The sequence below is a fragment of the Brassica rapa genome, chromosome A06, assembly GCF_000309985.2.
Source record: "Brassica rapa cultivar Chiifu-401-42 chromosome A06, CAAS_Brap_v3.01, whole genome shotgun sequence".
Lineage (NCBI taxonomy): Eukaryota > Viridiplantae > Streptophyta > Magnoliopsida > Brassicales > Brassicaceae > Brassica > Brassica rapa.
Genome location: NC_024800.2, coordinates 19,704,731 through 19,837,102, shown reverse-complemented (window position 1 = coordinate 19,837,102; position 132,372 = coordinate 19,704,731). Strand labels below are relative to the sequence as shown.

General features: G+C 34.5%; 19 protein-coding genes, 1 long non-coding RNA gene, 2 other non-coding genes and 1 pseudogene across 25 annotated transcripts; 11 read left to right on the top strand and 12 right to left on the bottom strand.

The window, feature by feature from the left end:
- Window positions 1–8,037: 8,037 nt before the first annotated feature.
- Window positions 8,038–8,493, bottom strand: LOC103874151. Its single transcript, XM_009152567.2, has one exon. It carries the CDS (start codon window positions 8,491–8,493, stop codon window positions 8,038–8,040), a length of 456 nt encoding a protein of 151 aa, XP_009150815.2.
- An 89-nt stretch (window positions 8,494–8,582) lies between these two features.
- Window positions 8,583–14,659, bottom strand: LOC103874150 (glutathione S-transferase T3-like). Its single transcript, XM_033272313.1, has 2 exons — window positions 11,645–14,659; window positions 8,583–11,426 (listed from the first exon to the last, which is right to left on the bottom strand). The coding sequence occupies exon 2, from the start codon at window positions 10,865–10,867 to the stop codon at window positions 9,992–9,994; it is 876 nt and encodes a 291-aa protein (XP_033128204.1). The 5' UTR covers window positions 10,868–11,426; window positions 11,645–14,659; the 3' UTR covers window positions 8,583–9,991.
- A 333-nt stretch (window positions 14,660–14,992) lies between these two features.
- On the top strand, window positions 14,993–26,168 carry LOC103873942 (inactive TPR repeat-containing thioredoxin TTL3). Its single transcript, XM_009152350.3, has 4 exons — window positions 14,993–16,157; window positions 16,239–16,607; window positions 16,889–17,222; window positions 17,304–26,168. The coding sequence occupies exons 1-4, from the start codon at window positions 15,232–15,234 to the stop codon at window positions 17,433–17,435; spliced, it is 1,761 nt and encodes a 586-aa protein (XP_009150598.1). The 5' UTR covers window positions 14,993–15,231; the 3' UTR covers window positions 17,436–26,168.
- An 11,262-nt stretch (window positions 26,169–37,430) lies between these two features.
- Window positions 37,431–40,682, top strand: LOC103873941 (probable trehalose-phosphate phosphatase J). Its single transcript, XM_009152349.2, has 11 exons — window positions 37,431–38,414; window positions 38,528–38,668; window positions 38,759–38,830; window positions 38,917–39,012; window positions 39,112–39,168; window positions 39,268–39,369; window positions 39,470–39,547; window positions 39,668–39,737; window positions 39,870–39,940; window positions 40,033–40,125; window positions 40,257–40,682. The coding sequence occupies exons 1-11, from the start codon at window positions 38,136–38,138 to the stop codon at window positions 40,299–40,301; spliced, it is 1,104 nt and encodes a 367-aa protein (XP_009150597.1). The 5' UTR covers window positions 37,431–38,135; the 3' UTR covers window positions 40,302–40,682.
- Window positions 40,683–42,419: 1,737 nt separating this feature from the next.
- Window positions 42,420–51,461, bottom strand: LOC103873940 (ethylene-responsive transcription factor ERF057). The gene has a single exon (XM_033272314.1). The coding sequence runs from the start codon at window positions 43,495–43,497 to the stop codon at window positions 42,649–42,651; it is 849 nt and encodes a 282-aa protein (XP_033128205.1). The 5' UTR covers window positions 43,498–51,461; the 3' UTR covers window positions 42,420–42,648.
- An 8,606-nt stretch (window positions 51,462–60,067) lies between these two features.
- On the top strand, window positions 60,068–60,174 carry LOC117126378. Its single transcript, XR_004448946.1, has one exon. It is a non-coding gene; the product is annotated as a small nucleolar RNA R71 (small nucleolar RNA).
- A 2,523-nt stretch (window positions 60,175–62,697) lies between these two features.
- LOC117125822 lies at window positions 62,698–64,895 on the bottom strand (annotated as a pseudogene).
- A 547-nt stretch (window positions 64,896–65,442) lies between these two features.
- On the bottom strand, window positions 65,443–67,395 carry LOC103873938. Its single transcript, XM_033272311.1, has 5 exons — window positions 67,178–67,395; window positions 66,268–66,901; window positions 66,118–66,171; window positions 65,854–66,038; window positions 65,443–65,731 (listed from the first exon to the last, which is right to left on the bottom strand). Exons 2-5 carry the CDS (start codon window positions 66,899–66,901, stop codon window positions 65,639–65,641), a joined length of 966 nt encoding a protein of 321 aa, XP_033128202.1. The 5' UTR covers window positions 67,178–67,395; the 3' UTR covers window positions 65,443–65,638.
- Window positions 67,396–67,544: 149 nt separating this feature from the next.
- LOC103873937 (acyl-coenzyme A oxidase 2, peroxisomal) lies at window positions 67,545–70,649 on the top strand. Its single transcript, XM_009152345.3, has 7 exons — window positions 67,545–68,128; window positions 68,254–68,369; window positions 68,614–69,494; window positions 69,563–69,742; window positions 69,828–69,994; window positions 70,092–70,215; window positions 70,296–70,649. Exons 1-7 carry the CDS (start codon window positions 67,680–67,682, stop codon window positions 70,449–70,451), a joined length of 2,073 nt encoding a protein of 690 aa, XP_009150593.1. The 5' UTR covers window positions 67,545–67,679; the 3' UTR covers window positions 70,452–70,649.
- Window positions 70,650–70,874: 225 nt separating this feature from the next.
- Window positions 70,875–73,329, top strand: LOC103873935 (ETHYLENE INSENSITIVE 3-like 5 protein). Its single transcript, XM_009152343.2, has one exon. The coding sequence runs from the start codon at window positions 71,583–71,585 to the stop codon at window positions 73,038–73,040; it is 1,458 nt and encodes a 485-aa protein (XP_009150591.1). The 5' UTR covers window positions 70,875–71,582; the 3' UTR covers window positions 73,041–73,329.
- On the bottom strand, window positions 73,208–76,366 carry LOC103873936 (type I inositol polyphosphate 5-phosphatase 5). The gene is made up of 10 exons (XM_009152344.3): window positions 75,913–76,366; window positions 75,661–75,790; window positions 75,466–75,543; window positions 75,210–75,297; window positions 75,024–75,128; window positions 74,323–74,932; window positions 74,055–74,248; window positions 73,876–73,984; window positions 73,641–73,789; window positions 73,208–73,568 (listed from the first exon to the last, which is right to left on the bottom strand). Exons 1-10 carry the CDS (start codon window positions 75,970–75,972, stop codon window positions 73,352–73,354), a joined length of 1,740 nt encoding a protein of 579 aa, XP_009150592.1. The 5' UTR covers window positions 75,973–76,366; the 3' UTR covers window positions 73,208–73,351.
- Window positions 76,367–76,617: 251 nt separating this feature from the next.
- LOC103873934 lies at window positions 76,618–79,102 on the top strand. Of its 2 annotated transcripts, none has more exons than XM_009152342.2 (10): window positions 76,618–76,758; window positions 76,905–76,974; window positions 77,174–77,330; window positions 77,419–77,708; window positions 77,785–77,859; window positions 77,929–78,045; window positions 78,139–78,204; window positions 78,322–78,390; window positions 78,608–78,667; window positions 78,760–79,102. In XM_009152342.2, exons 2-10 carry the CDS (start codon window positions 76,927–76,929, stop codon window positions 78,916–78,918), a joined length of 1,041 nt encoding a protein of 346 aa, XP_009150590.1. In that variant the 5' UTR covers window positions 76,618–76,758; window positions 76,905–76,926; the 3' UTR covers window positions 78,919–79,102. The 2 variants fall into 2 exon arrangements, with proteins under 2 accessions (XP_009150590.1, XP_009150589.1); XM_009152341.2 differs by having other exon boundaries at window positions 76,621–76,758; window positions 77,416–77,708.
- A 697-nt stretch (window positions 79,103–79,799) lies between these two features.
- Window positions 79,800–83,339, bottom strand: LOC103873933. The gene is made up of 9 exons (XM_033272299.1): window positions 82,790–83,339; window positions 82,427–82,694; window positions 82,214–82,328; window positions 82,020–82,144; window positions 81,767–81,848; window positions 81,558–81,669; window positions 81,313–81,476; window positions 81,124–81,244; window positions 79,800–81,054 (listed from the first exon to the last, which is right to left on the bottom strand). Exons 1-9 carry the CDS (start codon window positions 83,174–83,176, stop codon window positions 80,716–80,718), a joined length of 1,713 nt encoding a protein of 570 aa, XP_033128190.1. The 5' UTR covers window positions 83,177–83,339; the 3' UTR covers window positions 79,800–80,715.
- A 590-nt stretch (window positions 83,340–83,929) lies between these two features.
- LOC103873931 lies at window positions 83,930–84,632 on the top strand. The gene is made up of 2 exons (XR_004448239.1): window positions 83,930–84,129; window positions 84,275–84,632. It is a non-coding gene; the product is annotated as an uncharacterized LOC103873931 (long non-coding RNA).
- On the bottom strand, window positions 84,131–88,986 carry LOC103873930 (protein MADS AFFECTING FLOWERING 5). 2 transcript variants are annotated; one of them, XM_009152334.3, is made up of 7 exons: window positions 87,696–88,986; window positions 85,792–85,849; window positions 85,252–85,313; window positions 85,064–85,163; window positions 84,934–84,975; window positions 84,695–84,745; window positions 84,131–84,432 (listed from the first exon to the last, which is right to left on the bottom strand). In XM_009152334.3, the coding sequence occupies exons 1-7, from the start codon at window positions 87,878–87,880 to the stop codon at window positions 84,307–84,309; spliced, it is 624 nt and encodes a 207-aa protein (XP_009150582.1). In that variant the 5' UTR covers window positions 87,881–88,986; the 3' UTR covers window positions 84,131–84,306. The 2 variants fall into 2 exon arrangements, with proteins under 2 accessions (XP_009150582.1, XP_009150583.1); XM_009152335.2 differs by having other exon boundaries at window positions 84,131–84,411; window positions 87,696–87,984.
- A 2,309-nt stretch (window positions 88,987–91,295) lies between these two features.
- Window positions 91,296–96,229, bottom strand: LOC103873932 (agamous-like MADS-box protein AGL27). 2 transcript variants are annotated; one of them, XM_009152336.2, is made up of 7 exons: window positions 95,822–96,075; window positions 93,171–93,228; window positions 92,914–92,975; window positions 92,734–92,833; window positions 92,567–92,608; window positions 92,162–92,212; window positions 91,296–91,510 (listed from the first exon to the last, which is right to left on the bottom strand). In XM_009152336.2, exons 1-7 carry the CDS (start codon window positions 96,004–96,006, stop codon window positions 91,409–91,411), a joined length of 600 nt encoding a protein of 199 aa, XP_009150584.1. In that variant the 5' UTR covers window positions 96,007–96,075; the 3' UTR covers window positions 91,296–91,408. The 2 variants fall into 2 exon arrangements, with proteins under 2 accessions (XP_009150584.1, XP_009150585.1); XM_009152337.3 differs by having other exon boundaries at window positions 91,354–91,510; window positions 92,171–92,212; window positions 95,822–96,229.
- A 289-nt stretch (window positions 96,230–96,518) lies between these two features.
- On the top strand, window positions 96,519–101,190 carry LOC117125820. Its single transcript, XM_033272300.1, has 2 exons — window positions 96,519–97,117; window positions 97,599–101,190. The coding sequence occupies exon 2, from the start codon at window positions 98,753–98,755 to the stop codon at window positions 100,340–100,342; it is 1,590 nt and encodes a 529-aa protein (XP_033128191.1). The 5' UTR covers window positions 96,519–97,117; window positions 97,599–98,752; the 3' UTR covers window positions 100,343–101,190.
- An 8,980-nt stretch (window positions 101,191–110,170) lies between these two features.
- LOC103873928 (protein INCREASED RESISTANCE TO MYZUS PERSICAE 1) lies at window positions 110,171–112,890 on the top strand. Its single transcript, XM_009152332.3, has 2 exons — window positions 110,171–110,957; window positions 111,088–112,890. Exons 1-2 carry the CDS (start codon window positions 110,734–110,736, stop codon window positions 111,191–111,193), a joined length of 330 nt encoding a protein of 109 aa, XP_009150580.1. The 5' UTR covers window positions 110,171–110,733; the 3' UTR covers window positions 111,194–112,890.
- Window positions 112,891–115,088: 2,198 nt separating this feature from the next.
- Window positions 115,089–115,947, top strand: LOC103873926. The gene has a single exon (XM_009152329.2). It carries the CDS (start codon window positions 115,298–115,300, stop codon window positions 115,895–115,897), a length of 600 nt encoding a protein of 199 aa, XP_009150577.1. The 5' UTR covers window positions 115,089–115,297; the 3' UTR covers window positions 115,898–115,947.
- Window positions 115,893–118,069, bottom strand: LOC103873927 (annexin D2). The gene is made up of 4 exons (XM_009152330.3): window positions 117,818–118,069; window positions 117,275–117,420; window positions 116,765–117,196; window positions 115,893–116,331 (listed from the first exon to the last, which is right to left on the bottom strand). Exons 1-4 carry the CDS (start codon window positions 117,891–117,893, stop codon window positions 116,035–116,037), a joined length of 951 nt encoding a protein of 316 aa, XP_009150578.1. The 5' UTR covers window positions 117,894–118,069; the 3' UTR covers window positions 115,893–116,034.
- Window positions 118,070–121,115: 3,046 nt separating this feature from the next.
- Window positions 121,116–121,188, bottom strand: TRNAR-ACG. Its single transcript has one exon. It is a non-coding gene; the product is annotated as a tRNA-Arg (tRNA).
- A 57-nt stretch (window positions 121,189–121,245) lies between these two features.
- On the bottom strand, window positions 121,246–124,414 carry LOC103873925 (asparagine synthetase [glutamine-hydrolyzing] 2). Its single transcript, XM_009152328.3, has 13 exons — window positions 124,158–124,414; window positions 123,823–123,961; window positions 123,637–123,732; window positions 123,406–123,547; window positions 123,233–123,328; window positions 123,045–123,139; window positions 122,816–122,974; window positions 122,648–122,728; window positions 122,344–122,565; window positions 122,048–122,263; window positions 121,868–121,954; window positions 121,689–121,796; window positions 121,246–121,611 (listed from the first exon to the last, which is right to left on the bottom strand). Exons 1-13 carry the CDS (start codon window positions 124,235–124,237, stop codon window positions 121,435–121,437), a joined length of 1,698 nt encoding a protein of 565 aa, XP_009150576.1. The 5' UTR covers window positions 124,238–124,414; the 3' UTR covers window positions 121,246–121,434.
- Window positions 124,415–124,852: 438 nt separating this feature from the next.
- Window positions 124,853–127,175, top strand: LOC103873923 (UDP-N-acetylglucosamine transporter ROCK1). The gene is made up of 6 exons (XM_009152327.3): window positions 124,853–125,104; window positions 125,723–125,771; window positions 125,865–126,091; window positions 126,226–126,571; window positions 126,662–126,736; window positions 126,826–127,175. Exons 1-6 carry the CDS (start codon window positions 124,986–124,988, stop codon window positions 126,988–126,990), a joined length of 981 nt encoding a protein of 326 aa, XP_009150575.1. The 5' UTR covers window positions 124,853–124,985; the 3' UTR covers window positions 126,991–127,175.
- The last annotated feature ends 5,197 nt before the right edge of the window (window positions 127,176–132,372 follow it).

Below are 132,372 nucleotides of genomic sequence, written 5' to 3'. Positions count from 1 at the left end.
GGATTTAAGCTCCCTGCAACGATCACCTTTCGATCCTCATCAAAGACTAATAGTTTCTCATGGAGTTGCATAGCAGCCTGTCAAAAACACTCACACAAACAATGGTGCCACTTGGTGGCAGAAAAGTTTGGAGTATAAACCTTTAAATGAGTGAAATAGTAAGTGTTCTTTAGGACCTTAACAACAGTAGGAAATAGTTTGTTCTAACCTCTGAATACGTAAGCTCCCCAAAATTCACATCAAAAAATGCCAGAGCAATCGCTCTGCTTGCTCTGGTTTCCCGGCAAAAGCTCTGGTTACTGGAACTTTCTTTTATTGATTTTGGCCAAAATCCACGATGTTAAAGTACATGCTGATCATCCGGCCTTCAGTTTGCCATGATAATGAAAATAAGTTTCTGGTGTTGTTATGAGTTGAGGATGATATTCAGTGGGAAGAAAACTGACCTTTTTATAGGTGTTTATCCACCGCCTCCAGAGAGGGTTGTTAATGGCGACTTTAATGGATCCCGTAAGTTTCAGAGCAGAAGAACGTTACATGAAACGACGCCAATGAAACTTGACCATGGATTCTTCGTGACGGTTCGGCTATGAAATGACGCCAATGAAACTCTACCAGGGATTCCTCATGACGATTCGACTCACACACCATCTTGGAAATCCGTTGTCAGAGATCGGAAAAAGACGACGAACCCTAGCAAATCGTGAATATATTGTTCTCCTTTCAAGGCTGGCCAGCTTCGGTGTGAATAAATTAGAAGAATAAGCCCATCTGAAATTATTAGCCCAAATATTACAAAACACGCGTAACAAAATAAGCCCATCCGGTGAATTAATGAAGTGATGCGTTTCAAGCAGCTGAGACACGTGTCACGTCCAGAGCCTTCGAGTTTGTGACCTGGATGCTGAGGTGGCTTCACCAGGAGAGAGTAAACTGTATTATATATATAAAGATTACTTGACAGTAATGCACATTTAAAAAGCATTGAAATTTAGTCCGTTTCGTTATAATTGCGTTTCCCAATGAGTACTTCGGAATGTTTTTACATATGTGAATGGAATACTAGAAATGGTAGACGGGATTAGCCAACATTGAACATATAAAGGTTTTAAATTTTTATTTATTAAACTTTTAAATGATAATAGTGTAAAGCTCTTAAGATTTTGGTTAAAGGGTTGTATTCTATATGAAAAGGACACAAGCAATAAACATGGTTCCTTTATTACTGATTACTTTTAAAAGAATATCATATTATAAGAGAATTATCCCTAGATTTAACTTTTTCATGTAACAGAATTGTATCAGTGTTTCCAAAAGAAGAATTGAGTGAGAGGCTAATATTCAGTCGGCATCTATATGTACGAAGCTGCGTAATTACATGTGAAATAGCGACATTTGGTATGATTAGAGACATTTATCAGAACTTGACAAACAGAGGACACAGCCTTTGACCGGGTCAATGATCGGTGAGAAAATTAAATTTAGCAAATGGATCAACTTGTGTATTTTGCTCCTCGCTTACTCATATTTGTTGTTCTATTCTTCCATCTACAATTTTTTTACATCTACAATACATATATATGGTTACACTTTAACAACGCAAGTATTTCAACGTGTATTCTCAGTCGACTTATTCTTGGATTCACTCCCTAGGGTGAGCCTCTAGGTTCACCAACTAATAGGATTATGTTATTTTAAATTTCATATCTTTTATAAAAGAGAACAAAATATTATCAAGTTATATTATGTTTTTAAAATAAAAAGACAAAAAATAAAAAATAAAAATAGTAGTAATTACAAAAAAAATATTTTTAAGAAAAAACTAAACTCTAAATCCTAATCTTTAAACCCTAAACCCGAAACTCTAAACCCTTGGGTAAACCCTAAACCCTTGGATAAATCATAAACTCTAAATCAAAAACACTAAATACTAAAACACTCAAGGGTTTAGGATTTTTGTGTTTAGTGTTTTTTATTTAGAGTTTATGATTTATCCAAGGGTTTAGGGTTTATCCAAGGGTTTAGGGTTTCGGATTTAGGGTTTAGGGATTAGAATTTAGGGATTAGGATTTAGGGTTTAGTGTTTTGCTGACGATGTTAACAATATTTCAAAAAAAAAATCTTTTCTTTTATAACAACTATTTTTTTTTACCTTTTTATTTTAAAAACATAATAACATGACAATATTTTATTTCTTTTTTTAAAAGATGTCGAATTTAAAATAGTAAAATTCTATTGGTTGGTGAACCTAGAAGTTCACCCTAGGGGGTGAACCCAAGAATAACTCTTCTCAGTCTGTAATCTTAGAAAGAGATAATCAAAATGTAGTAAGTTATACGTTATAACTAATATAAAAATATAACTAACAAAAATTTTTTTTTTTGGCAAAGCATTTAGATATATAGTTGGAACTATTATCAACTTTTTTTGACATTAACTATTTACTACGTATTTTCTCATTGATAAATACTATTAAAAGGGAAGGAGTTTTAATAAATTTACTTAAAAAAATTGTTTGAACCCTTTCATTAACTAATAATATTTTAGTCTTACAATAGTTGGACAAACAATATGTTGCCTTAAATTTTTCTAACAATCATTTAGTCAAAGCTTTTATTTATTGGACTCATATCTTTTTGTAAACAAAAAGATTATACCATATATATACGATCACATAAATTTGGTTCACGAAAATATTATCACATATACTTTATTATACTATTCTCTAAATATGTCTCATTAGCTTCATAATTAAGATAAGTTTAAAAATGATATATTATGTTAATTTTATTTTATTGATAAATAAAAATTTAGTATTTAAGATACGTTTAAAATTATCAAAAACCCAACAAATATTTTTTTTTACAGCTCAACAAAAAACCTACAAATCTATATGTTAAATTAGCCAAAAACCTCTCAAATAAATTTTAAGTTTCACCAACTGATCAAATGTAACTTTTATAAAATGCACAAAAATATAATGAAAGGTTAGATTTGGGCATTCGGGTCAAATATAAATCGGTTTCTTTCAGGTCCAAGTTCTTTGGATCTTGGACACTTATATCCAACTAGGTATTTGAATTTTTTTTTGTTCAGATTTGTTCCTTTTAGTTCCAGACAAGTTTGAGTCAATAATTCAAGTATCTGTAAAATTTACTATGTACTTTGGCTACGTAATGAGTCTAGCTCGGTTCGAGTATTTAGGACAAAATAATCTAAAAAATCTGAAAAGCTAAAAAAATCAAAACACGAAAATACTCAAAATCAAACAAATACCAGCAATAACTAAATATCTAAAAGACCAAAATCTTACCCGAGAACCAAAAATATGCAATATTTTAAATATATTTTTAAAATTTGAAATTTTACCCACAACCTGAAACTAACAGAAAACACGAATCCAAAATTTACAATAATATTTTTATACTGAGAACATATATGAATTACTCAAATATACATAATATGAACAAAACATTCTAGGTACTTTGGATACCCGGAGTCCAACAGAGACCCGCAGGTCCAAAAAAATCTAATAGGTATTTTTTCTCAATCCTGAACCTCAATCTGTATTTCGTATTGGTTTGGTTCGTTTATCAAATTTAGGTAAAATTTTTATACTTAAGAAAGCGTTACATAGGAGTGTATATAAAAAAATTCGAATAAACTTATTCATAAGTTATATAATTTTAAACAAATTTTTGTATTCGATATAATACGACTTTATAACATAATAATACACAATATACTCAAAATATTATCTCATATCCAACTTCGTATATAACCCATAAACCCCGCGCTTTCGAAGCACGGGTCAAAATCTAGTTGAATACTTAATACTATTATAATATCAGTTTATATATCTTGATTATTTTGAAAGTGTTCTAAAAATCGATTTAGACGGCACCTGGTCAACAAATCGGACATGATCAAAATTATTTTTCTAAATTTAGATGTTAAAAATATTGGTCTAGGCATCCGTCTAAATAATAGTCCTTTATAAGACGCTTAATCACCGTCTAGCATTTTTAGAACATTGATTTGCATAATGATTCTATTATGAAATTTATAATAATGATACTATTATGGAAATTTATAATATTACTAATATCATGAAATAATAATTTGATATAGATTTTTACTATAATTTCAACATGCTAAATGGCTTATATAACTTTTGATAATATGTAATTCACTTAGTACCACATTTTGAAATATTTTAAAATATGATATAAAAACTCGTATCGATGGTTCATTAGCGAATTAATTCACATCTGAATCAGACCATAAACTTGCATTTGTGGGACGTTAAAGCTGTCAAATCCCTCACAGAATTGTATCCTGCCATTAGGTTACTTTTTTTTAGACCAAATACTTATATTAAAATTAATGATCCGAAGGGCTAAGTCAGTTGCGACCAGAAGAAAACTCAACAATAAACAGATAGAAAGAAATAACTAAAACAAGACAAAAAAAATATATATGATGTGAGTAAAAAAAACCCCAAAAAAAAAAGCTTCACTTGTCTTTCTAAAGTTCATGTTCGAAAGAACGCACATGCGTCAAAATCGATTTCGAAGAACCCATTAGATTGCTTATGCTAATTGTACTAGTTATTTTAGGTTTGGATGCACATATTACAAAAACAAAGTGTGCATACTATTAATTAAAAGACAAAAATGTTTGGAAGTTGAAACGAGGATAAATACTTCATATTTTCTTACACCAATTGATAATTTACATATCATGAATATGAAAATTACGAATATATAAAATTCAAAGTGACAGACATACAAAATACAGACCTTAGACATTCAAAGTTTTCATATAGATCCTCCTTTATAATATCACAATCTAAATGCACTTAAGATAACCCTTGCACTGTTATTATTTTTCCTTTTCTATGGTCCCCTCGTATTTATTAATTAATACAAACACTGTTGATGTTGAACTGGTGTTACACATATCTTAAAACAATTTCTTTCTAATTTTAACCAGAAATTATCATAAATAAATAAATCAACTGAAGAAAAAATATTAACATATGATTCTCATTTTTTGTCTATCGCATTGTTCACATCTTATATTAAATCATCTTTAAAGGACAATATAAAACGGACCATTTATTTCAGAATCAAACTTATGCAGAAAGACAAATTCTAAATTTTCTAGATAAACAAAGAAATAAAATAATATATTTAAAAACTAAAGATTTACCAAACCAAAACCAAGTAAACATTAACAATACACGATGTCCAACCTAAACAAATAAAATTAATCCGATACAGTTGATTAAATCAAACGGGAAATTAACATGAAGAAATAAACTATTAAAATACACATGTGAAAAAAATATTCTTAATATGATTGTTATGATATGTTAGCAACAATTCTTAATATTTTCCGTAAATAAGTATTTTATTATTTCCCTTTTTCAAGCGAATGTCTAAGCTGTTGTTACCCATGGTTAAGCAATAATTATATTCCAAAAAGAATATATTATTACCTCCACTTATAAGAATATTTTTGTTTTGTCGGTTAGGTTTTTGTTGGTATTGTCACTGGTTTGATTCTTCCACATCCAATCACTCGCCTAGAATCCACACTTGTTAGTTGTTACTATAATATCTAGGGGAGTGATAATATCTTATGCTAGTTTGTAACTTATCTTATGCTAGTTGCGAGTAACTTCGTTTTAAGAGGTTTGAAAAAATACGATTGTTTTGTAGCTTAAGATCCGAGCGATTATGCGGGATAAATGTTATATATAAAAATATTTTATATATAATTATTTATTTGTATTCATTTACATATTATGTATATAATTAAATTAGATTAAATACATAAATCAAAACAATACATCTTGTTTATTTACGACACTTTTTGGGTAAATTAATCAAAACAATCATTTTATTTATTTTATATGGTATATAACTAAATTTCAATGACATGAATATAAATATATAGTATATTTTAATATAAATATTTATTATTGAGAATTTATACTCGTATGATAAATACAAAATTTCTAATGTGCGAATTTTTGAATGCAAATTTCAAAATTAAAATATTAAGGTTTCAATACTTTTTCAATACAAATTTAGAAATTATCATATATAAATATTTTTCTATGTTATATAGTTTAATTTTAAACCATATGTAATATATGATCTGAATGTCTAGTAAATGAGACTTCATATTCATACGATTTATTATCATTTGTATCTTGTTATTAGCAGAAAAATTAAACTATTGATCACAAAATTTTAGTGTGAGACATTTAACGTTTTTAGTAATTTGTAGTCGTTTTAAAAATTTAAAATATAACATATAAATTTTTTTATTATATAGTTAATGTGATTGTTTAATATTTTTTAATAATATAAAATTAAACAGAAAAAGAGCTAAGATACACAAATTATTATCAAATATTTATTATTCATCATCATTAATTATCATATATACGTTAATCATATTAGGCAGTTCTGTAGTTTTTATTTAAGGAAAGTGCAAAAATATTCTTTTGTACACTATTTAATAATTTAATAGTTAGTTTAGTAAGAAGTATATTATAAGTTAAGATGGACCAACCTATTTCTTTAAGAATTATGAATTTCATTTTTACGGTGACACGTGGCTACAAAATAATGTTGTAATGTTTCTCAATTGATATACAAGAAATTGTTGGTGTTTACATCAGTCTTACTCTTATCTTAGCTGATAAACCAATCAACTGAGACCAATTCAGCTTATTATTTTAGAAGACAGTTATACATGTATTAACCATTTGCTTCAGATTTGTTTACTCCATTTAGAAAAGCGGTTGTGTTAACTGGTTACTCCTCTTTGGACAAATAAAAATAACAAAGATAAATCAAGTTTAATTTTCATCAGGATTTAGCCCTAAGAAAAAATAACAAGATTTATCTTTACTCATTTTTAATCACTTTTACTTACGTTTTCAGCTAAGCCTGTAAAATTGTCGAAATGATCAAAGTAAACTTTGAACAGGTCCCACCCACTCTTAAATGATACGAAGACTATACAATTCATGAGACTGACTTGCTTTAATTTACCAATCTACAACGTACGTATTTATACAAGTCTTTAAGTCGGTATAAACTTTTCTTTACATTATAAGGGCATGATTATTGGTGGGACTAATTTCTAAGTCCTTAGATTAGTTTAATATTATTTTGATGTTAAGAGAAAAAGTTAAGGACAATGCTAAAAGTTAGGATTATTGGTAGGACTTTTAGATATCTCTTAGTTAATAAAGTATACATTTTTAATAAGTAATGACATTTTAAAGATAAATTTAAAATAAAACATTTAACATTAAAATATAAAACATGAGGAAATTACAAACTTGAAAAAAAAAGAAGGAAAAAAAATTAAAAACATTAAAAAAAAAACAAAATAACATTTTATTGAATTCATAGAAACTTAAAAATTCTAGATATTCGGAAAATGTCCAAAATTAGCCCATATATTTTCAATCAAATCTTCTTTTAATTGTTGATGGCCTTGTGTATTCCGAACTTCTGCTCGACGTCTCATTGTAGTACCGAGATTTGTAGTCCGTTTGACTACAAAAGTAGGATCCACATCTTCTCCTTGTTGAAATTCTGAAGCGTTAGTGTATGAATCTCGTTCATCTTCGACAATCATATTATGGAGTATGATACATGCTCTCATAATATTTCCTATTTTGTTTTTATCCCATAAATTAGATGGATTTCTAACAACCGCGAATCTAGCTTGGAGGACTCCGAAGGCACGCTCAACATCTTTTCGGACGGCTTCTTGGTGTTTAGCAAATAAACAATGTTTTGGACCTTGTGGGAGTCAGATAGATTGAATAAAAGTAGCCCATTTCGGATAAATACCATCGGTGAGATAGTAAGCCAAATGGTACTCCCTTCCGTTGACATGGTAATTGACTTCCGGAGCGTTTCCGTTAATTATTTCATCAAAAACAGGTGATCGATCAAGAATATTAAGATCGTTCATAGTACCTGGAGCTCCAAAAAACGCGTGTCATATCCAGAGGTCGTACAAAACTACCGCCTCCAACACAATTGTGGGTTTTCCGGTTCCTCGTGAATACATTCCTTTCCAAGCGGCTGGGCAATTCTTCCACTCCCAATGCATACAGTCGATGCTTCCAACCATTCCTGGAAATCCACGTTGTTCTCCAATATATAGTAGTCTTTCCAGATCCTCCGGTGTTGGACGTCTTAGGTATTGATCGCCAAACAAGTGGATTATTCCGGCGGTAAAATGGTGCAAACATTTTCTAGCTGTTGTTTCACCCAGTCGGACATATTCGTCAACGGTATCAGCCCCACCACCATACGCCAATTGACGAATTGCTGCGGTACATTTTTGGAGCGGAGATAGACTAGACCGTCCGGCTGCATCTTCTCTTGGTTTAAAATACTCAAATTCTTCGGAGAGACGATGCACAATACCCAAGAACAATGACTTGTTCATTCGAAACCGTCTCCGGAATATATTGTGCGGGAATGTTGGAGTTTCGCTAAAATAATCATTCCAAAGCTTCTTGTGCCCGTCTTCTCGGTTTCTCTCAATAAAAATACGTTTTTTCGCTCTTTTGGTTCGGGTATAATATCTGGAATTTCTAAGAATTCCTCAAACATAGATTCGAATTCAGCGTCATCATCTTTGTGGTAGTGATAATGGGAAGATGATGCCATTGTGAAAGAAAAAAAAACAAAGGTTTTGAATGAGATAAGTAGAGAGGAGAAGTATGTTTTTAACGAGAGGTGGATATATATAATTGTGAAGTTGGTTTCTCTTATTTATAGGAAAAAGAAGATCATACTCTTTGATTGTTTCTTGTTAGTCTTGTGACCCTTTACTACAACTTGTGACCCTTTAACTTTATTTCTTGTCACAATACAAGTACTCCTGTGACACACACAGATTCACGAGCACACTTGACAATACAAGTCACTCACGAGCACACTTAAGTTTTGGTGTTATATTCAATCACAAGACCGTCACTTACGAGCAAAAGATATTCACGTAAGTACAAATAGTTCCAATAGTCATAAAACATTATAGGTTAGATCAATGATCAATTCATTAAAAACATAAGTCATTACACAGATTACATAAACATGATCAATGATCCATTCCTCATAAACATATTACATAAAGATGAGGAAAATACCTATTACAATAATGACAATGGCCATAACCGCAACAAAGTAATCAAAGCTAGACCTTGATTTATTCTTTGCCAACTCAAACACAAGGTTCTCTAGCCTAACCAGCTTCTGCTCAGTCTCGTAGTCACTCAAGAAGTTCAGAGAATCTACCTTTTCGGCTAACTGAAGTGTGTGTCTATCCCTGGCTCTCATCTCCTCCATTACAGCCTCATCCCACCATTTCCAAACATGGCACTCTCCATCATCAACGTTAGAACATGTGTAGTATCTTCTACCTGGATCGGTTCTACTCTGCGATGTAGCTAGCTGGGGTTGACTACCATAGTAGCATGTCTGTGGAAAACCGAATTCAACCTCAGGCTGCGGAGGATACAGAATCTCCTCACCGTTCACGTAACTTAGCTCTGCCTGGTCTTGACGAATCAGCGCTTCAATTTTGCTGTCACTGTCTGCCTCATCACGAGCAAACTCCTCATATTGGGAAGGTTGGGTGTAGCTGTAGTCAAGACCCATGTTTGATGAAACCTGTAAAAAATAACAAGGGTAATATTAGAGAGTTAATTAATAAAGAAGCACATTCATTTTAATAAACCAACGACCAAGTTCAACAACCACGAAGCACATACATTCATAGCATAACCAACATAAAGATAGAAGTACATTATAAACATAGATGATCTTGTTCTTGCGACATTAAAAACATAGAGGAACTCGTAACCAAAATAGTACATTAAAACATAGAAAGCTAGGCATAAATTAAAGACACTTAAGGAGGTTGTTTATGCGAGACTAGAAAGCTAAAAGTACTCGGCTAGTAGCTTGTTTTTGGCAACTTCTTCTGCCTTACTGAGGGGTTCTTTTCTGGCAAGTAAAATGTCTAGTATGGCAAGCTTGGAGAGTTTTTCTTTCCTCGCGAGCTCCGCCTGCCTCATTTCCCAAACGCTTGTATAATCAGCAACCGACTTCTCCTGACCATTACTCCTTTTAGCTTTTGCAGGCTTGACACCTTCAGGCCGGAGCTCATGGTCAGTAACACTTGTGGAAGACAGTTGGGGACCTGGTTCACCGCTTTTCCTCTTTGAATTTCCAGAACCTTTAGTGGTGTTGAGGCTAAGCCATTTCTGTTCATGCCTCAACACACACCAAGCATGCTCAAGTGTAAATTTTGATTCCTGATCAGAGTAGAAGATGTCATGGGCCACCTTCATAACATCGTTATCATTTTGACCACTACTAATTTGCCTCTCTGCAGCCGCATATGCACCACAAAACTTGTTAGTTTGATCATTGATCTTGTGCCACCTCTGCTTATAATGGAGATGTTCGCTACTTTCACAACCATCTCTTCGAAGTAGTGCCGCTAAGAAATAATCTCCTACTCGTTGCCAAAACGTCCCAGACTTTTGGTTATTGCCGACTATAGCATCCTTAGATGTGTTTAACCAGGCACTGATTAGAAGCTCGTCATCCGCTGGGGTCCATTTGTGTCTCTTCCCACGCTCTACGGGTATGTCTGTAGGTGGAGTTGGAGCCTCACGTTGTTTAGAACTGAATTGAGGGATTTCTGAAGATCCACCATGAAAACTCTCATAAGGAGAGTTTTCATGGAGAACACTTTCCTGTTGATTCTGAAGAAGGCCCATATAACCAGAGGACTGGCTATACGGATTCATAGCAGTAAGAAGAGAGAAGGGACCCGAGAAGAGAAGAGAAAGAAGATGATGGTAAAAAAATTATCTCCTAGAAGCTCGGTTTAATAGGTGAAACTGTAATTAACACAACATAATGACCTAACTACCAAAGTACATCTCAGTTATTACACATTACACAACCAACTTTGCAAGTGCATTAAGTAACCGTTAATGATGACATTTACATAATAGACTTGGTCTCAATCAAACTAGCCTTTCATTTCAGACATGGCAAACTAGCAATAAAGGTATACAAACTAGCATAGTTCATTAGCCTTTCATTTCAAACAGCACAAACTAGCAATAAAGGTATACAAACTAGCATAGTTCATTACAGAAACAAGAGTCCAAGTCTAGACGATTTGGTTGCAAACAAACTAGAGAGTTATTTCAAACTATTCAAACTAGATTACCATCATGTCATTATACGAACAAGATTACTTTGAGAGCTGAAGAGAAAGTCAATTACCTTCAACTTTGGGCGAGATGATTGTTCTTCTTAGAGTTGTTTCCTTTTCCGGTAATTGCAGACGAACCACACCTAACAAAACACTCAGAATCAAACGGAAAAAAAAATTCAGTTTCATCAAATTAGTATTGATTTCCGAAACACATGTTCAATACTTTCATCAAATAAGCACACTCTCTCACACTCTCACAGACTAGAAAGCCAATTATAGATTTTTGAAATCCCTAAATCTACAACGCGATGCAATTCCTAATACATGCAAAGACTCGATACAGAGGAGGAACACCTACCCTCTTCAACTTCGAATCGATGAATACGCTGTTGAGTCGAGAGAGAACCGCTGTTGAGTCGAGATAGAACCGTCGAGAGTCGAGAGAGAACCGTCGAATGTCGAGAGAGAACCGTCGAGAGATCGAGAGGCGAACCGCCGAGAGTCGAGAGACCACCGTCGAGAGATCGAGAGGAGAACCGCCGAGAGATCGGGAGAGAAGAGGAGAGATCGTCGAGAGATCTGGAGAGAATAGGAGAGATCGAGAGAGAAGAGGAAAGTGTTCCCAAATCGATTTTGCCCTACTCTTTTTTTTTCGGCCATTCGCGACATGGCACATGTCTCCTTAGGACGCCACCGAAAAACTCTTAACTAAGGCCGTCCCAGTTTTAATTGCATGTTTTTCATTTATTTATAATCCTATTAATGCTAAGATATTCTAAGTGGGACGCCGATAATCATGGCCTAAACTTTTCTTCTAAGACTTATCTATAAGATACGAACTTATCCCCGATAGATTGAATTCAATCTTAATTAGATGCCTCTTTTTGTACATATATACAAAACAAACCAAAGAGACTCAAGTTTATTGGACTGAAATATTCATAACTTTTTTGCCTATGTAATAGTTTTGATCTATGAACAGATAATGTTTAAACATCGCAGTAAAGTTGGTTTGAAAATAGAAAACAGTATTCTGAAACATAACGTTCTAAATTTAATCATACTCCTTATAACAATCAGTCTCGTGGACTCCAAACTGGTTCTGGAGAGCATCGACCCTAACCCTTCACCTGTGAACTCTTAACTCTCTCCAGATAGATTATTAATGCGTTTGGTGTTCATCGAACCTAGGACCTCACCTTTTAACAACTCTCCCACAAGATAAATTGTCACCAATTAATCTGCAACTCAATTGGTGACAACTTATCTTGTGAGAGAGTTGTTAAAACGTGAGTTTTTGGGTCGGAAGAACGCCGAGCGCACAAATAACTTACATGAGGGAAGTTTAGGATTCCCAGGTGAGAAGTTAAAGTCGGTGCTTTGCAGAACCAGACTGGAGTCCACGAAAGATGGTTACAATAAAAGTCGAGTTCGAAGAAGGCCAAGCGCACCAACAACCTACTTAAAGAGTCAGCGAGGGCTCACAAACGAGGGATTGGGATCGATGTTCTGCAGAACCAGCCTGGAACCTACATGATCACGAGATGTTACACTTCTACTATTTCGCTTTGTATAGTAGTTACAACTTACAAGTGTGGACTAGAAGCTATATAAAAATATACATTCCAAGTTTTCAAACTTACGATATGAATCATTAGACATTCAAACAAGCATGCGTTCAACAAGAGTGTATCAAATGAAGAAAGGGTGCATGTGAATATGTGATTGGACAAAGACACATCCCACGTGGCAGCTATAGTAAAATTAGACTTTTGACTTTATTCGTATATCTAGAATTGGGTGTTCGGGTACCTATTCGGGTCCGGATCAGGTATTTAAAATTTTTGGGTATTTTGTTATAGAAGTATAGAATTCATTCGGATATTTCTACTTCGGATCGGGTCCATGTATTTTATGTCCGGGTTCTGATATTTCGAATCGAGTTTGGATATTTAGATTTTGAAGAAAAAAATGTATTCATTATTTAAGTTTTTTTTTGTATTTAAAATATATTTTTAACTTAACTGGTTTTCTAATTTTTAATAGATTAAACTATTAATAAGTTTGGAGATAAAGCTATCAAAATATAAAGACACTAATTTAGTTATTGTTTTGAGATTTTGGATATAATTTTGTTAATGCAAGAAACAAGAGCTTGATATATATTTTAAGTGAGTAGCAAATAATTTTGCAAATAATTATATGTATATAATTTGATTTTAAGCAATGTGCAGCATTAATATAAATTATTTTAAATAAAACGAGAAAAGTAAAGTAGAAATATAGGGTTAAGTATATATATGTTTGGTTATCTTTGGATATTCATTCGAGTTTGGATATTAACCGTTCGGATTCGAATATCTAATCTCTTATAATTCAAACCCGTTCTAGTATTTTATTACTTGATTCAGATTTTGGTTTTTGTTTTTCCTGTTGGATTCAGATACGGATTTGGATATCGGATAAAATGCTCAGTCCTACGTTTATTTGTCTTAAATATGAGAAGCCCAAGATCCAGTGCCGGCAATTGCCAATGCATTTGACAAAATGCTCCCGTCTTTCAAACAAACAAATAATGTTTTGTCAAAATCTTCAAGAAACGGCTTTATAGGGACCACATCTTGACCCGACACGAGATCCAATCCTTGAAGCCTGAAACAAAAGTAAATGGGCTTTATATGGCCCTTATAGTTACATATGACGTAATCAATCTGTATTCGACCACAGGTGAGTTTTCTTGGCAATCCTCTATACACGTGCAGCTAAGTTTTTTTTTTTTTGGGATTAATTCGGAATATACTGCGTTTGCGGAATAGCTGAGACTAATCTCTAAAAACAGATGTAAGCTACAAATGAATATTTTCTTCAGATATTCAAATAAGGTCTAAAACACAATTTCATATTTGGGTGATTACACATATTTAATATCCCGAAGTTGATTCGAATCCGGATCGTTTACATTTCCAAAAGCTACTTACCACTGCCACTAAACCATCCATGTTTGATTACGTGCATTTCTTATACTGTCCAGCGAGTCTAGTAGACTTAAATAAGGAATGCTAAGCTTTTACTCTCTGATCCGGTTGAGAGAACGGAAAGAGCCTAGCCTAGCCTCCATACCATGACTTGGTCATACGTTATATATAATGTAAAAGGCTAAAAGCTTCTCTCTCTAGTCAGCAATATGAAATCAATATGTTTGAATACGTGTTTCTCTACTACTTTTATTTCATATATAAACTTCTTAGAATGGTTCACCAAAACACGCTTTGTTTACATAAAAGGGTTAAAAGACAATACGTGCTCTCCATAAAAACATCTAAAAATGGAATCGAGTGGAGAAAAACACGGGACTAAATTACGGACAGATCTCCCACTTTCTAAATATTCCCTCTCTCCCCCCTTACACGATCGAGTTAGTAGGCAACAACTATATAACTTCTAAATAAAATAAACTAGCAAAATGAAAAAAAAAAGAAAGAAAGAAATAGCTGACAGATTAATAAACAGAATGTAGGAGATGAATTAAGCACTAATGAATTGGCATCAATTTTCAAGCTCACCACCAACTCATTTGACATCGAATAATAACAAAATTAAACATGTTCTAGACGTTTAATTTTCTTTCTTTTTTTCAGCAAATAGTCATATATCCTTTTCATTCCCATAGTTAAAACCTAAAATCGTAAATGACACATATATATATATTAAATTTATGACACCATTACAAAACACGAAACGGAAGATTCTTCCGTTCCTAATTACCGTCCGACCAAGAAAAGCCTAATCACATCTGTCTCTCTCCCTCTTCTGTTCTTCATTTTTAAGAGATGAGATATTTCTCTTCTCATCGCCATTGATCTCTGTTTTCTAAAATCTTTCTGAATCTAGAACTTGTTTCTTTCGGAGGAAGAGGGTATTCAGATTCTCAGGCCGGTTCTTAAGATGGGGGAGAACGCGGCGCAGAGAAGATCCGGTTGTGGTTTATTGAGCGTAATGTTCGGTAGACGTAACTTGTGGTCCAAGAAACCTACTCCAACCGACAACGGTAGCCAGAAAAGCACATCTACGGCTGCGACCGCCACCAGCAACATTCAGTTCACTAAATCTCCCGGAAACGACTTAAAGAAGCCTCACCATGACGTCAAGGTTTCCGTAGAGACGATCCAGAACAACAAGATCCAGAATCAGAATCAGAGATCGGTCGTGCCATCAAAACCCTCTTCTAACCAATACCCTAATAACCATCAACTAGGGACTTACGAGAACCAACAACGGAGTAGTTACAACAACAATAGTAGTAGCGTTGATCCATACCGAGGAGGACAGAGGAAAGTGCCGAGAGAGGCCATTGGTTTATCTGGTGAGCTTGAAAGCATGATCACCGATCATCAGAAGTCAAGAGGAGCCAACGGTTTGGTTCGTGCATCTTCTAGCAATGTGATGTTATATGGCAACCTTGGCAATCTGAACCAGTCCGGACCAGCAACGACCCTAGGTTACGGTAATGTTAATTCCGGTGGAGGATATGTTGCGACGAGGACGAATGTGGCTGCTCCCGCAACGGTGACAACAAAGAGCCAAGATCAATCAGGGTCTTTGTGTAGAGCAATCTCAACGAGAATGGATCCAGAGACGTTGAAGATAATGGGGAATGAAGATTACAAGAATGGGAACTTCGCTGAGGCTTTAGCTTTGTATGATGCAGCCATTGCCATTGATCCTAACAAAGCTGCGTACCGTAGCAACAAGAGCGCGGCTTTGACTGCACTTGGGAGGATTCTCGACGCGGTTTTCGAATGCAGAGAAGCTATCAGAATCGAACCTCATTACCATAGAGCACATCATCGGTTGGGTAACTTGTACCTCAGGTAATCTAAAACCCTCAACAAATCAAAACATTTTAAAAAAATAAATTAAAACGTTTTGAAATATCTCATAATTTTTAAAAGGTTAGGAGAAGTGGAGAAATCTATATATCATTTCAAGCATTCGGGTCCAGAGGCTGATCCGGAAGACATAGTAAAGGCGAAAGCTGTTCAGACACATCTCAATAAGTGCACAGAAGCTAAGAGGCTACGTGATTGGAATGGTCTGATCACAGAGACAACAAACACAATCTCTTCAGGAGCTGATGCAGCTCCACAGGTATACGCATTGCAAGCCGAAGCATTGTTGAAGACACATAGACATCAAGAAGCCGATGATGCTTTGTCCAAATGTCCGGTTTTCGATGTGGAAACCAGCACAAGGTACTACGGACCGGTCGGTTATGCAGGTTTCTTGGTTGTCCGTGCTCAGGTTCACTTGGCTTCTGGCAGGTTTGTTTTATTCTTGGTTTATTATATATTAGGGTTACATAATAGTCTGAAATTTGAATATTCTTGTCTTATTACTTTATAGCTCTTTGGTTATTTTGTTTTAGCCTGGTATTGAGTGTGTGTAACCAGATCAATTTTGAATATACTGATTTAATATCACAAATATAGTTCTAAATCCATATTTTATTTCACAATTTATGTGCTAACCCATGTTGACTGTTTGTTACTAATATACGTGTCTTCAGTTTGAAAACTCTAGTTTAATATTTGACTTGCATCAGATTTGACGAAGCTGTGGAAGCGATCCAACGCGCCGGCCAGCTGGATGGGAATAACCGTGAGGTGGCCATGGTTTCACGGAGAGCTCAAGCGGTGACTGAAGCTCGGTTCAGAGGAAACGAGTTGTTTAAAGATGGACGGTTCGAAGAGGCGTGTGCTGCTTATGGTGAGGGACTAGACCATGATCCACGGAACTCTGTTTTGCTCTGTAATCGTGCAGCTTGTCGGTCGAAGTTAGGTCAGTTCGAAAAATCTGTTGATGATTGCACGGCAGCAATCTCTGTCCGGCCAGGCTACCGTAAAGCTCGCCTTAGAAGAGTTGATTGTAACACTAAGGTAAAAAAAAACAATGGAGTTCATTTCAAAAGAATAATAAAATATTTTATTGTAATTTTAAATTTGTTTGTGGTGGTGCAGATGCGAAAGTGGGAGTTAGTGGTGGCAGACTATGAGATATTGAAAAAAGAGACTCCTGAGGATGAGGAAGTGACCAGAGGATTATCAGAGGCACAACAACAACTCATGAAACGTCGTGGCCAAGACTCTTGAGAGTAATTTCTGTGGGTAAAATATGGAACGAGAGAAAAATACACTTCCGGAAAATTAAATGTTTGATTATTTTTTTGAGCCGGCAAGTGACACCTAAATGACAATCTTGTGATTCTTTAAACTTTTAAATTTTTCTTTTTTTGGGTGATCAAATGTTGTATAGAAAATGAGATTGTGGTGATGCTGTATCTAGCTTTTAAACACACAACTTGTCCATGGTATATCAAAAACTTACATTCTCGGGTCATTATCTATCCAAAACAAATTATGTAGCTGTAGACTTAGGGGTGTTAATGAAGATTAGCAATGATGAAGCATCATGATATTGTCATAGAAGAGAGATATTATAATGCTAACAACACTATGTTAGATGTTTCTGTTTTGTTAAATGCGTCCCAGTTCGAACCCGCAGATATAAGAACCACAACGATCTACAAGCCACGGCCAGTTCATTTGTGAAAACTCAAAAGTCAAAACTGCTTTTCATGACGTGAGCTGAACGCGTTGGCGTAATGCTTTAACATTTTGTAATCACTCAGATGTCAAGCATTGTAAAGTTGTAATACAATAACGCCTTTGCTTTCATTTTCTTTCAGAACAGAAATACACACACACGAAATCTCAATCACACTAAAATATATATGATCACATCATCTTTCATTGACCTCCCTCCCCCCAAATGAATATATATGATAGAAAAATACATTCACAGCTTCACATCGTGGGAACAACGACTCTCAGATTCTTGACAAAGTCCGAACAATGATTCCTAATTGCCAACAGCTCATACAGCGAAACATCACGAGTCAACCACTACTCCATTGTGAGCTTCTCATACTCTCCTGAGAACAACGTTTAAAAGAATATGTGTTCCTGTATCCATTTGGGTTCGGTTCGGATGTATTTGAATTTCAGTTTTTCAAGATTAAAGATTTAAGTTCCATTCAGTTTTATTTATAAATTTCCATTTGGATTTGGATATCAATTTAATTTATGTAAAAAATAAAAATTTAAATATACCTTAAAATTTTCAAAATCCAAAATGAAAATAATATACATGAAATTTTAATAATGTTTAGAAAGTTATATGGAGTTTAGAAAGTTAGCTAGTTTGATTTCTGATAACTAATTTTTATCTGCTTGCTGGTGGTGCGTTTGAGGACCAGACCCAAGAGAAGTCGAGCTGTATGTGGAAGAGATAAATGACTCTGATGCAGTTAGGTCATGAGGATTATACCGAGTTCATAGTGTCAAAGATCAAATCTTTGACGTCGGTTGATGCTGAGTTGTTGCCAAGGGATATACAAAGACGTTCAGAAATGGAAGTTTTAGCATATTGATTCAGGACGTGACCGGGGTTTTATGTGATACTAGAAGTATTCTTTATGGTTAAGAATGTGAGGAAAACTATATAGTGAGCACTTACTAGACAGTCTTACCACTTCAATGGTAGACGACGTGTTCTACGTGTTGCAGAGCTGTCTGAGACTTTAAACATTAGTTCTGTCATCTGTGATTGATGTATTAAGCAATGCAGTTAGCTTGTTGGCCAATGATTACCATGAAGCGTTGCAACAGACGCTTATAGAGCCAAATCTTGGTGCTAGGTTGTTGTTTAGGTGGTATCGGTGTGGAAAACACTGGAACTGAGATTGCAATTTCTTTGAACAATATGGATGCGAGCCGGGAGTACATTCTTAAACTAAAACACGAGATGCAGGAGCAGTGTACTGAGGTTAGTACTCATACTTCTAATACTTGGTGATTTATTTACCTAGGCAACTTTTTTGCTAGAACTGATTTGTACCCGAATGCCAGTGCCTAGTTCGAAAGATAAAAATTATTGATATACTCCCTCTGTATCATTTTAAGAGGTGTTTAAGTTTTTTGCACAAATATTAAGAAAATACAAACTTTAATGTAATTAATTTTGGTAACATAAAATAACATTAAATAAAACTAATTCAACCAATAAGAAAAAGATGCGGTATTTTATAATTGGTCAAAAATTTCAAATGATATTAAATTTTACTTAGAATTGTGAGAATATCACATATTTTGAAACAAAATCAAAATCTTTAAACACCAGTTAAACTGATACGGAGGGAGTATTGATACTTTATGTGGATATCCCGGTGATATAGCCAGCCATAGCTCGTTGGGTTTAATGAATTATTCTCCCTACCCGAGAGATCTCTTTTTTATAGTTAACTAGATCTTATTGTTTTTAAATCATACTCTCTTTATTCTTAAAAGATCCATATTCTATATTTTTCACATATTTTAATAAAATATATTAAATTTGCATAACTTTTTGTGTTTATTTTTTTCAATAACTTTAAACTAATAAAAAATCAATTAGTACAATTAATTTTGTTGAAGTTTGTAATTAATTAATAAAATATTTATTGAAAAAATAAAAAATAGATTTCTTTGAAATAAATTTTTTACTTTTAGGAACGGAAAGAATACTTATTTTATCATAGTACAATGTAAAATGTCAACTGGGGTTATAACCCATACCATAATTTGGGTTTTGTTATGGGCCTTGCGTGCTTATTGTTCATCGTAGCAAAATTAATGAAATCAACTCCCATAATGTTAAGGTCTTTTTTCTTTTTTCCTCCTAGATTTGATAAAAAAAAGTATCAATAAATGTAGCATATGTGATATGCCTTTGTCAACGTATATGCTCCTTGTGATTTGAAGTTACAGTATGCTCTTGAGCCTTAAGATATTATTTGATTAACAGAAAACAGTAGTTTATCTTCTAAACGAGTTTCTTATTTCGAAACTCGGAGCATAAAATTTTAAGTTACTATTATCATATATTCTCACATTCCAACTGAAACCAAGTTGGGTGTGTGACCCACCAAATTAGACGGTTCAGATTAAATTATTCTAAGAGTTCCAATGCACATCACATTTGATTAATTATATTCGAATACTTCCTTTTAGTCTTTTTATTTGTAGAAAAAAACTACAAAGAGGTTATTTGTGAACCGTTGATGATTCCATCAAATCAGAATCTGATATCGTTTAAAGTATGCTGACACCCACTTGTAACTCATGCTTAATATGCCCTGACCTCAAATATAGTGGTTGAAAACTTGTTATGATCTTGATTACGGGTTCTACTTTGACTCTTGGTACGTCGGGTTTTCTTTTATTTAAAGATGGTTCGCTACTTAAAGGTAGAAAACAAACGATTGTCAATTAAGCATGCACGTCATTGCCAATTTATAGGTCAACTCAAGTGTTTTACTCTCATAAATATTAGACGTCGGAATCTTGTGCAAAATCACAAACTACACATATGTTAAGTGTATGGAAACATGACATCAAATGGCTCATCATTCATATTTTCACTAAGCGTAGTTCTGTTAATCGGAGTTGAATATTAGTCATCATTTTGATTGTATAGGTAATCTTCTCCTAATTTTCTTGGAATTTTTTTGATTAAAAAAAATTATATGCATACTTTTCAAACACTTTTGCAAACCATGCGGATTTGGGTGTTGTAATGGTAGATATTTCCTCTTCAATTTTAATATTATCACCTTATTTCTGGTAGGAGATATCTTCCCGTTTTTTCAACAATAAACTCCAAATATTCTTGATTTTAATTTTAATAACTCTTTCTGTCTATTTAACATAATTTCATTTTCGTCTTCATCGATCTGATTTGTTTAATGTTACAGCTGACATATTCAATTTAATAAGGTTCTTCAAAGATATGGAAGCTCAGACTTAAGAGATTTAAACCATGATTAACTTCAATTTCTTAACTGGAGTTATAAGCTTTAGTTAAGAGACGGTTTTTAGTTTTTTTTTAGATTTTAACTAAGAAAAGCTAAGAATCATCTCTTAAATAAGAGATATAAGAGCCGTCTTTTATACGAAAAGTGTAAAAAAAAATTAAATCATAAGTTAAGAACCCCGGTTAAGAAACATGGGTTAATCAGCTCTGAGGCACCTCGTCACGATAAGTCGATAACAAAAAGCATATTACTATAATTGTCTTTTTGTTGTATAGAGATAAAACGGAGAAGACAAAAGCAAATGACAATATATTAATTTATAAGATAAGGCGATATATTATAATTTTATCGTTAATGCAATGTACCAATTTGATCACTGCGCTCTGATTCTTATCATCACTAATTAATTATAATAAGTAACCGATAAATTTATATGCTCAATAAGGATTAGTTATCGACTTGAATAAAAAGAACAAAAGACAAATGTCTATATATACCACTACTGATATATATATATATATATATATATATATATATATATATATATATATATATATATATAATAATTGATTATTTCGTATTTATGCACATTAAATAAATAAATAATAATAATTTATTTAAAATAATAGTACTTATTATCTAAAATTTTTGTGTATCAATTATTTAGTCAGTTTAGTTATCATTTGAATATATTAAATTATATCTATTTTTCGAATTAAACTATTCTTTTGTTGAAATAGCTTAGATTTTTGATTAGTTTTATTAGTTTCATTTAATACTGATTTATAGTCTTAGATTACCAAATATCATTTAGTAAAATTATGCATAATTTGATATAGTTTATTTTGAAAAATAAACTAAAGTGCAATCGATTAAGAGTTATACTAAATGAAATAATATTTTTTTTGAAAATTCATGTACATGTATAAATTTTACAAAATAACTCATTTATATGCTTTAAGTTGTTTTATATTTATATGTATAAAAATCAATAAAATATTTTATAGATAATTATATATTGCCATTCTTGTTAAACTTTGATTTTGAGTATAAGAATATGAATTAGTTCGATTAATATTGTGATTATATTAACATACGTCTATTCATCCAAATTGAACTATAATCATTTTCAGTTATATTTAGAATAAAAGCATATTAAACTATTTAGAATAAATATTTTTTTTTTGAAAAAGAGAATAAATATATATTACTTATTATATTTCTAATTATAATAAAATATTTTGGTAAAAATATGTTGTTTGAAATTATGTTTTGAAAAAGATATTTTAAAATAAATTATCTGAATATTTTAAGACAAGTTACTAATATTTTTGTTTTTATATCTCCTTGTTCTGGATATAACCTTATATATATTAATCATATGGATCATTAAATTAGTATACAGTTTTTGCTTTAGTTATAAACCATCCCTTTGTATTTATTTTTTTTCTCATGCACCTGTAGATCAATGGGTTTTTTTTGTTAACCTAAAATAATTAAATAAAGTTAAAAGTCATCCCACTAGTACTATTAAAAAAGATCTACTAAAAACAAGAGTCTAGAGCAAATGGCATGAAAAAAAAAACAAATCATATAATGACAAGAGCATCCTACTTTTTTTTCTCTTTTAGCAGTGTATGTGTGGGCCGACAATAAGTGTGGCAACTCATTTTCCATCTTCTTTTTCCATTTTCGTACAATCTTTTAATTATATATAACTCCTGAATTAATAAAAGGGAAAAAATAGCATTTCACAAAAGGAATTTAATTATTAAAAATTGGTAGATTATGCATCAAATTAAGTATTACTGTTTGTATTAATTAATTTATGTGATGGATTTATACACTAATTCATCACTGTTATTTTGATTTGAGATAAAATTCTAAAAAATTATTATGTTATGGGCCTGTGGGCCTGGAAGTAACTGAGTCACAAAGACGTAGCAAAGCCGTAGGGGTGATAAAGTGGGCCCATATCCACGACCGAAAGTATGTTGAAAGGAGCGATACCGTTAGGCTTTGGCAGTTTTTTCCGTTTACCTGTCTATTTACTCTTGTCTTTGTTCATCATCTTTTATTTACTTCACAAATCGCGAGTATTCCGAATAAATCTGGAGGTATATATACGCACGTCGAAAGTAAAATATAGTTCAAAAGAGAGTTAAATCATACAATAATATGAATATAATTCCTTATATTCCATGTTTTTTCCTCCTCATTCTTATTCCACGTGGTGATAGGGAACTGTTATGGTCCAAGAATAATTATACATTTCTTTTTTTTAACGACTTCAATTCATAAATGAAAAACCCCAGGGGGAGAGTGAGAATACATTTCAAAAAAAAATATATATATATATATATATATATATATTTTTTCATTTCAAAATATATTAAATTTTTATCGACATTAATATCAAGTTTTTTTCATTCATTGTGAAGTCTGTTAGGATTATATATACTGTAAGTGATTTTATTGGTGTGCATGTTTCCTATTTATCGATAACGTACACCGACCGATTCGATATAAAACTTGAAAATTTGTAGATACGTCGATGAAAAGTTACTTTCTAGTGTATAATAACTGTTATTATTCTTTAGTAGGTTTTTAAAAGTAATTAATTCAAAACATACTTTTATTAAATACAATTTCATAATTTTCTATAAATATCAGTTACAAAAAAAAAATTCCTATAAAAATTCTTTTATTGATTACATGAAAATGGAGGACTGAAACGTGTTAGCTCCGCAATGCTTCGACAGAAAAAGAAAAGATAGGAAATCGATGAGAAACACATCAAACAAACGACGTCGAATAAGCTTCTTTACATGTAATCACACTCTCATTTCTTACTTCACTACAACTCTTTACAGCTCATTTCTTCCACTTTCCTCTAATTTTCCTGAAATCATATCAATACTTGACAAAATATGCCAAAAACCTCATGTCATTTTACACACGTTGAATGTCCGCAACTGATACTGACCCTCTATTATTTCCACTAATTGTAAGCTTTCCATTCAACATATATGCTTTATACAATGAAATCTCTATAAATTAATAATGTTAGAAATATATCAAAATTATTTTTTTTTAATTTATAGAAATATTAATTTATTGAATCAAAAACTCAATTTGAGACTATAAATTATATTATTTATAGAGATTTTTAGTGTATATTAATTTATAGAGTATTAATTTAAAAATGTTATACTGTATATGTTCTAGAAAATTGTTTTGCACACTTCCGTAGAACAAATGTTTTACGCCATGTCTTCGGTATTAGTGCCGGCTGATCCCCTAGGAGGATTATTCGGCCGAAGACCTAATACACTTGTTTAATTGTTTTGCATTTTAATTTACCAAAAACAAGTTGATACTAGTTGATTCTTAACAATATGTACTACAATATCTCATTCTATTATGATTTAAAAATTTTGATTTAGAAAGTAATAATATTCTAATTTAAAACTACTTTCTTGATATCGACTCACTGGAATATTTTGTTTGGATTTTACGGCAATAGAACTTGGATATGAAATTTAAACAAACCAAAGTATCGTAATAACTGTGGATTTTATCTCAGTTATGAAAACAAGTTTATCAACAAAAAGCAATAAAGAATAAATTAGTTCATGATGTAGTTTAATAATCGATTTCTTTTACATTGTAAGTTTTTTTTTTTTAATCATGATTTGGTATTCCAAACGTTTTAAGTGAGAAAGTTCTTTGATAATTAAGCTCCGAAAATTAGTATGGGTCTCTCATTCCACCAAAATAAAAAGTTATCAGAACGAGAAAAGAAACCTAGATAGAAAGTGTTTAGCTTACTGATGAGGTCAATCGGGGGAGACCGAGCATGTGGACTTGGTGCGTGCACGTACGATGAATGCATGATTTACTATTCTTTTATTTTGCTTAATTGTTTATGGTTTACCTTTTTCCCTTCACCCCTTGTATGCACCGGAAAGAAAACTATTCAGCCGACCACTAGAGAGGGTCTGTGTTCAATAGGGACACGTACCGAAGTAGACCACACGTGTGTGTCGGTTTAGGATGAATGACAGATGCAGACGAGTCATATGTTCTGGACAGCGACCGACAAGCTCCTGACACGTTATGAACCTTTAATTTTAAATCTTTTCTGGTTCGGTCCGGTCCATGGCCGGCGATTTAGCCTGGCACTTCAATTGACTACAAGAAAAACGAACGTAACTATAATAATTGAGGCTTTTTTTTTTTTGAACACCCAGTAATAATTGAGGCTAATAGAATAAAAATATGGTCTTTCCGTAAAAAGCTGACAAAATATTAAATATAAATCCAGATGTCATCTACTGGCGCATTGTAGTAAATATATATTAAACTAAAACTCAAAATGAAATACTCTATTCGAATTGAACAGAGATAAAAATATACACAAGGGATCAACCTATATACTAAATGAAATTGTAAAATATCGGTGTTATAAAAGGACCTACTTTTAATAAAATTATTTTACAATTAGTAATAACAAATTATCGACTAGGAACAAACAATACATATAAATGTTCGGAATCGAGAATTTGTTTTGAACAATGGATTCATAAAAATGTATCATATGACTTTTTTTGTCAACTATCATATCACTAATTTCCGTAAAGACACTTTTTTATTTTGTAAATATATTATAAATATATTATTTAATAGTAAGTGATTACGTTTTTTCTTTTAATGTGAAGTAAGCAATTTTCTTTTTGATGAAACATCAGTTTAAGTGAAAGACTAAGTTTCAGGTCAAGAGAAGACTCGTAAACTTCGTGGAAGTGTGGATGTCATGCACGTGAAACTAAATAATTCACAATCTAACCTTTTTAGACATTAATTATATGTTGAATCTAATGTCCAATTTTTTTTTTTTTTTTTAAAAATATATATATATATATATGCTGAATCGTTGCAAAAAAAAAAAGATAATAAATCAGAGTTGAACTAAAAACACAATAAATCTTATTTAAGTGACAACAATCTAAGAAGATGATCAAAGGCGCTGATTCAGCCGACAAACACGGGCTTGCTTTCCAGTTTCTAACTTAAATAAAACTAGGTAATAGTCAGAAACCTCATATACTATATAAATAAATAATTTTACGTATTTGCAGCTTTATTCATTTATTATTACATATATGTAGTGTAGGCATAAGATGGAAAAGGAAGTATGAGCCATAATTAAAAAAAAAACTAACGGTGGACAGAGAGTCGAAAGAATCTGAATGTCTAGGATCGCCCGTGAAACTCATTTCTTCGACTATAGTAAGACGTCATTAATTGGATCGAATTGTTTGATATGGCAAAGTTTTTTAAGCATATAATTATGTATCTCTTTTCCCCCATTAACAGCTGCACCAGTTGAAACCTTGTAAGAAAACTAAGAAATTTTCTATGAATGTTAACGTGAAACAGAAACCAGAAGCTTTTATTATTAATATATATCATTCTAACTGAAATAAGTGATAAATATATGATTATTTTTATCACGTTCACATTAGGCTTAACTATAGTTTTCAACATACATCGAACCGGAAAACTGGAGGCACATGGCAGAACGAATAAGATCCTAACAGATCAAGAATATCATTTTAAATTTTTCTTTGGGTAGAAAAAAACTAATTCGTCAAGACTGGCCAGTGTCCATCTAGTATTTTCCCGAGGGTTTGAATGTTCTTGTTCTCATAAAGAATAATTTTCGGTCAACATTGTACAAGAACAAAAAAAACAAAAACAACAACCAACATTGTATAAGCAAATAATACGGAATCTATGAACCTATAAGAAGTTCATTTATTATGATTTTGGTGAATCGAATATGATACCAATTATATGATCTTGTGATTTGTGAACGAAGAGTTCAAATGCGAGTAGCTGATTTGATTGAACAAGAACCTTGTTATAAAAAAAAAAGTTTGATGAAGAATAGCTATGCTGAAAATTTTAACCGAGTTTTGGTAAGCTTTTATTTTATTTGTTTTCTTTTCACTTTTTGGTTTTCAAATTCAACGCTTCGTTTCTTGATCTAGTAGTTTGACTAATGGTTCATTAATATTTTTATAGTAATGTGTTTTGAGTTTTGAGTTTTAAAAAATACAAATTATATTATACGAATTAATAGAATTTTTAACAAAAGATCTTCAATATGATGCAAAAAGTACTGTCAATTGATCCTATATGACAGTTCGAAATGGTGTAGCATACATGAATTCTCTTAAAGCATATAGAATTATTAGCTGTAGATCGTCTGTAATATTTCTCATAATTTGTTATAACATAATTAGTTCAAGTAGTTGAAAAAATAATTCGGCAACTTTGTTGGAGAGATGGCACTATATGATTAAAAGTTAATCCCGCACCTAAAATGGTTATATATAACACATAAAAAAATCATCTTTCCTAAGAATCCTAACAAAAAAATGTTGGTTTGGTTTTCTTTTAGAATGTAGTATCTTATGTTCCAAATTGGTCAAAAAGCTAAATGTTTTTTTTTTTTGTAACTTACAAAAAGTTAAATGTTATGTTCCCATCCTCAAGAATCTTATTCGTGATAATTCGCCAAACAAACATAAAGTCTATTGGTTTCGTGCCATGACCAGGTTAATCATAAATGTGATCAAACTACGATTGGATTGTTCTTGAATAAAACAGATTCCTTGTATGAATTTCCTACCACCTTTCCTCCCATATAACAAATATTGTGATTTTGATTTTGGAATTTCTTTCATGTCGATGCCGAATTTATAACACGGAGACGACGGTGAACTTTGAATACAAAGGAACACAGTAGACTGTGTATAGAATCAATATATAATTCTTTCTTTTGACCGAGTACCAACTATTTGTTTTATATCAGTAACAGGTATGCAATAAGAGTATATGCTCACGCGACCCACGGTTTGATTTGTTAACATGCATATACAATTACAGTCCACAGGTTTAACAAATAGTTATGTACACACACACGTAACTGATGTATTTCGTAAAATATTTATTAGAAACTACTATTTGATACGTATATAATTAATTAAAAATTATAATCCCAAAATCTTATGGTAAAAAGAACAAAGAGTGTTGTTTGTTGCTCACAACTTATACACATACATATAAGAATAAGAATGTTTTTTAATTCGTAGGTTTCTGAACTGAAATCCAGCTAATTTTTAAAGGAAACAATAACCAATGATTAGTCTGATCCGAATTTTCTTGTGAGACATCCCATATATGTATTAAAAGAGAAGCATTATAATATTTTTTGTAGCCACGTATGTAGCCACGTATCATCACTATAATCATTCTTAGAATCCATAGAAAAATATGTTGGTCCATCAAAATATATAATAAGCTTTTTATTAAACTAATCATAAATTGATTAGTAATGTTCTTAATTGTTTTCTTAAATAAAAATAACGAAATTACCAAATGTGGCTAAAGTATATATGATAATTAATGATTTTGAATAATAAAGATATGATAAAAATTAGTTTATTCTCTATCATTTTTTAAATTTTAACATATTAAAATAAATTAAACAACCACATTAACTATATAGTAAAAATTTAGATTTTTCTGTATATGTTATATTTTGAAATTTTAAAAACGAATATAAATGACTAAAGTTTCAAAAATCTTACATTGAATTTTTCATGGTTTAATTTTTTTTGTTATAACAAGATATAAATGATTACAAAATCATATAATAAGAAGTCTCATTTAATAAATATTAATATATTAATATTGCTTAAAATAAATTATGTACCATATAAAAATACATATGTATTTTAATTTAGAAATTTGCTTTGATTTTTCGTTTGATAAATATTTTGAACAAATATTGACAACTTAATAATTAGTTTTAAAACTTTTCATAATGTTTTTAAAATTACAAGTGATTATAACTATTAAACATCCCACAAACAAAATTGTTATCGATGATTCAAATTTTTTGTTACAGAAAATACAAATGATCAAAAAACAATATGAGTATAAAATATTATTTAACAGATATAAATAATAGAAATGTACTATATATATATGTTAATATCATTAAAACTTAATTTTATATCATATAAAATAGAAAAAATGTTTGTTTGAATTAATAAAATTTATTTATGTGTTTGCACCAATTTAATCATATACGTAATATTTACTGAGTTTTTAATTATCAATATATATGTATTATTTAATAATATGTAAAAGAACATATAATACGTAAAACTAATTTATATAATATTTATTCTGTGCAAAACGCGGATCTTAACCTAGTAAGACATTGTTTCATCTTCGTCTGATAAAAGAAAATTAGTTCCTAGCAGAATTTGAATCCAAACACGGTAGATATATATATTTCATTATTTTGCCTCAAGTTTTCCCGTTTGTGCATACACACTAATTTGTTTTTTTTGATAAATATGTCAATAATACACACTAATTCACACACGCATATATGTTATAAAATCAATTCCATATAGACTATATCCTCTATATATTAATAGAGTAACATTTAAAAAGGTATAACCTGTAGTTTGTATTAATTTAAAAAAAATTATGCTGAGTTGTCACGTAATTAAAATGCTAATTTTGCTTACATGGCGGCTTGAGAATCAATTGATAATTTTGTTAGTTCAAATTTAAATTGCTAGAAAATATTTTATTATATAGTATGTCCATTATGGACCATTCATTTATCAAATTAAAATTATTATATATTTTTTCCTTTAATAAAATCTACGGAATTACTATGATTAAGATATATATGACAATTAATAATTTTCAATAATAAAGATTTGCTAACAATCTGTATACTTTCTTTCATTTTTAATTATTTACTATTAAAATAAATTACATAATTACACTGATCATACAATAAAAATTCATATTTTTTTTTTGTATATGTTGTATTTTGAATTTTTCAAAACGAGTATAAATTAGTAAACTATTAAAAGTCTCACATAAACTTTTGTGATTAAGATTTAATTTTTTTTCTATAATAAAATATAATGAATAAATAATTTTATTTTAGTAGGTGCTTATGTTAATATATATATATATATTTCATATCGTTTAAATTAAACTATACATTATATGAAAATACATATTTATATTTTGATATATGCGTTGAACATATATTGAAAAGTTAATATTTAAATTTTGAAATCTTCCTTGTTCTATAAATGATTATAAATGATTGAAACCACTAAACATTGCACATTAAAAAAAATCGTTGGTGTAAAATTTTTTTACAAAAATATACAAATAATCATAAAATAATATGAGAAGAAACCTCATTTAATAAATATACATATTAAAAGTATACTATATATCTATTTTAATATCATTTAAATTTAATTATATATCATATATGATAGATAAGATTGATTGTTTTGATTTATTTACTCTAAAATGATTGTGAATAAACAAGAGCGATCATTTAGATTCATATGTGCACGCTAATTTATTACATGATAGTAACATATTTCTTAGTTATTAATATATAATTATTATTTTATTATTTCATAATATGCAGAAAAACATAAAATAAGTAATAAATATAATATATTTATTCTGCTCATGACGCGGATGTTAACCTAAGTATGTATATCCTTAATAATTTTAAATATTAAAAAATTTCTAAATCTCACACTAAAAAAAATTAAAATTACGAAATGAGAATAAACTCAAAAATCAATAATTATATCGAGCAATAACCAAAAAAAATAATAACACAAAAATGAGAAAAATATTGAAAATAGAATTGGCACGTGTACTTAAACTTCTCATAACCATAATTAACCTTTAAATTGCTAAATTATGATATAAAACCGAGATGTCATAGTTTCATTGTAACCAAATAGTAAGCTTGAGATTCTTCGGCCTAAACGTTAGGTTCTTATGTGATAAGTGATTTTTTTGACTTAAAATATTTTTAAAAATTGGATCAGCTCATCAGTAAACAAATTATGTAATTAACAAAAAAAAAACCTTTTACAACATTTTAAGGGCCAAAAATATTTATTCGTTCAAGAATATAAATTTTATTTTTTCATACGATATTTCTTAAATAATTTTCATATAAATGTCTTTATCCTAGCTATTTAAGTGTTATGCAATGAAGGCCCATCTTATTGTAATACATGTTAGCATTATTAAAATATGATACTGGAAAATTAAACAAAATATAATGTTTTTCAAAAATCCAAGAAAAAAAAGTTGACCAAAAAAAATTAATAAGCAAATATATTGCAGCCGCAGCTGGTTTTGAGGTTAGCACGAAAGGGTGCTTTTGGTTTTTCAAAGACAGGCGGCGGCGTCTTCGAGTTGTACTTATATAGATTATTTATATGTTCAAAATAATTACTCAATTTGATAAAGCTCTTATGTTTTTTTCTCAGATATTTTCAGTGTTATTATATTTAGTCCTCAAAACACTGTATAAAATCTTTTAGACCCTTGCATGCATGCTACGACACATGTATGTTTCACTAGAATGACGCCATTTTATGGCAATGCGATATCCTATAATATTACCCAAAAAAGCTTATCACTATAGACAATACTATTTGATAAGTACCAAAGCCCACATGGGTGGGGGACGAGATCAATTCAATGAACAAAAACATTCCAACTTAACAATCAAGTTTCAAATTGTTTTTGATAGGTTCAAAGATGAAGTAAAACTTCCTCGAAAGGTCACTCGTATTTTAGGTACGTGTTCATCATCTCTCGCATATTTGTATGGATATGTAAGAATTTGAGCCTTCTTAATTCTATTTTTAAGGAAAATTGGTTAGATTATAAAGATTTGCTTTTGATGCTCACCGTTAGTAGTTTGATCACCTTGGTTATTGTGGAGAGCTGGGCAGCGTGGTTTTATAACTTGATGCTACGATTTATATTTTGAACTTTTTAGTTTTAGCAGAGCGCATATTCACTATTTGGAACGAGAAGAAATTCACGGTGCTTCTTTATTTTCCAGTAAGAAAGTCTGAAATTTCGGATAACCAAAAATATTTTAGGCCAAATGAATCATAAAATTAGGTGCTCCGTGGCGAATACAAATTTTTAGGATTCTGCTATGTGCCAAACACTTTATTCCAAGTGGCTCAAATCTATAATTAACGCTGGCATTTACATTTATTAACATTTTGAAGTTATTCATTGCCGTTAGAAGGGTTACGTACCAACCTTTATCTGTCTAGCATAATTCTTATATACAATCAAAATTATTTGTTTGTTGTTTTGAACATTATAATTAAACGATTCACCACACAATAATTGTTTTTGTTTATTTTTTTGCTAAATATATTAAATATTGTTGGTAATGAAACAATTTGTAGCTTTGCAAGACTTTATATTATACTAAATAAATATAGTACTTTTTTATTTAACCCGGATCTGCACGTCATTTTTATTTTTATTAATATAATTTAATTTAGACGGTAAAGTTATTAAATAAATTATTAAACTTTGATTTTATAGATTCTTAATTCTATAACATTCTTATGCATGTACTTCATTTGACATTATTATTTTTTGATATATACTTTGTCATCTATTGTTACCAATTGTTGATCTATTTTTACAATATTTGGTAGAAAATTCTTATATTAAAAAACCTAAAAATAAAAAAGCCTAAAAAATACGTACATTTCTTTATTTGCATACGTTAAATTTTAAAATTTTCATTAGTTATACTCTATATTCAACATTGTATACACACATATATATATATATATATATATATATATATATATATATATTTGCATTATAATTTTTCTTTGATCAGCATTTGCATTATAATTATTTTACATATTTTTGTGCCTTTCATAAATTTAAACTAATATTAAGTATAACTTTGTTATTATTTAATGGTTTGCATATATATATGGTACCAGAAACTAACTTTAAACAAAAATAGTTGTATATGATATATTACCGGAGGTTTCTTGGTATAGACTGATACATCTACATATTTCCTTATTTTTGGATGTCAGTTTGGATTACTAAAGCCAAATTTTCTACATCTCATCTTGGTTACAAAGATGAGGCGTAAAAGTCAAAACGAAACCTTGTATCATTAGATTTTTAGTTCACTTCTCTTTGAGAATGTAAAAGCTCAATAAAGGCTTATGTCATATTAATAAAAAAAGGATCAGTGATAATAAAAAGGAATCAACTAATAAGTCTTATGTTTTAGTTCCTAAGAAAGATTAAGAAGAAAAAAGAAATAATAAGAAGAAAAGGAAGCAATAACATTTGTATAAAACTACATAATTTGGTTTCTGTCCAAAATTAAGTTCAGAAAAAATCTAGATCTTCCAAGCTCCAGCTAGCTCATAACCAAAAATCTGACTTCTAAATTTTATTTTCTAGTATAACATTAAAAATGCATGAATAGAAAACCTTGGGTTAAGAAACTATACCTTTAGTAAAATCCAGTTAACACATCTTTCCATGATCCACAACCAAAAACAAATGTAGTCTTTGGTCTTTTGGTGGGATGCAAAATTGTGGTATACATTAACTACATTTGAGCGGACCTGGGAATAAAAAGTGGTGTGGTGGACATGAACACATACCAATCTTTATATGACTGAGGATGGAACAAACTAATTGTGATAGGTGATGACTATAGGAAGAGTTGACAGAATCACATGTATAAAACTATTTAACATTTTAACATTTAAGAGGCGATATTTTTTTGGAGAATCATTAGATATCCTCTATTTTCCATTAACTACCAATTTAAGCTGATAGAATTTTTTTTTTTTTTTTTTTTGACAGCAAAAAGATTACAGACTCATATAGACCCTGTAAACCAAAGTGGTAACTCTGAATCCATGTGTACGACGAAAGACGGTTGTTGCCGAGCACTACGTGCCAAACTATCCGCCCTTGTATTCTCCGTCCTAGGTACATGAACAATATCTGAGTTGACGAAACTTCTTCTCAACAGCTTAATATCTTCCAGGTAGCTTTCAAATGCTGGCCATTCTTCTGGTTCCGAAACCATCTTCACCAATTGAGAACAATTCGTTGCAAACGTAACCTGAAACTGTCTTAAGTTTCTCATGCATTCCATTGCCCAAATTAATGCCTCCATCTCCGAATGAAGCGGTGAAAGACAAGTCCTTACATTCCTTGCTCCTAGTAAACCATCAAACCCTGATAATGTACTGAGCCAACCTTGTCCTGAAAATAGGTCGTTATCTTTCCAAAAACCATATGTGAAACACCATCTTCCAGTGGTTCCTACGTTAGGCCTAACTTGTACTTCTTGTGCACACCTGTTGTTACTAACCTGTGCCTCAGCCCAAAGTGTTGATTCTACTTCTGCTAATCGAAGTGTTTCCATGGGATCAATATCAAGATTACTAAATACTTTATTGTTTCGACCCTTCCAAATGTACCATAGTATCCATGCAAACTGATGATCCTCCATCTTTGGATTAACTCTCCAAAATAGATAGTCCATATTAGCAAAAAGAGAGCCAATAGGAAAAATATTCGGATTTGATGGAATTTTAGATAGTGCCCAGACTTGACGAGCTGGAGGACATTCAAAAAACACATGGTTTATTGATTCTTCAGGATCACCACACCGTGCACAGCACGTATCTCCTTGTATTCCTCTTGCCCTTAGATTTTTCGTTACCGCCATACACCCTGATATCAACTGCCATAAAAAATGCTTTAATTTTGGAGGACACCTCACTTTCCAGCAGAAAGCTTTAAGTATATCAACGTTGGGTCCATAAAATTCTGGTGGCTTTTCCTTATCAGGATAAATCCTTTCCACGTGGTACCCTGATTGTAATGTATATTTCCCATTCTTGGTGAAATGCCATCCATTCCTATCTTCCATCCGATTTCTACACAATGGTATACTTTCGATTATTTTTGCATCGTGTGGATCCACCAAATCCCTAATTGCCTGTAAATTCCATGTGCGGGATTCCGAATTAATGAGAGAATCCACTGTGAGCTTCGGGTAACTATTATGAAGGTTTTTGTTAGCTGGTCTCGGGCGAGTGGATGGGAGCCATGGATCATTCCATACTGAAATAGATGATCCTGTTCCCACCCTTTTAATTAGTCCTTTACAAACCAAAGATCTAGCAGAAGTAATACTCCTCCAGCCATATGACGGGGAATATGAACGAATCGGATCCAGAGGTGAAGCATTCCTGTAATACCGTCCTTTAAAAACTCGAGAAAAAAGAGAATTTGGCTTCTCGAGCAAGCTGATAGAAATTAAGCTTAACAAATTGTGCATCAAAATTATTCATTCTCTGGATATATAGTTGAGAGCTATATCAGCTAGGGTTTGAATTCCTTTCTCTACCTCCCAAAAACACTATGAAAAAGTTTTTTAGGATCTCACCAGTATTTATTGAATTTGCTTTCCCTTTACAGCTTAATCGTGATACCTAAATCTTCCACAAAATCTGGTAAGTTCGAATATATTAAATTAGGTAATAAATAATCCCCTATATATTAATCATGGAGCATTACAACATGTTTTTGTAGTCACGTGTCATCATCAGAATGATTCTTAGAATTGTTAGAAAAATAAGTTTGTCCATATAAACATATACTATGTTTTTTATTAAACTAACTATCAAATTAATTAGTAGTATATAAAAGAATATTTTTTTCCTTAAATAAAAGCTATGGAATTACCTAATATGTTTAACATATATATGAAAATTAATGATTATGAATAATACATATTTGATAATAATTTTTCTAACCTCTCTCTTTTTTGTTTAATTGTATACTATTAAAAATAATTAAACAATCACATTAAGCATATAATAAAAAAAATAGATATTTCCTTATATGTTATATTTTGAAGTTTTAAAAACAACTATAAATTACAAAAAAATGGTAAAAGTCTCACATTAATTTTTTTTGTGATCAATGGTTTAACCTTTTTTTGTTCAAACAAGATACAAATGAACATATATCGTAGGGGTGGGCGTTCGGGTTCATATCGGGTATTTCAGTATAAAGGTATAGAACCCGTTCAGATATTTCTACACTTCGAGTCGGGTTCCTGTATTTTATGTTCGGGTTCGAATATTTTGGGTCGTGTTTAGATATTTAAATTTTGAAGAAAACATAAATAAATTATTCATTGTTTAAGTTTTTGTATTTAAAATATATTTTAACTTAACTGGTTTTCTAATTTTTAAAAGATTAAACTATTAATAGGTTTGGAGATAAAACCTTAAAAATAGAAAGAGACTAATTTAGTTGTTGTTTTGAAATTTTAGATGCAATTTTTGTTAATGCAAGAAACACGAGCTTGATATGTATTTTAAATGAGTAACAAATGATTTTGTTCATAATTATATCTATATTATCTAATTTTGAGCAATAATCATCATTAATATAAATATTTTAAATAAAATAAAAAAAGTAAACTAGAAATATTGGGTTAAGTATACTTAAGTTTGGTTATCTTCGGATATCCATTCGGGTTCAGATATTACCCGTTCAGATTGAAATATTATCCGAAATGGTGAAATAAGTAATTTGTTTTGTTGTTCTAGAATTAGATGATTTTTAGACCGAGCTGGTGAATAACTAGATAGACATTTATATTTCGAGTGTGCACTTATATTCTATAATAACTTGATATATTAGATTTGAACACTATTATGTTAATATAGTTTGGCGGTGATTTTTTTACAAAATTTTGATTCTTAGATATGTATCTAGAGTGAAACTAATTTATAGAGATGTCTATTTTTTTTTAAATTGACACTTACGTAATTCACCGAATTCATAGAAGAAGTTAAAAAAGAAACTTAACTCATATCAATGAAACAAAGACAATAACGAAAACATAATTTTATAGAGCTAGAAAATAAAATCACTTATGGAGAGTCAATAGTAAATATATCAAGAGCATAAAACTTAATTTCCTTTCGTCATTACACAATCGATGTTGTCTATTTGATTTTGGTGATTTGTGTCAGCCGCAAAACTTAATTTCTTTTTGTGTATATGAAGTCTTATAAATAATTAAACGATGATATATTTAACAGACCAACATTTGTATTCGTCATTTTATAATCGATAAAGATTGTAGTGTTGCAAAATGTAAAAACCATTTAATAAACAAACACTATTATAAAAATTCACACCGTGTATATGTGCGAATTATCATCTAGTGTATATATATAATTTAATTTGTTAGGTAACTAATTAAATGTTCCAACTATGACTTTTCAATAGTAGATAAAAAATAGATTAGATAAAATAGTCAGTAAAAATTCTGATAAATATGGTCATGATAATAAATTTTTTTACTGGATGTTTAATAGATCGTGGAAGCTGCTGACCTCCCCCTTTTTTAGTTATTACAGTTCTGAATTCTCATTAATCAGTGAACTATTCAACTATATCATAGTCACTACTATATTATATGCATCATATAAGTTTCCCTATCACAACTGAATTTCCCAAACGAAACAAAAATGTCGATGTCTATGAAGAAACGGACATTAATTAGTTTGTGAGAAATGTAACTCGATTACATAAATTATCATATGATTCGGCAACGTTAGGTTAATAGAAAACATATATACGAAGTTATACTGCATCTGAGACACGTGCATTATTGTGGGGCCAATTCAGACAAAGAGAAGAGTCACCACCACCTCATTCAGCTGGGCCGGCTTGTAGGTCCCACCTCATAATCTCGGTCCCATTGCTCCCACTTGTAACGAGACTCTCTCTCCTCTTCTCTCTCTCACTAAGTCTTGTGCATCTATATAAGCCACCTCTTGGTCACCGCATTTCTCCCACACTATCTCTCGTCTCTTTGAACACTGCAAAACAACCAAATCACTTATTCGAATAATTCTCGTTCCTTCTCCTCTGTTTTATATTTTCTTATAAAATGGTGAGCCAAAACGTCGTCGTACCAGACGCCACGACGGGAATCATAACGGTCTCCACCGTCTCTAACTCCTCCGTATTTACTCCTTCCGCTCAAAAACCACCGACTGCTCCTGGTCACATCTCAATTTCCAAGAAGAAACTACTCAAAAGCCTCGAGATCAATGGCGACCAAAGTCAGAGACTCAACTCTTGGGTTGACTCCATGAGAGCTTCTTCTCCTACTCATCTCAAATCACTCCCTTCCACTTCCTCAGAAGAAGAGCTCAATTCTTGGATGGTAAGCTCCATGAACAATCACACGCTTTTTTCAGACAAACTCTGTTTTCTATTTCTTGTTTTCCTTAGATGATGCTAAAGTTTTATTGCTTTCTTGTGTTTAATCTCTACCAGAAACGACATCCATCGGCACTTGACATGTTTGAACGGATCATTGAAGCTTCAAGAGGAAAAGAAATCGTTATGTTTCTTGATTATGACGGTACTCTTTCTCCTATCGTCGCTGATCCAGACAGAGCTTTCATATCCAGCAAGGTTCTTATAATTAATCCAGTTAAATTCTCCATATTTTCCAAGCTTATTATTTCTTCCATTATTAAATATTATATTCTGTATGTTTCACAGATGAGAAGAACTGTGAAAAAGCTGGCAAAGTGTTTTCCAACTTCTATAGTTACTGGTAGATGCATAGACAAGGTACATTTTTATAAAATTAAAAAAAGTATTATTCATTTATTACTGAACAAATTTAAGTTTAACTTCTAAATGAAATACTTTTGCAGGTTTATAGCTTTGTGAAGCTAGCAGAACTGTATTATGCTGGAAGCCATGGAATGGATATTAAAGGGCCAACAAAAGGTTTCTCTAGATACAATAAGGTTACAATCCTATTTAAGATTATATATTAAGCTTAAATAATTATAGAATTATAATCCAAAATTTATTTAGTTGTAAACAAGTTTTACTTTTTTTTTTAGGATAAACCATCTGTTCTTTATCAACCAGCCGGAGATTTTCTTCCCATGATTGATGAGGTAAAATACAATTTTGTTTCATTCTTTTTTTTTTTTGGTTTATTCTCTATTTGTAAAATATGTATGTGACTGAGTAGTAAATTTAAAATAAATTTGTAGGCTTTTAAACAATTAGTGGAGAAAACCAAATCAACACCTGGAGCCAAAGTGGAGAACAACAAGTTCTGCCTTTCTGTGCACTTCCGCTGTGTCGACGAGAAGGTAAAAAAAAAATTAGTACAAACGTTTCAGATATGTGTTAAATTTTTAAAAGCTAATTACTCATGTACTTAATACCAATTTTCTTTGAAAAAATATTCAGAAATGGAGCGAACTGGCTTTAAAAGTTCGGTCGGTGGTAAAGAACTATCCGACACTGAAACTGTCCCAAGGTCGGAAGGTACGAAGTGGCATGTTCTTTTTTTGAACATAGAGTGGCATGTTCTTATTGGTGAATTTAAGTAAGTTAGATTTTTTGCATTAAAAACAATCTAACTTATTTATTTTGGACTTTAATCAGGTTTTTGAAATCCGACCTATGATTAAATGGGACAAAGGCAAGGCCCTTGAGTTTTTGTTAGAGTCACTTGGTGAGATATTTTTCCATGTCTTGTATTTTTATTTTGCAAAAATCTTTTTTTCATCAACCATAATATGGCTCTTAAGTGGTTTTACCAGAATTAAAATAAACAATTCTAAATTTTATACTCTGGCTGTTGAAGGATTTGATAACTCTAGCGATGTATTTCCTATTTACATTGGTGATGATCGAACCGATGAAGATGCTTTCAAGGTAGACAAATTCAATTTACGTGAGATGTATACAATTAGTTTCAAAATTCTAATTGTGTTTGTTTCCGTTTTAATTTGTGTCTTCTAAATTAGCTGCTTCAAGAGAGAGGACAAGGCTTAGGTCTTCTTGTCACCAAGTTTCCCAAAGACACCAATGCTTCGTATTCTTTGCAAGACCCACTTGAGGCAAGTACATATACAAATATACGAACATGTTAAAAGTATACATTCATCTATTTTTGCGTATGTATGTATACCCCGTATATTAATACCTATGGTTACTCAAATATAATGATATACTTCTGCTAAATATTCAGGTGATGGATTTCTTGCGACGGTTGGTGGAGTGGAAACAAATTTAGCAATGAACATGCATGAAGGGACCAATGGAGTTTTTAGTATAAATAACCATTGCCCATAAATGCATATATATATATATATATATGTTATATATATGTATATACTTATAGATGATATGTATATCTCTATCCTAGAACGGAACATTGTACAAGATATATAAAGGCAAATTTCATAATGTGCCTATATATATATATAGGTTGATCTTGTTCACCATGATCTTGCTTGAAAGGCATTTTTTACCTTTTACATATTGTATGGGAAGAGGTATACCATATGTTAAATTCTAAAGAATATTGTATCGTTTTGTGATGTAATCATATTTTCTCTCCTATATGGCTATTTCGTCGAGAAATCTTGCAAAATGTAATTTTTCTCCTGGAAAAGCTCTTGTAAAATGCATCATAGTTTCTTTGCAAATGTTTGGAGTCAATTTTAAAATCCTGCATTTAAATACCGAACAATACATTTACTAAACCGGTATAAAAATTCAAAGATAACGTTTATTGGTGAAATCCTAAAGTAGCACTCTTTTTCTCTTATAAAATTTGTTTAGATTACAAAGGCGAAGTTTCGCTTCACAAACTTATAGATATTAATATTGTTGCTTTTATATTTTTAACTCTTTAGTTACAAAAAAACATTTAGTAAACAATTCGATCAATAAAAAGGAGTAAACTAAAAAAGAAGTTAATGCGAGATTACTAGGATGTAGATTGTCGACTAGTGAGAATTAGACACACATCCATGGTAGGTCCGTTACTTTCTCCACGCCAAGAGAACATACAGAGTACTTGGTGCTGATAATGACTGAGAAATGACAAATTCTTCAACTTCCAAGTCTTCTTTTCTGTTGCGAATGAAAGTACATTTTAACCACAAAAAGTTAAAAGGTGCAATAGTTTCTCCGTTTTGTTTACTTGCACCGCATGAAAAACAATACATACGTTAAGTAAGGTACGTGTTCCTCTTGATGTCCATATCATTTGCTTCTCAGGCTCTCAACATGCGCATATGTATGTGTAACTGCATGTAATAAAGAGCTCGAGTAGATTCTTTACACGTGTCTACACTGCAAATGTCGGCGGTCTGCTCTTCGAGATCTTTGATCTGTCCAACCTCAAGCATTAATGTTCATATTAAACTTTGAAAAAGGAACATGAACAAAGACCATATGTATATGATTTGAATGTGCACATGGGGATGCATGTGAAGAAGAATGCCGTGACAATGGGAAGCCATATTCAATTTACATGTGTCACTGTTTTGTTCGTCTCTCAGATTCACAATTATCAAGGAATAACTAACTGATTCAATATGTTTTACTGGGCGAAAGATTCCCTTGTAAACCGAGAACTATACATATAATTGTTATACTTATTTCTTTGTGATTTTAACCATGATTGTTATCGTGAGTGCTTTAAACAGCAAAACTACTCGCAACTACATACTATGGTTGAAAATAAAAAACAAGGAACAATCAGGTTTAACAAAACATAAAACAGAAACAAACCCAAGCAAATAATTATGAAATTGGGTAAATGTTTTTATTATTATGACGTGCATGATAAAACAAATGTCTGAAGTAGTGGACTCATTTCGGAGTTCAAAGATATTGGGCATTTCCAAAAAAACTCGGTCCATTAAAAATCTGACCATACATTAAAAATCTGAACATAGTGGGCTTCACTGGTCCTCTGCATGAAGAAGTTCCATTACAAAGCTCTGAAAATATAATGGGAAATTGCCACAAATACCACATTCATAGTACCACTTTTCATGTTTACACTAACCACTTTTACATTCCCTTTTAATGAAGGGTAAAATACAATTATACCCTTAGGGTTAACTAATCTAGACTTAGGGTTTAGAGTTGAAGGGTGGGGTAGGGTTTTGGAATGTGAAATTTATGATTCTAATAAATATATAAATACTTAAAAAATATATAAAAAATAGTTTCAAACATAATTTTCGTTTTTCAAAAAGAAATTTGAAAAAAAAATAAAAAAAATTCAAAAAAATTCAAAAAATTTTTTTTATAAAAAAGTTCGAATTTGAAAAAGTATAATTCGAAAACATAAAAAAATATTTTTTTATTTTTTTTTTATTTTTTTATTTTTTTATTTTTTTTTATTTTTTTATTATTTTTTATTTTTTTTATTTAAATAATAATTTATTATATATATAAATAAGAAGGGCATAAGAGTCTTTTGCCACTTAATGAAGAAGGTATTTTTGAAAATGTCTCATTAGTGGTGGTAAAAATGAAAAGTGGTACCATGAAAGTGATAAACATGTAATTTCCCCAAATATAATCTACTAAGAATTTATAAACGAATGAATCATGAAAGATTAAATAGATCCAGAGAGTTTTTCTATAGCGTCCCAATCAATCTCAAAAGAAGGACACTTCTGCAAACCCATGCAAAAGCTCTCATCTTCCTTCACACATTCGCTTGAGAAATCAAACAACGTTAAATCCGACTCTGGAGAAGAACCCGACCTGTATCCGAAGTTATCCGGAACTTCACGTTCTTGCTCCAGTTCATGACCCATATAGTGAAAACCAAAGAACCCTTCCTCTGTTTTCGCCGGTTTCTTGAGCTTAGACGGGGGAAGCTCTGAGCTATTGCAGATGGCTTCAATCTTAGCGTTGACAGAAGGAGACAAGGTCTGATTATATTCTCCAAGAAAAGCAATGTTGGGGAAGTTGAGACGAGCGTTTTCTCCTCTAATCTTATGAGCAGCTTGGTCATAAGCTAATGCAGCTTCTTCCGCGGTTTCGAACGTACCAAGCCATAACCTGGTTCGGTTTTTAGGCAACCGGATCTCAGCAACCCATTTTCCCCAATGCCGTTGTCTAATGCCTCGGTATAGTTTAGCCGGTTTAGTTACGTTGGTTTTCTTCATTAGGGTTGGTTTAGCGTTCAGAACATTGAGGTCGTGGCCACTGCAGCCACGACGAGCTTGGTTTTGTCTGAGTTGTAACTCTGTTTGAATTTGGAGGATTTGAGTGGGAGTGAGCTGGTTTAGCCCAATTGGACCGGTTTGATTACATACCGGTAATGTTTGGTTATCATGAGTAATTGGTATTGCTTTTGATGAAGATGGAGAAGAAGGAGATGAAGTTACCTTCATGAACGGTTCAAGAGCTTTCATGAACTCTTCTACGTAGTCATTCCTGTTCAAAGCTATTTCCATTTGTAGTTTGTGCAAAAGAAATTAATTAATTTGGAGAAATAAAAATGAGCTTCTAGAGAGAAAAAAGAAGAAGCCCAATTGATAAAAGAAATTGCCTAAAAAACAAAAAAACACGCACATGAATGCTAAACAGGAAAGAAGATTGTTTGTGTATTCCAGATTTGAAATATTCTTGTGTGTTGATAGTTTCCATATCCTTTGGCTTATATATGTGTTCGTTTCGCCCATGGGGGTTTTATGTGGTGAAGTCAATGTAAATACTAAACACTATTTTAATATGTATTTACAACAAAATGCATATATCTAATCTTAAGAGAATAAAGCGCATCAAAGTAAAATATTATCAAATAAACGCGTTGTGTCGTTGACAATTGTTATGGCGACTCAAAATCCTTTTATGTTTATTGGTGTTTAAAGTCAATTATCCTTTCTATATTGAAAAACAAAAACAAAAGAGAGTCAATTAACCCAATACAATTTTATGGAAGCTTAATATCTGTTAATTTTCTTGCCTATTACATCAAATGAAACAAAGTATCAAAAATCTTAACCCCAATATGCGAGTATACTGTTACTATAAGATTCTTATGTATATATTTTGGCAATGATTGTAATTAACATTTTGGAGATTATATTTTGAATGTCCCAATTTGTTTTTGGCTTTTAATCTGGAAAATGTGTAAAACAATAGTCGAACCTGTCAGCTTTAACTGCGAAAACAACGGGTCCACATAGACGTGTGCACACGTTGTATCCTACGCAAGCCTGCTTCAAGCTTCAGTCTCATTTTAGCAGAACTTCTTTAGCTCGCCTTCTTGGTCTTTAATGTCATTTGGAAACCGACAAAGATTATTTTTTAGCTTGGAAATTAAACATATTTTATTAAAGATATAAAATTCGATTTTTGATTACAAGATAACATAGTTATAAAAAGAAATGAGGCTCGATTAACAAAAGAAACGAGGCTCAATGTCAAACCATAATGAATAAAAATGGTCAATATCATTGTCTATAATATAACTTTAGATAGTATATTGGATTCTTCATCAGCCTTTGTTTACTTCAGGAAAAGCGTGGAACTTTAGGTTGCTTCTTGTGAATCTTCTCCACTTTTTTCACGCAGTTTTGAAGATATTTATACTGACCATCAAATTGTTTTAGTAGCTGTATATAGCAACCACCACCATAAAGTGAAAAGTTACTATCATTTCTCACGCAAATTTGTTTACGAACAATCATTTAGATATAGGAATGCACAACTCGACTAACCATTTCGACTAAGCAAACAACGATTACAAATGAACATAAATTTATATAAGTGAATGGTCTATATATCAATGTCGATGTTGTATCATCACTTAGGTTTAACAAAGACGCATATCTGAGTTATACGCGAAATTTGTATAAATCATGAAACTAAAAAGAACTCGAGATGAAACCGCTAATTCGTTGACTATAGGCCATCCTTTTTCAAAATAAACAAATAATAACAGTTGAATTTAGCATGTCAATATTGTTAATTAATGAATTCATTGCTAAACTAATAGGCCATGATTAGGTAGGTAATCAATATTTTTAATCATGATTCAATGGCCCTCTATAGATTACCAGTACCAGTGGACTCGCACCGATTGCTGCTACCTTTTATCTTACTTAAATTCCAACATTAGTTAAAGGACACTTTGAATCACCTAATTATTATCGTTTTTCAAGGGACATTTCAAGTAGCAAAAGGATGAGAACAAAGAGACATTTCCTTTTCTCATGGATTATTGCAGCTCTGTCACTTGTTAGTTTTAATTTTGCTTCTCCAATAAATTTGTCTGTTCTAACCATATTGGTCTCTGTTACTTAGGGGTGTCAATTTGGATTGGTCCGGTCCGCAGGGCCGGCCCTGGGAAATGCGTAGTGAAACATTTGCAACAGGCCTCCAAATTTTTTTAAAAAATTACATACGAATAAGTCTCCGAAAAAAAATTTAGGCCTCCAAATTTGTAAAAAATTTTTTTTACATAAATACAGCCACAAGCCTCCAAAATCTCAGGGCCGGCCTTGCCGGCCCGGCCCAAACCCACTAAGTCCGTAAATATTTGAGCCCGGTCTAGAAATATTTTGGGCCTAGGTTTCAAAGCTCGGTTGGGTCTTTATAGGGCTATAGGGTTTTTCGGGTTTTTTTGGGTTTTTCGAAAAATAATTTATCATTTTCACTTCCATCATTTTAATATATGTGAATTTTCATTCAAAACAATTTCATTTTTTTTGTTTTAAAATATAAAATGAGTTTAAACTTTTCTCTTGTCAAATATTTTTTACTTTTTTTATATGCTTTAAAAACATATTATAAACAAGCCAAATTTAATAAAATGTAAATAATAAAATATATATTAAACTAAATATATAAGAGAACAAAATTAACATAGTCAAACGTTTCAATACTTCGTATTTTGAAATTTAAAAAAAAAAACATGGTATACATAAAAGAAAAAGGTACATTTGCAAAATTTAAAATGTGACACTTGTGATGATCAAATAATAAAATACATAACTTTTATATTTTCTTTATTAGAGTTTGGATAAAAATATTAAATAATATGTCAATATTATTAATGGTTTTGATTGCAAGAACGATAATATTTAAAATACAATATAAAATTTCACGTTTTCGGGCCGGCTTTAGCTCAAACGGATTGATGCCCAAAATACCCAAAGCCCAAATGGACTTAGTCCGAAAGACCCAATTTTATATGTGCTTATAAAACTAAGCCCAATTCCAAAAAAAAATTAGGCTGGACGGGTTCGGACTGCGGGCTTCAGTCCTAATTGACATGTCTGTCTACTGTTACTTCACAAACCAAGTTAGCAACGAAAATGAGAAAATGTTACTGTTATAAATTCCATGATAAAAGCAAATGTTCATAAGTGGGCTCGTCTCAGATTAAAGATAATGAGCCGCTTCAATAAATATGTCCCATAAAAGAAATATAATGTAGGTTTCACTAGTCCTCTGCATGAATTTTGAAATATTAAATAGTTCCACAACGTTTATCTATAGCGTCCCAATCAATCTCAAAAAGAAGGATACTTTTGGTCTTTTGCAAACCCCATAAGTTCTCATCTTCCTCTTTTAATGGGTTCATGTTGTTCTAGAATAGAGACATGATAGAGAACTTCTGAGCTTGTTAAAACTCCATCAAGCTTCTAAGGATTGGTGGACATGATTTTGTTACCTTAAATTTTCAAAAAAATCCCTCCCTGAAGTTGTAGACCCTACTTCCATCAACATATCTCACAAGAGAGTCATTTTTTTTATCTTTCCAATTCCATATACGTATCTGCAAAACAGCTCCAGAATCCAATTTTCTTAAGATTTTTCAAAACGCATGTGGTGGTTCTTTGACCAGTAAGAGAACGATATTCTCGACCCAGATTACTCTATTCTTGCCAATCTTCACCAGTCCGTATTTTGGTATAATAGAAGAAATATGATCTTCACTTATGTGCGGGTCTTACACCGGCTAAGAATGCCCTCTCGACGGAAGAGCATGCCGCCACGATGGAAAGTACGTAGGCAGGAAATTAGCGAGAGATTGTAGAAGCAAGTCGATGCATAAATAATCAGAGATTTACTGCTCGGTCATCAGAATTCCCACCACGAGGGAAAACAGAGACAACATTGGTCTTTGAATCGTACAAAATCAAATCTTTCTCAGGTTTCTTGCAATTGTTGGGGAGATGTTGAGAAGATGCGTATTGAAAAAGAGCGATGTATTGGAAAGTGCATGTACTTTTGCAAAAGAGGTTGAGGCGAGTGCAGCTCGTCTATTGGAAATTTCATATCGAGTCTCGATGAAAGCATCACTCACACTTTGTTTCTTGCTTCGACTTGCTCTGTTTTCTTGATACAGAAAGTAGAAACGAAAAACGACTCTTTTTCAAAAATCAGAGAAGATGAGTTGTCATGGTAAATATAAAATAACGTCCCGATAAGTTTATATAAGTTAATGTTATACAGAACCATCCTCGGTTATACCGGAACTATGTCGTTACCACAAATCATGACGGAAGAACCGATACATTTGAACAATATTGTGAAATGATGAGCGACACTCTCAACCCATATGACTCTATAGAGCAGTCTCACTATCACTCCCTTGCTTCAAACATATCATCTCTCAATATACGTAAACATGAGATTTGATTTTAGTTTTGAAGGCAATATTTATAGATTTGGCAAGAAATTGTTGTTTTTTGGTTTTGACAATATTATTTTTAAAGTTTTGCCAATTTTTTTTAATTTTTTTTTTTTGATTATGCAGTTTTAGCTACAATATCTATTTTGAGATTTTGACGAAAAACATGTGGTTGTGTTTTCTAGCAAAATATCATGGTTCTCGCCGAAAAATACGTTTACGAGATTTTGAATACAATGAAGTTTTTGTGTTTATAGTGGAAAATGCTAGATTACGGTTCTAGAAAAAATTGGCATTAAGGTTTTGATAGACAATGTGATTTTTGCAGTTTTAGCTAACAAATGTGCTTTTGTGGATACTATAATCTGCAAATTTGTGGTTCATACAAAAAAAATGTGAATGCACAGTTTTTGAATAAGTATGCAATTTTGCAGTTTTACTTTCTTTTTTTTTTGAGCAACTTGCAGTTTTACTTAAAATGTGATTTAGTAGTGTTGGTGAAAATGTGTCTTCACATTTTTTCTCCAAATAGTTCTTTTTGTTCACGTCTCAAAATTTCTAGTTTGCAATTTTTGCGGGATATATGATTGTATGGATTTGAGGACATATGTCTGGAAACAAGATCAAGCTGGTAAGGATTTAAGTTTTAACAGTTTTGATATTAAAATATAATTTTCCGATTAGAAAAATTATTTTGAAGCTTTTAAAAATGAATCATAAAAAAAGTTACACAACTAGTCGCTATGTAACTTTTATTTGGATTCTTATTACTGAAAATAGAAGGAAAACTGGATAAACTATCACTTTTTCAAAAAAAAAATGTTAAGGTTTGGAAACTATTGTTTACCGAAAAAGAAGTACAGATAGATAAATTATCAGTTTTTTACAAAAATAAACTTGGTTGGCTAAGAGATAAAATGAATTTGTTTTTTTTCTGTCATCAATGAATTTGGTTTATCTGCTGTTTTAAAAAAAAAAATCAGATATTGAAAAATTATATGGTAAATAGTTATGGTGAAAGTCAAATAATCTAAAATAAAAAAAATTGGGTGGAAGAACGAGTGGAATAGTAGAATAAAATAGTGTTTAGTTATAAATTATTTTATATTTTCATTACAAAAATTATTTTAGTATCAAGAAGTGATCTTTGATATAATAAATTGAGAAAAATGTTTTTTTTTATTCCGAAGTATGTTTATTTCAATGATGGAACCGAAGAAACACAAATTCTACTTCAACAAAAAAAACTGCATATAGAGTATCAAGGAAACAAGGAATAACAAAATGAAATATTAAATTCCTAAAGCCTGAACACCAGTAGGTGACAAACGGCAACCTTAATCACCGAAGATATATAATTGGATAATCATCAGTCAACGTCAATACCTAGCCTCAGCAAGCAACGAGTTCGTAACCATGCAAGGCCTCCTCTGGCTACATAGGATTGATAGCGATGACCCGTGGTGACGCTATTTGCAACCGTTAGTGCCGCCATATATATTTTTTGTGCTAAAATGTGAATATCATAAAATGAAAGGTTCAGGGTTACAAAAGCCTAGTTAGTGATACTTTGGCAAAAAAAGAGATAAAAAACAAGGTATGCACATAAAATTAGAGTAGAAGAACGAGTCATCTAATCCAAAGCTGCATAAGAGTCGTGAACTTCCTCTTATGTGTTCTTGCATTAATGGTGTTGCGGATTTCCCTGTCGATGGTGTTGAAAGTTGTCTGCAATGATAAGAATCCGTTGAGGTGAACTGCAGAGTTACGCTGCCTCCAGACATTGTTGAGAAGGGATTGAGTAGCTATATTCTTCAGGGTTGAGGGTGCTGATGCAGCTGAGACTCATAACCAAGAGAGGAGCTCTTCCCACGTTAGGAAAGCCGTACAATGAGGGTCTAGCCGCTCGAAGATCCAGTTCCAGAGCACCATGGTGTAAGTACAGTTGAGGAACAAGTGGTCTCGTGATTCGCCGTGATTGCTGCAGAAACAACAAGCTGTTTGTATATTTAAACCCCAAGAAGCAAGCCTTACTTTCGTCAGTAGTCGGTTGAGATTTGCTTGCCACATAATGAAAGCCTGTCTTGGGATTGCTCCACTGAACCACACTGATTTGGCCCACACTTTTTCCTCAGCTTGTGGCCTTACCGCCTCCCAAGTCTTCGAAGAAGAGAACCCTTTGCAGTCCTTGGCCTGAACTACCCAATGAAAAGAATCTGGGGTAGACTGCTGTAGAAGTAATTTCATGGTAGTTAAGTGAATATGGAGCGGTAGAGCATTGTCTGATCTTGTTAAGGAAGTGTCCAGCCTGTCTCGTTTGTTGCGTCTTTCACTGATGCTGAGAGAGGTAATCTGATATCCCTTGGACCTGATGACCAATCATAAATGAATGGCTAGCAACGTTGTGGACACTTTCTACAAGAGATGTGACGGAGAGGAAATCTCCTTTGTTGGAGATAAACATGAAGGTTAACTTTAAGAACAAGTTATGTTTATCCTATTTGAGATAGGTTTAGGATAATGATATTACTAATGAGTTTAGGAAATATATTATCTATATAAAGAGGTGCAAGAGTGTTACATACCTTTGTGAGTTTGAGATTGTGTTTGAGAAGTTTAAGGTTTTGTGAGTGTTTCCTTAAGAGAGATTAATAAAGAGAGTTATTTGTTTGAGTTTATATACGATCTTAGATTCAATATTGTGGTATCAGAGCCTCACAATAAGAGAGAGAAGAAGCGATCATGGGAGACCTAATAACCGTGGTGAAAAAACCTAAAGAAAGAGGACCATCCTCGATAAGTTGTCTGATGTTAAACACTACCAATTATACTGTATGGGTAATACGCATGAAGATCTTGCTTAAAGTCCATAAAGTATGGGAGGTGGTGGAGAATGAATCTAATGAAGCCGAAAAAACGACATGGCAACAGCTCTGCTATTTCAATCAATTCCGGAAGCGTTGAATCTACAAGTCAGGGAACTAGAGACAGCAAAAAAGGTCTGGGACGCGATCAAAGCTCGTCACGTTGGTGCAAACAGAATAAGGGAAGCGAGACTTCAAACGCTTATGGCTGAGTTTGATCGACTCAAGATGAAAGATAACATAGCATAGATGATTTTGTTGGAAATTTATCCGAAATCTCGTCCAAATCAGCCGCTTTAGGAGAAGCTACGGAAGAAACCAAATTGGTGAAGAAATTTCTCAAAAGCCTACCAGGGAAAAAGTATATCCATATAGTTGCGTCTCTTGAGCAAATCCTTGACCTAAAAACCACTAGCTTTGAAGATATCATTGGGCGTTTAAAAACTTATGAATAACACATATGTGAGGAAGAAGAAGATCGCCAAGACAATCAAAGCAAGTTAATGTATGCCAACATGGAGTCACAATCAAACTCGAACTACTATGGCGAGTACAAAAGAAGGGGTCAAGGAGGAAGATACACTAACCAAGAAAGAGGACGGGGCGATCTTACTGGGAAAATCGAGATGCTTCTAGGTCTTACTGGGAGAACCGAGATGCCTCCAAGGTAACCTGCTTTAGGTGCGACAAATTGGGTCACTTTGCGGCAGCATGTCCTGATAGGTTGCTTAAGTTGCAAAACACACAAGAGCACAAAGAAGAAGATACAGAGGAGACAGATGCTTTGATGATGCATGATATAGTATATCTCAATGAAAGAAACGTGTGCCTTAAGGAATTCGAGTCAAGTACAGACGGGGATAGGATATGGTATTTAGACAATGGTGTGAGCAACCATATGACATGAAATAAAAAGTACTATAAGTCCATAGATGAAACGATTGCAGGAAAAGTGAGGTTTGGTGATAACTCAAGGGTTGATATTAAAGGAAAACGCTCCATCCTATTTATCAGTCAAGATGGCGGGAAGAAGCTACTGTCAGATGTATACTTCATACCAAATCTCCGAAGCAACATCATCAACCTCGGACAAGCTACTGAAGCAGGTTGTGATATAAGGATGAGAGGTGATACTCTGACTCTACATGATAAAGAGGGAAACCTTATCGTCCGAGCTAATAGATCAGGCAACCGACTGTATAACGTTTTTATGGAGTTAAGAGACCCAAAGTGCCTGCCGCTGGTTACTCAAAGCGATTGTGCACGATGGCACGCGATATTAGGATACATAGGCACTGATTCAATGAAGCTAATGATACAGAAGGAGTTGGTTCTAGAGATACCAAAGATCAGAGTCGAGAAAGAAACATGTGAGTCATGTTTACTAGGGAAACAAACGAGACAAGCATTTCCACAATCAACCTCTTTCCGAGCAACAAAGCTACTCGAATTAGTGCATGGAGATCTATGTGGCCCCATCACACCGTCGACCACAGCAAGAAACAAGTACATATTTTTCCTCATAGACGATCATTCACGCTATATGTGGAAGATACTCTTGAAAGAGAAAAACGACGCGTTCGAAAAATTCAAAAGCTTTAAGATTATGGTAGAACATGAAACAAAACAGAGCTTGAAGATGTTTCAGACAGACAGAAGTGGAGAGTTTACTTCGACAGAGTTCAACATGTTCTGTGAACAATCAGGGATACAAAGACAACTAACTGCTCCATACACTCCGCAACATAATGGAGTGGCCGAACGGCAAAACAGAACATCGATGGAGACGACACGAAGCTTCCTGAAGAACATGAACATCCCAAATTATATGTGGGGAGAGGCCATATGACATTCTACTTACTTGATAAACCGTGTTGCAACCAGAAGCTTGAACTCGCAGACTCCATATGAGGTCTTTAAAGGCAGAAAACCGAGCGTTAGACACATAAGAGTATTTGGATGTATAGGATATGCGAAGATAGATGCTCCACACCTACGTAAGCTAGATGATCGATCAAGGTCCCTTATACATCGGGGCACTGAACCTGGTTCTAAACCATACAGGTTATTGGATCCAACAAGCAAGAAGATAGTCGTGAGTAGGGATGTTGCGTTCGACAAAAATAAAGCTTGGAAGTGGATCAAATCGTCTGAGGAAACCGAGGAACCAGGAATGTTCAAACTCCCTCTCAATACACTTGAGGGTCAAAGTGATAGTGACAATGAAGGCGAGAAAGAAACAGAGGAAGACGATGACAAAAGTAATGAAGAAAAAGGTGATGCGGGCTCACCTATTATCGCGAGTGCATAATTTGACACTAATGACGAACCAACGCATGAGCTACAAAGGTCAACAAGAGCAACCAAGGCGCCAAACTACTTGAGTGATTACGTTCTCCTAGCGGAGATAGAAGGAGAAAGACTATTGTTGCTTATGAATGAAGAACCATAGGAATTTGAGGATGCCATACAAGAGAAAGTATGGAAAGATGCGTGTGAAGCAGAGATTGCGTCCATTACAAAAAAATAAAACGTGGGAGTTAGTTGATCTGCCTGAAGGAGCCAAGCCAATAGGACTCAAGTGGATATTCAAAATCAAACGAAACTCAGATGGGAGCATAAATAAGCATAAATCAAGGCTTGTAGGGAAATATTATATACAGAGACATGGTATTGACTTTGAAGAAGTATTCGCACCGATAGCACACATAGAGACCTTCAGGTTCATCATTGCACTTGCGGCGTCTAACGGATGGGAAGTGCATCACCTAGACGTCAAGACTACGTTTCTTCACCGGGAGTTGAAAGAAGATGTGTATGTTACCCAACCTAAAGTTTTTGTGGTCAGTGGAAGTGAAAACAAGGTTTATAAACTGAAGAAAGCCCTCTACGGTTTAAAACAAGCTCTGAAAGCTTGGAACAAGAAGTTGAACAAGGAGTTGGCCAAATTGAAGTTCATCAAGTGTTCAAAGGAACCATCCTTATACTTTAGGCGCATGAAAGGGACTCTTCTGTTGGTAGCAGTGTACGTTGATGATTTGCTTATTATCAGGTCAAGCATCGACATGATTCACGAGTTTAAAAGAGAGATGTCCACTATATTTGAGATGAGTGGTCTGGGTCTACTAACCTACTATCTTGACATTGAGTTACAACAACACAAATAACTCTACGCCAAGAGAGATACACGACGAAGATACTTCAAGAGACATGAATGCAAGACTGCAACGCTGTCAACACGCCAATGGAAGCAGGTCTGGTTTTGTCTAAGGCACGAGATGAACAAAGCATTGATGAAAAGGAATTCAGGTGGAACATAGGATGTCTGCGATACTTACTATATACGCGTCCTGATCTTGCATACAGTGTAGGTTTGCTGAGCCGATACATGAACGACCCTAAGACCTCTCATGCGGCTGTGTTGAAAGTGATACTAAGGTACTTAAAGGGAACTACGGCTCATGGTCTGGCGTTTACTCGAGGTAGCAAGATGGATTTGGTCGGATATACCAATAGCAGTCACAATATAGACAAAGATGACGGAAGAAGTACAACATGACACATATTTTACTTGAATAAGTGTCCTATTACATGGTGCTCTCAGAAACATGAGATTGTAGCTCTATCATCTTGTGAAGCTGAATTCATGGCAGCTACCGAAGCAGCAAAACAAGAAATATGGCTACAAGAACTCCTTGAAGAAATCACAGAGAAGTCGTGTAAGAGGGTAACAATATACATTGATAACAGGTCGGCTATTGCTCTAACAAAGAATCATGTGTTCCATGGGCGAAGCAAGCATATTCATAAGCAATATCACTTTATCAGAAAGTGTGTTGAGAATGAGCAAATTAAAGTTCAACACGTTCCAGGCATAGAACAGAAGGCGGACATTCTAACAAAGGCACTTGGGAGAATCAAGTTCAAATAAATGAGAGAGCTTGTTGGAATTCAAGATTTAGCTAACTTCAAGTTTAAAGAGGAGAATGTTGAAGATAAACATGAAGGTTAACTTTGAGAACAAGTTATGTTTATCCTATTTGAGATAGGTTTAGGATAATGATATTACTAATGAGTTTAGGAAATATATTATCTATATAAAGAGGTGTAAAAATGTTGCATACCTTTTGTGAGTTTGAGATTGTGTTTGAGAAGCTTAAGGTTTTGTGAGTGTTTCCTTAAGAGAGATTAATAAAGAGAGTTCTTTATTTGAGTTTATATACGATCTTAGATTCAATATCCTTGGGTCCTCCATATCCTCCACAACACTCATAGATGACAGTTCAAACGAGACATTCATATGTCTCTGACTGGCATGCTATCCACCATAACACACATTACGGTGGAACTTTAGGTTGCTTCCCGTGAATCTTTTCTACTTTTTTTTTTCTTTTTTTTGAATGTGTTAAATTTATTCAACTCAAAAACTTTTTTTACAAAAACTGATGATGTTATATAGTTTTTTTTAATTAAAACATCACTATAATCTCATGTTTTTTTTGAAGATGACCATCAAAGCCATCAATTTGTTCTAGTAGCAATTTAAAACGACCACCACTATAAAGTGAAGGTTACTATCATTTCTATTGTAAGTTTGTCTACAAACCATCATTATAGGAAAATCAAGGTTATAACTTATAAGTTATAGCTAACAAGTAACAAATACACACTAATTCATGTGTTGTTATTATTATTTTTTTAATTATACAAGGGTATCTTGTCCCCTCCCCCCCCCTCTTCCCCTCCCGAAGTGGATTGATGTTAGGAGTTTTCAAGGCTTCTAAGACAAATGTTGTAGTATAAATGATTGTCGAACCAGTTCTGAGGGATATCAAAGCACTGAGAATGCAAGTACTCACTTAATCTAAGTGCAACCAATGATTTAGATGGGTTTTAAACTACTACTAATACTAGAAAGCAATAACAGAATGATACTTTCTTGACTAAGGGAAAAGAGAACTCATGGGCATAGGGATTAGACTTTGGGTGATCAAGTATCGAACTAAGGATGGCAAATGATCAATCAAACTATCAACCTTAAGCCTAGACACAATTCTAAGCAAGCTCTATGTCTAGATGAATGCTCATTTGCTAACATATCTCAAACATCAAATGTCTTTGGTTGAATAATATGAAAGCAATCATTACTAACAAGTCTATTAGCTATCTTAGCACCTTTAACAACAAATGTCTTTGGCAAAGTATACTAAAAGTCTAGGAGAGTTGTCTCAGGCATTTCATCAAACACCTTTTGGGTGGAAAATGTCTATTGATCAACTTTTGAGTGGCCAACTCAGAAGATGCATTATGAATACTCTACTAGCAAGGAACAAGAATGATCTACACTAAAACATCCTAGAACTAACCTAATCACCCTTAATCTCCCTAACTCATGAATTCAAAAGGTGATTACTCACTAATCTCCATGATTCCTCTTAAACCCATATTGGATTTCAGATTAATCATGTAGAGAAATAGATAAGAAATCAACAAGAACACAAGATGAAAGCAATGAAATCTGAATCAAAAGAGGTTTTTTTTACTAGTTCTTCTCTAGAAAAGAGATTATCTTGCCTCCCATGGCTTACAAAGTACTTAACTTAGGTTTAGAAAGTGTAAAACATCAAAACAAATGACCAAAAGGCCCCTGAAATAACATAAAAATCGTCCAAGCAAAACACGCGGAGCGACCTAGCATAGTCGCTCCAGGAGGTCGCTCCCGACGCGTTTTTTTGTGTCTCGACGCGTCAAAACGCGAGTGACTTGAGCTGGTCGCTCTGGCTGGGAGTGACTTGAGGTAGTCGCTCTGGACTGGTCGCTCTGGCTGGGAGCGACCTCGGTAGGTCGCTCTGAGAGGTCACTCTGCGATGCTCGACCAGGATGGATATGCCTCTAGTAAATTGATCATAACTCCTTCATTACATCTCCAAATGACTTGAAACTACTTCCATTAGAAAGCTAACTCAATTTGCTGTGTCTCCACAAAATCTTAGCAACAGAAGATTTTTCTAAAGGCTCCATCCATGCTCATCTTTCACCCCCTTTTGGATCACTATGCTCCCAAACATCTCAAATCACTCCATGGCACACTCCAGCACCTAATAAGGACAATGAATGCAAAATGCAACCTAGACATGGCTAAATCCTAATCTATATGATGAAAATGTTCATGGATGAATGGATAAAACAATGTAAATATGCAAGATATCAACTCCCCCAAACTTGTTCTTTTACTTGTCCACAAGTGAACTTTCTAGAACTCATAGGGAGAGAGGTTGAAGGTGGAGCACATAGCCAAAAGAAACACAACTAGCACACTCTCTTATTACACTCTAGCTTTTCTAGGCCTATCTTAACTCTTTTTGTTCTTACACTCATCATCAAGCATCCACACATTCAAATCAACCAACTCTCACATTCATTAAGCACAAAACATCAGGTGAATTCTTGCAAATGGTCAGTTGGTCCAAGTCATTTGGTTGGGTAAGGGAAGGCTTTTATTCAAGTGATTCAAAAGGTTCAAAACATATGATCTTTAAGGTGGTTTACTCTCGAAACAAGTAGACTTGACATTGCACATAATATATCTAAGAAAGGGATCAACTCATGCATACAATGCTCAATCTCCATTGTTCTACCCTTTTCCCAAACATACAACTACACAATCATTTCTCAATATCAAACCCAACTCACATCTCTCACCAAAAGATTCTAAAAACATCAGCTCTTTCTCTTTGAAATCTACAAGGGATTTTTTCAGAACCTCAAAATATTTTTTAGCTCCTAACAACTTTGCTAGCCCCTTTTTCTTTCTTTTCTTTTTCTTTTCTCTTTTTTTGTTTCGTTTTCTTTTTCCCTTTTTTTTTTTTTAGGTTGGGGGCCAAGACTTTTCAAAACTTGAGCTAGAGGCTTCTCTACTTATCTCAATAAAACAATTCACTTAATCACAAAGAGTCTATTCTTTTTCTTTTTCATTTCTCCCAAATCATAATCACAACACTCACCCCCCACCTATAGCTAGACAATAGAGTGCCCAATCTAGCAAAAATGAAGATCAAGCATTGTCGTTCCCGATACCTCAACATTATGCACATGTAAGACTTTCCGAAAAAGGCCTCACTCATCAAACAATGAAAGCTTAGAAGGAGGGAAAGGTTTTGGGAGTGGTCTACCACTAGAGTTTTTCAAAAAAGATTGGCATAAAAGATGTGACAACTCAAGTGTGTATAGCCATGACTTAGTACACAAGGGACCATGAGCAAGAAGCATTAAGTTCGTTCAGTTCAAATAAGGTTGTAGTTGGCTTCAAAGACTGAGTTTCAGCAATCAACAAGTTTCAGGAAGAGTTTTCAAGGCTCGAAACATACAAGTCTTTTTGAGAGGTGCAAAAGCTACTCAGGTACAACGTAGTGTTCTTTACAAGGCATTTAAAATCATTGTTCCCAATGCAAGTGAATGCAACCTATATGCTCTAGACTCTCCTAGAAATGCAAATGATGCAAACTAAATGATTGTTTTTTTTTTATATGCAAATAGGTATGCAATGCATGACTCAATGAAACAACATCAAAGCAAACATGATCAAATACTTGGTACCTCCCCCAAACTTGAGTTACACAGTCTCTGTGTTGTCAAGTAGAGAGAGATACCGAAAAGAAGACTAATATGCAAAAATGAAATGGTATATACAAGGGAGTGTGGTGGTTTACCTTCTATGGGGAATGAGTAGAGGGAGATGCTCCCTCCTCGTCGTCCTCAGGTGGTAACTCTTCAAGGTGCTCATCAGCAGGAGTGCCCATCTCTTCAATGTAGAAGGCTTGCCCGAACACAGTTGGTTTCCTCATTTTCCCCTTGATGTCAAAGTGGAGGATGTTCTCTTTACCCAAATGGAGATCAATCGTGCCCTCCTTCACATTAACAATAGCTCCTGTTGTAGCTAAGAATGGCCTTCCTAGAATCAATGGGTCTTGAGCCTCCTCACCCATCTCAAGCACCACAAAATCTGTAGGTATCTCATACCTTCCAATCTTCACAGGGAGGTCCTCTAAGATGCCCACAGGATACTTCACTGAACGATCAGCTAACACCAGAGAGACTCTACACTTCTTGTACTGAGTGAATCCAAACTTCTTTGCAACAGACAAAGGCATCAAGCTGACACTAGCTCCCAAATCGCAGAGACATTTCTCAAATACCATAGGTCCAAGAGCACAAGGTAGTGTGAAGCTTCCTGGATCCTCTAACTTCTCTGGAACATCAAGCCTCTGGATGATGGCACTGCACTTATGGGTAAGAATCATCATGCCTTCCATCTCCTTCTTCTTTACAGCTACAGCATCTTTCAAGAACTTGCTGTATTGAGGAATCAACATAAAAGCATCGATGATGGGCATTGCAACCTGAGCTTCACTCATTTGCTTCTCAAACAGAGCCTTGTACTTCTCTAGCAGCTGCTTCTTGAATCTACCAGGAAATGGAAGTTTGGGTTCATAGGGAGGAGGAACAAAAGAACTTTCACTTGCTGGAGTAACAACTTCACCATCCTTTAATGTCTTCTTCTCTTCCCCAACCTTTCCTTTACCTTTGGCTTCCACTATCTTCTCCAAGATCTCGTCATTGATCTTCTCATCAACAATCACCACTTCATCATCTATGTTGATGGCAACCCCCTCACTTAGTTTCTCAGCATCCTTGGTGAGGGTTCTAGGAGGTAACTGCTTACCACTCCTAAGGGTGATAGCTTTGGCCTCCTTGGGGTTTTGGTCAGAATTTCCAGGTAGAGATCCTTGCTGGCGATTCTGGTGAGTGTTCATGGAAGCAAACTGATTCTCTAAATTCCTGACTGTAGAAGCAAGGTATGAGAATTTGTTGTTGAGCTCATTGTAGCTCCCATCAATATTGGTATGAAGGTTCTTCAACTCATAACCAACATGCTTCTCACTTCTAGTCTGAGACTCCAAGATTTGTTTCAGTAAGGTATCAGTGCTGCTCTCTTGAGGAGCAGAGGAACCAGACGAGGGGTTTTGCTGAGGCTGATAGCTGCCTTGCTGGTTGTTTCTAGGCGGATAACCACTCTGTTGGTTGTTGAGATAGGATTTCTGTTGGTAGTTGTTGTACTGAAAGTTGGGCTCTTTTTTGTACCAGCTACCATTGTTGTTGATGAAACACAGCTCTTCCTGACCTTCCAAACCCTCAACCTCATGAACAACAGGTGGTGTCTCTTGGCTTGGGTTACCCACAAAGTGCAGCTGCTCTTGGGTGGCTTTATCAGCAATGAGGAGGTCTATCTTATCCTGTAGAGCCTTCAACTCCTTCCTCGTCTGCTTATCATTTGTTCTACTGCCTCTGTCGTGGTCTCCACTGTAGACTGCGTCACTCTTTACCATGTTGTCAACCAGCTCCTCAGCATCCTCCTCAGTCCTCCCCAAGAAAAACCCATTGCTAGCTGTATCCAGTCTGGCTCTGTACTTAGGAAGAGCACCACGGTAGAATGTGCTCAGCAAGCTCTCCTTAGAAAAGCCATGGTGTGGGCATTGAGCTTGGTAGCCCTTGAATCTCTCCCAGGCTTCACTGAAGCCTTCCAAGTTTTTCTGTTGAAAGCTGGAAATCTCGTTTCTCAGCTTAGCAGTTCTTGAAGTAGAGAAGAATTTCTCCAAGAATGCTTTCTTGCAGTCATCCCAAGTGGTGATGGAGTCGCTGGGTAGAGACTTCTCCCACTGACGTGCCTTATCCCCCAAAGAGAAAGGGAATAGCTTGAGCTTTAAGGCATCTTTGGACACACCATTGGTTTTTGACAACCCACAATAGCTGTCGAACCTGTCCAAGTGATCAAATGGATCCTCTAGAGCCAAGCCATGATACTTGTTGTTCTCGATCACGTTGAGGAGTCCTGATTTGATCTCAAAGTTGTTGGCTGCCACAGCGGGTGCTCGGATTCCCAATCGATGACCATGAATGTTGGGACGGTCGTAAGTGCCAATGGGTCGAGCTGCTCGCTGTTGGTTTTGTGGAATATTGTTAGCTCCATTGACGCCCACATCATTTTGGGGTATGTCTCCCATATCAGTATCCAATCTCTGCAAGTGAGTCTGTTGCTCTTCTTCTCTTCTCTTTCTAGCACACTCTCTCTCTAAAGCTCTGATGTCTGCAGCTCTTGGAACTAAGTTTGATGGATCCCTGCTCCTCAAGTTCATACACCTGTAGATTAAAGGGAGGTGAAGAAGAATCAGTAACAAAAGAAAATAAAAATGACTTAGTCTCAAGCAAGTGACTAAATCTCAATGTTGAAATCTACTCAGAATTTGGCAACGGCGCCAATTTGATGTTAGGAGTTTTCAAGGCTCCTAAGACAAATGTTGTAGTATAAATGATTGTCGAACCAGTTCTGAGGGATATCAAAGCACTGAGAATGCAAGTACTCACTTAATCTAAGTGCAACCAATGATTTAGATGAGTTTTAAACTACTACTAATACTAGAAAGCAATAACAGAATGATACTTTCTTGACTAAGGGAAAAGAGAACTCATGGGCATAGGGATTAGACTTTGGGTGATCAAGTATCGAACTAAGGATGGCAAATGATCAATCAAACTATCAACCTTAAGCCTAGACACAATTCTAAGCAAGCTCTATGTCTAGATGAATGCTCATTTGCTAACATATCTCAAACATCAAATGTCTTTGGTTGAATAATATGAAAGCAATCATTACTAACAAGTCTATTAGCTATCTTAGCACCTTTAACAACAAATGTCTTTGGCAAAGTATACTAAAAGTCTAGGAGAGTTGTCTCAGGCATTTCATCAAACACTTTTTGGGTGGGAAATGTCTATTGATCAACTTTTGAGTGGCCAACTCAGAAGATGCATTATGAATACTCTACTAGCAAGGAACAAGAATGATCTACACTAAAACATCCTAGAACTAACCTAATCACCCTTAATCTCCCTAACCCATGAATTCAAAAGGTGATTACTCACTAATCTCCATGATTCCTCTTAAACCCATATTGGATTTCAGATTAATCATGTAGAGAAATAGATAAGAAATCAACAAGAACACAAGATGAAAGCAATGAAATCTGAATCAAAAGAGGTTTTTTTTTACTAGTTCTTCTCTAGAAAAGAGATTAACTTGCCTCCCATGGCTTACAAAGTACTTAACTTAGGTTTAGAAAGTGTAAAACATCAAAACAAATGACCAAAAGGCCCCTAAAATAACATAAAAATCGTCCAAGCAAAACACGCGGAGTGACCTAGCATAGTCGCTCCAGGAGGTCGCTCCTGACGCGTTTTTTTGTGTCTCGACGCGTCAAAACGCGAGTGACTTGAGCTGGTCGCTCTGGCTGGTCGCTCTGGCTGGGAGTGACTTGAGGTAGTCGCTCTGGACTGGTCGCTCTGGCTGGGAGCGACCTCGGTAGGTCGCTCTGAGAGGTCACTCTGCGATGCTCGACCAGGATGGATATGCCTCTAGTAAATTGATCATAACTCCTTCATTACATCTCCAAATGACTTGAAACTACTTCCATTAGAAAGCTAACTCAATTTGCTGTGTCTCCACAAAATCTTAGCAACAGAAGATTTCTCTAAAGGCTCCATCCATGCTCATCTTTCACCCCCTTTTGGATCACTATGCTCCCAAACATCTCAAATCACTCCATGGCACACTCCAGCACCTAATAAGGACAATGAATGCAAAATGCAACCTAGACATGGCTAAATCCTAATCTATATGATGAAAATGATCATGGATGAATGGATAAAACAATGTAAATATGCAAGATATCATGGATCCAGACTATTCATGTGTTAGCAGCCTACGTTATCGGCCCACGTTACGGTCCTCTGTCATCACCAGATGCCGAAATTTTAATTCAACAGTGTTATTATTACTATTGAATCCATGATAAAAGCAAATATAATGTCCACAAGCAATAGGCTAGTCTCGGAATTTAAACATATTGAGCTGTTTCAATAAATATGCCTCATTAGAAACCACACCATAAGGAAAGCAGAAAACATAGGTTTCACTGCATGAAAAAATTTCATTACAAAGCTCTGCAATAATAATCTTCTTAAAAACTAGAGATAAGCAAATGAATTTTGAAAGATTAAATAGATCCATGAGTAGCGTACCAATCAATCTCAAAATGAAGGATACTTTTGCAAACCCATTAAAAAAGCTCTCATCTTCCTGTTTTTTTCTTTGGAATAGAGAACTGAACGTATTAGTTGCTTATTCGAATAACAGAGTAAAAAGATCTCTTGAATAGAATAAAGACATAAGCTTGTCACGCACTCATAGCCGTTTATTCTTCACTTCATCCATTGGCTTGAGAAATCCAACATCGTTATATTCGACTCAGGAGAGCCGTATCCGGAACTATCTGGAATTTCACGTTCTTGCTCCAGTTTAGGAACCGTGTAATAAAAAACCAAAGAACCATTCCACTGTTTTCGCCGGTTTCCTGACATCAGGCAGGGGAACATCTGAAATATTATAACATATGGATTCTATCTTAGTGTTGACAGAAGGAGGGGCGAAGCCACGTTTAGAGGTGTGGTGGCACGTGCACCCTCTTATTTATTGATATTTGAAATGTTACACTTAAAGGTACTATAGTTTCAGTGGATCATTTGGTAAAAAACAGGGTTTGCACCCATAATGTCCTGAGTTCGAATCCCGTCGCATGCAGATTTATTTTTTATCACTAATAATGCACCCATTAAATAATTCTTCTGGCTTCGCCCTTTTATATTCTCCACGACTAGCAATGTCCGGGAAGTTGAGACGTGTGTTGTCTCCTCTGATCTTATGAGCAGCTTGATCGTAAGCTAATGCAGCTTCTTCCGCGGATTTGAACGTACCGAGCCATAACCTGGTTCGGTGTTTAGGCAACCGGATCTCAGCAACCCATTTCCCCCATTGTCGTTGTCTTACGCCTCGGTATAGTTTAACCGGTCTAGTTACGTTGGCTTTCTTCATTGGTGTTGGTTTAGCGCCGCAACCACGACGGCGAGCTTGGTTTTGTTGTCTGAGATGTAACTCTCTTTGAATTTCTAGGATTTGAGTGTCAGTGAATTGGGTTTAGCCCAATTGGCCCGGTTTGGTTATCAGGAGTTAATGGTACTGGTTCTGTTACCTTCATGAACGGTTCGAGAGCTTTCATGAACTCTTCTACGCAACCATTCATGTTCATAACTTTTTCCATTTGTAGTTTTGTACAAAAAATTAATAATTAATTTGGAGAAATAAAGATGAACTTCTGGAGAAAAAAGAGAAGCCCTACTGAGAAAAAAAAAGTAGACTGAATAATATAAATAGAAAAAAAAAACACACGGATACCAAAAAGAAAGAAAAGATTTTTGTGTGTGTGTTGATAGTCGCCATACCTTCGGCTTATATATGTGTTAGCTTCGACCATAAGGGTTGTGTATTGTAAATACTAAACACAATTTTTAGTATACTAAACACAATTTGCTCAAAACTCAAAAGAAACAATTTTAATATCCCTTTACACTAAAAACTGCATATATCTAAAGAAAATACATCGCATGATCGCATCAAAGGAGAATATTATCAAACAAACGTGTGAGTCCTTTTATCAAAAAAAAAAAAAAAAACAAAGGTGTGAGTCGTTGGCAATAGTTATGGCGACTCAGATTCGTTTATGTTTGTTTGTGTCTTAAGCCAATACCCCTTCTATATTAAAAAGGAAGAAAAAGTCAATAACCAATGGAAAGTTTTTTTAAAAATAAAAATAATTAACCAATACAAAGTTTATGGTGTTTTAGAGCATCCCCGTCGTATAAGATACTAATGAGATTATTTAATTATTTAATTTAAATATTTATTATATTTTATATATAATTATTATTTATTTTTAAAACTAAGTCATAAATAAATTAATATGTATATAGATAACATCTAAAGAGTATATAACACTCAGTTTTTTGTTTATTTTTTATTAAAAAAACTATATATCCCTTTCAACTTAATTTCTTAATATAAAGCTAAAAATGTTTTGTTCAAAAAAAAAAAAGCTAAAAATGATTTACTCAATTAGTTTCATTAATTACTACAATACTATTTGAATGAATGGTTAGAATATATCAAGTATTTTTATCTTTAATTTTTATTTATACTCATAAACATTACCACTAATGATTTACTTGGTTTTAAAAAGTACACAAAAAATAAAGAAATGGATTAGAATATCTATATTTTATTAAGTATTGTATAGTAAGCTATAATAAAAAAACGCAAAAATATCATTTTCTCATTTAGTTTTTATAAACCGTATCAGATACAGATATATAAAAGAAACAACCAATCATCCACAACAATAAGGCTCTGTGTATAACTTTGGAATATTAAATTTTTTAACTGCATTTATTGTTTTTTGGAAAAAAGTGTAAAGCCGGAAATGGAAAAATAGAGTAGGAGCCAATCATCTTTGAGAGTGAAAGCAAAGGGGCCTCGCAACTATTGGCTCTCACGTAGACGTGCACACGATGTGTCCTAAGTGGATTTGACTTCAGGAAAAACGTGAATCTCTAGTGAATATTCTGATTCTCTACTCTTTTTTTGTTTCACGTTTTTTTAAAAGATATTTAAATAGAAATCCAGATAGATTTTGTAGTAATCTGAAAGAAACAAGCGAATATCCCCCTATTCTCAATGAATATATTGCTATCCTAAGAAGCATGAATATGACAAGGGTTATTATGATTCAATGTACCTTAATAGATTCTCCGTACCAGTGGACTCAGCACACCTCTTAACTTTACTTAAATGACACTTTGAATCACCTAATATTTAGGTTTATCAAGGGGCATTTGAAGTATTAAAAGGATGAGAAACCAAATGAAGACATGCTCAAGAGACAATGGGATCCAATATGGTAACAATAATTCTTAAAGAACAGACAAATTGCTAAGAGAAGCAAAGATTATCATAACTAACGAGTAACAAAGATGCAATAATCGGATGACAATAGAAGTTATGATACATATATGAGTTGCTTTCAAAGGTTACAGAGCCTTCCAAAGTTCAAACCAGTAATTTTTTAAAAACAACAACAGTACCTAAGTGTTGTTCTGTTGAGGTGTTTTCGTCGCTCTCTCCAGATCAATCTTGCAATTTTCTCTCAACTCTTTCATGGTTACGAAGCTATCCTGCTGCAGAATATAACATAAACAACGGACTTCAAACACACATAACCGAAACTAACCATTTCACAGTGAGAACACTTGTGAAGTTTTGTTCTGAAAAATCTAATAGAAGCTCTAGAGGAACTTACAAGGTGGCTGCTTTCACGAGCCAAGATACCCTCCATGTTAAGAAAGAGAGATGTCCACTGACCCATGACATCAAACTCTACATTTGTGGAGTTATTGGAGTTTTCAGATCCATAAACATCCGTTGGCCTTCCTTTACCATTCCTTCGGATCAAGCTACTAGCTTCTTTCTGGCTCTTCTTCAGTACTGCACTCAAACACAAACTCATCATGAAATTACCATTACTAATCAACTCTGAATTTTGGAGTGTAATGAGAACACTTACCCGATAATCGACCTTTGATATCCTGGTAGTGGAGATCTGACCAGATATATGCAGCTGAAACATTTCATTACATTCACAAACTAAGTTAATTATTGTTACTGAGAAACAAAGAGCAGGATTAACAAAAGCAACACTGAATAATCAGACAACCTTTGAGGCAAAAGGAACAAGAGCATGATTTAAGCTCATCATCAGCATCCATATTATTGTCAACAGCCGAACATCTGCTCATATTAAACGGTTTGATAGTCTCGGAACTAGCCAACAAACCCGTTCCTTCGGCAGCCACCGTCGCCAACCTATCATCACTCTCACAATTGCTGCTACTGAAGAGAGTCATGGTTAAGTCTTCACCGGCAACAGGATCAGTTTGACTTGAAAAGTCAGCAACGTTCGAGTCCTTGTCACACTCTCTCTGACTAAGTTCCACCGCAGTATCCACAGCATTGGTTTCACCCTGAGACTCTTTCACATCGAAGTTCTCGGAATCAGCATCAACAGCAGGTGAGTCACCAAAACTAATCTTATCATCATCAGAAGAACCGTCGTTTGCATCACTAGTCCTAGTACTCTCCTTGACCAAGTCGTCTACAACTAAACACAACCTCTTGGAAAACTTCACCCCTGAGCCTTCACGAGCGACGGTCTTACCAGCATCGTCCCCAGACTTCAAAAGAAAGTCACCCAGAATCGAGGAGATCCCTCTCTTGCTTGGAACATTAGTCATATCACACAAAGGGAGACGCGTTTCCTTGGACACTAAGCTGCAGCTATCTCCAGTCATCTTCACAACACACAAAAAAGAAGAAAACTTTTCATCTTCAATATCAAAACGTCACAAAACCCATATCCCAAAATCAAACTTAAACAATACTCTTTACCCCCAAAACATAAACCCTAAAAATTCAGAGGTAACAATTAACACTACAATCAAGAAATTGAACAAAACCCTAACCGAAACCTTCAATTCGGAATCAGAAACTGACAGTACGCTACGAAATGAATCGATTCGTCAACTGAGAACAAGAACCCTAAAATCAACAAAGTTAGGGTTACTGACCAATGGATTAGTGGCATCTGTCGAAGTCTAAGAAATCTTCGTTGAGTCGGAGAGATATAGGAGCTCGGGTTCTCGGAGTAGGTGAGGTAGGGTTTTTGAGGTGGTTGAGGCGGGAACCTGTGCGGATCTTCCGACCTCTTAAGAGATTTCTTTTGACCCGCGTTTCGAATTACGATTTTGGCGTCGGACTCGGGAGTCGCGCGCGGTCCCCCCATCTCTTAATGGGCCTTACTTGACTACTTCAAGCCCACTAAAATACTAGGCCCTGGTAACCTTATCTGACAGCGGTGTAAGCATGTACATACAGAGACTACTTGGAATACGATGAGATCATCTATAGATAGATAAATATATCCTCGAAAGGCGCGCCAAACTTTTATCCACTCGTTAACGGACACGTCATCTTTGACTTTGAATCCACGTCAGCTCCCTTGCCGTGAAAGCATTCACTTTATAAACCGCATGGTGGTTAGAAAAGTAGTCATTTGATATTTTTCTTCCAATGGAATCGCGGCGAGGGAATCAAATGACGGAGGAGGAATCTGCGGCGAGGCGGATCCAGCGATTGTCGTCGCACATCTCTCCCGCGTTAACGGCGCCGTCGTCGTCGTCGCAGGCACCTCTGGTGCAGAGGGAGGTTTGTTCTTCGCGGACGAAGAAGGTGAACGTGAATAGCCAGGCGCTGTCTGTGTACATGAGGGGGAAACACATGGACGTGCAGGAGAAAGTGTACGAGTTCTACAATTCCCGCCCCGATTTGCAGACGCCGATCGAGATCTCGAAGGACGATCATCGGGAATTGTGTATGAGGCAGCTGCTCGGGCTCGTGAGGGAAGCTGGGGTGAGGCCGTTCAGGTACGTCGCGGATGATCCGGAGAAGTATTTCGCCATCATGGAAGCTGTTGGAAGCGTTGATATGTCGCTTGGGATCAAGCTCGGCGTTCAATACAGGTTACTACTTTGAATTTGGTTGGATTAGTATTGTTGTTGATGAACGTTTGATCTTGGGATCTTTAGCTTCTTGTTTTATATATGGATAAGAACTCAGCCGTTTGCATTGACTTTTTGATTTATAGTCTTTGGGGAGGATCTGTGATTAATTTGGGAACGAAGAAGCATAGAGACAAGTATTTCGATGGCATTGACAATCTCGACTACACTGGTTGCTTTGCTATGACTGAGCTCCACCATGGTGAGTGATTACACAGCCGGATCTGAGAGATTTAAGGGTTAATAAACATTTCTTAATAACCTTAATAAAAAAAAGTTTCATAATTTGGGAGATTATGTTAATGTAAAAAATCTCCAAATGTTTGGGAGCCGGTGCTATAATATTTTATTGGACTGTGCCTAGATCCGGCCTTTCTGATGACTAAACATGATGTATATGCGTGTGTCGTTAGTTTAGTAACCTTCGGTTTTATGTTTGCTTCAAGGGTCTAATGTTCAAGGTCTCCAGACCACGGCCACGTTCGATCCCATCACAGACGAATTCGTGATCGACACGCCTAATGATGGAGCCATCAAATGGTGGATTGGAAACGCTGCAGTTCATGGGAAGTTCGCAACTGTTTTCGCTAGGCTTATCCTTCCAACGCATGATACCAAAGGAGTCTCTGATATGGGTGTTCACGCCTTCATAGTTCCCATAAGGGATATGAAAACCCACCAGACGCTCCCAGGTGTTGAGATTCAAGATTGTGGGCATAAAGTGGGCCTGAACGGTGTGGACAACGGTGCGTTGAGGTTCCGTGCTGTGAGAATACCCCGTGACAACCTTCTCAATCGGTTTGGAGATGTGTCCCGTGACGGGAAGTATACAAGTAGCTTACCAACGATCAACAAAAGATTTGGTGCAACGCTTGGTGAGCTTGTGGGTGGACGAGTTGGTCTTGCTTATGCATCTGTTGGCGTTCTTAAAATATCCGCCACGATTGCGATTCGTTACTCGCTGTTGAGGCAACAGTTTGGTCCTCCAAAGCAACCTGAGGTCAGTATTCTTGATTACCAGTCTCAGCAACACAAGCTCATGCCGATGTTGGCATCCACCTATGCGTACCATTTCGCAACTGTGTACCTCGTGGAGAAATATTCAGAGATGAAGAGGACTCACGATGAGCAATTGGTTGCTGATGTTCATGCGCTTTCTGCGGGGCTCAAATCTTATATAACGTCGTATACCGCCAAGTCGCTCTCGGTCTGTAGAGAAGCTTGTGGAGGACATGGTTACGCAGCTGTTAACAGGTTTGGAAGCTTGAGAAACGATCATGACATTTTCCAAACATTTGAAGGAGACAACACAGTGCTTCTGCAACAGGTAAGAAACTTTCCACCTTATCCTGATTATGAACAACCATGGTTATAGTGTTTGGTTGTTTCTTATAGGTGGCAGCTGATTTGCTGAAGAGATACAAAGAGAAGTTCCAAGGTGGGACATTGACAGCTACGTGGAGTTACTTGAGAGAGTCGATGAACGCTTATTTGTCTCAGCCAAATCCTGTTACAGCTCGTTGGGAAGGTGAAGATCATCTAAGAGATCCTAAGTTCCAACTAGATGCTTTCAGGGTGAGTTAGTGTTTACTCTATATATAATCTCTCTGACTCTCATTGGCTTCATCTTTATCCCTCACCTAACATTTCATCTCCACAGTATCGGACATCGCGTCTCCTACAAAGTGTTGCAATGAGATTGACGAAACACACCAAGACACTTGGATCATTCGGCGCTTGGAACAGATGCTTGAATCATCTCTTGACACTTGCGGAATCTCACATTGAATCAGTCATTCTCGCCAAGTTCATTGAAGCTGTTCGAAAGTAAGTAACAAACACACACACAAAAATCTCCTCTAATAACAACTCAAGTTTAATAAATCTCACATTAAATTAAAAAACAAAACATATGTTTCTTCAGATGTCCGGACCCAAGGGCAAAAGCTGGTCTGAAACTAGCATGTGATCTTTACGCATTGGACCATATATGGAAAGATATAGGAACATACCGTAACGTGGATTATGTCGCGCCTAACAAAGCCAAGGTTTGCTTGTTGTTATACATAAAATCAATGATTTTTCTCGATAAAATGGTTGGTTACAGATGATCTTTATCTTTATGCAGGCGATTCATAAGTTGACTGAGTATTTGAGTTTCCAAGTAAGGAATGTGGCCAAGGAGCTAGTGGACGCTTTCGATCTACCTGATCATGTTACTCGAGCGCCAATTGCTATGCAGTCTGATGCGTATGCACAGTATACTCAAGTTGTTGGATTCTGAAAAAGGTAAAAGGAAAAAAAAAAAAAAGATTGAATAATTTCCTTCGAGTCTTTTTGATACGAAGTGAAAATAACAATTTATACTACGTGTCGTCCCCGTTTTGTTATTTGTTTTGTGTATTCTTTGCTATTTGTTTCCACGAGAGAATAATAAATCATTGAACTTGATTTTTCAATCGATAAGCTAAGTTCAGACTTATCTTGTAAAATATTCATAGGTCCTGATCACAGACCTGCACTGAATTTGTTAACATAGTCGTATTAGTCAAAATATGAGTAAGAGATCTCAAGAAAACATTTCCTTAATTATCAAGTTCTAAATTTGATATGAATAATTATGATAAGTGCATGCATATATGCCACAACGTCAAGCAGTTAGACGATGTTTGACACCGACTTTTATTGTAAAAGAGAGTGGGTTAAACGTGGTGATCGTAATGTAATAGAATGCAGAGGTCATAGAATCCCTAAAAATCCTTCACAAGCATCCAAACTGTCATCAAACCATCCTCTCATTTTCTTCTCTGTCAACAACTTACACTCCAGCTTTTAGTCTTCCTCATATGTGATCTATAATATTATTCAGTGGCAATAGCTACGTCTGAACTCTGAAGTATCCACCGCTATCTTTTCTTTAATAAAATACTAAGAACGTATATTATCAATTGTCATATGACATTTGCTCATGCATGATGTATAAATTTTATAACCCGCGCGATTTTAGGTTTCTAATTGTTAATTCCCGAAGGTAACTCTTAACCACATAAACACATATTTCTCTTTATTTGAATATTCTAAAACGTTATTTTATTATATTGCTTCCTTAGGACACATGCAATCTTGTTCTGATAAGACCGGCAGATCTCGACACGAGTCTCTCTCAACATGCACACCTCCTCCTTTACATATTATAATTCTTTTTTATTTCGAACTTTTATCCAACGTAACAAATTACGATATATGACACAAGGGTCACGACGTTGCATACAGGCATTACATGTAACATAACCCCCAATAATACCTAATCAACCACGTATAAAACCGAAACTCGAGCAATCGCAAGGGATCATTTTGTTTTCAAACACATATATAGACTTATAATTATAAAACTATACAGTATACACTCCAAAAAATGGTGGAGGTCCAAGACATGGAACCACTTAGCCCAATTCAAGACGACGATGATTGCGAAGACGAAGAAGACGAACTTGACCGTGTCAATGAAGACATCAGCTACGGCGATCTCAAGAAACGTATGTGGAAAGATCGAAACCTCATGTGTAAGCTCAAACAGCAGAAACAAGATGACCATGACCTCTCTTATCCCTCATCTTCCACGTCACCACCATCTTCTTCTCCCTCATCATCAGCTATCGTGCGCCGAGCAGAAGCCTCACGCCGCAAGAAAATGGCTAGATCTCAAGACTCGGTGTTGAAATACATGATGAAGATCATGGAAGTCTGCAAAGCTCGAGGATTCGTCTACGGAATCGTACCGGAAAAGGGTAAACCGGTAACCGGTTCTTCCGACAGCTTAAGACGTTGGTGGAAAGAAAACGTTCAGTTCGACCAAACCGCTCCGACCGCGGTTGCCGACTACTTAACCTTAGCGGCCGCTCAGCTAATCTCGTCTAGTGAGTCTCTAGATCCGAACTCGTACATCCACATGCTCCACGAGCTACAAGACACGACGCTAGGCTCCTTGCTATCGGCTCTGATGCAACACTGCGTGCCGCCGCAGCGGCGGTTCCCGCTGGAAAAAGGTTTGGCTCCGCCGTGGTGGCCGGACGGGACAGAGCTATGGTGGGGAGAGCAAGGAGCGACGGCGTTCGAGCACGGTCCGCCGCCGTATAGGAAACCGCACGATCTTCGAAAAGCTTGGAAAGTGAGCGTTTTAGCGGCGGTGATCAAACACATGTCTCCCAACTTGGAGAGAGTGAGAAGGCTCGCGAGACAGTCAAAGTGTTTGCAAGATAAGATGATGGCTAAGGAGACTGATACTTGGTCTCGCGTGTTGAACCAAGAAGAAGCTCTTTTAAAACGCCTCAAGATCTCTGACGACGAGGACGTGGACGAGGAGGATCAAGAACCGGCAAGACTCGTTGCCCTTGATCAAGAACAGATGGGGAACAAGAGAAAAGGTGAGTTTGTGGAGGAGGGAGCAATGTTATCTAACTTATACACTTGTCAAAACTCGAGTTGTCCTTCGAGTGATGTGAGTTTAGGATTCGTCGACAAGAATCTGAGGACAGGACACGAGATGGAGTGTCTCTACGGGACACAAGAACCGATATATCAGAGTAATGTTAGCTCGGATGGGTTGGTTCGGCCCATGACAACTAGTGACGATGATTATAGCGCGAGCTCGAAAGGAAAGGACACTATAGATTATCTGAATCAAGACGGTAACTGGCTAGACTATCTCTGGTTTGAGAGGCTACATGATTTTAACTGTTCTGACCAAGCAACTACGGTGGATTTAAACCAATTACCAGATCATTCTGACTCGAATCCGACCGTTAACGAGGAAGAGTTTTCTTTATGGGACATGGGTTGGGAAGACAGAGATATTTATATGTCTCAAGATTGAAAAATGCACCACCGGAGTTGGCCTAGTGGTTTTGTGGAAGTTCGGCTCCCTAGATTCGATTCTCGTTGGGAGGGGATTAAATAATCGGCTCTTGTCCCTGACCTCCGAGATTAAACGGGTCTTTAAGGTGATCATCAAAAAGAGATTGAAAAATGCTAGTTACAATGTATTTAACAAAAGTTAAAAGAATAAACAGAGGAAAAACATTTTGTTGTTGTTTGTGTGTTACTCCAAAAGCTATACAAATCAAGAAATAATACTTTCTTTTAATCAATTTTGTTTTAGTTCAGAAAAAGAATGGTAACAAATCTTTAGTCATAAAAACTATGTCTTTTAGGAGTGTCATCTTCAACCAATCTTGCAGCTGCACTAGAATAACCTTTCCTGAATCTACCTTTGTTCAGACTCTTCACATCAACCTCTACTGCAAAGATTGCACACACCGGTCTGTGATCTGAAAACCGTGACTCTCCTCGAATGTAAGAAAGCTGTTCTATTCCTTCTCCTCTCCATAGAATCCGATCACACCTGAAAACAATTGCACCATTCAGAACACACACCACAGAACAAATGTGAAGTTAAAGGTTTTTAGATAAGTACCAAGCAGGAGTTCGTCGTTTTTTCTTGGACTTGGTGGTTTCTCCGGCGTAAGCATCTGAGTTTTGAGTGTATTTATAGGTTGGTGCAAAGAAGATTTGACCTTCTTGAAATCCAGAGAAGACTCTTCCTGCTCCTCTTTCCATGTTAAGCTAAAGATTATTACAGTTCACATAAGTAAATAAACAGCAAAAAAAAATATTGTTTTAAAATTGATCATTTTATTATACTAACAAACCTGGTCTTTCTCAAGAAGAGTGTCCCAATCATTGTCCTCTAGTAACACTCTTGTCTCTTCATAGGTTAACGCAACTCTGTAATTCAAATCTCCAAGCCAAAGCACTCGGCTGCAACATTCCAAAACAAGAGTCTTTTAGCGGTTTTTATTTACTTGTGTAGAAAGAAATGGAAACGTACTCATGATCAACGATTCTTTCAGGTGCGCGACAACTAGGGCTTTTGGTGAGTTTAGGGAACTGAGTATGCTTCAGAATCTCAGCTACATCAGCGTTTCTTCTCATCTCATCACCTTCTTTCTCACCAGAAGCCAAATGGCTACACACAAAGCAAAAGCTTGTTTGATGCAGTGACATGCTTATAGCTATACATCCCTGTAAAAAATCACAAAAAAGTTAACTTCTCATTGCTTGTATCACAATCTATAGAAAAGGGTTTGTGTTACTACCTTGTTCCCCAAGCGACCCATAATTCCTCTTCCAACAGAATCAAGCCTAAGATGAGATATATGTGGAATCAACTCTTTTCTAGCCCACACAGACAAAAACAAACCAACCATTTGTTTACTAGCAATCAATCTGTAACTCATTTGTCCAGGCATCATCATCGTCGTCGCCGCCGGAACAACATCATCAAACAAGAAATTCTCATGAACCCTAAAATTCTCAGGCTCCGCATTAGTGCTATCCGCAATAGGATCACTGTACCTTTTCGACCTCCTACCTTCCCAACCAACCGAAGTAGTATCGTTAACCACCGAACAATTACAAGTCTTCAAAAGACTCGAATCGACACGGTAGTTTCTGCTCAAGACTTTAAGATTAGGTCGTTGAAAGAAACTTAGACTGCTTGGTGTTCTCGACTCTTCGGTACAGCAACCACTACTACTACTACTACAGGTTGTTGTTTTTGAGGTTGAGAAAGCTGCGTTTGAGTAAACAGAGTCTTGTTTCGGTTTGTTTAAAGCTTGGCTTATTAGAGCTAACCATTTAGCTGCAGGCTCGTTGTCTTCGACTACTAGTACGTTCCCTGCACTTAGAGGAACAATCTCTTGAAACCTGAGAAACAAGAAATAAACATAAGAATCAGTACATGTGATATGTAATAAAGATTGAAACTTTATCAAGACCCATGAATCAAGATTCGTACCCGCAGATGTATAAATCTGCTGTGCCTTCAACGAGCAAGAAGTCTTCGAGGTTAAGGTCGTTGTTAGGTGTTCTCCCACCTACATTCCACGTAGCTAGAAACACCCTGAGACGAAGACAGAGGGTTTGAATCTGAATCTGACATAAAATGAAATAATGAAACAGAGAGATTGGTTGAGATTCTCACCTGAGTTCACGAATCTCTGTTGTTGGTGCCATAGGCCTATCGAAACTTGATAGATTCAAGCCTTCAATTCCAGGGCTTGACTTTCTCTCTAATGAGTTTACCAAAGAAAAAGAAAAACAAAAACAAATCTTTTGACAAATGTATCGCTTTCGTAATCATGTGAGTAATGTCAAAATTTTCAGGGTAGGTTACCAAGAAAATAAAACATTAATCTCAACCACACATTGCAAAAACAAACTTAAAACGATCAATGTACCAGAAAGAGTCTTCCATATCATTGGAGAAGTGTTGTCAAGAATCGATTTCTTCCGAGAAGCAAGTCGTCGCTCCAAATCTAACAAGCATGAAGATCCATGAACCATTTTAGAAAAAAAAGCCTAATAATAATAATCTATTGTGTTCCTTGAGATGTACGCAAAAAAAAAAAGTTTGAAAGAAGAGTTAATAATACCATTGAAAATTTTATTGTTGTCTTCGTGATGATCATAACTTCCTCTGTTGTTCATATTATTAGATGCATCTTCTTCATGTTCTTGTTGTTTACCACATCTTCTTGATCCGAAAATCTTTGGAAGAATTGACTAATAACCCAAAAAAATAATATTAATGGGTTTCACGTCGTGACATTTTCGAAGGGAATCAAAACTAAAAAAAAAAGGATTACGGTGGATAAAAAAACAATTGAAGGAGGATGAGAAGGAACCTTCTTCCTCTTGTCGCTTCGGTGGCTGTTCTCAGAGTCGCTATCTTTATTAGAACTCATTCAGCGAAATCTTCTAATTAAAAAACAAAAAAAAAACAATTTGGAAACAGAGGTTAGAAAACATTAAACTGCGTGTTTAGTAGATCTTGGAAATCGTGTGGAGAAGGACATTTATTTTACTTTTTGTTTCTAGGGTTTGATTTTCCCACGACTATTTGAGTATTGACATTATATTATTTATTTGTGTATATTTTAGATAGAGTTAATGTTTTTTTACTTATTAATTAGTACTAGTATTTTCTATATCGGTTTGAAAAGATCAGATTTTGGCGCCAGCTCCTTCGGATTGCTGGGGAGATTTTAATAACAGAGATATATGTATATGATGTGTACTAGAATTTATAAATAGAAGGTGAATATATGAAAATATTTTCTACTATTTAGATAATATAATATAAGATATTTTCTCAAATATTACTTTTTGAAATGTGTTTTATTTTCACTACTATGTCCCATTGTCAGTAACCTCTTTATTACATAAAGAGTAAAGACTTTGTATGTTTTCATCAAAATTAGTAAAATCATGTTGATGGTAAAAAAATAAAAATAGATAATTTTCTCAAACCCGTCTTATCTTGTTCACGGGAAATAAAAACTTACCAAGTGGGCTGGATGGGCCTCCGTCAGTAACCCAAGTCGGTCTAAAGATAAATTGACTTGACCAAAATACCCTTGAAGAATCCGTGAAACAACGAAGTGGCCCCTTCTTCTCCGAGAGTAACACTCTAAACCTCACTTGAATCGTGCCTCTTCTCCGTCAAACCGGCAACGGAAAATCCTCGGAAGGTCAGTGTGATCTAAGTATTGCTCTTTGATTCCGATGATAAGCTACTGAGATTAATATATGTTCTGATGATCGGAGTTTACTGTTTCCGTCCTAATCGTCCGATGAGTTTTTAGGGTTTATGATGGCTTGCTTTGGTATCTTGCAGATTTATACCTCAAACTTCGCAGATGAATTTCAACTCAGTGTTTCAATCTCTCACGGAGCTTTTTCCACAGGTATAAAGCTCTCATCATCATCTCGATTCACTCGGTTTTGACTTCAACTTTGTATGATTGTGGTGTGTTATTGACATTTTCACAAAAGACGTTTCAGTCCTTGTATTGTATATGCGACGATTGATCAAAGTAATGTGATGAGCATCTTGCCTTTTGTGTGGGTTTATTCATCTTGCGTTTGTTTGTTTTGTTGCTGGAGTTTGATGAAAGGATATTAAGAACAGTTGCAAGGGAGCACCCAACGGATGCTGATGAAGCTGCGGCTGTTGTTATCTCGGAGGTTGTTCCTTTGTTTCCCCAAGAATGGGAAGTTCATGTTCCGAAAAGGAAACTCCATCATCTTCCTCCCTGCAAAGGTACTTTACTTGCTCTAACTCTCTTGACTATTATTATATACATGTCCCAACCTTGAGGTTACTTGCTCTGATTGGATTGTTGCAGTAGAGCCTGAAACGCAACATGAAGACGCTCTGTCTCAATGGCTTCATCCATCTCACCTTCCACAGAGTTACCTTGCTTTGCTCAACGAAGAAGAGGAAGAAGAAAAAGCAACACCTGATTTAAAACCTAGTCTTGACTACGCTGTGAAGAAAGTGGTTCTTCCGAGTCGTGATGCAGCGGCTGGTGCGCGACGAGAAGTCCGAACCATTTACTCAGCCTCTAACAAAACTGCTTCTTCCGTGGTCAAACCTTCTATCCGTGTGCAAAGCCAGACCAACAATGAACAACTCTCTGTAAGTGTCTCGATAACGTCTTTCTTTTGTTTTTTTTTTATCATCTATTCCTAAAAGTTTGCGTCTTTTATGTCAGGGAAGTAGCAGCAAGGTTCCTGTGGCTGGACGTTCCTCACGCAAGGCGGCGCACCCATGGTCCAACTACTCTGAGGTCATCAAGTTTATCGCATTATTAAAGTAATGTCTGATCTGAAAAGCTGACAACAGTTTATTTTACCAGAAGCTGAGAAGTTGGAAAAAACGAAGCAGTGACTTCTCACAGCTCCATGGCCAATGCAAATATGTACCCTCTTGGCAACCTAACCAAAGCAAGTGCAAAAGTTATACCACTGAGCGTGTACGTTCCCCCACATACGAAGCCAAGATCATGATTTGTGATTCCAGCTGTTGTTTGATGTTATGTAAAACCATTTGTTCTCTGTTGTACCAGGAGCGCAAGCAGCGAATTGATGACAACATCAAGGCATTAGCGAAACTGCTCCCGCGTGAAGTCAAGGTATAATAATAAACATTGCTATAACAGTCTTCTTACACCAGGGCCTGCCATATATAACTCGTCCTGAATCGTGAGAGATCGAAACAAACTTAATTGATATTGTCTCTGACCTTGTAGGAAGATAGCTCTGAAGTGATACTGAATGAAATTGTTGATCATGTGAAGCTTCTTCAGCTAGAGATGAAGGTACTCTCTTGCTTCTCGTATCTTTTCGTTGTTCTCGCCTTGCTTATGGGTTTCAGAAGGATGAAATGAAAGTGAAACTAATCCACACTCATAAAAGAATACAAATCTAAACTCAATAGTGTGATGGAAAATGAAATCCAAAACCAACAAAACTCTGAATCAAGATCTCAAGAAATTTGCTGATGTGACAAGTTGGGTTTATTATGGATATATATAGGAACTAAGTCTAAACAGGTTGGGAGGAGAACCAATATCTCATCCTATGACGTTCATTGAGGTAATGCAAGTGAACAACATTATATAGCAAACATATACTTGTCTTCTTTCAAAATGAATACGTTGAGAGATGCTTTGGTTTGTTTGGTATAGGGATTTGGTCACTACATCCATCACGAGGAGATGATGACAAAGCCTCTGGAGGAAATGATGGAAGATCTGCTCGCAAATGATCCTGATGCTGCGGCTCGCTTGTTGGAGAGCAAAGGCCTTTACTTGATGCCTTTGTCCTCAGTCCAAGACTTGTGCTGAATCAAACACATAAAAGATAGTGGTTACGATAGTCTTACAAAGTTATTAGGACACTGGTTTGTTTGTTGAATCAATGGTATTTTGTCAACATACTAGTTTCAGTACATGTTTAGGAACGTTTATATCATCGTTATTAGATCCCCCCCAGCAAATCAATAACTCATCTACATTTTATTGTCTCAAATCGAACAAGAACATCTTTTAGTATTACTAGAGTCTTTGTCCGCGCTACGCGCGGAAAATGGGCTATTTCAATTTTGTGTTCATTTGAAATTTTTTCTTATTATTAGTAATTTTTATATTAAGAAATATGGGCTATTTTAATTTTGTGTTTGATTTGAAATATTTTATTATTATTAATAATTTATATTAAATATTTGTAAAATGAGAGCAATTTAACTCTGAAGATTATTATGTTTAAATTATATTGTAAAATGATTAATAATCATATTTTGTTTAAATTATAATAATGATTTTGTTTAAATTATACTCTGTTCTTGCTGAAGTTAAATTTTTTTGTGCTCATATGTATATCATTTTTAAATAAATAGGTTGGGTATTATGAAATGCGGTCCTATAGCTTTTTATATTGCTATATTAAGTCACAAAGTTTATATCATTTATTATATATCATTGAATATTATAATGTAGTTTTTTCTTGTTCTAGGCTGTTAAGTTTCATAAACGCATTTCTATAGATGTAGCACATTGGATAATGAAACATTTGCTGGTTGATTGGTTGCAAAACTGATTGATTTGGAATGTTTAGTTGCAAAACTTGTAGATTTTTAGGAAATATACTTTTAAATTATAATTTGTATTGTAAGTAGAACATGAGTGCGTATGTATTAAGGATTATTAGAACTTGTTAGATTCCTTGACTGCGAAGTAGAACTTGATTATTATTATTTGATTTACCATCTTGCCCGTTTTATGTAATATTATAGGCTTTAGCCACAAGCTTTACTCAATGCAAAGGAAATACATGAAATTATTGTCACTACTTTATATTGCTTTTCACATAAAACGGGCCATTCTCTAATTATAAAAAAATAAAATATTTGATTTACTGTATAGTTATTGGTTGTTATTTTTTGAGATTAGACATTTATCTCAATCATATTATATTATTCGATATATAATATATATTGAATAGAACATACAATGCGGTCTTAGATATAATATTAGTAAAGCCCATAAAAAATGTATCAAGTGATAATAAAATATAAAGATATTTTATTTTTGAATATAGATCAAATAATTTAATAACAGGTTCTACTTATATAAATTATGTAAATATGTAAATCACTAATTTATAATTTTGATGAGACCATATATTTGGTTAAAATTTTCTAAAAATATTATCTTATTATTTATCAATTCGTGATAAATTTAGCCGGCCTAATTTGGGACCGGTGAGTTTTATTAATTTATTGAGTATTACATAAAAGAGTATTAATTGATGGAGTTTGTTCTGTTCTGACTGTCAAAATGTTAGCACTTGTTCTGATCTTAAGTAGATGTTGACCAATTCTAATCATAAACTCTGAATTATATGAGTAGTAGTATGGAATAATGCCAAGTAAATTCTTTAAAGAGATGAGGATAACCAAATTGTTTAAAGAGATGAGTGTATCCAACTAACGAAAAATGTATTCAAAGAAACATAAAGACCGACCAAAAAACGGAAAGTATGAAGATAGAAATAGAAAAACGCAAAGTCGTTACGTAAACATCAAACCGAACTCATACTGCAGCAAAAAACAGTCACTGCGTATGAAGATAGCTGAAGCTGCATTAGCCACTCTTGGAACGCTTGGCTTCGTCTGATTCAATACCCTCAGACGCTTTTCTAACCCGACCACCAGCGGCATCCACTAACCCACTGGAGGAACCGGATACTTCACTTCCAGTCTTCAAGAAACCATCGGACGTAGCTGGAATAGCGTCTTCGACCAATGGTTCTATAGGATGTGGAGCTTCTGGTGGAAGTATCTTGGTGACGGTTATGGTCCGTGTCTTCCCTTTCAAGTTATGATCGGAGACTTTCACTATGAACCTGTGTGTCTGCCCGATTGTATCAAGCAAATCTTGCGGTACCGGCACGCAATGGTCAGCTTCCACGCTCTCATTAGACTAACATTCAAGAAAAATTTATGTGAGTTCAAATATTATGGGGCTATATATACACAGATTCTTAATTACCTCAAAGTATCTGGCAACTAATTCTGAAGCATGCTTTCCAGTCAACTCTTTGCCAGCATCACCAAGAATGACAAAAACTGCTTGCTCACTCTTATCATAAACAGATATCCTGGTTAGGTATCTGCAATGAGAGAAGATAATTTATTAGTGCAGGCAAAAAGTAGATGAAACTGTGTAGACATCACTTACTGAGCAACGCCCGTGACTTCACTCTTCATACACTTCTTATTGTTACAAATCAGGGAGGTAGGCCCTTTGAACGCCTTGCTGTTACACCCATCGCATGAAATATAATACCAAGCCGAACCCTGGATAACATCATCTATAGTTGCTGTGCATTCAAACCAAGCAACCTACCATAGTGGAAATTAGAAAAAACTATATCAATACAGAAGCATACGACAACTAATTTGGAAACAGAACAAATCTTGTACCTTAGCAGTTGGCAGCTTTATGTAGGAGAAGAGTTCCTCAAGAGTAGCTGTCTCAGGCTTAGTGACAACCTCTGCATTAATCTTGTTAGCAATTTCCGAGTTGGATCCCAACCTGAGAAAAATGGAAGCGCGAAAAGTATGGCAAGGTCAAATCGCATGAAATGGCAAACAGAGGTCGCTTGTAAAATATAAATACAAAAAATGCTCACCACCCGAGGTAATCCCTGCTAGGCTGAACATCAGTATCCATAAACACTCGAGATGATGCCATCGAAGTCAGAGCAAGGGTTCCTGATCAGACCACATGATTTGATTATTACCAACCAAATACTTAACGATGCCACAAAAGCATTAAAACAGAATTTCGTACTATAGATCTGGCTCACTTAACAATAAAAATGTCCAAATACATTTCAGTTCGAATCACCACACCTAAGCTATACATTACTAAGTAAATGTTACCTCCAAGATGCTTAGGGTTGACTGTGGTGACCAAAATAACGCTTGGAGTGCTTCCATAAGATTTGAATTTCTCACAGAAGTCCGATGCGGCTTTGTCCCATAGATAGAGCTTCATTACTGGCCCGCTGCATAACATTAAAACCATGTGTCAACCATAACTCACACAGAATCTAACTCTATTTGGACAGACTTACTCGTGTGTCTGAACATGAACACAAAGATGCCGCTTCTCTGCTATGCCGGCTTCGTCGAGAACAATATGATCAGTGATAGTCTGCCCATTCACCAGCTTCATGTGGCCAACATAGTCTAGGATAAAATATTTCATAGTAGTATATTCAGTAGATGTAAATATATAAAACCTAAAGATTTAAGTATAAACACTTGAGTAGTTAAACAGAGATTACCATAAAGATCAATTTTGTGGTCACAATTAGCCTGGAACTCCTCGTAGTTATGAAACCTGAACCTATCCTCAGGGATTGAAACCGGGGGGTTATCAACAACGGATAGCTCAGAATTCCAAGCGAAGGTGACGGTTGCGTTATGATCAGAAACACGATACTGAGTTTTGTTTCTGGAGCCGAAAAAATTCTTCAGTTTGTAAACACAACCCGATATCAGCTCATATGACCCAACCCGTCCCGATGGAACATAACCTTGAATAACAGCTCCCTATAGATGATTTCAAATTCACGATCAATAGAAATCTAACAATGTCGAGCAATTATAAATAAGGATCAAGAGTAGCAAAATAGTTGAAGACGAACCTCTTCATCGATAAGGAGCATTTCCTGTCCAATGAGAGTTTTCGTATTTGGATTTCGAGCCTCCCAGTAATGAATCAGACGGAACCTCAAGTCGACCTCTTGTGGGCCGAGTTTCACATCTCTGAAGAACATCATTTTATCGTCATGCGCGGAGGAGACGGCGGCAGAAGTGTTTGACTTCATCGGAATAGCAGACGAAACAGCAGACTTCCCGTTACGCTTCATCGCAGTGGCGGAGGAATCGACGGACTTCCCGTTTGGCTTAGTGGACGCGGAAGATGCGACGGTCTTTTTGTTGGTAGTGCGGAGGCTTGAGATCGGAGAGTGTCCTTTGGGTTCCATCGCGACGATTGTTTGAGAGAGAATTTTCAATTTTGATCGACACATAACTCAAGTGAAAAGATTTATAAATAGAGAGATAGAGAGGAAGATGAAAAGAATCCATTCAATGAAATCAATCAAGGTTTGATTAGAGCGTGAAGTAAAGAGAGTATGGGATGAAACGGATCCAGAGAGAAGAGTAAGAGAAGAGGAGGAAGTCGAAGAGAAGAACGGCAAGATCACCGAAGTCGGAAGAAGGAATGATTGAGAAAGAAAGACGAAGCCCTAATAATCGAAAAAATCTAAAACCAGAAGCCCAAAATCAATTATACCAAACACGAAGCCCAAACGAAATTATTAAGAGATGACATGTCTCTTTGCTGCACTATCATTGGTGGAATTTCCGATCCGACGTGGCACCCTTAAGGAGCCTGCATATCGCCCTTTTAATAGAGTAAGATGGTTGATAGAGCAATCTCACGTCTTATGATCATTAACTAAACCCATATAAGATGTCAAAAGAAAAAACAAAAAACTAAACCCATATAATTAATGTTATTACTGGTTTGGTTCGGTTTTGATGTTCAATTTGAGTTTATATAATGCAAGTTGAGATTTTACCGAAACTAAAAAGTAGTACGATGGGCCGTGATCTGGACTTGAACCAATGAACTATGTGACAGCTAGCTAATAGCCTCAGACAAGTCCTTTTCCTGCTTTCCGCCCAAAATCAATTTCTTTTTTTTTCTTTTGAAAAATACAGTCTTCAGAGTTATCTGGTTTCAGTATGATGTTTAGTATATTTGTCCTCCTTTATAAGAAACAAACAGCTAAATCCATTACAACGAATATGCTATAACTTTGTCACGAAGGTAAATATGATCAACTAGCAATTAAATAACAAAAATTAATAATTTTTGCCTTTGTTTCTTCACGCTGAAGTCAGCAAAAGCTGTTATAAACACACCAATTTTCTACGTTCAGACAAAACAAACGAAGCTGGGATCCGGTCTCCGAAGGTAAACAGCAAAGATCGGCATCTTATTTGATGTTTTCCTTTAAATCTTTTACGTATCACAGGGGACGAAGAGAGCTTAGGATATGTAGTAGCTTCTTCATGGTTTACAAATCTGATAATTTATTTTACAATTTTATTTGAAACAGGATGGTGAAAAATTCAGCTGTTATGATGGTGGTTACTTGAGAAGCGGAAGAGTCTCCCGTGGGTTATTGCCGGAGCTATATTCCAGTAACATTGCTCTTTCATCCTCTGTCTCCAGAAACTCCTTCTCCTTCCCCATCTGTAAGAAATTTATTTGTTTCTGCCAATAGAGATACTAAATACTAAACAAGTAACCTAAATCTTAAAAGCATGGATTCTTGGTTCCATTTTTCCTTTTTAAATATCCAGATGACCATCATCAATTTTCTTTACTAAATCTGTTAGAAATTTCCTCACATACTACAAAACATTATCTAGGGTTTTTCTTATAAACAGTTATATGCAAGTGTATCTACCTAATGATTCGGTCGTACATAAAGTGATTAACTATTATTAGCTTCTAGAAGTATAAGAGATGGTACCTCTGCAAGCTGGCTAGCCAAAACCGTGTTCTCGTCTCTCAACAGCTTCTCCTATTTTGAACAATAATATTCACAATTCCATCAGTTTTCTAACGACGCCTCTTTGGATTCTCATTAGCGTTTCTCTTCTTTTTTTTGAATGAAAATTCTCATCAGTATAGTGTTTCATTTAAATGAAGCCAAAAATTAGTTATAGACATATACTGGCCAGGGCGGCAAATAAAAACCAATGCACTGACCTTTTCTTGAAGGCTTTTTACAAGCTGCATCATTAGTTCTGTCTGCAACACAAGACATTGAGGATTGTGGTCAAACTGGCAAGGATGATCCAAAAACTGTTAATGAAGTAGACAGCATATCTATATATACCTTCCTAGCTCTAGTTAAAGACAGAGCAGTCTTGAACTGCTCTTCCAAGAATATTAGAGACTGTACGCTTATATTATCAACGTTCGCTGCTTCAATCTTGCTGCATATACAGTCATAGATCAGCAAACGAGCAAAAGAAAGGGGAAAAAAAAAAGATGCAAAAATTAAGATGGAGTCTTAGTGCTAACCGTTGGACTGTTTCTAGTAACTCATTGAGTGAAACGTAATTCTGAGTTTTTTCTGTGAGATCCTGTCATGAGAAAAAGCAATCGGAATATTCAGAAAAAGTGTATTTCCTAGAGAGAAGAATTATGTTTGGTATACATACGATCGTAAACCTCATCAGCGGCAGTGAAAAATGACATTAAGTCACTATGTTAAAAGTCACTACATAAAGTTCACTCTATGCATTTCTCTCCACGATGTTAAGGCACTACGAAAAGTTTAGCTCTAAATATATGTCTTTAGACTTGTATTATATAGTTCCTGATTTTATACTAGCTAAGCTTATATACTTCATCTCAATTACATATCCTTAGATGACAAGATGTGATATTTAACCCCCGATATCTAAGTTTTGTAGAGACAAGTTTAGAAACTTGTCGTAGAGTTTCTAGTGCAATAACTGCAGTGAAAGACAAAGTACCTCTATGCTGGTCCGTCTTTACAATGTTAAGGCACTACACAAACCCCTTCCCCCGATATGCAAGGGTTTAAGGAAATCTTACCAAGGTTTTAAGCTTATCAGCATGTTGTACTTCGTAATGCTTGAGAATCTTGGCCATGCTGGAGAGAGATCAAGACAGAAACAAAAATGCATTATAAACAATCCATTCCAAAACTACAGAACATATTTAACTTCGATAGAGAGACATGGTATAAATAGCATCATTTTGCGTTTTACTAATTTAGTTGTAGTTTTGATAACTGACCATACTCGTAAATATCATATAAGGTTATCAATTCTGCTAATCCAATATAAAACCATATTTTATATATTGTGATGGACTTCTTTAGTTTTGAAGTTTCAGTAAACGAGCTTGCCTTACATTTTATCAAATGTATATTTTTGGGTATATATACTGCTTATAAGGAAGTGTTCCAAAAAAAAACTGCTTATAAGGTAGTTCTATATTAGAAAAAAAGAACTTTAACAAAAAAATCTGTAAATTCAAATGTTCTTCGCAATTAACAATTCTAGTTACCACTAGAGCCCATCTCTAAGTTTTGGTTAGATATAGCTGAATTCAGAAAGACATAGAAAGGTTTTGGACATGTATGCATAACACAAACAATTTCTTCATGTTAGTTTTATGCATACATGTCCAAAACCTTTCTCTGTCTTTCTGAATTCAGCTATATCTAACCAAAACTTAGGGATGGGCTCTAGTGGTAACTAGAATTGTTAATTGCGAAGAAAGCAGTTAGGTCTTCAAAGCTAAACAAATGATCTAATAACAACACTCAGAAAAGAATGATTGGTACATTTCCTCTTGAGATAAAATCTCAAAGAAAATGTTAGGATTTGAGCCCAAATCAAGCCCAAAATTACCACGAAAACTGGCTTTATGTGTACATGATCCATTGCGAGATTTCAATTTCTAGAGTGAATTTGATTCACTTGATCTTCTTGTTGTCAAAATCATCCTAAGTTGTGATGTGAAATCATGGAATTAGCAAGGCACATCAGAATGCAATCTCAAGTCACACAGTTTGGTGTAGTTGCCACTAAAATAAAGAATCAAAGGAGCTACAAAGCAAGTAGGTAGAACTAGAGTTAGAGTATTGTTAAAATTGAAGCAACCAAAGAAATGTCCTTCATTAGTCCTATATATAATTCGTGCATGTTAGCTTGCCAATTTAACTTAAATACTTTTATAATCAAGCATTGCTAGAAACTTTAGATTAGATGACAAAGGGCCACATTCCCTTTTCCAAATGATAGGAAAGCTTATAAAAGAAAAAAAAGTACAAGATCAAATTACTGAACCAAATGATTGTACAGTTCAGGAGATCGATCGAGGCTCAGTTTCTTTGGTCCATGAGATCCAATATAACTGAACAAAAAAATGTAAACGCATAGCAAGAAGGAAAACAATTGAAGAAGAGAAAGAAAGAAAGAGCTACCAATTAATCTAAGGCATGCATCGCGTAAACGTTATATGGCACAACAAACTTACATCTTAAAGGGGGAGAAAATCAACATCTTATAGCTTGTGTGATTACTATCAGTTAAATCGTTTCAAAACACTAAATTGAAGGCCCAAGAAAAAACACCAAACAACAGAAAATTAAGATGATTTGATCCCACAGACAACAAAAATGTACGAATTACCACGTGTAGAACAAGTTCTCCAAGTACATGCAATACTACAAAAAAACAAAGAAAATAAAAATTCCACGGCGACGAATTAAAACAATAAAAAAAAACGCAAAACGAAAAACGAGCACCAAGAACACCTCAGGGCATCACATTGTTTCATCCTAAATTTGGTTAAACCAACACATCGATTATGGACTTAGATTAAACAAGAAGATTGCTTCAAAGGGGGTGAGTAAACCCTAGTTTTCTAGCTTCCATTTTTCTCGCGATAGTATAAAATCTACAAAATAGGAAGTTAATTAGTGTTACCTATCGCCGGATGAAGAGCTATAGACTTTCCCGGTAGAGGAAACGATGAGAACAGCAACGGAGGATCCACAGAGAACTGAGAGCTGGCGAGCTTTCTCTATGAGACCATTGCGTCGTTTACAGAAAGTAACTTGTCGACTGCTTTTGTTCTCAATTCGTTTGATCTCCACTTTTCTCCTTCCCATGGCTTCTTTCTCCGACCAGTCTAATGCCCTAATTTGATTCTGATGTCTGTATGACTGGCCGGAGACACCTGAACGTTTTCACTTTTATTATTTTATTTTTTATTCCTTTTTTGGGGTGAGCAAACTTCGAGTATGTATGTTTGTTCCCTTTTGTTTTGATACCGAGAGAGAGAAAATAACAAAACAGGAAAAAAAATATGTTAAACAAAGCGTTTTAGTCGAGTTTAGACACGTATTAACGCCTGTCGAGTTCCTAACGTCCCATTATTTTACTCTTTCTAATAAAATCTTAGAATTCGACCCCCAATTTTTTTTGAGAAATTGCCACAAATATCACATTTATAGTACGATTTTTCATATTTACGCTAATTATTTTTATCCTTATTTTTAATGAAAGGTAAAAAATATTTATATTTTTAGGGTTAACAAAATTCTAATAAATATATAAAATAAATACTTAAAAAAATAAAAAAAAACTTTAAAAATAGTTTCAAATATAATTTTTGATTTTAAAAAATAAATTTTGAAAAAATATATAAAAACATTTTAAAAAAAAATTATTAAAAAGTTCGAATTTGAAAAAATATAATTCAAAAACATAAAAAAAATTAATTTTTATTTATTTATTTAAATAATTATTTATTTTATATATAGATAACAAGGGTATAAAAGTCTTTTACCGTTTAATGAAGAAGATATTTTTGAAAATGTCACTTTAGTAGTGATAAAAATAAAAAATAGTATCATAAAAGTGGTAAACATAAAATTTCTCTAAAATTTAGTATTTCATCGTTTTTTTGTTGTTTGGTAAAAAATATCTTATTCTATAATGACAAAAAAGAAACAGAACTCAAATATGCAATAAATTTGATCATCATTCAAACGCTTTATGTTTTTTTTTAAATTGCCGGCTTAATTTGATCTTGGTTCTCTTATTCAGACTTGTAATCTCCTTTCACATAGATTGTAATGTTGTGTTTTAATAAAATACTAGATTTTGATCTGCGCTTTCAAAGCGCGGATTTTTTTTTTAATTGACAAATATTTAGTAAATGTAATAGTTTCATATATTTATCTTTTATTTTATAAAAAACTTAAACTTTTTATTTTTATTTATCGTATTTCATTTTAAATGACTATTTATGTTTAAATTTTATTTCTTTAATGAATTAAGTTGGTATAACTCTGACAAATTAATTTTATTATGTGGTTAATATTTTAATAAAAAAAATTTATACTTTTAATAAAGATTTATACTTTTCAATGAAAAAATCATTTTTTTTATGAATGCTTAAATTATATTTAAAAAAAATAATAATTAAAAATAGTTGAAAAACAAATTATTTGAACTTGGACTCAATGGCCCACAGGAAAAAAAATGTGAGAATTAGATCTGATTTCTTAATCGGCCCAAATGGCCCAAGAGAGATATGATGTGGGCTGGAGCTGAAAAAAATGACCCAATATATATGTGTTATTAATATTACTTGATTGCCATTAATGAAACATGCAATGTTAGTAAACAAAAGGGCATGCTAAGGTAAAAATGACAATAGGATCATGTTTTAATAGTATAGACTAGATTTTGATCTGCGCTCTGAAGCGCAGGTTTTTGGATTATAAAGAAAAAACACCATTTGATATGAATTATCATTTTGAGATTGTTTTACATTATTACGTTACAGAGTCGTATTATATCAAATAAGGATATTTATTTAGATTTAATTAGCTTATTTGAGATTCTCAATGTACATTTTTATGTAAATTTCTATTAGGTATATGTACTCTATCCGAACCCAAAAATTTGAACCAAAACTGATCCAAAAATACATATTCAGTTTGGTCAATTTCTAAAACAAAGTACTTATAGGGTATACATTTGAACCCGCGGGTCTCGGTTAAGTCCGAGTTTTATCTGAGACTCGATCGGCTAAATAAAGTTCAATTGTTTTGTGTATATTAGGCATATTTGGATATTTAAGATTGGTATTATGGATATTTTTAAGTTAAAAGATGATGCTATCAAAATTTACTTATATATTTCAGGTATTCAAGTAAAATTTTGGATATTTTCTGTTTTTTAGTTTATATTTTGGGTAAAGTTTTGGGCTACATAACCCATTGGAACTTTTTAGAGTTTTGTTTGATTTTTCAAAAAAATTCATGTTTCAGATATTTTTGTGTTTTCGGGTATTTCAAATCTTTTCGGGTTTTAAATATTCAAATCGGTCAGATCCGTCATGTAACCAAAAATTATAGTTATTTGAATTACGAATCCGAACCGATCCGGAACCAACCCGAATCCGAACTGAAATTTTCAAATATCTAGTTGGTTTAAATGTCTAGGACATAAAAGGAATTGATCCAACTTGGCCCGAAGACCCAAATATTAAACTTTACTCTCTCTCATTATATTTGGTATGTATTTTATAATATTTTTATTTGTTGAGCTGATAAGACTTAAGATTTATTTAACATATTTTTTTAATTTAGTATTGCAGTACCAAATATATAATCTAATAACATAATATGAAACCTTCTACATTGATATAATTTGTTTTGTTAATAGTGTTGATATTGGTATAGCACGTTAGTTAATGGTAGATGTTATAAGTTGTAGATTTTATAAAGGTTAATTACGTTTGGTATTATATGTAGATAAAAAAGTAGATCCAAAAAAATATTAGAATTAAAAGGGAGATTATAATATATTTCTAAATGTTGGAAAATATTATTTGGTTGCTATATAATAGGAGTTCAGTTATAATATCTAGTTATATGTAATAGGTTGGACTAAAAATGAAAGAGTGCAAAAATTTTATTTAAGTAGATTTTTTCAGAATGATTCTCTTTTAATAGTATAGATAATAAAAAAAAACATGATAAAATACAGAATAATTTAAAAATATCCTATTAAAAACTTACTGATCTGTAAAAAGTAAAATCTAATTTTGAGAAAAGTGATACTTTTATGATGGGGCCACATATAAAACAAGGGCCTAGCCAGGCCGAAGCTGGACTGAGGTGTAGCTCCTCAAAAGCTGAATTAATAACTTGCAAAAGGGACAAATTATATGGTATGATTTTACTCGAACGAAAACTACACTACATAACATGATATATCTACACGTGACAACTAAAAATCAGTTAAAGATTTGCCACGTAACATTAGACAAGTAATAAATAACCTAGCTAAGGAAAAAAGCGAATAAATAACCTCTAGGGTTCTTCACGCTTAAGCAAAAGCTTTAGATCCGTCCCTGCTTTCAGACAAGAACACAAACACATGAACTCTGATCTTGTCTGCAAAGGTACAACAAATATCGATTCCTTCATCTTAGTTATACAGTTCTTTAGTTTCAGAAAAAGAGAGCTCCCCGTTTGTTTGTTTGTTTGTTTTGCCTTGACTTCGACATTAGAGGAATATAAAAAGGTTTGCGATTATGCAGATATTACAAATTTCTTTATTTCTAATTCTGAATCAGGCTTTGAGTTAAGGTGAAAACTCAGAGCCGTTGATGATGATGGTTACTTGAGCAGCGAGAGAGTCTCCGGTGGATTGTTACCGAATCTATATTCCGGTAACATTGATGTCTCATCCCGTGTTACTAGGAACGTCTGCTTCCAAATCTGTAAGAAATTTATACATTATATCATCTACAGATAATATATATGTGTAAAATGCATTCTTCTTAACTAAATCATTGATTTCTTTAAAACTTCTATAATTTTTATATGAGAAAAAGACCAAAATAGCACTAAATCAAGTTTTTGTTCCCAAACTAGCACTCAAGTCCAAAAGTCACAAAAATATCATTCAAGGGGTGGGGTTTAGGGTATAGAATTTAGGGTTTAGGGTATAGAGTTTAGGTTTTAGGGTTTAGAGTTGAGAAATGAGGTTTTGGGGATAAGATTTCAAATTTTAAAAAATAAAAAAAAATTAAAATTTTCAAAAGATAAAATGCTATTTTGGTCATTTTAGTTTTTGAGTGCTATTTTTGTGATATAAACTTAGAAAGGTGCTATTTTGGAGATTTGCCATTTTTATATGTATCAAACATTCTAAATTTCTGTAATAAAGAATCAGTTTAATACATTCATACACATAATTGTGCAGTATAAATCCAACAGTCCTTGAACTTTTTTCCTACCGCTACTAAATAACTTAAATTATGTGTTTCACTCAAAATTGTCTAGCATCTATCGAATTCGAAGTCATGAATTTTATATCTATTTATACATATATAAGGGATTAATTAGCTTATATACAATAGAGTGTACCTCTGTTACCTTGCTAGCTAGAACCAGATTCTCTTCTATCAGCAACTTCTCCTGTACGTGTAAGATTCACACGCTCATTAGTTTCTACTTTCTAACAAGTTCTAAAGCTATCGGCAGACATATAAGAAAAATTCCTAGGCGCAATACTGTGATCCATGAGGAGTGGTCAAGTCACATTTGATGATGATCATTTTTCAACAATTTTTTATTTCTTATTAGGCTTTCATTTAAATGAAGCCAAAACCAGATCAGGGACTCAGACAAGACCAAAAGACATATCTAGATCAGGGACTCAGACAAAACTGGTCTAGTGATATACTGGCATGTAGACTCCAAAGTTAAAGAGGTTCTTGAATTCAGCATCGCCGAATGGCCGGGCTGGCGAATACAAACCAAAACACTAACCTTTTCTCTACGAGTCTTCAAAAACTCCATCATTAATTTTGTCTGCAACAAGACATTAAATATTGATGTCAAACTGGAGACATAATCTGAAGTCAGGCAAGGTCCAAACTGCAAATACTGTTGAAGAAGTTCAATCACTTCCTAACAGCGTATATATATAAATATACCTTTGTAGCTCTAGTTACGGACAGAGCAGTCTCGAGTTGCTCCTCCAGCGAATTTAGAGAATCTACACTTACACCATCGACATTCGCTTCTTCAAGGTTGCTGCATATTCATAAGTGGACAGAAGAGGGGGAGAAAATTGATCAGAAGAAGAGGTAAAAAAATGGAGTTTTACTGCTAACCTTTGGACTAGTTCAAGTAACTTCTTATGTGGAAGATAATTCCGAGTTATTTCCTCAAGATCCTGCACACGGAAAGAAAAAATGGGAAAAGGTTGGAAGTCTTGTGAAGTTTTTGTATAACATGGAACCTTAGACATAAGCTCGTTTGACAAGTTCAAAACATGGAGCTATCTCAGGCTCAACCAGCGCTTCTATTCGTTCAAGGCACCAGAAACCAATCCGGAAGAAGATTTTAATGAAGGTCTTAGCTAAGTTACCAAGGTTTGAAGGTCATCAGCTTGTTGTATCTTATAACGATCGATGATCTTGGACAAGCTGGACATACAAAGAACAACAGAAAAACGCATATCAGATCAAATTTGTAAAATATCATTTCAAAACTACGAATTAGAAACAGTTCTCAGTATATGCTTTATAGAGATCAATGACACTGAGAGAATGCCTTTATATGCGTCTGTATATGTTATATTTTTACAGCATTTTGTGTTACAAACATATAGTTTTCTTAACCTAATTCTATACGTATGACACAGTTGTAGAACATCAGTTTGTGCTACTAACATGTAGTTAAGTTGATCAAATATTTACTTAACTAGGCATTTATAGTGTAGAGTATATCGCTTAAAATAAAACACAATAGGTCTGTTTAAGAAATTTTTTGTATATATCTATCCGGTTACTATATTTTTATAATGATCGTCTTAGTTTCACTTTACATTACAGCATATACATGGGTAATTTTGTTTTACGTACTATGTAAATCTGAAACTCCAAATTTTTTAGTGTTACTTACTTTTCCCTAGGAGTAAGAACTTTGAAATTTTCTTTTTTGAGAACCAATAATTGTAAGTGAACCACAAAAAAAAGAGAACCAATAATTGTGTTACAAAAAAAAGAGAGAACCAATTAAAACTTCACACAAATCTATTGGGAAGATTATAAAAGAGTAAAGGCATTCCTCCTAACGACAATTAACGACAAATATAATTGAAACTTATGTTAAATTGAAGTAAAATCTCCAGGTGAAAATAGTTTCGAATATTTATCTATGCAAACTCAGAAATCAGGATACAAAATGGACAAGCTTCTCCTGTATATATATTCCCTGCAATGAAATTCAAGTCTCACCTACTACTGAATCTTTCACAGATATAGGCTTTAATTGGTGACCATTTATTGAATGGAATAAATGAAAAAAAAGAGTTGAACAAAAATTTATTTGAAGAAATGAACTGAAAAAAAAAATTGAAAAAAGAGGAACAAACATTCCATATCAAAATTAGAGGAGGAAAATATTTCCTCTTTAATTCAATTTATATGAGGAAAAGTGAGGAATGAAATGGGATCCACATATTACTAATTTGACAAAAAAATCAAGTTAACTGGTATCATTTTAGAGGAATAACAAATTCATCATATTCTTTTCCATAAAACATGGTTACCAATTACAGCTATAGTCAACCAAATTGGAGAACTGAAAACAAAACCTTTGGTTGAAAGATGGGGGATACTCCATAAAGGGTTAGACAAGAAAGTGGGTTAAGCATTTCAGGGAAGGTCAGGACTTCAATATCCCAATCTTTATCCGTGGTCTATTGCAAGAACTCAATAATATAAGTTGCACTTTATTTTTAAGTTATTAGAAATGTATTAAGTTGAAATAATCAAAAAGAAAAAAAGACATGAGCAAGGCGCTTAAGAAATCTCTAGTAAAAAACACTTTGTATAGTGCGTTAAGTTTAGGTATCAAATGGTTGTAGTCTAGTGGTTTCACCTGTTTGCAAGGCCGGCCTGATATCTTGGAGGCTATAGACGATTAAATAAGGATTTTAATAGGTTGGAGAACTAATTCTTTTTTCTTTTGACAAATTTGGAGGTTTATGTATATATAATGTTTCGAAAAAATTCGGAACCTGTGGCGAATGTTTCATCCTGCTTGGTCGAGGACCGGTCCTGCCCATTTGAAAACAGGTTTCGACTTAAAGAGGACCTATACGTAGCGACCGTGAACTTAATTATTTTCTTCACCAAAGAAACCTAAATTATATTAATTGCAAGAAAAAAGCACAGCATCGTGAAGAAACGCAAAATCTCGTTCATCAATACATGTCTTGTATAGTGTCATATGCACACAAAGATGACGGTTAAAAGGGTGAAAACGATTTCCAGTTAGAACTAATGTAGAATGCGTGCAAGTACCAATGCTAAGAATCAGTAAATCGCCACAATCAAACCATGAAGATCAAGTATTAACCTATGGACAATACTTAATCAATAAATCAATCAAAGAGAAATTACAAAACAAGCAATCTACAATACAATTTGGATAATGATTTAACAATGGCATCTGATTCTAAACCAAAGATTCTTGCTAACTGATGACATTAACCTCACCAAAAGTGCATCTAATATTTGGTTATAATTTATAAACCAAGACTCAAAAAAAAATTTGGTAAAAAAGTCTCAAAATTTTAACAATGTATATTGTTTCTTATGAGGAAAAAAATGAAACAACAGATGAAGTAGCGATACAAAGATTACTTAAAAACCCATTAAACAACATTGAGCACGTATCAGCACGTGTAAATTTTTTTCTGGAATCACATGCAATATTAAAATAAAATTCGTACAATTAATAGAGAAAATAAAAATCATTATTACAAAATGGCAAAATAATACGAACACCAAGAACATATATATCTTGGCCACCACATTGTTTAATCTTAAATTAGGTTTGAGCTTACGCACCGGCTATCGTCAGCAACAAAGCAAAGAGAGGATCTCAGTTGATTTGAACGAAAAGAAAAGCCCTAGATTTCGAATGACTACATCGGGAAAGTAACTAAACAAAAAGAGTAAGAACTAAGAAGAAAGCTAGAGTGGGACTTAGAAGAGAGAAGTAGGTTACTTGTCGCCGGAGGAGGAGTTGTAAAGTTTTCCTGTGGCGGAGACGACGAGAACAGCGACGGAAGACTCACAGAGAACAGAAAGCTGTCTAGCTTTCTCAATGAGACCATTGCGTCTTTTGCAGAAAGTAACTTGTCGACTGCTCTTGTTCTCGATCCGCTTGATCTCCACTTTTTTTCTTCCCATGGCTTCTTCCTCCGACAAGACTTTATGCCCTAATTAGAGTTTGATGTCCGGACACCTCTCAATGTGTTTGCTTCTTTTTTATTCGATTCTATCTATTTTTCTTGCCTTTTTCTTTTTGGTTTTTGCTACAAATGATATTTCCAAGTCAGTTTTTTTTTTCTAAACGAGAGAGAGAGTGAGAAAATAAAATGAAAAGAGAGACAGATGTTTTTTGAGGAAGAGAAAGAGACACGTATGCATGTTATGTTTTTACCACAGCGAACGCCTTGGACTTTTAATCTAACCGGTTGGACCGGTACCGCTCCGCTTGTTTGAAAACATTTTTAATTTTGATTTTTGAGCTTTTCTATTAATTTAAAATTCTGTGATTTTTTTTGGTGTCAATCGTAAGCTTTATCAACCAAACTTTATACAAACAAGGTCAACCAAAACCCGAAAAGAAAACAACTAAAATATAACATAAAGGCCCTAAAAGGCAGACCCAGATCGGAAGAGGAGATGAAACACTTGCGATCTACGCGTCACGACTCGAACTCGCGAGGACACGTGTTACTTTTCGGAGAGTCCACTACCAATCTCCACCAACAGAGAGGTCTCTCGACTGATTCCGGCGAACCACTGGCAGTCAACTAATTCAATGGAAGATCCGCTCGACAGAGGAGCCAACCCATGGAGATCAATCGTCAACACCACCACCTGGATCCTCGCCTACAACAGAAGAATCAACCGCACCTAAACAAGTTCCAAGATCCAATTACCCTGTATCAAAAACCGGTCACCTTTAATGATAAAAAGAAGTTTGAAGATGAACAAGCCCTAACAAAGGAAGGATAAAGCAATTGAAAGGCATTGAAACTTTGAGAAGATAAAAAGACGAGGATCAAAAGAAAAGAAAAACTCCGGAAAAGACCGGAGAACAAGCCGGCCGACGTCAACCGAAAGACAGATCGACGTCGCCAAAGACAAAAACCGGACGATTACCTCCGAGGAGATGGAGCGTCGCCGGAGTCGGATTCCGGTCAGATGAAACCGAAACCGGAGGATGAAAAAAAGCGATCTCTCTCACTCTCAAAACAATCTCAATCTAACCTCTCTGAAAGATTTTTAATAGGTAAGAGAAGAAGAGTGTTTGGGAGAGAACTCTCTCTCTAGGAGAATTCAAATCTTGTGACTTTTATTTCAACTTTAGAAATAATAATTCCATTATTTTCAAAAAAATTAGTAATAATAAAAAGTGAATTTAAAAAAATTTTTAATAAGCCTTGTTCTTTAACAAAGTATTAACTATATTCCTGTTCAAAAAACAAATTGATATTGCTTTTAATTGTTTTATCGTGATAATTGATTGTTTTTTCATTATAATCACCAAAATAGTAAATTTATATGTGCAATGCATTTCAATTTTTCTGCTTTGTGAATTTTTGCATGTAGAGAAAATTTATATAAATTGATAATAGTACGGTTATGTTATTAGTTTAACAAAACAAACTAAACCAAAACCGTATACGATAGACAATTTCAATTTTTTTTTTATTTTGTATATAGGTGAAATAACACATTTGAAATTTTGAATTTACTGTATAATTGCACAGCTACTTGTAAAGTACTGTATCCGGCGTACGCTTGTGCCATGGCTTCTTGACAAGGGACTGGTTAGTCCGGATCGTTCATGTGTACAGGGAGGCAAACCGCGTGGCTGATGGTTTGGCTAATTTGGCACTCTCTCTTCTTTTTGGTGTTCATAACTTTGACATTGCTCCTTTAGAGGTTGGTAGTTTATTGCAAGAGAATGTTGATGGTTCACTAAGACCATGGCAGACTCGTGTTGTAGTTAGAAGTTTCGTTTCTTTCTTAATAAACATTGGGAGAATCCTTCCAATTTCATACCAAAAAAAAAAACTGTATCCGTCGTATATATATAAGGTAAGTAATTGATCTTGTAGGTGATTAAATAATTTATGGGGAAAAAATGTTAAGCACACCCACACCTACCATTTCAGATATATTTGTTTATGCGGCTAAACGACGTAAGTTTCTAATCTTTTATATATTAATTGAAAAACATCACAATATTTTTTGGTAGTCATATGTTATAACTATAATAATTCTTAAAATCTTTTAAAAATAGATTTGTCAATCTAAACATATATTATATTTTTTTATTAAACTAACTATCAAATTGATTAATTATGTACAAAAAAACATCCTTCATTTTTTTTAAATAAAAGCTAAAGAATTACTTAATATAATTAACATATTTATGACAATTAATTATTATGAATAATGAAGATTTGATAACAGTTTTTGTATTTTCTCTCCTTTTTGTTTAATTTTATATTATTTAGAGGAAACAAAACAATCACATTAATTATATATAAAAATTTAGATTTTTTATATGTTATAATTTGAAATTTTAAAGCGACTATAAATTACTAAAAATGTTTAAAGTCCCATATTAAAAATTTTGTGATCATTAATCTAACCTTTTTGTTATATCAAGATAACAATGATCATAACATCGTATGAATATGAAATCTCATTTTACAGATATTCATATTAAATATATATAATACACAAATATGTTAGGGATTTTTGCCAAACTAACCCACAACTTGATTTTAATCCCAAATCTATACCCAAACTTGAATCAAATGCAAAACTAACCTAAAAGCCCAATAGTAGAAATAACAATAGTTTGAAAAAGTAACGGACGGCGACGGCGATGGCGATCAATTGATAGGGTTCGATGAAGTTTCGTGAATGGGATCCGGGGACTGGAGGTGCTAAAGGAATCTCGGATCATTACTATGGGTGCTTAGAGGCGAATCAAGGATTCAAAGGATCTGATACTACAGATACGATTGAGATCAGAAGAGATCTCGGGAAAAATGGAAAACTGGGAATTGAGGGATTTTGGTATTTACTGCGAGCTACCTCTCGAGTTTGTTTCTTTGAAGATTGGTCAATAGTATCTCAACTACGGAATCTCCAACGTGTGATTCTGAACCAAAAAGGGGAAGTAGTTGGTTTGGAGATTAAGGAAAAGAATTACAGATCTGCTTTGCTCCGACTTTGGAAGGTATTGATCGTATGGCAGATTCATACGTATCAGGACGGGGTGGGACTTCTCAGAGAAGAGATCGGTGGAATCAATCAGATAATTTGGCATTTAATTGGCTTAGATTGGTGGCGTGGGGTGGAGGAGATACCCTTACTCTATATAAAGAGGATTGATACTGAGGTTTTTATCATACTTTCAATATCAAGTTCTATTAATTCTCTTTTTCATCTGGAAGTTTTTGGTGTGTTGGGTCTTCTGGTTGTGATGTCTCAAAGTCAGCTTTTGGGCAAATCTGGTGAATTGAAGAATGCGGAAGGTACTAGGAAGAGGTTGAAGATATCGGTTCCCCACTTTGACAACACGGAGCTTATCAAACAGTATGATAAGACCATTATTGGCCGATGTATGAATCCGGCAGCGCAGGACGTGAAGGCTCTTATTGTGATGCTTCCCAAGATATGGAAGGTGGAGGACCGTGTAGCGGGCACTGATCTGGGGCTGGGGAAGTTTCAGTTTGATTTCGTGGAGGAGGAAGATATTGAGACAGTTCTCAAGTCTCAGCCTTTCCATTTTGACTATTGGATGGTTGCGCTAGCCCGATGGCAGCCAAAAATGCCACGGGATTTCCCAGCTGCAATTCCGTTCTGGATCAAAGTCTTGGGGGTTCCTTTGGAGTTCTGGGATGCTCCAACTTTTCAGAGCATTGGTGATGCGTTAGGAGAGACTGTGGAGGTCGATCTTGACTATGGCAGAATCAAGGTGATAATTGACGCTACCAAGGAGTTGAGTTTCGATACAACAGTGGACTTTATTGGAGGAGAGTTTCACGAAGGGGATGAAGCGTTTATTTCATTGAAATATGAAAAGCTGTTTGGTTTTTGTGAGACATGTCTTAGTCTCTCTCACAGCGTGGACTACTGTCCGTTTACTGTGAAGAGTCCTCAGAAGAAGAAGGAGGTTCGCGCTCTACCGATCAGCAGACAAGAAGATCGTGCTAGGAGCTACAAGGGTGTGGTGATCAATGGGGACGGGGGACAGCATGGCAAGGGAAGGGAATATCGCGAGTATCTCGGTAAGGGTAAGGGGAAGATGTACGAGGAGGAAGAGACAAAATGGGTAAAGGTTCCAGAGAAAGGAAGTGCTAGGTATCACTCAAACCGCACAAGCTACAGAGGAGACGAGGATGGCTCACGACTCAGGAGCTCTCGCAGCGATCGATCACGAGGTTACACTGCAGAGGAACGTACAAGGTCGCATCGGGGGGCGCGGCGTTGACCAAGCCCAAGAGCGGGGGTCGGAGAGGAGGCTCGGGAGGAGGGAGAGATTCCACAGAAGGGCCAGGGTAGCGCTTCGAGAACTGTTCAAGAGACTTCACTTCCGCTACCGCAACAGGACAGCTCAGCTATCATCCTTGCGGAGGTTAATAAGGTACCATTGATTCCTGAGAGTGAAGAAAATGGATTAGATGTGGTGAATGATTTGTTAGGAGAGGACATTGTTGATGGTGAGGATGATGGTATGGAATTAGATGAGGAAAGTGTTAACGTAGTGGGAAATGAAGAGGATAGTGATGATGGTTTTAATAATCTAACTGATGGGGATGTGGGGGTGGAAGGGAACAATGATAAGATTTCAGAAGAATCGCATGAACTTGACGAGGAGGCTATCCAGCCTGAGGTAGTTGAGGGGAAGGAACAAATTCCTGGAGAAGTGGATAAGAAGAAGGTGGTGCGCAAGAGTTTGTTTAAGTCTTCTGTTATTGCAGGGGGTTCTACTAAGGCAAGAATGGTCCAAGCCCTTGTTGCCACCCGCAAGCGCACGGTCAGTAAAACTGCACCTCGTCATGGAGAAGGAGCAAAACAACAGGAGGAGAAGGGTCCCTCAAACCCCAAACCTAATGTAACCAAAGCTTAGAAGTTCCATGAAGATACAAGAAGTGGAGCGGGTATGCGAGCAGTTGGTGTGCTCTATTTTTAATTTCCAACTTGTCTTTCAGTTTAATAAGCTCTATGAGCATATGTTTTGGGTTTTTTTTGGTTTAATGTTTGGTCCTATTTGTTTCCTATGTTTTATTGGCTTGCCTTCCGAGGGATTGATTTGGAATAGAATGAGTCTCTTTGGTTGTTGGTTTTGGTGTGGTTCTTGTGTTTCTACTCTTAAGGTTTTCAAGAAACAGACACCATGTTTGCAAGGTGGATTTTATTTAGAGGAGTTACTGTGTTTGGTCCCATTAAACCAAGCACAGATATCAAAAGTGTATATGGAGGCAATTGTTTTGGTGGAGATTGAACAACACGTCAGCAGGATGGTCTTAATTTGGTTTATGGTTTGGCCTTATAATTGGTCTTTAATTCTGTGGAATTTTTTCAATTATGGGAATCAGGGAATTGGGCTCAGGAGGTCCAACAAATATGGAGGGGTGAAGCTATTTTTTTACGAAGAGTTTTGGTGATACAATATTATATGTTTATGGAGTTTTTATACATCTCACACGGCACACATAAGCGTTGGTACTTTCTCATGTTTAATAGAAAAAGGAGTTTAATTATATGTATTTTTCGGGGAAGGATTTCAGAGGTCACACGGGTGGTACAAACCTTTGATGATCAAGAGCTAAATTGGAGTGGTGTGGAGAGCACCTGGATACATGGGAGAGGGGAGAATTTTTTCAATATATATATATATTATTTGGGGCTGTTTGGTTCATGATACAAATTATACACTCGTATATAATGGAATATCAGTTTTCTGTCGAATGCAGTCTGGTTGCCCAGGGTTTCTTCATACCCGATAATCTAGCTCTAAGGAGTTTTTTTCCAAAAGGTTTTTATGATAGTATTGAGTTGGAATTGTAGAGGTGCGGGAAGTCACTGGACAATTAGTTATTTACGGGAAATATGGCATAAACATAGACCGGATTTTTTGTTTCTCTCCGAGACAAAACAAGATTTAGTTTACCTTCAGGGTCTTCAGTCTCATTTTGGTTATGACAATTTAGTTACAGTGGACCCGGTTGGTGCGAGTGGAGGTTTGGCGTTGTTTTACAATAATGAATACCAGGTTGATATTCTATATACTAGTAATCGGATGATTGATGTTGAAACTTTGGCCCTTGAAAAAAAGGTTTATATGACCTTTGTTTATGGAGAGCCGGTTCAACAGTTACGGGATCAAGTTTGGGAACGGTTAACAAGGTATGGCCTAGCAAGGTCAGAGCCGTGGTTTATTATTGGAGATTTGAATGAGATAACTGGGAATCATGAAAAAGATGGAGGGGCCATACGAAGTGCAGGATCATTTGTACCGTTTAATGACATGATTAGGAATACTGGACTTTTGGAGTTCCCGGTCCGAGGAAATCAGATGTCCTGGCAAGGAAGAAGGAAACAAGGAAAAAAGAAAAATGTTATGGTTCGGTGCCGGTTGGATCGAGCTTTAGCAAACGAAGATTGGCATACACTTTTTCCATGCTCTTACACAGAATATTTGAGAATGGTGGGGTCCGATCATCGACCGGTGGTAGCTTTTCTGGACAATAAAATAACAAGACGGAGGGGACAATTTCGGTTTGACAAGAGATGGATTGGACAAGAAGGCTTATTGGACTCGATTGCAAGAGGGTGGGGTGAATCCTCAGAGGCGAATCCGAGGGATTTCGTTTCAAAAATCACAAACTGCCGTCATGAGATCTCTACATGGCGGAAGAATAATCCACCTTTTGGGAAAGAGAAAATTGGAGAACTCCAGAAAGCACTTGAAGAAGTTCAAACGGATAATGCTAGAATCCAAGAAGATATTCTAGAGGTCTCAAGGAAGTTACAGGAAGCTTATAAGGATGAGGAAGAGTACTGGCAACAGAAGAGTCGTAATATGTGGCACACTTCCGGGGATCTCAATACAAAATTCTATCATGCTCTAACAAAACAACGTCGTGCTCGTAATAGAATTGTGGGTCTATATGATTCCGATGGAAATTGGATAATTGAGGAGCAGGGGTTAGAAAAGGTGGCAGTGGATTATTTTGAAGATCTGTTTCAGACAACAACTCCTACTGGTTTTGAAGGTTTTTTAGATGAGATTACACCCTCAATTACACCACAAATGAATCAACGGCTTGTTCGGTTGGCAACAGAGGAGGAAGTCCGACAGGCTTTATTCATGATGCATCCGGAGAAAGCTCCTGGGCCGGATGGAATGACGGCTCTCATTTTTCAACACTCATGGCATATAATAAAAAAGGATCTATTGGAAATGGTTAATAGTTTTTTGGTATCGGGAAATTTGGACACAAGGTTAAACACTACAAATATTTGTCTGATTCCTAAGAAGGAGAGACCCACAAGAATGACTGAACTCAGACCTATCAGCTTATGTAATGTAGGATACAAGATTATATCTAAGGTATTATGTCAAAGATTAAAGGTCTGTCTTCCATCACTGATCTCGGAGACGCAATCGGCTTTTGTGCCTGGACGATTAATATCAGATAATATTCTTATAGCTCAGGAGATGTTCCATGGTTTGCGAACTAATCAATCGTGCCAGGACAAATTTTTGGCAATAAAAACGGATATGAGCAAAGCTTATGACAGAGTTGAATGGATCTTTATCCAAGAATTACTAACCAAGATGGGATTCGGCCAGCATTGGATCCAATTAATGATAGAATGCATTTCTTCGGTTCAGTATAAGGTTTTATTGAATGGGCAACCAAAAGGACACATAATACCACAGAGAGGATTACGTCAGGGGGATCCGCTATCCCCTTATCTGTTTATTATGTGTACGGAAGCATTGGTCGCAAATATTAAAAAGGCAGAACGAAATAAGCAATTAACGGGTCTAAAGGTTGCTAGGGCCTGCCCCCCGATTTCCCATTTATTATTTGCAGACGATAGCCTTTTCTTTTGCAAAGCTCAGAAGGAAGAATGTCAGACAATTCTTAGGATTCTCAAGGAATATGAAGGGGCTTCAGGCCAACAAATAAATTTTGAAAAATCTTCGATTCAATTTGGACACAAGATTGCAGAAGCTACACGACAGGAAGTTCGAGATATCTTAGGTATACATAAATTAGGAGGAATGGGGTCTTATTTGGGCATCCCAGAAAATCTGGGAGGATCAAAGGTGCAAGTTTTTGGATTTGTTCAGGAGCGTCTAAATAGCAGAGTAAATGGTTGGACTTTTAAGTTTTTCACCAGAGGGGGTAAGGAAGTGATTATAAAATCTGTGGTTACAGCCTTACCAAACAATGTGATGTCATGCTTTCGAATTCCCAAAACGGTAATGAAGAAATTAGTTAGTGCTGTAGCACAATTCTGGTGGAGTCCAGGGGGTAACAACAGAGGTATGCATTGGAAATCATGGGACAAACTGTGTAGTTCCAAGGACGATGGCGGTTTGGGATTCAATGATCTCACAGATTTTAATACAGCTATGCTTGGGAAACAATTTTGGAGATTAATGGACAAACCGAATACTTTATTTTCTCGTGTATTCAAAGGGAGATACTTCAGGAATGCTTCACCCCTGGAACCCATTAGATCATACTCGTCATCTTATGGTTGGCGCAGTATTGTCTCTGCTAGATCTCTGGTTAGCAAAGGACTAATCAAAAGGGTGGGAACAGGATCATCTATATCAGTGTGGAATGATCCTTGGCTTCCATCCACTCGCCCGAGACCAGCAAATAAAAATCAATACAATCTTTATCCGGACCTAACAGTGGATGCTCTCATCGATGGAACATCACGATCATGGAACCTACAGGTTATTCGGGCTCTAGTGGATCCGCAAGATGTGAAAATTATTCAAAGTATTCCTATCAGTAGATCTCATCTAGAAGACCGGAATGGATGGCATTTTACACACAATGGCAAATACACGGTTAAATCTGGCTATGATGTGGAACGAATATATCCGGATAGAGAAATAATGCCACCCCAGTTTGGCCCTTCGATAACACCTTTGAAGGCGTTTTGTTGGAAGTTACGCTGCCCACCCAAGTTGAAACATTTTTTATGGCAACTATTGACGGGATGTATAGCGGTTAAGAAAAATTTGAGGTCAAGAGGAATGCAAGGAGATACTGTTTGTGACCGATGTGGTGCTCCCGAGGAATCAGCTAATCATGTGTTTTTTGAATGTCCACCGGCAGTTCAGGTCTGGGCACTTTCACGGATCCCGATGAATCCAGATATTTTCCCCACTCAATCTTTGTTTACCAATATGGATCATTTATTTTGGAGAGTTTCTCCTGAAATGGAGGATCATTCATTTGCTTGGATTCTCTGGTATATATGGAAAGGTAGAAACAACAAAGTTTTTAGCAATTTGGATATGGACCCGAGAGATACTCTCAAACTGGCAGAAACGGAATCGTTACTTTGGGTGGAAGCACAAAATTCTCAGACTCAAAACATGGAACGCCCCCAAATTCATGTATCTTCGATAATGACGAGTATACCAGGTAGATGGTGTTTTACAGACGGATCTTGGAAAAATGAGGATAGGTTTTCAGGGCAAGGATGGTATAGTACCCTGGAAGGCTACGATGGACTAATGGGAGCAAGGAACATGAGAGCGAGTCAGTCGCCACTACACTCAGAGATAGAGGCTCTTATATGGGCAATGGAATGTATGAGGAATCTTAGACAAGCATGGGTTACTTTTGCAACGGATAGTGCTCCATTGGTGAAGATGGTGTCGGAACCAGAAGAGTGGCCAGCCTTTGCAAGCTATTTGGAAGACATAAAAGTTTTAAAGAGGAGTTTCAACAGCTCAGAGATCATTCATATACCACGGACACAGAACTCAAAGGCGGACAGTCTCGCACGCAGTGCAAGGAAGCAACCGTCGTTTGTCGTCCATATGGATGCAGAGCTACCGGGATGGTTCGCAGAGTCTACATGAATCTGCTTTGTTTGCTGACAAAAAAAAAAAAAAAAAAACCTAAAAGCCTAGTGAAATTACAGCCCAGCCCCTTGTGACCAAACAAAAAAACAGAAACCATTTTTACGAATATAGCCCCAGTAAATCGTCTGAGTCGTCTGAGATGTTGGAAGTCGTTTGGACGACTGAAGTGTAAGTCGTCTGGTACCAGTTTATTTTAAAAATAATTTATAAATCTTGTAAAAAAATATTTTGATGCGTAAAAAATAAAAAATCAAGTAATTATAAACAGTTTTAACTGATATAAATTAAGATATGATAAAATTGATTTGTTTTGAAGATAGATGAGTGGAAGTAGTGAATCATGAAATACTTTGGTTTAGGAGTTTGGCAAACATATGTTGTAGTATTGTATGTATTGTTAGGGTTAGATTTTGGAAAACTAAAATGTTTTTTTCAAAAATTAGTTTTCACTTATATGTGTTTATTTCTGTGTATAGTAAACACTTTTCAAGTTTGATTTGGTTTTATGAAGTGTTTAATTAGATAATTAAGTTTAGGGGTTATGTTTAGGGTGTGGACGACTTATATTTCAGTCGTCTGTTGAATAATTTACCCGGACGACGTATATTTCAGTCGTCCAGACGACTTACTTGTAAGTCGTCTGGAAAGTCTTCTATTTTAGTTTCCCGCTAAAAATATTTAATTTCCCGCTAAAAATATTAAACTCTTCTGGACGACTTACATGTAAGTCGTCTGTTTTAATTTCTTCACCAGACGACTGAAATGTAAGTCGTCCAGGAAGTCGTCTGAGTCAAAAATATTTAACCTAATTGGATTTTTTGTCTTCCTATATAAAGAAAAATTTACACATTCTCTCACCTCCTCTCAAATGGTTGCAACAAAAATGTAATGTTCATCATTCTAAAACTCTCCAACCTCTCTCTAATCTCTTTGACTTGAAAACACCAAACTTTATATGAATTTTTCAGTTTTATCTCATGTATTTCTTACTAATCTATCTCTTTTGCAGGTTTTTAATCAAATGGTACTCATCTTCCACTAATTTAGAGGTAGATCTATTAATTTTAGATATGTATTCTTGTGTGTTCTATAAATGTAGATTTATCTAATCTTCCACTCATTTTCTCTATTTTAAGTCATTTGAACGTTTTTGGATATGCAGGTTTTTCAGATCAGGATTTGATGTGCAGGTTTTTCAGATCTGGAAGACTTCTGGGACGACTTACCTGTTAGTCGTCTGGAAGTCGTCTGGAAATCGTCTGAACTTCTTGGAAGTCTTCTGACAAAGTCGTCTGGACTTCCAGGAAGTCGTCTGGACTTCCAGGAAGTGTCATCTGGACTTCCAGGAAGTCGTCTGGATTTTTCTGAGCGTTTTGGTAAGTTCATATGTCTGATTTTTCTTCATTTGGTAACTTCTTGTTGTATAAAGTTCTTACTTTTTTCCCAAACTAAAACTCTCCAAACCCACTCTAATCTCTTTGACTTGAAAACACCAAACTTTATATGAATTTTTCAATTTTGTCTCATGTCTTTCTTACTAATCTATTTTTTTTTTGCAGGTTTTTAATTAGATGGTACTCATCTTCCACTAATTTGAAGGTAGATCTATTATTTTTAGATATATATTTTTGTGTGTTCTGTAAAGGTAGATTTATCTAATCTTCCACTCATTTTTTCTGTTTTTAAGCCATTTGAACGTTTTTGAATATGCAGGTTTTTCAGATCTGGATTTAATATGCAGGTTTTTCAGATCTGGAAGACTTCTGGGACGACTTACTTGTTAGTCGTCTGGAAGTCGTCTGGAAGTTGTCTGGAAGTCGTCTGGACTTCCTAAAAGTCGTCTGGACTTCCTGTAAAGTCGTCTGGAAGTCGTCTGAACTTCCTAAAAGTCTTCTGGCAAAGTCGTATGAACTTCCTGGAAGTCGTCTGGACTTCTTAAAAGTTGTCTGGTCTTGTCTACTCAAGTGGAATCCAAGCTTGTCTTTGTAGATGAATGATCTATAATAGTTTTGTTTGTGGTCTGTTTTGTGAATTGCATGTATACTCTTTTAGTTGTGAATTTTTTGTAAAATCAGTAATAATGTTTTCCAAGATGTATTAAATGTGCTAACAATGTCTTAACACATTTACAAATCAATGAAATAATAGACTTTAGTAGCCTTTTTCTTATCTTTGGATCTCTCATATGCAATCATAAACTCCAATGGCCTTTTTCTCATCATAATAAACAAGAATGTTGGTAAGAGATGGAAACAAACAATAGTAACTAGTCAAAGCATATCATATTTTTTATAAGTTTGCATTGAAAAACTTAGTCAAATTTAGTAAAACTAAGGGAGAGAACATATTTTGTAAATATGAGTTTTACATATCTTGAAGTTACTTATCACTCTTAAAAATACAAATTATTCAAAAACTAACATAGAAGACTTAAAAACTAGTGGAGAAGACGCGGACGACTTCAATCTAAGTTGTCTAGACGACTAAACTATATGTCGTCTGGTCAACGCAGAGATTATTTTTGCAATTGACTTTGAAATCTGTTATTTCGAACGACTGAAAGTTAAGTCGTCTACTATTGTTTGGTTAAAAAAAAACTCCAAAAAAGCTAGACGACTTACATTTCAGTCGTCAGAGGTTAGTTTTGCATTTGACTGGATTATTTCAGAAGTTTGACTTTTTGGACGACTTACATTTCAGTCGTCTAGTGAAAATTAAAATAATAATATTTTTTTAAAAGTAGACGACTTAAAGTTAAGTCGTCATAGGTTAGTTTTGCAATTGAAAAAAAAAACTTCAAGATTTAATTATACACAGAGGACTTATAATTCAGTCGTCCACCAGACGACTGAAATGTAAGTCGTCCAGGATTTACGAGGTTTGACCAGAATCTCGGAAAAAAGTCCTGGACGACTTACAATTAAGTCGTCTGGTGGACGACTGAATTATAAGTCGTCTGTGTATAATTAAATCTTAAAGTTTTTTTTTCAATTGCAAAACTAACCTATGACGACTTAACTTTAAGTCGTCCACTTTTAAAAAAAATATTATTATTTTAATTTTTGCCAGACGACTGAAATGTAAGTCGTCTGGGGAAGTCAAACTTCTGTAATTATCCAGTCAAATGCAAAACTAACCTATGACGACTGAAATGTAAGTCGTCTAGGTTCTTTGGAATTTTTTTTGAAACCAAACAATAGTAGACGACTTAACTTTCAGTCGTCTCAGGTTACAGATTTCAAAGTCAATTGCAAAAATAACTTCTGCGTTGACCAGACGACTTCCAGGTAAGTCGTCTACAGCCAGACGACTGAAAGGTAAGTCGTCTACAGCCAGACGACTTCCCAAGTAAGTCGTCTGACGAACAGATCTGGAAAAAAACTCGATGTCATACCTTAAATTGGTGATATAAGTTCCTTAGCATACATAAGGCTTCTCCAAGCACACAGAATCACAAACGAAAGTCACCCACCCATAATCGTTAGCTTCTATGACTCTATGAACCATAAAAATTTTGGAATCAAAATCTTGGGTTTTTTTAGCTCATTGTGGAGAGAAAGTGAGAGATATGTTGTGTTTAGTTCACAAGAATGGAAAAAAAAAGAAGGGTAAATCGATTTTGGGAGCATTAAGAGCTTCAAATTTGGTTGTTCATGGTGGTTGTGGTATTGATGACAATGGCAATCTTGTAATTACTTGAAGATGATGAGGGTGAGAGAGTAAAAATGTCATTTTCGGAAAAAAAAAAAAAACTGATGGCATTTTCGTAAATTATATGAACTTGTGGGGTGAATAGGGCAAAACCAATTTTCAAAAAAAAGGGAGGTTAGTTTTGTGTTTGACTTTAAGTTGTAGGTCAATTTTGCAAAAATCCCAATATGTTAATTTCAAAATTTGCATTGAAAACATATTGAAACATTAATATTTTGATTTTGAAATTTGCATTGATAAAATTTCACATTGAAAATTTTGTGATTAATGATTTATTTATTTTTTGTTAAAACAAAGATACAAATGTTAATAAAATAATATGAGCAAGAAGTTTCAATAATAAATATTTATATTAAAATATATTATATATCTATCTCAATATCATTGAAATTTAATTATACACTATATAAATAAATAAAACGTTTGTTTTGATTTACTTACCAAAAAAATATTGTCAACAAACAAGAAGTATTATTTTGATTTATGTGCTTACTTTAATTTAATTATGTACATAATAAGTAAATGAACACAAAATTAATTTTAATATGTAAAAATTATTTGTATACATAATTTCATCTTGCGCATGGTGCATGTCTTAACTTAGTTCATATTATAATCAATAAAATCTAGCGGGCATTGGTGAATAAGTTTTCAAAAGATTAGCTGTTTATACTTCAGCCCGCCAAATACCTCCGAATATCCTAGGTTATAAAAAAAGTTAAAATGGTATGAAAACTGCACATCTTATGCAATTTTTAATTGATTGCTTAAATTTTTTGGTCATATTAATTGTCTTAATCAGCTCTTTATTTAAATTCACTACTTACAGAGTTACACCAATATGGTTTTCTGTACATACACAAAGTTATGATTAGGACATTTGAATTTAATAATGTTACAAAATTAAACAACATTATCTTTGTTATTAGATTCTTCCATTTGTGTGCTTTTAAATAACTTGTGTTTTGCTTCTATTGCTCATCCCCATTGCCTCCTATCTCCCACTTGAATTCACACGCTTCTTATTAGAGAGAGAAAGAATGGTCTTGGGAAAGCGTCGCGGCTCTTTGATCAAGAGAACAACAAGCATGAGAACGATCACAGACGATACAGCCACCTATCATATTGCATCTCAGCCGTCTGATCATCTAACCATTCATAATCCGACGGTGATGATATCTACTAAGAACGATAATGACTTCTTGAGGACTTGTAGCCTCTGCAATCAAAATCTCTGCCATCGTCGTGACATTTATATGTATAGGTACGAATTTATGTTTCTAAATCAACCGTTTAAATATATGTTTATTAATATTGCGTATATCTTTATAGATATCGTATAAGTAATCATTTATCACATATGATGGAAAATATATTTGTACTTTTTGTCGCAGGGGGGACAACGCATTTTGTAGCTTAGAGTGCAGGGGGAAGCAAATTAAGCTGGATGAGAGAAAAGTGAATAACGGCCTAGCATCCAACAAACCCATTCGTATTTGATTGATTGTGTATATGATCTACTATTCTACATAATAAACTAATAATAATAGTTTTTGTTACGGGTGAATAGTCATATTATCGTTTTGTATATAAAAATAATAAGAAGAGTTTCTTAGTTTCGGTTAAGAGACGGTTCTTAGATTTTTTTTATATTTTAACTAAAAACAGCTAAGAACCGTCTCTTAAATATGAGATATAAAAGCTGTCACTTAGCCGAAAAGTGTTAAAAAAAACAAAAAAATGTCAAATAATGAGTTAAGAACTCCGACTAAAAATCTGAGTTAATCATGTCCTGAAAAAAATATTACGAGAGAAGAAAAGAAAATGACACAAAATAGTTTTTTTTTTTTTTTAAAGTGACGAAATAGTTGTGGTGATCTAACTTCATAAGCATGATTATTAACTGAGATGTAGACTGTCATTAAGTTAATTTGCTCATGTAATATTTCCTATATCAATGTTAACAACGTTCAGGTGATTCACTGCTGTTATGAACAATTACACAAAGAGGAAATTTAATAAACGTAGTTAGATTATAATATCTGACGTAGACGGACTAATTCTCAAATGTTGTTTATTTTACTTATTTTGCTAAAAGATTCTCAAATGTTATTAGAAATATAAATTTTTTGATAGAGATAGAAAACCTGTAATTAAATGTATCAAATCTTAAATGACAAAAGTAAAAGATTTGTATACTTTTAAGTGGACATTCCATTTGACCAGCTACATCTCCCAAATACAGTATAATCTCTTTAAGATAATATAATTTTATAATCTCTTGAGTTTTTGGTTCAATTAGTATATCGATAAATTAATATCTTTATAAATTAATAAAAAAATTATAGTTTTGGTGTAGTTTCAACATTATTAATTTATAAAAGTTTCACTGTATTTAATCATTGAAAAGAAATTATAATCTTATGATTTTGTGTTTTGGGGTGTTAGTGGTAGGTGGACTATGGAGAGATCCAGATTCATCTCACGAGATTAAAACTGTGTAGTCACACTAATACAAAGTCATGTTTTTAGGCCTTACGTGAATATCTGGAATGAGTGCATCGGTGGACCGCACTAATCTCTTTAGAGATTAATATATCTAAGTCTCTCTATGGACTTAAAACATCCTAAGATTAGAAAAAATGTTTGTGTTCGTTTTAATGGTTTATATATTTTTATTTTAAGATGTATTTTTTTTGTCATCTCAATTTATTAAAAATCAAAAGGCTAGCATAGTACAAAAACAAAGAAGAGGCCCAAAGAACAAAGCCCAAACTAACATGATAACTTGGGCAACTGCAAACCCCAAAGGAAAAAAGAGGCTCGACAACTCATGGCCAAACGCGTCACCATGCGGCAGATGGACACTTGGCGGTAAAGCAGAGACATCTCTTTCTTCACCGATTTTGAAAATGTTGCCGGAAAGTTTAACCGGAGAACCACCGGACACACCGGAATGAGAGGCTCATGAAAAGAGCAGCTGAACGCCATAGAAACAGGAAATCAGTAGCCAATACGCACCATCGTTTCAGAGAAATTTGATTCAAACTAACCAAGATCTAATAAACTTCGAGAAAAACTGAAATCTAATATCAAAAGCCATCTTTATAGATAATAATAAACTCGAAGATAGAACCACCGAGAACGGGAATAGATCTCAGCTTTCCAAAATCATTCTTAGAAAAGTGGAATCGAATAAAATCAAAGAAACAATAGAAAGAAACGAGAAAAACTTTACAAACTTGGATAAAACTTTATATAAACATATGAAGTCCATCGGAGATGGAGATGAATTTCAAAATAACAGCCGGCTAAGATGATGCTTTGAGAGATGAATTATTATCAATTTCTGTATCCTAGAAAAGTCAGTTTATTAATCCATACATTAACAAGAGACATAGCAAGCTGCTAGATGTGGTATATTCTTAGCATACAAACTAATATTTTAGACAATTCAAGGTTGCGTACTTTTAGGGCTTTGTGTTAAAATTACTCGTTAGTTAATTTGTATTTCTTGTGAGATAAAACTCAACAAAAAACAATCGTATAACCTTATGGGTTCAAATTTAAAATACAGATGTGAAAAATGAGCCGTTATATGGGCCAACACAAGCATGTCTCTTTGGACGTAGGCTTTTGGGTTAAATCCTCGTGCACAAAGTTACACCTTACATTCCAACATGGCAACAGAATTTTTAATACTTCTTCTGGTGTAGTCAGTGATTTTGTGACAAAATCCAAATTAAATTTTGGTGGGTCCAGTTAAAAGATTTGGAGTTTGATTCTTGATAAGATTTTGGACAGAGAAGATCAAAACTTGCTTCACTTCCATAATATTATAAAAGATCATCGTATTAACACAACACAAGGGTTAATTTTTATTGGAGCAATGAGGATATGCACCAAGTCATGATCTAGTCCACCCATGTATTATAAAACCCCTATGTGTTATTTTTAATATGAATACATTGTCTATTACTATACTTTAAAGCTAAAGTAAGTAACAAAGTGTTGTCCTTTGGAATTCTACAATGGATAAATCTAGGACCACTTACTAAGATCTCGAATCATACAAACTACCACTAAGAAACTCAAAAGTTATGTGTTATGCACTACATAAACTAATAGAATATTATGATCACATTCCACCATAAGGATATACTAGATTTTGACCCGCGCAGGCGCGCGGGTGTATATTTTGAAAAATATGTTGGTATTTGTTTTTCATGTAATTATTAGGATTTGAAAAAATGAATCCGAGGAACATAACCGATACCGATCCAAAGATATAGTACCAAACCCAAACATAAATTGATTAAATATTCTAATTATTCAAAATTTTGTTATTTAGAGAACCGAATCTGATCCGAACCGAAGTATTTGGGTATCCGAATTTATCTAAAAATAGATTTATATACTTATATATATTAATTATTTTTAGATTTAACGTATATAAAACATCAAAAATGATACTTTTAAATTGGTTTAAATACTTGAAAATATATATAGATAGTCAAAAGTAAATATCTGAAATAGTTAAAGTATACTCAAATCACTAAAAATACTTAAAATAATTATTGATTTCGTATCCAAAATTTTAAATCAAGCCAATTGATATGTTAAGCTTAAGTATTATGACATATGTTATTCAAATTTATACGTAATATATTATTTTATTTATACATTTTGAGAAATATAAAATATATAATGATTTAAGACTTTAAAAATAGTTTAAATTAGTTATCCAAACCCAAACCAAACCCGCAAAGATCCAAATCGAACTCAAACCAAAATTTAGAAACATTCTAATAAGGCTGAAATCTTTGACCCCGAAAACCCAAAATACAAACCGATCAGAACTAAACCCGTATGAGTATCCAAAAGCCCATCCCTAGTCATTATTATATATCGTATTTTATCATCATATAATTAATCGTATTTTATATGTACCATCATATAAGTAATCATATAATTAATAGTATTTTATACATACCATCATATAAATAATTACATATATTATATTTTTAAAACTTAATATGAAATATGAAAACCATAATTTGAGTTGGTATTTCAAATTGGGCTTTGTATTATGTTTTTCTTATATATATTGACAATATTTTTTTATAATGGTTATTGAAAAATAGTTTAGTAAAAATCTATTTTTGAATATATGTATATTTTTGAATCAATTTTTGATATAAATCAAATTTGAATTATTATTTTGATTTGAAATATGTATATAAAGTTTAAATTTTGTTTTATGGTTAGTTTAAAAAATTTTTTTTTAGGGAATTAGATTGACCCATTTTGGTATATTTTAAAAGTGGCCTAGATAACTTTCAATTTAAAAAAAAAACATAAGCCCATTACTTTTTTTCTTAATATTAATATCCTTGTTTTCAAACAAAAATATTTTTTTTTAAAAGACTGCAATCCATGTTTCCAAACACTCCAAATTTTTAAAAGTCCTATTCAAGTCTCCAAACACTCCAATTTTGTACTTGAGTTTTAATAAGATAGATAAATACAAGAGTCTTTGTTCCATCAACATATCCATCAACAAAATTTCATCTTTGATTCTTGATTTTGTAAGAAAGAAAAAAAATGGGTGTTATGGGGAAGAAACTTAGTTCACTAAAATGCGAAGTGAGAGTAATAGAAGCAAGAAACGTGGAGATCAAGTCACAAGCTAGTACTCTGTTCGTTAGATTCTATCTCTCTGCAGGACACAACAGAAAGATAGAAGTAAACACAAGAGAGCTCTGTCAGAAATCAGAAAATCTCGTATGGGATCAATCTTTTGGTCTGGAGTGTCAAGGCAACGAAGCAGCAGTCGAGGAGTTAAAGCAACAAAGAGTCATTTTCGAGTTAAGGAGGAGGAAAACAGCTTCTTTTTTAAGGAAGTCATCGAGATCAGAGGTTGTAGGGAGAGGAGAGGTCTCATGGGAATCGGTTTTCGAGTCACGGGGCATGGAGATGGAGAGATTTATAGTGATGAGTGAATCAAAAACCCCGCTGTTTGGAGATGGGAGCCCTGTCTTGTTGAAGATAGGTTTAAAAGTCCAAGCTATAGAGATGAAGAAGATGTTGATCAACAAGAAAGAGAAGCTTTGTGCATGTTGTAGTAGTAGTAGAGACTGTAAAAGCTGTAGTTGCTTAGATTACGAAGCTTTTGCTTTAGCTTGTGCTCTAGATTGTATTTAAGAAAACAGATTTTGATTCAAATCAACAAACTCAAATAGCATTGATAGATATAGTTGCAGAACCAGTTTTCACAACTCTTTTATTCAAAACAAACCATGAAAATAAAAAGGGAAATAGAATCAGTTTCAGTTTCAGTTTCAGACATCCCCATGTCCAAGAAGAGCAACAAGCATGTCCTCATAATCACCAGAAGTGTCTTTAGCAACGGCACGGTCCAAAGGAACGCTGTTCCTACGCTGATACTCCTCTTTGATGCGTTCCATGTCAACTTCAGTTCGTGTAGTCACGACTCTGGTTAGTCCCCACTCGTCAGTTCCCATTTTGTTGATTGCGAGACGCAGAACCTTCTCAAAATGCTTCTCAGGGTATGTCAAACACGTGATTGCAGCTCTAAGTAGTTTCAGGTAATCATCATCTGAACCTTCCTTCAAGTTCTGCAATATTATTCAACACATAATCAATCAGCTGTTTGAAGAAGATATTATAATAAGGGTAGTAGTCATGAGCATATTATCCGAAACCGAAAACCGAACCAGAATGGAACCGATCGAACCGAAAAAACTAAAACTGAAAACACGGATAGATATTTACAAAACCCGAACAGTTCCTATTTTTCTAAATCGAAACCGAACCAGAATCAAACCGAGAAACGAACAGGTACCTAAACATTAAAAAAATAGTGAAAATATTAATTATTTTTAATTTATATATATATATTATTATTTTTTTGTGCGACATATATATATATATATATATATATATATATATATATATTATAATTTATAAAAAATATCCAAAAAAATAGAATTACCGAACCGATCCGAACCAAAAAACCGGGCAGCACTGAAGGGTAGTTGAAGTTGTTACCTTGTTGATGGAGTTTCCATGCTCATTGTTGTAGTGGTTGAGAGTAGCACCGAGCTGTGCTTTGCTTCTTGTGGTCAAGATTCTGATGAAGTCATCATCGTTGAAAGCTTTCTCTGAGACCTTCTCGTGAAGCAACTTGGCTTCAGATCTTGCGAGCATCATGTTCACATCGTCTCCTTCGTACCTGAAAGTGCTAACCAGAGGAAGCAATAGCTTGCGGAGGTCACCGGAAGTGTGTTGAGCAACATCTTCCTCGAGCGATTTCTTGTAGCGAGCTTGGTAAGCTTGCTTGACCTTAAAAAGCTCAACAGCAGACCTTGTGCAAGCGATCTCGACGAGAACCCAGTTGTTCTTGGTGAACATTTTGGTGGATTCTTTGGCCAGATAAGCATCTCTCTCCGCTGGATCAAGCGTCCACAACATCACAGCTCTCTGTTACAACCAAAGAACCAAATCTCAGTGTTATATTATAAGATAATCAGTGGAGACCATTAAATAAAGATAACAAACCTCAAAGTCGCTAGAGAGCTCTTTGTCTAAAGCCTTGAGGAGATCCTCATTGTAAGTAGCGGCGTAAACGCTGCGGATCAAGCTGCGTTGTGCAGAGTTTCTGTGAGCTAGGATTGATATGATCAGCTTCTCGTTCGTACCCCATCCTGCGATTTCAAAAATCATCACTTTTTTAAAAAATGCTTAAACACAAATCATCTTAGGGGGAACATAAAGTTGTCTCTTTTACCACACTTTCAAAGTAGACTTTTTGGATCTATGTGTAATGTAAGAAGAAAAAAGCTTTGGTTTTATAAGGGGAAAAAAAACACACTTGACACTTTCATCATCATTAATGTATATTATAAGATCCTGATCTAGTGATTGAAGAACATAACAGGATCAGTATAAGAAGAAAAGAGGGATCACAGGTAAAATCATCCCTAATCACAACAAAATGTAGTAGATCGTGACTATGATCAACAAAACAACATCACGTGATGAGTATAAGCAAGTCTAGACTAGAAGATGGAAACTTTTGTTTAGATCAAAAGGGAGAGAGACCTGAGAAAGCCTTGTGGAGTTGCTCGGCGTCGTCTTCGGGGAGAGGGACATTGCTCGGGACTTTTAGAGACGCCATTGTTGTTTTTGGGATCAGACTTACTTTGAGATCTCTCTGTGTTGTTGTGTTTTTTTCGTTGTAATGAGATGAAGAAGGTTGATGCACGTCTTCTCACTTAAATAACGTTACGGGAAATCTCAAAAGTTATTTTATGAATATAAAGAAAGTAATCCCTGTGTTACAAAAAAAAAAAGAAAGAAAGTAATCTCTAAGCATTTAGTATTAAATCTAAAAATAATTCAATATATGGACACATATATTGTCCTAATAAATCATTTAACAGCTGTCTTGAAGAAAAAAAGAGGAAATGGCTTTTTCTGTGACATTTATATTTGTATACTTTAAATTTTAAATTTAAAGGTTAGTAATGATTGAAAATGTATAAAACTAATTCAAGTAATCACTATTTCAATTGTTTTTTTTCTCAAACCAGCCTGTAATTAAAATCATTATTACAAAAAGAGATATAGGAGGGATATGATACCTAGTTAAGTTTTTATAATATAAAAGTCTTCTTTTTTTTTTTTTTGAAACACAAGTCTTCTTTTTTGCTACAATTCAATTTCGAAGAGAAAAGTTAATTGTATACAGGCATAAATGTAAATAATTGATCGGTACATTGTCAATAAATGTGATGTAAAACGTGCGCTGAGATGGAGAAACTTGCGAATAAGCAGAATGTGAACACGTTCTTTGGACTTGGTCAATTCAGAATAAGTCCAAAATCAAACTGTTTTTCAATTAAATTATTTTTATTATATTATAGAAATACTGAGATACGATGTGGAAAGCGAGGACGATGATGAGTCCATGGTTTACTTAATGGCGTTGTTAGTATTGGAATTTAATTAAATACTAAGTGATTTTTCCGTGATTATGCATGCATATAAATATTATAAAATAAATATTATAAAATAAATATATTATAATAATTTATTAATATTTTAGTTTTAATTATTCTGTTATTTATTTTATAATCAATATGAATAGTTTTAAATAACACTATGTTATTTTAATTAGACGTATAATTTTAGATATATAATATCTTGACTGTTTAGTTATTATTTGGATATATTAGATAATATTTATTTTTTCGATTTAACTATAATATTTTTGTTGTACAATTTAAAATTTTGATTAATTTTGTTATTTTAATGTAGTTTGATTTTTGTCTTAGATTTGTAAACATATTTTAGTAATATTATGTATAATTCAATATATGTCGTTTTGAGAATCAAATAATAAAAGTAAACTAAAGTGTTGACGATTCAAAGTTATATAAATAAATATAACAATGATAGTCTTTTGAAACTTTATGCACATATATATATATATATATAAGTTATACATAAGACATAATTGTAACAGTTGGTTATATATATATTTCAAAAACTATTTAAAAATTTCATAATTATTTGTAATATGTTGAGCCATTCTATAATTTATATGTATAAAAATATTACTATAAATAAAATATATTATTTTAATTTAATGTTTGATTTTGTATAAAAAAAATTGACTTGGTCAAGTTACTCATTTTGTGGGTATATTGTGTTACATATATTCCGTCAAATTAAAGTATAACTATTTATATTCATTGTATTAGTTTGGTTGTTCATCTTAGATGTGTAAATATATTTTGATTTCTTAGTAATTTAGTATATGTTAATTTGGAAAAAAGAAAATTATAAAAAAAATGACGATAGGTACAAAGTTACATAAAAACATAACCGATAAATTTTAAAAGAGAAGATTATTTATTTACTTTGATATCAAGATTATTTTTCTAAATTTTTTTTTTATGAAATCACATTATATATGTAAGAATATATTCTTCTTAAATTTTATTTATCATATATGTAAATTTGAAAAAAAGAAATATCCTAGGATAACACTAAAAAACGTTTATGTCACAAATATAAATTTTAAGAATCAAAATGACCAAAATATTTCAGGTAAATATACATTTATACCCTTAGTGTTAAATAATCTAAACTTTAGGGTTTAGAGTTAAGGGGTGGGGATTTGTGATTGAGATTTAAAATTTTATAAAATAAAAAATAAATATAAAAATTTGAAAAATATTTACAAAAAGTATTTTCGAATTACAAAAAAAAATTTGAAAAAAAATTATAAAAAAGTTCGAATTTGAAAACATATCATCTAAAACTATAATTTTATATATATATATATATATATATATATCTAGGGTAGTAGTGTCATTTTACCTATTAAATGAAACATTTTGATCATTAGCCTATTTGTGGTCTATTTTTGTGATCAAAACTTGAAAATTATCTATTTAGGAGAATTGCTCTTTGAAAAATATAAAAGAGAACTTAAATAAAAAAGAAAGATTAAATTAAATTTTATTCATTAAATATATCTAAATTTATGTTATTAAATTATTTTGTAATAATTTGAGAAATAGATTGATTTAAATAAAATGCTTAATAATTTTAAAATATATATTATGTTTTTAAGATTATTTTTAAAAAGGGAAAATTATTTTTCTACTTTAAAATCAAAATTATTTTGTGAACTTTCCTTATTATGAATTACACTATATATATAAAATATGTTTTCGTTTTTAAAATTTATAAATTTTATTTATTATATTAGTTTTTTGAAAAAAACACAGAAAAATAAAACCTAAATAAAAAAGGAATTTTTTTTAAAAAGTATTTAATAATGATAATTAGATATATTTGATTGATAAAGAGTATCATCGTAATCAACCACCATAAAAGTTAACGTGATTGCGATATGTAAGAAATTGACTTTTTAAATAATATTATAATGATGTATTTCGAAGAAATGGATGATATATATTTTTAAAAATAAATGAAAGGAACTTCATTTCTTCAATTTTTTATGTAAACAAGAAGTTAGTCAAATATGTAGATTGAAGACACGGATGATTTATATTTTTTAAAAAATACATGAAAGGAACGAGATTTTCATTTCTTCGAATTTTATGTAAACAAGAAAACGATGGATGGCTAACGTGGTTGGCGATAAAGCTAAAGTATGAAATGGAGCAGTTACTTCGTCTACTCAAATTTGATTACGCTAATATAATATTTTTTAAGAAAAAGTTAAGATGCCATAGAGGTATGTACAACTAATAAGGTTAGGTTATCTGTCTTTTTAAAAAAGAATACATACGATTCTGAAAAGTCTACTCCCAAATTGAAAGCTAATACAAGCGATAAGAACAGGGCCAAAAAACAAAAGCAGCGACTCCGCTGGGGATCGAACCCAGAATCTCTGGTTTCGTAGACCAGCGCCTTATCCATTGGGCCACGGAGTCCTTTTTGTTGTAAAGATACATACCTAACAAAGAAATACACTTACATACCCAGTCGAATACAAGAAGTTGCGGACAAGTGTGGATTCATCAAATAACATTCAAAATCTGAAATATAAATCTTCCAAGATTTGTCTGAAACAAGACGCAAGAACTACAACTTAGGTACAAATGCAGACAACGTGTATCAAATTTGAAGGAACTCTGGGGATTCATGGGAATGCTTGTAACGTTCTCTTGTCATCCGTCTTAACTTCTTAGGGCACCATTGGCAGCTTTATCTTCCTCATAAGCTGCGACATGAACTCCAAGAGCCGCACGTCCTGAAGGATCAAGATTCTTTGACCAAGTTGCATCCCACTCTATAGCCTTCGCTGTACTGCAAGCTATACTTGGACCTCCTGGCACAGTCGCTCTTGCAGCACTCTATAAAACATACAAGAATAAAGATTATGACCAACACCAACATTTTAAATACTTGTACCACACTGATTAGAGTTTACCTTAGGGAAGAACTTTTCGAAAATGGTTCTGTAGTAGTAAGCTTCTTTTGTCATGGGTGTGTTGTCTGGGAAGACAAAGCTTGCGTTTGACAGCATAGTGTCAGAGACCTATAATCAAGAAAGTATGTCAAAAAGTCATTTTATCAAAAAAAAAATTGTCTTAAGTATATATATCTCACATGTTTGTTTGCATGATCTTTCAAACCATCAATCCAGCTATACCCAACTCCGTCACTGAATTGTTCTTTCTGTCTATACAGAATGTGCTGTAATTCACCAGAAGATGAGAGGAACTCTGTGTTAGAACCTATAAACACTGTGATTGCAAGAAACAGAACTGAGTAAGTAGGTAAGCAAACCTTTGGCAGATAAGGCTTTTCTTCATCATCAAAGGCATTGCGTAGCACCCATTTCTCAATCCTCCCGAGATCAGGCCTGATCATCTTCCACTCTGGATCAATGCTCATCGCCACATTTAAAAACTCTTTATCTAGGAAAGGCACACGAGCTTCAACACCCCAAGCAGATGTTGACTTGTTAGCTCTCAAACAATCATATTGGTGAAGAGCTTTGATCTGTTTAAGTAAAAAAAAGCAAAAGATAAACAAGATTCAGTGATAGAATAAAGCAGAGCAAAAAAATGAAAAGGAGAGACCTTTCGGCATGTTTCTTCGTGAAACTCTTTCTTGTTAGGTGCCTTGTGGAAGTACAAGTACCCTCCCAGAATCTCATCAGAGCCTTCACCAGAAAGAACCATCTTTACACCTAAGGATTTGATTTTTCTGGACATGAGAAACATTGGCGTGCTAGCTCTTATGGTAGTCACATCATATGTCTCAATATGGTAAATAACTTCCTCTATTGCATCTATCCCATCCTGAAGTTATCGATAAAAGAAGATATTAAACTGTCTTATCAAAGATATATGATAAAGAATCTGGTTCAAGGAGGTGAATCACCTGAACTGTAAACTGAAACTCGTGGTGGCGAGTCCCAAGATAGTTAGCAACTTCTCTGCCAGCTTTAAGATCCGGCGACCCCTGAAAAGCAACAACAGAATATATATATTAAGTATCTCCCAAGGGGCAAAAAACACACTGTAAGAGTTCTGGTGTTAAGTTTTAAACCTTCAAACCAATGCAAAATGTATGCAACTGTGAACCCCATTGAGCAGCTTCAGATTTTTCCAAATGGCGTAATGCAACTGAAGCAACGAGGGACGAGTCTAGACCTCCAGAGAGAAGAACTCCGAAAGGCACATCAGTCATTAGTCTCTTTATAACAGCCTACAAAAAAGATCATGTTCATGCTTCAAAAACCTTTTACAGCAATAGGACTGAACATTTTGAGGATAACCTGTTCAAAAGCATTGCGGAGGACTAAAGGATCATATGGGGTTGAAGGAACCAGCTCAGAGTACCATGAAGGATTGTACCACCTCCTAAGCCCTCCTACAAGTTAAACACAACTTTCAACTGAAACTACAAACCGTAAAAATGCCTCAAGTTTAATTCAATGGTATAATAATAATAATAATAGAATACCTTGTTTACTTGAATAGATGTGGCCTGGAGGGAAAGCCATAAACTGCTCACAATCATCACTAAGTGCCTTCATCTCAGAAGCAAACCATACAGAACCTATTAAGAAGAGTTACTAAACATTATACACTACTTGATGAGACAAGATTAAAACAGTACTTGGAATATATATATACCATCAACACCCCATCCGATGTATAAGGGGATGACACCAATAGCGTCCCTTGCAGCTATGAAACTCTTGTCGCGTGTATCGAGAAGGACGAACGCAAACATTCCATCCAACATGTCAATAAACTCCTCTCCATGTTCTTCATACTGCAAACAATAGAGATGTTCAGAGTTACACACTCCCAAAATTGAAAGCTAGAGCAAACTAACTAAACTATTCAGACTCTTCTACTTACAAGATGAGCAATGACTTCACAGTCACTACCAGTCCAGAACTGATGAGACTTCAGCTTCTCACGCAGAATCTTGTGGTTATATATCTCTCCATTGACCTGAAAATCATTACCACATTTTGATCATCCATTCATGATGAGACTTACTGAGAAGAAAGCAACAAAGAGGGTATCAAAAGAGAAAAGTACAGTGACAACGACGGTCTTGTCTTGGTTATAGAGAGGCTGGTCTCCGGAAGTTGGGTCGATGATGGCTAAACGCTCATGAGCAAGGTAACAATCTTCATGACAATGGAGTCCACTCCAGTCAGGACCTCTATGCCTCAATCTATACACAAACCAAAAGTTAGCCCAACAATTCTCCACAAAGATGAGATCTTTTTGAAACAAACACATTGCCCACGATTAAAAAAGGTTGAAACCTTTGGATACGAACTCATAAACGGTTGGCTATAACGTGAGTGCATTGCTTCATCATTATATAAATGGATGAGTCAATGAAAGGGAGGGGGAGAGTGAGATACCTGCGAGAGAGTTCGATGATGCGAGAACGTTTAGCTTGAGAGTTGTCGATGCAACCAAGGACTGCGAGTATCCCACACATTGTGGTGTGGCAAAGGAACAATCTTCTCTGATAAACAAATGGATTGAAGAAGAGTTTTATTTATTTATATATATAGGGAGGCTTTCAAGTTTCAATCACAGCCGTTGATTTTGACATTTCACTTATAACCCTAATCTTTTGTTTTTTTTTTAATTTTGGACGATTGGTAGAGAAATCTCTATATCCGGAAAAAAAATCATTGTCCAAGTTGGAGAACTTATAAAAACATTACCACATGCTATATACAGTATTTGGCCTTTCACATTTCGAAACCACGTTTTGAACGATTGGCTCAAATTTTCATTGGTCAAGAGTTTTACAAATCAATTCAATTATTCTTGATTTTTGTAAATATAATTAGCTATTTTTCTCTCCATATCTACATCATCTAAATCTAAATCAAAAAGATAAATATTAAAAAATATTAAATTGTATTTTAATATATTGGATTTTATATAATAATTGTTTTCACATTCTATTTAATTGGATTTGTCATAATATATGATGAAAATAATCGAAAAAGGACTTAACTAGTAATGTTTGTTCCTTTTTATTAGATTTAGTAAAGGTGATGGATTAATTTGCAAAATATGTTTCTAAATATAAGTAACTACTTGTCAAACAAAACGGCGCCGGGTTGGTAGATCTTCACAAGAGAAGAAGTATAAAGTTAGAAAAGAGAAAAGTGTTCTTCTCCTTCTTATCGTTTCTACAACACATTCTCCACCAACAGCGAAGAAGGCGATCTATGGGATTCATGGCGGCGTCTAACGGAGCAAAGAGTCCGTCGAAGAAGGTTTTGTTTTACTCCTTACTGCTAACGCTTCAGTACGGAGCACAGCCTCTGATCTCCAAACGCTGCATCGGGTACAACCTTAATGCCCTCTAAATCTCTCTTCTTGGTGATTTAGTGGGTTCGTTTTCTGGAAAATGCGAGTTTTTTTGTTTGAATTTTGTTTTAATGCAGAGTTGGAGTTTGATTTCTTCGTAATCTGTTTGTATGCTTTGATCGATTCAATCTGCAATTGTTGCTCTTAATAGTGATTAAAGTTTCAAACTTGAATCTGGAAACCTACGTTATTGTGGTTATTACTGTGAGAAAATACGATGCATGATCACTGTGAAGCTAAATTGCTATAATGGTGTCCGTGGCCTGTCGAATTAGCTATATTCATCACAGTGTTTTAGCTGTTAATGCTACTCTTGAGGGTACTAGTGTATAGTATACTACTTGGTATTGACTTTTTATTTGGAAAAGTTCGACGTCTATGTTCATTGTGATACTGAGGAATAGCTAGTTACTAGTTAGGCTTTGTTGTCACTAGTCCATTTGTTACTGTGAGAAAAGGATATTTCTATGCTCTGTGTGATACTGAGGATAGTTAGTTACTAGGAGGCTTTGTCGCTAGTACATTTTGGTTGTATCTTCTTGTACGGTTAATGGATTGCCTCTTGTCATGGTTTTTGATTGATGTTTTTTTGCAGGAAGGAGGTTATTGTAACTTCATCTGTTTTGACATGCGAGATTGTTAAGGTATTTGGTCGTTTTAAAAAAAAAACAATATTGTAATTTTACAATTGTGAGATACTGTTTCTGAAAGTTCGGTTGTGTGTGCTTTGTTTTCAGGTCGTATGTGCTCTGATTCTCATGGCAAGAGATGGCAGTTTGAAGGGGTTAGCAAAAGAGTGGACGTTGATGGGATCCTTGACTGCATCAGGACTTCCTGCAGCCATATATGCACTTCAGAACAGTTTGCTTCAGATCTCCTACAGGAGTCTTGACTCCTTGACCTTTTCTATTCTCAATCAGACCAAAATCTTTTTCACTGCATTCTTTACATTTATCATTCTGAGGTAGGTCCTTATATTTTCTTCTCCCTAGGATCTTGTGTGCTCCAAGTTCTATGTGCGCAGGACTTTGTATTTTCATGAGCTAGAGATGTGTTGTGCGATTGCCTGAATAAGTCATACATGGTGTGATCTTGTAGGCAGAAGCAATCAGTGCAACAAATAGGAGCTTTGTGTTTATTGATCATGGCAGCAGTCCTTCTAAGTGTTGGTGAAGGCTCTAACAAGACTTCTTCAAGTGGCATTAATCCTGAACAGGTGCTGTTTTCTGGAATCATCCCGGTCTTGGTAGCCTCTGTGCTCTCGGGTTTAGCATCTTCTCTATGCCAATGGGCTTCTCAGGTCAAGAAGCATTCATCATACTTAATGACAGTAGAAATGTCTATTGTTGGAAGCCTCTGCATGTTAGCAAGTACCCTTAAATCTCCAGATGGTGAAGCCATCAAAAGACATGGTTTCTTTCATGGTTGGACTGCTTTAACCATGGTAAACTGCTATCTCCAACTCCTGAAAGATTCTGTCGATGGAAACACTCTTATTTCTAAATGTCTCTATGCACTGTGGTTGTTATAACAGGTCCCAGTTATAAGCAATGCACTTGGTGGGATTCTCGTTGGCTTAGTTACATCACATGCCGGTGGTGTACGAAAGGTAAACATTCCTAATCATTTCTTATACAGTTCAATATTCTGCAACAAGAACTGAAGCTTATGTGCATGTGTTTTTGTTTTCTTCCAAAGGGATTTGTGATTGTCTCAGCGTTACTTGTCACCGCTCTGCTGCAGTTTGCGTTTGAAGGAAAACCGCCTTCATCGTATTGCCTCGTAGCTCTTCCTCTCGTGATCAGTAGTATCTCATTGTACCAGAAATATCCATACCTGGACAAGAAGAAGAAGAAGGTCTAAGAACCTTTTACATCTTCTCAGATTCACAGGGGTAGCTGCTGCTAAATATCTAGATGATAGTGATTCTTGGACCATTCAGAAGAATTTGTATTATTACATTGATAGGGTAATACATATGGAATGAGTCCTGTAATGATCTGAATCCATGTTACGAGTTTTATTTTATCAAAAACTTTAGCTCTTGATTCGGTGCGTTTATCTGTTCTGGCGTATTTATGATTGTGTACGGTGGCTGAATCTGAGTTCGGCCTAAGTGTTTGAAACGGGGCAAGAATAACGCAAATTCAACCACTAATCTTATATTATTGAAGACAATAGGCCCAACACTCCTGTTCCTTGGCGTTGGTAAAACAAGTATACTTATTCGTTATTTCATGTAGGGTAACTTCGACAACAGTTATCATCGGTTCCTAATCTCTCCATCTACATTGATCCATTAAAACACGACCTACATGATACATACGCAACTGTTGGGTCAATTTATAGCTAGGTGGTTTGACTGTTACGTACGAGTCTATAAGGCCACCGATTCTGTACCAATAACAGAGGAGAGGCCCAAAACAGAAGACGGCTTAAGGAGGAAGACGCTTCTAGAAGGAATAAGGAATAAAGAGGATAAGGAGGAATCGTCAGTAACGGCCTTAGAGCTTGATGTTGGTGACGTGTTTAATTGCTTTTGCTTATTATAAAAGTAGTAGAGAATGAGGGACTTGGTTATCGAGAGAGATGATCGATCATTGTTATAGGAGAGAGAGAACTCCTGTGAAAAACTCTGTCATTGTATTTGCTTTTTTTCTAAGTAAATACAATATCGTTCTTTATAATCGATTGTTTGAATCCCTAGTCGTAACAAACTTGGTATCAGAGCAAGACGTACCTGCACACTTGCGATGGCACCGAAGAAGAACGACGACAAAGTGGCGGAGCTGATCCAACATGACGACGAGAGGTTCGTGGCGGTGGAAGGAAAGCTCTCGACCATGGAGGAGCGGATAAACGAGATGATGCGGTTGATGGCGAGTGTATTAGTGATGGGTCTAACTCACACCCAAAAGCTAGCTCAAGAATGGAGGATTGCCCATACACATATATATTGCCCAAAGATCACATCATTAAACGATGTGGGACATCTAATAGCCCCTCTCAAGATGTGGATGGGAAACGATCCAATCGGAAACAGCCCAAGTCCAACATCTCGGACATATCACAGTAAGATGGACCATTTGTACAGGCTACATGAGTAGGAAACTGTTTTATATGGGAAATCATCTGCTGGGCTTTTACCATGGACTCTGATACCATATTAGTGATGGGCCTAACTCACACCCAAAAACTAGCTCAAAAGTGGAGGATTGCCCATATACATATATATTGCCCAAAGATCACATCATTAAACGATGTGGGACATCTAATAGACTCGAGCTGAAGAAGGTAGATCAGCGAGAGGCAAGGCTGATATCGTCTGATCTGATCTCCAACCCAGTCGACTCGATCAAACCAACGATGTACAAGGGGGAAAGATCTGGAAAAGAGGTGTTGGAGGAGCCTCAGAGTGTTAACAGAGGCCGATCGGCGACAGTAACGGGTCCAGGGGTTGGATCTGTTACTCAACAATCCACTAAGCAAGCTTAGGTCCACAAAGCCATCTCCGGTGTTGGCAATCCACTTGGTTGATGTTTTATACAGTTACTGTTTTACTCTTTGTATCTATAACGGAGAATGGCAATCTGATTCGTTAGGGGCAGCAACAATGGTGCTGAGTGTTTCATCAGTGTTAGGTCAGAAATGCACAACCTGGGACTATGAAGGAAGTGCTCTCGTTTTGCTTGGAGCAAACATGTTCTTCAGCTTATAAAAGCCTCAGTGGCAGTCTGAAATTCGAATTGAATCTGGTCGATGATGTGATTCACCTCCAAAGGTTGATCTTTGGTGCACTACAGGAAGTGAAATCATCAGGGCGTGGTCTGAAGAAGAAACTAAAGCTTGCTGATAGGAAAGTGTTCTTCATGACGTGTTGGGTCAATGAGCAGACTCAGACTCCGGAATTGCTTTCGTGCTCTTCAAAATTCAATTCGAGAAAATAAAAACCTAAACTTTGACTCAAAAGAGAAAGATAAACCTCAAAGAGATGATTTGACTCAGCATCTTCTTCCTGTGACTCAGTAGACTCAAAGCTCGATGAATCAACCCATTTCTTCGTGAGGGAAAGAGATTGAATTTGGAAGTTAGCTTAGCTTCCGTTGGTCTTAGAAGGGTTTGATAAGTGGGTCGGTGTTAACGAACTCGATAGATAGAACGCCATTGTTCAATCATCAGAGGATGAAGGAAGAAAAAAGGCTCCAAGCTTGGAGAAGATGATAGCAAAAAAAGATTGATAAAGAGGTGAAATTTAAGAGAAGGCCGAAACGCTGTGTTTTAGTAGTAAAATTGATAGCGAGCCGGTGAACCGAACCGGACATTCTGGCCTTGTCTCCCGGACTTTTAAAAATTAAACTATACGGTTCCTTTTTTATTTAAGTTATAAAAAGTTCATAAAAAAAATGAACTATGTTTTGTGTTCTTCTATATGCTAAACATGCGTATGATTTTCTAGTTTGTTTCTTTCGGTATGAACAGGGGCGTGCCAATAGTGTTAGGAAAAAGGTACGAAGTCTTAGGCCTCCACATAATTTACAAAATTTGGGGTATTTGAAAAATAGTTAAAAGTATTTATGTTTTTCACTTGAATTCAAAACCGGACATCAATTAAGAAAAAGGTTTGTTAATAGTATATAAAAATAATATTTTATTTATTTATTAAAGTTCTAAAATTTTAATTTATTCTCAATTTTGTTTCCACGAAATATTTTTGTATTTCTATTTAAAACTTATTTCTTTGTTATACAAGGGGCATTGCCTCCGCGCAAGCGCGGAGTTGTGGACATAGTTCTTATTTCATCTCAATATTTGTTAGGGTTATTTTGAATATAGTTGGCCGTGTAGTTTGTATTTGTTTAGCTGACTCGATGTATGTGTCGTTGCGAAAGTAAGTTTGTAAATTATTAAATAGCTGGCCGTGTAGTTTGTATTTATTTAGTTGACTCGATGTATTTGTCGTTGAGTTTTAGTTGAGGTGATTGGTTTGGTGTATTTGTTTTGATGTTTATTTATAAGATTAGACAAAAAAAAGAGAGGTGATCATTAATGATTCGTCTTTTTTGGAATTCTAGCTTTTGGTGTTTTGATTGTTTGGGTTGTTGAGGTTTCTTTAAAGCTGTAAAATAAATGTTTGTGCAAAATTAGTTTGATAAGTAAGGGAGATAAATAAACGACCACATAATTTGGGTAGAAAATATTTTTGATTATTGATGTTAGCACAATATAGATAATAATATAAAGGGAATTGTGTGTTGATTGTTTCTTATGGTTCAAAGAGTTGACGGATAACGACTCGATTTGTTTCTTTGCTAAGGCCAGAGCCTTGGACAGAATGGATTTGCCCAACCACATCTGAGAGTTTAAATATTAGTTATGATAACGAAATATATAATAAACCCAGATGCAATCTATCTATATATATAAAGAAATGTTTGTCTCTCTCCCGTGAAGCCACCTCATCAATTCGTGCGTTCTGGGAGTGACACGTGTCCCATTTTATATTTAGGTCCAATATAAATGAATGCAGTTAAGGGTAATTGAACCCAGCACCTCTAGCACTGGTAATTTCTCTTAGAACCACTAGGCTAAAGTCATTTTTTGTAAATATATGGCCAGGAAAATACTTACTATCGTGTCAGCTGGAAGCTCATGCTTCTTCTTCTTGTGGCCAGGGCCGACACTGAACTGACGTCAAGATGAAGATCGTGAAGTTAAAAATTTTGCTCCAAATAGTTTTGCAATGTTTCCAACCTTTATAACTTGATGCATATAATATATATCAAAATACATTTGTTGTACACGCTTTTATTAGTTTTGCTTTTAAAAGAAGGTATTTACAGTTATAAATGTTTTGTGCGAGTGAAGTAATGGTTGAAAAATCTCTATACATATGTCATTTTAAAATAACACCCAACTTCTATATATAGTCAATACATATGTTCATGTTATATTCTAGACTAAATATTTTCCCTTTTAAAAATATAGAAAACAATTTTTTTAGTTTACAAGCAAATATTGTAGAGCAAGTATGCATTATACAAAATAATATATATTTAAAATCCATACACAAAAACATAAAAGTTGTTATAGGCCTCTTTCTGACACATGCACACTCTACTATGAATAAGAATTAAAAAAAAACAGTATTGTCATCAAACTTTATCACAAATTCACATTTGTACATCTATAATTATGAATTGGACAATTAGTTAATTTGATACAATACCAAAGCAAGAATAATCGAAAAACAACTATATCACCACATACTAATAAGTAACACATAACAGATAACCAAATTCTTGAATCTTAAAACAAATTTCAACTCGAGCATTTAGTGAATATCAAATTAACTAATATCCCGCCCGTAGGGCGGGCCGACCCTAGTATAATAATATACATAGGTGTTTTAGGTTTGTGTTCGCAATCACTTGAAAATTGTCAAATAGTCTAATTATGATTGGAGCTTGATCTCAGGAGCACTCGTGATGACTTCATCAATAATAGTTGGTGAGATAAAACGAATGAGGAATGAATGATCAATTATCTTGTACATGCTTGAGCACCTAACAACCTCAAAACGATCGACTTTCACAATGGAACCAACTTTCAAAGATGGCATGTAATGATTAGCACGTCCGGCGGGAATGATCTCATGAATCACGGAATATGTAAACAATATTATAATAATTAAAAATAATTATATTAAATAAGTGTGAGAAACCGAAGATTAACTTACCTTTTCATCAAGGAAGAGAACCGTGATTCCCATAAACTCACTGTCTTTCTTGAAGTTCAGGGAATCCCATAAGCGAGGAGGTTAGAGGCTATGCTCTGACTACTACGACCAACACGGAGAGACTCGAAGGTTGAGTGACGGATGCCGGAAACGCCGAACTGGAGAAGCAGAGAGACATTTTCTATTAGATCGTTAAAGCTAAGAGGAATCAATGAGTTTTGTGGAGATGCAGATTGAGTTCATCTAAGATGAGAATCATATATATATGGTTTACATAAATGCTACAAATCAGAAACATTTAAGATCAAGCGATTTAAGATGGGGAGATGAAGAATTCACCGGTGAAAAAATAGATTACGAACAGACACACAACGCAACTCTGTAACTCAAACTTGTCTGAGGCAATGATGAAAAGAACCCTAACTCATGTTAAACGAAGACAGTTTACAATATGAAAAAAACTATAACTGTTGTTTTTTTCATATAACGTGATGAACCTCATTTAAAAA

Excerpts from the sequence above, each read along its gene's own strand:
- LOC103874151 (XM_009152567.2), bottom strand. The coding sequence starts at position 8,493 with ATGAACAAGTCATTGTTCTTGGGTATTGTGCATCGTCTCTCCGAAGAA.
- LOC103874150 (XM_033272313.1), bottom strand. The coding sequence starts at position 10,867 with ATGAATCCGTATAGCCAGTCCTCTGGTTATATGGGCCTTCTTCAGAAT.
- LOC103873942 (XM_009152350.3), top strand. The coding sequence starts at position 15,232 with ATGGGGGAGAACGCGGCGCAGAGAAGATCCGGTTGTGGTTTATTGAGC. Across the intron at positions 16,158-16,238 it reads TTGGGTAACTTGTACCTCAG|GTTAGGAGAAGTGGAGAAAT; the intron begins GTAATCTAAAAC and ends AATTTTTAAAAG. Across the intron at positions 17,223-17,303 it reads GAGTTGATTGTAACACTAAG|ATGCGAAAGTGGGAGTTAGT; the intron begins GTAAAAAAAAAC and ends GTGGTGGTGCAG.
- LOC103873941 (XM_009152349.2), top strand. The coding sequence starts at position 38,136 with ATGGTGAGCCAAAACGTCGTCGTACCAGACGCCACGACGGGAATCATA. Across the intron at positions 38,669-38,758 it reads GAGCTTTCATATCCAGCAAG|ATGAGAAGAACTGTGAAAAA; the intron begins GTTCTTATAATT and ends TATGTTTCACAG. Across the intron at positions 39,169-39,267 it reads TTCTTCCCATGATTGATGAG|GCTTTTAAACAATTAGTGGA; the intron begins GTAAAATACAAT and ends ATAAATTTGTAG.
- LOC103873940 (XM_033272314.1), bottom strand. The coding sequence starts at position 43,497 with ATGGAAATAGCTTTGAACAGGAATGACTACGTAGAAGAGTTCATGAAA.
- LOC103873938 (XM_033272311.1), bottom strand. The coding sequence starts at position 66,901 with ATGACTGGAGATAGCTGCAGCTTAGTGTCCAAGGAAACGCGTCTCCCT. Across the intron at positions 66,172-66,267 it reads TTGTTCCTTTTGCCTCAAAG|CTGCATATATCTGGTCAGAT; the intron begins GTTGTCTGATTA and ends GAAATGTTTCAG. Across the intron at positions 65,732-65,853 it reads CTCGTGAAAGCAGCCACCTT|CAGGATAGCTTCGTAACCAT; the intron begins GTAAGTTCCTCT and ends TATATTCTGCAG.
- LOC103873937 (XM_009152345.3), top strand. The coding sequence starts at position 67,680 with ATGGAATCGCGGCGAGGGAATCAAATGACGGAGGAGGAATCTGCGGCG. Across the intron at positions 69,495-69,562 it reads ACACAGTGCTTCTGCAACAG|GTGGCAGCTGATTTGCTGAA; the intron begins GTAAGAAACTTT and ends TGTTTCTTATAG. Across the intron at positions 70,216-70,295 it reads TCGCGCCTAACAAAGCCAAG|GCGATTCATAAGTTGACTGA; the intron begins GTTTGCTTGTTG and ends ATCTTTATGCAG.
- LOC103873935 (XM_009152343.2), top strand. The coding sequence starts at position 71,583 with ATGGTGGAGGTCCAAGACATGGAACCACTTAGCCCAATTCAAGACGAC.
- LOC103873936 (XM_009152344.3), bottom strand. The coding sequence starts at position 75,972 with ATGAGTTCTAATAAAGATAGCGACTCTGAGAACAGCCACCGAAGCGAC. Across the intron at positions 75,544-75,660 it reads CAACAATAAAATTTTCAATG|ATTTGGAGCGACGACTTGCT; the intron begins GTATTATTAACT and ends CATGCTTGTTAG. Across the intron at positions 73,985-74,054 it reads GAAAGAATCGTTGATCATGA|CCGAGTGCTTTGGCTTGGAG; the intron begins GTACGTTTCCAT and ends GGAATGTTGCAG.
- LOC103873934 (XM_009152341.2), top strand. The coding sequence starts at position 76,927 with ATGAATTTCAACTCAGTGTTTCAATCTCTCACGGAGCTTTTTCCACAG. Across the intron at positions 76,975-77,173 it reads TCACGGAGCTTTTTCCACAG|TTTGATGAAAGGATATTAAG; the intron begins GTATAAAGCTCT and ends TTGTTGCTGGAG. Across the intron at positions 78,205-78,321 it reads TGCTCCCGCGTGAAGTCAAG|GAAGATAGCTCTGAAGTGAT; the intron begins GTATAATAATAA and ends CTGACCTTGTAG.
- LOC103873933 (XM_033272299.1), bottom strand. The coding sequence starts at position 83,176 with ATGTGTCGATCAAAATTGAAAATTCTCTCTCAAACAATCGTCGCGATG. Across the intron at positions 81,245-81,312 it reads GAAGTCACGGGCGTTGCTCA|ATACCTAACCAGGATATCTG; the intron begins GTAAGTGATGTC and ends CTCTCATTGCAG. Across the intron at positions 81,055-81,123 it reads TAGTTGCCAGATACTTTGAG|TCTAATGAGAGCGTGGAAGC; the intron begins GTAATTAAGAAT and ends CTTGAATGTTAG.
- LOC103873930 (XM_009152334.3), bottom strand. The coding sequence starts at position 87,880 with ATGGGAAGGAGAAAAGTGGAGATCAAACGAATTGAGAACAAAAGCAGT. Across the intron at positions 85,850-87,695 it reads AGCTCTTCATCCGGCGATAG|CATGGCCAAGATTCTCAAGC; the intron begins GTAACACTAATT and ends ATCTCTCTCCAG. Across the intron at positions 84,746-84,933 it reads TAAAAAGCCTTCAAGAAAAG|GAGAAGCTGTTGAGAGACGA; the intron begins GTCAGTGCATTG and ends TGTTCAAAATAG.
- LOC103873932 (XM_009152336.2), bottom strand. The coding sequence starts at position 96,006 with ATGGGAAGAAAAAAAGTGGAGATCAAGCGGATCGAGAACAAGAGCAGT. Across the intron at positions 92,213-92,566 it reads TGAAGACTCGTAGAGAAAAG|GAGAAGTTGCTGATAGAAGA; the intron begins GTTAGTGTTTTG and ends TTACACGTACAG. Across the intron at positions 91,511-92,161 it reads TAGCTAGCAAGGTAACAGAG|ATTTGGAAGCAGACGTTCCT; the intron begins GTACACTCTATT and ends AATTTCTTACAG.
- LOC117125820 (XM_033272300.1), top strand. The coding sequence starts at position 98,753 with ATGAAGTTTCGTGAATGGGATCCGGGGACTGGAGGTGCTAAAGGAATC.
- LOC103873928 (XM_009152332.3), top strand. The coding sequence starts at position 110,734 with ATGGTCTTGGGAAAGCGTCGCGGCTCTTTGATCAAGAGAACAACAAGC. Across the intron at positions 110,958-111,087 it reads CGTGACATTTATATGTATAG|GGGGGACAACGCATTTTGTA; the intron begins GTACGAATTTAT and ends TTTTTGTCGCAG.
- LOC103873926 (XM_009152329.2), top strand. The coding sequence starts at position 115,298 with ATGGGTGTTATGGGGAAGAAACTTAGTTCACTAAAATGCGAAGTGAGA.
- LOC103873927 (XM_009152330.3), bottom strand. The coding sequence starts at position 117,893 with ATGGCGTCTCTAAAAGTCCCGAGCAATGTCCCTCTCCCCGAAGACGAC. Across the intron at positions 117,421-117,817 it reads ACTCCACAAGGCTTTCTCAG|GATGGGGTACGAACGAGAAG; the intron begins GTCTCTCTCCCT and ends TTGAAATCGCAG. Across the intron at positions 116,332-116,764 it reads ATGGAAACTCCATCAACAAG|AACTTGAAGGAAGGTTCAGA; the intron begins GTAACAACTTCA and ends ATAATATTGCAG.
- LOC103873925 (XM_009152328.3), bottom strand. The coding sequence starts at position 124,237 with ATGTGTGGGATACTCGCAGTCCTTGGTTGCATCGACAACTCTCAAGCT. Across the intron at positions 123,733-123,822 it reads ACAAGACCGTCGTTGTCACT|GTCAATGGAGAGATATATAA; the intron begins GTACTTTTCTCT and ends AATGATTTTCAG. Across the intron at positions 122,566-122,647 it reads AGTTTCAGTTTACAGTTCAG|GATGGGATAGATGCAATAGA; the intron begins GTGATTCACCTC and ends CGATAACTTCAG.
- LOC103873923 (XM_009152327.3), top strand. The coding sequence starts at position 124,986 with ATGGGATTCATGGCGGCGTCTAACGGAGCAAAGAGTCCGTCGAAGAAG. Across the intron at positions 125,772-125,864 it reads TGACATGCGAGATTGTTAAG|GTCGTATGTGCTCTGATTCT; the intron begins GTATTTGGTCGT and ends CTTTGTTTTCAG. Across the intron at positions 126,092-126,225 it reads TTTACATTTATCATTCTGAG|GCAGAAGCAATCAGTGCAAC; the intron begins GTAGGTCCTTAT and ends GTGATCTTGTAG.